General features: G+C 38.5%; 1 protein-coding gene and 2 non-coding genes across 3 annotated transcripts; all 3 read right to left on the reverse strand.

Annotated features, from left to right (window-relative positions):
• Positions 1–3457: 3457 nt before the first annotated feature.
• Trnaa-ggc (transfer RNA alanine (anticodon GGC)) lies at positions 3458–3529 on the reverse strand. Its single transcript has one exon. It is a non-coding gene; the product is annotated as a tRNA-Ala (tRNA).
• Positions 3530–8862: 5333 nt separating this feature from the next.
• LOC134747665 (disheveled-associated activator of morphogenesis 1) lies at positions 8863–117259 on the reverse strand. The gene is made up of 22 exons (XM_063682273.1): positions 117004–117259; positions 109557–109686; positions 84228–84380; positions 71046–71174; positions 46912–47079; positions 46408–46626; positions 46100–46240; positions 45282–45510; positions 44460–44687; positions 43926–44065; positions 43266–43415; positions 39789–39944; positions 39059–39133; positions 38621–38956; positions 26065–26204; positions 24216–24377; positions 20953–21132; positions 16734–16857; positions 16504–16617; positions 14630–14758; positions 13030–13212; positions 8863–12258 (listed from the first exon to the last, which is right to left on the reverse strand). Exons 2-22 carry the CDS (start codon positions 109602–109604, stop codon positions 11956–11958), a joined length of 3507 nt encoding a protein of 1168 aa, XP_063538343.1. The 5' UTR covers positions 109605–109686; positions 117004–117259; the 3' UTR covers positions 8863–11955.
• Trnad-guc (transfer RNA aspartic acid (anticodon GUC)) lies at positions 41760–41832 on the reverse strand. The gene has a single exon. It is a non-coding gene; the product is annotated as a tRNA-Asp (tRNA).
• Positions 117260–144179: the final 26920 nt, after the last annotated feature.

Consider the following 144179-nt stretch of genomic DNA (forward strand, 5'->3'; position numbering starts at 1 on the left):
AGATGTAAATGTACAATGACTAGTAGATGTTTTTAAAGAATGCAAATAATCGGATTTCATCGTTGGTCAAGCCTTGAGGTAACCTACAGACTGGTAAAAAAGCTATACTCCAGTTTGCCAGTAGGGATCCCTTTAGGGGAAATTAATAAAGTTAATTACGCGTCAAAAGTATTTTCTCTAATAACTTTACAAAAAGAGATATAGCTATGTCTATATGTAAAACAATTGATGCGTGACACGTTTGAAGAATGACAATTTCAGAGATAGGTATATTAATCCATACTAATATTATAAATGCGAAAGTCTGTCTGTCTGTCTGTCTGTCTGGCTGTCTGTCTGTCTGTGTGTTCCTTCTTGACGCTTAAACCACTGAACCGATTTAGATGAAATTTGGCATAGAGATAGGTTGAGTCCCTGAGAAGGACATAGGATAGTTTTTATCCCGACAATCATCCCTTAAGAAAGTAAAAAGCGGGGTGGAATTGAGATAATTAACGAAGTGCCTGCTAATTTCTGTGCATAATATGCTCAAATTTAGATTGCTATGAGATTTGGTCCAGGCGCTATACTTACTTTAGTCCACTGCTGTTACTAAGTCCACGCAGACGAAGTCGCGGGCAAAAGCTAGTAGGTCTATATTCGTAAAAGTATAAGGTGAAGATGAGATTTTGGCGTGTTGTGTGTTTGATATTATTTATATTTGACTGTACATTGTGGCCCTATTACGAATTTCAAATTTTTATTCTCATTACTGACATGAAATGCGAATAGATAGATAAATAGACGAGTAGATAGATAAATAAATAGATTAGTGACTAAAAACTTCATTATGACATCGATACAAGGTTTATTTCTTAGGACATATTTGAAATAAGCTGTAAAAGTATGCTGAAATGAGAAAGTAAGGATCGTCCTTGATCTATTATCTAAAAGTAATGGTAAGATTATAAGGGTATATATATTTGGATTATGCCGGTAGGGTTCTTGGGTGAATTGAAGAAAAAAGAGATTTCTCGAAAGTATCAGACTATAAATTTATGTGTGTAATTTAATTTACCTACCTCACATAAATTCCATATCATTTTTTTACTTCAACATAAGTAGAAGGACACTAAGTAATTTTTAGCAATAGTTTTGTGAGCGTAACTTTCCTAGTTCCGGATTTAGCACCAAATTGGGCATGAAGTTAGTGTTGTTCAACATTAATGTAAATAGGTACAATAATTTAGCCTTAAACAATTTATAAGTAACTTCTCAAGAGTCTTAAATGTTTAAATAAATTATCTTTCATCAAACATTGAGGATTTATTTATTACCTACCTACTTAATATACTGCAGATGTGTATTTATCACTTTAAAATGTAGCAGCGATCGAGACTGTGATTTAGTTAAATTATGTTTTGTCCTCTTTTCTTACAAATACATGTCAAAATGACAGATAAGGACAAACGATTCATAGCTAATTCTGTTTGCTGTTTATGACCTCAACTGAACACTTATACCGGGTGTTTCCTGTAACAGGAGCATTAAATTAAACTGGAGGCTGTACTCAAACTGACCAGCATTTGTTCAGCAACTTTTAAAAATAACTTGTGTTTTGATTTTCATTACACTTTAAAGTTTATTCTAAGACGCAATGTATTGCAAAATTTGTTATGTTTAAAGGGTGACAAGCAACGTCAAACACACAGAAGGCAGCGTACATTGAAAATAATAGTATGAAAAAGGTATAATCTAAAAATTTTATAATTTTAAAAAGTTGCTGAACAAATGTTAATGAGTTTGAGGCGTACAGCCTCCAGTTTAATTTATTGCTCCTGTTACAGGAAACACCCGGTATTCTATTTGACTTTCATTATGTTAAGGAACTAACATATCTAAAAATATGCTTAGCTTTTCAGCTCGCTTTTAAACTGCAGTCGTGTTTTTTTAATATTTTTTATAATAATATATATTTTATTAATATGACTAATGGCAATGACACTGAATCCTCTCGGTCGTCTAATTAACTGAACAACAGAATAATCTCTATGAAGGCATTTCGTTTGCTTTTGCGTAACTAGTTTGATCCCCATAGTATTCCCTTCGGCGAAATACGTAATCGTAGTTTCAAAACTAGTTATGAAACGTACAATATTCTATATGTATCGGTGATGATAGCACGATCACAGTTGATGTAGGTCATATAAAATAACTCTGGATGGAGTTATATGTGACATTTTCAATCAAAAGGTACCACATTGTCGCTTAACATAAGGACGAAAATTGCTTGTATCTTTATACGGAAAACCTGTCAGAGCGTTCTTATGGCAAGCGACAATGTGGTACCTTTTGCTTGAAAACAACACATATAAGCAATAAACTGACAAGGCTCTTGTCTGAGCCGAAAATGCCAGTAATATGTAAAGTACATCTACAAATCCTTCGTTACATGTTCTACGGTAGTGAAATGTGGGCACCGAAATAACTCACAATCTTCCGAATGTCGTCCACCCAACGAGCCAACTTTACGGACCCAAGACTTTCCTTTCGTCTGAAACCGGCCATTCCGTTAATATTTTGGCCCACCTGACTGCCTGGCAACACCAGGAATTGTTCGGATTAATCCCTGCCGCTTCTTTTTGCTCGTCCTACGCGACAACAATTACCATCCTCACCACTTAGATGGTTGGCAGTCCTCAACTGTGCGTTTCTCCAGAAACATCCTGCCTCGCACAGCTAAACTGTGGAATGAACTGTCGCCTGCGGTATTTCCGGACCGATACGACCTTCAAACCTTCAAGAAAAGAGCGTACTCCCATCTTGAAGGCCGGCAACGCACTTACAACCCCTCTGGTGTTGCGGGTGTCCATGGGCGACGGTAATCGCTTACCATCAGGTGATCCGTCTGCTCGTTTGCCTCCTATATCATTATAAAATAAAATAAAAATAACAACGAGTCAAAACCAAACCAGAGTAAAAAGCCAAAGAGTTTCGAAACGTATTCATAAAACTGTATAAACACAAATTACCGAAACAAAAGTACTTACCTATCTATCGAATAGCAAATCAGAACTGCAACTTTTACTTTTTTTTCAATAAATTATTTGTACTTTGTATTTGTCTTCTGAAAGAAATATCACGTTATATTCTTGTGTCAGAACTGTCAGAAGATCTATTTGCAATTGGCAAGATTCGTAAAAAATATAAGAACAAAAATTTCTCCTTGGAATCGGTTCAAAAGATTAAAAACCGATTTCTCATCAAAGCTTATTCCCCGACATCCGGCTGCAATAGTTCTCGTAATAAAGAGCAAGATTGGAAGTTCGCTGAAACAATTCCGTTTTTTCTTTCAGATAGCCATTCCATATCCGTTCTTTTAGCACGGACATCTGGCAAAACAAACCCCGATTGTATTTTCTATATATTGTATATACAGATGTCAATCACAATGTTAAAATCAACGATGATCAAACTCTGGTCAACGTGGGACTCGAACCCACATCCTTGGATTGCCGGTCCAATGCGTTACCAATTGCGCCAGCTGACCATCCGTCAATCAACGCGAATTTAATCATTGCAACTGTGACGACGTCACTAGCGACATCTGCATATTAAGGTTCACAACCTCGATTGTATTTTGTCCCAACATACAGTCATTGAAAACCAGAATATTTGATATTTGTTCCGTGAGAATTTGTTGAACAATCGCATGAGTTTTCGAACGTAACAGAACTTAAAAGCCAAATTAGTTTTTTAGGGTTCTGTATCCAAAGGGTAAAAACGGGATCCTAGTACTGCTGTCCGCACTCCGCTGTCCGTCTAGGTAGACAGTTGCAATTTTCACAGATGATGTATTTCTGTTGCCGCTATAACAACAAATACTAAAAACATAATAAAACAAATATTTAAGTGGCGCTCCCATACAACAAACGTGATTTTTTTGCCGTTTTTTGTATAATGGTACGGAACCCTTCGTGTGCGAGTCCCACTCGCACTTGGCCGGTTTTTTTAGGGTTCCGTACCCGAAGGGTAAAAACGGGACCTATTACTAAGACTTCTATGCCCTGTGTCTGTCTGTCTGTCACCAGGCTGTATCTCATGAACCGTGATAGCTAGACTAGATTACCGGACTAGATAACCGGATTAACCGGAACTCTATTTACAACTCCTGCTTATAATATTAGTTGTAAATTGTTTAGCAATACACTTTTCGTCAGTCGCGACACAAGTGACATCTAGTGTCGAGTAGCAGTACTGATTATTCCGCTACTTGACGCTAACTGTCGACTCCGAAAATAATGAGTTTTAAATCCACCTTCGACGTTTCGAGGACGGCGTTGTCCCCGTGGTCTCGGAGAAGACTGGCTCAAAACTTAACTGGACTGGACTGGTTTAAAACTTATTTTACGCGATTAAGTCCCGTCGTTGTGAATAATAATGAGTAAAAATCGTGAAAGTTTAAATCAGTGTTTTACGAAAATAATAGTCTTTTCCCCTCACTAGCTCGGAAAGTTGTCTTTTATCCTTCGATACAAGCGGGGAAAAACGCGTTTTATCCACTAGTGGGGAAAGTAATTTGACCTTGGATGGAGCGTGTTTAAGTAGCCTGACAGATAACAAAACGTAAATCGTTTATGATAATGATTCGTTCGATATTAATTATCATTAAATAGATGGTTTGAGAATCTAATGAAAAATACCAAATTTAGCTTTATTTATTGATTTTAAGTCATAAACCTTAAAATTCCATAAGAAACGTTTGTTTTTTTATAATGATGTTAAATATAATTCTGAACGCACAAGTTGAGTCGATGCAATTTCAAAACGCATCGTTGACATTTCATACGTCAGAAATGTCAACATTGTCAACAATTTTTTTACTAAAAACTTTTCTTACCGACTCGCGTAAAAATACACAACTTCCAGAGTTTTCTGTTATAATATCGTAAAGAAATGAGTGATTCCAGTGATGAAGATGATCTAACGCCTGTGGATGTTGCATTTTCCTCGCTATAGTGAGGTGAAAAGTTTTGTGTTATACACGGGCGCAAATGTATTTTACTTCTCGTGTGTTGAAACACTCGCGGGTAAAATATAACTTTGCACCCTTGTATAACAAATAACTATTTTGCACTCTGTCTACTTAAGTATCTTTGGTTTGGTTAAATCCCGCTGCGGGCTCGACAGGTATGACATCTGTAAGCGATTGCATTCCTTTGAAGTTGCATTATTTTAAAATACAATAGAAATATGGGTCCCGCGTTGCTATGACAGAGATTTATGATAATCTTGAAAGCTGGAAACGATTTAAATTCTCGAAGATAAATGCGTTAGATAATTGCAGGTATATTCGAAGTTTCAAAATTGTAACTTGATTTGTTATTAATATAGAACATGCCACATGACGAACTATTTAGGGCCAGTTGCACCAACCACAAAATACACAAATAAAAATACTAGAATATACATAATTAATATACTACCTACTACATATTTTGCGCCATGAGTTGCCGCTGTTTTGGCATCAAACTATAAAAGCGGAGCGTGAATCTCGCGACCTAAACGCGTAAGCGCCATGAATTTTACGGCACTTACGACGTTTTAGTAGCGTGGCAGGTTGCGATTGCGACCACTTCATTGTTTGGTATGGCTTCTATATAGTAATAATAATTCAATATATTTACCAGGCCTAAATTAATTAATTATATTAGGTATAGCTTTTGCCCGCGACTTCGTCTGCGTGGAATCAGTAACAGCAGTTAGTGTAAGTTTAGCGCCTGGAGAGTCTAATAGCAATCATTCAATTTGACCATAATATGCACACAAAGTATTAAGGTGGTTCGACTAGGTTACCCAAAGCTTAAACCCCGCTAGATGGCGTCACTTTCGCAAATTTTCAGGTTTTATTTTTTTGCGGAATAGTGTTGGTATCTGTATACTTAAAAGTATGTTTAGCGCACTCTTTACATAAATATTGAACTATTATAATAAACATTGAATACTTCATTAGTGCAAAAAACACTTTTAAAGTCGACAGAGTGTTTCTGTCATGCTATTTCCTACTATTACTCACACATGCAAACAGTGTTTCCGTGATGCTTGTAGTAGACAATTTCATGCAGTGTAAGTATGCTGCAATGGCGTTGCGGTATGTTCGTGGAAATACGTGCAAGAGGATTCGGGTTCGAGACTGGTACGTCAGGGGTACTTTTTTTGTCCTTTTTGTGTTATCTTATGTTTGTTATACCTTTTATTCTTCGAATTCTTGTCCGATTCCGATATAACCGAAATATATTTCAGTGATATCGGAAACGGCTCTAACGATTTCGATGAAATTTGCTGTAAGGGGTTCGATCTAGCTAGGTCTTATCTCTGGGAAAACGAGCATTTTTGAGTTTTTACTTATGTTTTCTTTTTCTCCCAGATATTCAGTATTATTAATAAATTAGTTAATAACGTTTTATAAAAATATGTGACGTTTTGAACTAAAAGGTACCACATTGTCGGTTGTCGATTAGGTTGATTTCATTTTGAAGCTTTATGGAAATATGACAACAATAAGTAGGTACCCGTTTGGTTGAAAACGCCACATATATTGAAAACCTGACTTTCACAAATCTCACCTTTTTGGGTTCTTCCAACTCAGAAAGGATGGAGAATACTGACGATTCTTAGTAGCACTAGCCCAAGGAAGTCCAGGTTTGTAAGTGTCAGGTATCAGTTTTTTTTTAAAGCGCTAAATATAGTTCTACAAGTAAAGCAATCCCTTACTGCCCAGCCTCTATAGTATTTTTCAAACTGGAAGGGTACGATGATAGATTTCATCTCCATACAATTTATAACCTAATAATGCCAAATGTTGCAAAATTATATTGAATTGAGATCTATCATCGTACCCTTGCAGTTTGAAACATTTATTTACGATACAAGTGCGGAAAAGAGAAAATTCGAAACGAGTGGCGACAGATTAAAACACGACCGCAGAGAGTGTTTTAAATCGACACGAGTTACGAATTACCTATTCGGACGTGTATCGTACAACGTTTTACAGTACATATGGCCCTTTAAACTTTCGACATATGCATGAAAAGTGCTCTTTACGCACTAGGGCGAGAAAGTTGCACCATATGTACTGTAAAATACTTTTTAGTACATATGGTGCTACATATACGTTACCGCCCTAGTGCGGTAATTAGTACAATACTTGCATATGTCGAAAATGTAAAGGGCCATAATTATGTACTGTAAAACGTTGTACAATACACGTGCGAAAAGGTAATTCGCAACTCGTGTCGATTAAAACACTTCCTTCGGTCGTGTTTCAATTTATCGCCACTCGTTGCCAATTTCCTACTTTTCGCACTTGTATCGTAATGTACTAATAATAAAGTAGTAATTGTAAAATAAAATTATAACTTTTTTTATATATTTTTTTTTTGATTCAAGTAGGTACTACAGTGAGTAACAACATTGCATGGCCTTCTTATTATAACTATTATAGAAAACGGGATATTTATCATGTTTATTTATATTATTTATTTCTCGATATTTTGGCCGGTCTTGCAAGACCAGTCGTTGTGGAGATCCCTGGGGAGGCCTATGTCCAGCAGTGGATGTCTTGTTGGTGTAGATGGATTCACACAACAAATGAAATAACATTTTTTCATATTTGTTATCCGTAGTTGTCCCTGTACCTGAAAGAAAAATAATATCATGATAGCACAAAATCTCTAATGTTATAGGAATAAAGATGATGCAACAATATGGATTCTAATAAAGTTATCATTTACTTACCTAGTAATAATTGTGTTTTTCATTCATAGACAAAATTCCATAAGTTTCATCCCCAGGAAATGTTTTATTTTACTTTATTGCAGTGAGGATGTCCTGATTTTTTCTGGCTAATGAAGGAAAACATTTTATTTCCAAGAATGCCTCTTCATTTTACACAATACCTAAAAAAACTTAGAGTTAGTGACACATTGACTATTCGGCAACCAAAACAGTAATAATTACATTATATAGGTATTGTTCACTGCTTATATCTATCATTACGGAAGAAGTGAGAATTATTTTCTAAAAAGATCGGCACGAGAAAATTACAATGTACAATGAAGGAATGAAACTGTACCTACCTTACGAAACTTCACCATCATGAATTCCGCTTCAATTGAGTCTGAATTTTTCTAAATTTTCGCGGACCAGAACACCGATGATTTTTGTAACTTGATTTAGACGTTGCTATCATTTTCAATTTATACAAACAAATTGATAAACATAGGTATCCATGTTGATAAGTCACAATAAACATGACCCTATGTGTCAGTGTCAACACTGTCAAATAAAAATGCACTAAACATGACGGCACTGCAAATCCTGCCAGGTCGGCCAGGCAACGTCGCCAACGTCATAGAGCGGCAACGCCGCACGCAACGTATTTGTACACGACATTTGTGACACACACATACGTAAAATTGATGAAAAAATTACGTTGATTTATGTATGATTTCTGTATGAAACAAAGTTTTTCTATTAATTTAGCGCAAACGAATATTCGAAAGTAGATAAATGAGCAAATATTTGTGTAGTAATAGTGTGTAGTGTCTTAATTAAAGCAGGTTGAATTTTGTATGAAAATCGAACCACCTTAAGGCAATTCATTAATTATCTCAATTCCACCATGATTCCACCTATATGTCCTTCCCCGGAACTCAAGCTATCTCTATGCCAAATTTCAACTAAATCGGTTCAGCGGTTTAAGCGTGAAGAGGTAACAGACAGACAGACTTTCGCATTTATAATATTAGTATGGATTTTGATTGCGAGTAGTTACGTTAATTAATGAGGAAACAGAGCGTGGGATAATTAAGGTAAACATAATTAGTGTTTCAAGTTTTTATTTAATAGTGTTTATATTAAGGTACAATATATTAATGTACAGTCAACAACACGTATCATTGCGTCTCGTACCAAATGGTAACAGCAAAATAGACTTTAAATGTTCAAATTTAAAGTATATTTTGGCTTGGAAACATTTGAGACAAGACGCTTGGTTGCATGCACAGCTATACGCTTAATAAATACCGAACAAAACATAAAATTTACAATTAAACTCTCATAGACACGCATTTTAATAAATTACTTATTAAAATCTCAACAAATTTTGATAAATTAAAATTATATTTACAATAAGATCAGAATAAAATAAAATTAAAATGTGAAGTTCCACGGAAAATGTACCTTATGGCGGCTGGCGTAATCATAGTAGCTTAATAATAGCGTAAGCGGCAACCGCCATAAGGTACCTTTATCCCTAGGACGTCACAAATGTTTGTGGTGCGGTGTAAATGTATCCAAAAGTTTGTTATCAAAGTATTAAAATGTCAAAACCTTATCAGCACGTTATACAGTCAATTCCTATATTAAGGATTCTCAGTTACATAAGTACCGTGATAAGGCCACGAAGCTTGCTGAGTGGCCCTATTGGGTACGAGATTGAAAAGCTACATGAAGCATACGACAGGGTTATTCATCGTAAAATAGATGTACAGTATGAAAAATCTACACAAGTTTGGCAGCATAAATAGATAGCGCTTTACGGGCCTTTTTAAATAAATAAATATTAGGGGACATCTTACATAGATCAACCTAGCCCCAAACTAAGCAAAGCTTGTACTATGGGTGCTAGGCGATGATATACATACCTATACAGATTAAATACATACTTTATATACATATAGGAAACACCCATGACTCAGGTACAAATATCTGTGTTCATCTTCATCACACAAATAAAATCGGTTACCGGGATTCGACCTCAGGACTATCGGCTTCACAGGCAGGGCCATTTTTTATGGTAAGTAACTAAATTATCAAAAATTAAATTGACAACCAAAGTTATCGCATTGTGAACGGAGACGTATAGCGCCATCTACATTAGCTGTCAAATTGAAGTACGGATTTTCACTTTATTTATCTTATACAATCGAAGAATCTTCGCATACAGTCAATTCCCTAACAGTCACACATAGAGAATAAGCAATACTCGTCCAAAATTCCACATGGATATGTTAAAATACTGTAATAATTAGGCTAAAGTATGGACGCTAAGCGCGAAGAATATCGTACATATACCCGCCTGTTGCTATCTCTATCACACGCGCGTAATGATATTGCTATCCCATTTACATAGTTGCATTGACCGTCCGCATCACCGGCAGGACAGCAATGACATGCGCAATGCGCATACATCGGGGTTTTTGATGCGAGAATGATTTGAGTAAGATAGATAAACCAGTCAGAGTAAACCTCATATTATACCTAATGAATAACAACCTCTGTGAATTTTATACTTACTAATACAGTTTTATTTTAACTACACAAGCTCGTAAAGACCCCCTTTATGTTTCAAAAACGGAAGAGAAAGTTGCATTTTATCCACAAGAGTGGAGAAGTAATTTGATGCAAATTTGAGTTGATTTCTGATGTCGGCGAGTAGAATTGACTTTTAAATGATAGGTATTAAATAACGTTCGTTAAAATTTGGATTTAATTTGTAATGTTCTACAGTAAGAATTTTACTAGCGCCGGTGTGGTGAAAAGAAAAATGTGTTTCACTTTGTAGCAAAGTTTGTTTAAATATAAAAAACATAATTTTTAATTTAATCTTCTGTTTAATTAATTATTCATTAGGTAGAAACCTGCTAGAGTACATTCTGTTTTTTAAGTCAATACTTTGGCTAATGTCAAACATTCCCGCACCGAAAACCCCGGTGTATGATCATGCGCGTGTATTTGTACGAAATTCTACGTGCTCGGCGTCCTTACTTTATATGGGGTTACAATGATCTGACAGTTGGAGAAAACAATATTTCTCTTACGCTAAACATTAATGAAAATGGCCTAGATCTAAATATAGATTAAAATGCAAGCCAAAATGGTCTAGGATATATTTCCCCAACCGTGAGTCACAAAACTGACGGTAGATGTATAGTTACTGTAAATACTTATAAAATTCGAGTAAAAAAAAAACAATACGCTACTCTATGGTTATTCAAATCACACAAACGCTTATAGTTAACGTTCTAAAATCAAAGTCTATGGAATAACGTACAGTCTTGGTTCAGTTCGCGTTGGAAGAGACAATGAAACCGTTTAAAATTCAAAATTAGGCACCAGATTGATTAGAAAATAAAATGGCATCGGATTTCACAATTCGTTGTCACACTTGCGACCCTTGAAACACACTTTACGCTCACATGGTTAACTTTATTTACACTTGCGACTACTTGAGCTTACTGATCCCAAATCCTACTATTGGGGGAATCTCTCTTGTCACCATGGCAACGAGCGCCATCGTTACACTCCCCTAAATCACTCTTAAAACCCTTGTAAAAGGTACAACTTTCTGCAATAGCCCGTACTGAGTATGACGTGGTACAGTTTTTTTTCAGCCAACAAACAGTGCTACTATTTCTTCTGGCTGACTGGTCACAATGATAATAATAAATAATTGATCCACCCATTTAATTCTTGTTCCAAAATCTTCTACCCGCCAGCGGCGGAGCGTCAAAGCCTTTTGGCATAATTTCTTTAGAATCATGCAGAAATGCCAAATGGCAAATAGGCGCTATTCTATCAGCACGCCATTTTTTCACACGCATTAAGTACCTTTCTGAGGCCGTAGTCAATGACAATAATTTATCGACAAACTAAATCGAAAAAGTAAAAATGTTAATGATAGATGGGACAAAGTCAAATCATCAGTCAAATGCATATTTTTTCACCCACCGAGTCCGCTAGTGATATCTCGTCGCTAGAAAACTTATATCTAAGTCCGATGGACGCGAATTCATACAAAGTATCCATATGAAATGTCAAAATGCCCTGGAACTTGGAGGTTTTTGACTGTGGGTTAAATTTCGATTGTCGTTTTCTATAAACACTTCACTTCTCTAGGCCCATTCCTTTCCTTCAGTTCTTAGATCTCTCTCTAGAATCTTCCCTGCAGACGCCTCTGGGCGGTGAATCTCGTCCTTTCTGCGCTTTGGAAGTCTTCCTGGACCTTTTAAACTTAGCCACATCGTCTCCGAAGACATCACCCGTTCGTAATGCAGAGATAAGGTCATCGAACTCGCCTTTCTGTCCGTTGGTGAGGGTGGAGTCCCGGGAGGAGTCGCTGTGTCCGTTGCAGTCCGCGTTGGACTTGCCGAGCGACTTGCCGACGGAGCTGAGGAGGCTGGAGGCTTGTTTGCGCTCCATGGTGCGTTTTTTGAGCTGGAAGAATAAAATAAATTTAGAATATTGTGCGTGACTACAAAATTTAATACGTTAGCGATTTATAAGGTTATATGAATTTATTTTAGAGATATTATGGATATGTTGGCAAATTCACATACATTTTAAATTATTTTAATCGTCTAAGTAGTATATCAGGTATATTTTTTAGTCAATAATCAAGTGAAATTCCTTAAAAATGGAGTACTTTTTTAACAGACCGGTGAAATTCTCCAGGAAAAATTTTACATTAAGACAATAGGTAGGTTTTAATTAATTGTACTTTTTAACATTAGTATTTAAGAAATAAAACTATGAAAACGGATTATATCGCGTATGTATTATAAATTCAATATTCGCGATATAATCCGTTTTCATAGTTTTATTTCATGAGTAACTATCGCGGTAACCGAAGACAATATTATTAGTATTTAAGTTTTTTTTGTTACTAACACCGCCTGCCTGCTCACACACATGCCTGAAAATAAATGATTATTTAATTTAATTTAATTAATTTAATTTAATAAATATCATATAATATCTATATCCCCGTGGAGTTTTAAATTCAGCACAACCAATAAAGCCATTTAAGGTAAAAATGAAAGTTAGAATAAAAAGGTCTTCATTCGAGAAGGGATTGAGGAATTTAAACATAGGTATGAAACTGTTAATAATATCATGGTTGTCCTTAAAAAGTACAAGATAACGGAAGGTAAATCGGTTTGTTTACATTATTCGGAAGTTGTATTAAAGTCCAGTTTATACTTGTACCTCCTGCTCGTGCCTGGTGCGGCGCTCCTCTTCATCTCGGCGGCGTCGCTGCGCGTCGCACTCGGCCCTGGCCTCGAGCAGCTGCGTGAGGAACTGGTCCAGGGCCCCGAACAGTTGTTCCGGAGACGCGCTGGTCTCCTCGCCGAAGGCGTGCGCGCACGCTTCCAGGCGACTCTTCATGTCCTGGGGAAATAGTTAAGCTAGTATTTAGCTGCTTTGGCTTTCACTATCGATTTGATGCTAGGTGTACAACGCTCATGTTTAGTTCCTGTCGAATTATGGAATAATGTATTGGGGTAAATGACAAAAATGTGCGGTGGAAGGACATAGTAATACCGTAGATATAAATGGAAGCAATGCACACTGGTCAGTTCTTGTGCCGTCCATCATATGGTCGTGTGTAGGTACAGGTCAATTCACAAGAGGTGGGTCGAATGGAACGAATGAGTGAATGAAATATATGTATGTGTGAATGACATTAACCAATAAATGGCGGCTGATACATCTGTCACTCATACCATGGAAGTTTCGGACATTCCATTCGTGCCAGCTTTCGTGAAACGACCTTATACAACGCTCATATTGTCAGTCGCATTACGAAATAATAATGCGGGGTCGATAAACGTATCCGTACATAGCTTCTACTACAGAAACAGTACGACAGTATATTATTATATTAATGAAAAAAAGACAAGTCTCACGTTCTCGAAGTAATTGTACTATCGGGGACATTGACCGTGAATCAGTTCAATAAATTTTGACCTCAATTCAATCCTTACGAGCGAGCTAAACTCCGCCTACCATAGAGATTACCAATTACGATGCATTTAGGATTCTTTACCTTAATATTAAAAGGGTAAAAGAAGGTAATGAGACAAACAATAAGTAGTAAGGACAGTTTATTAGTTGTTGTTTAAGCTAAGCTTCGCCTCCCCATAAAGATAACCAATGAGGACGCTTTTTGTTTTCCTTATCTTAGTTTGGAAATGTCGACCGTCACAAAGACAATGGACGGCAATAAACTTTACCTGAGCTAACCTTTTTTTTTTCAACACCTACATTTTTATCGTCGGACCGCCTGCAAGACGTTTAAACGATTTTTGCCCTTAAAGTCCGATTGTACACTCTTGGGCAATGGAAACATGTGAGCATATTGATCCGTACCTGGAAGAGGTCCTCGAGCTGCGTGAAGGAGCAGACGGCGTGCGCGTGGAAGTCGCACATGACGGGCAGGAACGGTCTGTGACGGAACCCACCTGGAGAAGGTCCTCGAGCTGTGTGAAGGAGCAGACGGCGTGCGCGTGGAAGTCGCGCATGACGGGCAGGAACGGTCTGTGACGGAACCCACCTGGAAGAGGTCCTCGAGCTGTGTGAAGGAGCAGACGGCGTGCGCGTGGAAGTCGCGCATGACGGGCAGGAACGGTCTGTGACGGAACCCACCTGGAAGAGGTCCTCGAGCTGCGTGAAGTCGCGCATGACGGGCAGGAACGGTCTGTGACGGAACCCACCTGGAAGAGGTCCTCGAGCTGCGTGAAGGAGCAGACGGCGTGCGCGTGGAAGTCGCGCATGACGGGCAGGAGCGGTCTGTGACGGAACCCACCTGGAAGAGGTCCTCGAGCTGCGTGAAGGAGCAGACGGCGTGCGCGTGGAAGTCGCGCATGACGGGCAGGAAGGCGTCGCTCGGCGCCGGCGCGGGCAGCGACAGGTGGTACTCCACCTCGCGCTGCACCTGTACAATACATAATGCACACTTTACATTCAGTCGCAACAAGCGAGCAGGGAAGTGGGCAGGGCGAGTGTGGAAACAGGGGTCTCTTTGTTTGACATTATTATTGAAAGTCATAATGTAATGATTGTCATAATTAGCATTAGTCATAATTCTGAAACCGTTAACTTTTCAGGATTTTTCTCAGGCTATCCTATAGATAGGTTAGGTTAGGTTTGTTTTATGGCAATCCTGAAAAGTCGTTTCTGAAAAAAAAAAAACAACAAATTGTGACTAACGAAAATGTGGACAAACAATACATTATGACTTAAAACTATATGGGAAACAATAGAGACCCGTGGAAACACGATACTTCTTACGCCCCTGCCATTGCCACTCGCGCTGCCCGGCGCTCCCCAAAATGGCGGTTTTTTGTGCGGAAGTCAAAGGACCGGCAGCGCGAGCGGCAGGGCGTGTTCACATTCTGCTCCGTCGCTCAATACTCGCCGAGCGCCTGAAGGAGAATGACGTCTGCCATTGCCGAAACCCAACAGAGAAGTGAGTGGTATTTAAACACACACTCGAGCTCGATCCTGCTGCGGCATCGCTATTATTTATTTATTCTTCGGAGAACCAACAGCTATCAATTATACAATAGTTATATAAGTAAATAACAAAAAGCCAATTATAGGTTCCCACCAATAGCAACAAGTTAACACGTAATTGGTGGTTAGCACTAAAATTTTACAACGTATTCAACTAATACTAATTTCTAAATGTGAATACCTACTTATTAAATACCCACAATACAATACTCTATACTGAGCTAAGAAAAACAAAACTTATTAATAAAGTTAACGCTTATTAGTCGCATTTGCAATGCGCAACAGAAGCGATGCCAACGCGCTACAGCATCGCTACTAACGCGAACGCGCTACTGAAGTGATGCCAATATTTGCAATGCGCAACAGAAGCGATGCCAACGCGCTACAGCATCGCTACTAACGCGAACGCGCTACTGAAGTGATGCCAATATTTGCAATGCGCAACAGAAGCGATGCCAACGCGCTACAGCATCGCTACTAACGCGAACGCGCTACTGAAGTGATGCCAATATTGCCAATACGCTACTAACGCGCTACAGCATCGCAACTGTTTCGATGCAAACGCGCGACCGTGTTTGCATCGATACAATTACTGAATCGCATCGAGCCAGAAGCGCGACGGTATCGCGTTAGCATCGAGACAGAAGCGCGACGGTATCGCGTTAGCATCGAGACAGAAGCGCGACGGTATCGCGTTAGCATCGAGCTAGAAGCGCGACGGTATCGCGTTAGCATCGAGCCAGAAGCGCGACGGTATCGCGTTTGCATTGCGACAGAAGCGCGACGGTATTGCGTTAGCATCGAGACAGAAGCGCGACGGTATCGCGTTTGCATTGCGACAGAAGCGCGACGGTATTGCGTTAGCATCGAGACAGAAGCGCGACGGTATCGCGTTAGCTTCGTGACAGAAGCGCGACGGTATCGCGTTCGCATTGAGACAGAAGCGCGACGGTATCGCGTTTGCATTGAGACAGAAGCGCGACGGTATCGCGTTTGCATCGTGGCAGAAGCGCGACGGTATCGCGTTTGCATTGAGACAGAAGCGCGACGGTATTGCGTTTGCATCGCGACTGCATCGTGTTATGTGGGCGAGCGACTACATCGGTCGCACACGTGCGGCAGGTCCTCCTCCAGCAGTAGGATATCTGTGAACTACGGCCTCACCTCCCTGAGGCCGGTCCTGAGCGCGCCGACGTCCTTGTCGAGCTGCTCGACGCAGATCTTGGCGGCCGCGCGCACGTGGGGCAGGTCCTCCTCCAGCAGTAGGATATCCTTGAACTGAAACAACCGTAACGTTCATTATGCTGTACTTAAGAGGAAAGGGGAGGAAATCACGTGACCGCGTCTTCATACAAACGTAGTCCTCATTTTCCTCTTTGGATATTAAATAATACCTGTGTCTCCAGCAGCTCCACGAGATAATGCAGGAGCGTGGTGTTGCGCGTGACGCTGGACTTGGTGTCGGCGAGTTTGTTGAGCGACGACAACCGGAAACCGGATGCGTTGCCGCGTGGTCCTCTGTAGGAAGAGCACATGGTTGAGTTACTGTTATTTTAACAATTATTGCATAGAATTTTGTGTAACGCCTGGGAAAACATCCATTAATTACGTTTAAATGGGAAAAAGCAAAAATAATAAACTAAAAGTCTAATGCTCAACAGTTTTCACCTAATATTATAACCGGAGCTCGATTTTCAACTCTTTTCACTTGTAAATTAGATTTAAATTGTCGACCGATAGACTTTTAGTTTGTCACGACACTAGGGACATCTAGTATCAAGGAGCGGTACTGATAAATCCGCTATTTGACGCTAGATGTCAACTAATAAAAGAAGCAGAGTTTTGGTTACGCGCACATGTCAAGGGGATCGGCGGTCTAGTATTATTAGTAAAGGTACACTTCTCTAAGTACTTTGAAGACATCAAAAAAAATTACTGTCAGTCGAAGTGCCACTAAAAGCCCACATTATGGCCCCTCTACACTATCGGCGATGATAGACGATGTCTGGCGGGCACGCTAGTGTAGAGGGCACAGAAATAAATATACCATAGAAGATGCAAATGCATCTACTTCGCGTGTCCGAACCCCGACCAAGCAGTATTATTAGTAAAGGTACACTTCTCTAAGTACTTTGAAGACATCAAAAAAAATTACTGTCAGTCGAAGTGCCACTAAAAGCCCACATTATGGCCCCTCTACACTATCGGCGATGATAGACGATGTCTGGCGGGCACGCTAGTGTAGAGGGCACAGAAATAAATATACCATAGAAGATGCAAATGCATCTACTTCGCGTGTCCGAACCCCGACCAAGCGTCGAGGTTGACCGTCGAACTTTACAGTCCACGCCGCCGGTTGTTGCAGCCGGACGCTCGTGAAAACTTAAAAAATGCTTCATTGCATGATAATTAACTGCAGCAGCCCAATAATTGCGAGCACCCAAAGGCAAGATCATATTTCCTATCACAGATAAGTAATTTTAAAATTATATTATGCGTAAACTTTGTATGAAAAAGTCGGTACGCTCGGTTTCAATACAAATCGTGGTATTTGCGTCATCTAGCGTATATATTAAATCTGTGGTTGAGGGCATACTCGGAAGACCCCGCCAGTCATCGTCTATCATCGCCTGCGACCAGTGAGTTGTCGGTTTTTTGGGCACGCATCAAAGGGAATCGCCGGGTGGTTGCGTTGACAGGCGATCATGTGGATGACACTATATTACCTGTTCATGTAGTTGCCCAGAGCTAGCACGACCTCGAGCAGCGCGCGCAGGCGGCGGGAGCGCGTCATGTCAGCACGGTGGCGGCCACATTATATATAAAGGTACCTGTTCATGTAGTTGCCCAGAGCTAGCACGACCTCGAGCAGCGCGCGCAGGCGGCGGGAGCGCGTCATGTCAGCACGGTGGCGGCCACATTATATATAAAGGTACCTGTTCATGTAGTTGCCCAGAGCTAGCACGACCTCGAGCAGCGCGCGCAGGCGGCGGGAGCGCGTCATGTCAGCACGGTGGCGGCCACATTATATATAAAGGTACCTGTTCATGTAGTTGCCCAGAGCTAGCACGACCTCGAGCAGCGCGCGCAGGCGGCGGGAGCGCGTCATGTCAGCACGGTGGCGGCCACATTATATATAAAGGTACCTGTTCATGTAGTTGCCCAGAGCTAGCACGACCTCGAGCAGCGCGCGCAGGCGGCGGGAGCGCGTCATGTCAGCACGGTGGCGGCCACATTATATATAAAGGTACCTGTTCATGTAGTTGCCCAGAGCTAGCACGACCTCGAGCAGCGCGCGCAGGCGGCGGGAGCGCGTCATGTCGCGCGCGGCGCGCAGCACGGTGGCGGCCACATTATATATAAAGGTACCTGTTCATGTAGTTGCCCAGAGCTAGCACGACCTCGAGCAGCGCGCGCAGGCGGCGGGAGCGCGTCATGTCAGCACGGTGGCGGCCACATTATATATAAAGGTACCTGTTCATGTAGTTGCCCAGAGCTAGCACGACCTCGAGCAGCGCGCGCAGGCGGCGGGAGCGCGTCATGTCAGCACGGTGGCGGCCACATTATATATAAAGGTACCTGTTCATGTAGTTGCCCAGAGCTAGCACGACCTCGAGCAGCGCGCGCAGGCGGCGGGAGCGCGTCATGTCAGCACGGTGGCGGCCACATTATATATAAAGGTACCTGTTCATGTAGTTGCCCAGAGCTAGCACGACCTCGAGCAGCGCGCGCAGGCGGCGGGAGCGCGTCATGTCGCGCGCGGCGCGCAGCACGGTGGCGGCCACATTATATATAAAGGTACCTGTTCATGTAGTTGCCCAGAGCTAGCACGACCTCGAGCAGCGCGCGCAGGCGGCGGGAGCGCGTCATGTCAGCACGGTGGCGGCCACATTATATATAAAGGTACCTGTTCATGTAGTTGCCCAGAGCTAGCACGACCTCGAGCAGCGCGCGCAGGCGGCGGGAGCGCGTCATGTCAGCACGGTGGCGGCCACATTATATATAAAGGTACCTGTTCATGTAGTTGCCCAGAGCTAGCACGACCTCGAGCAGCGCGCGCAGGCGGCGGGAGCGCGTCATGTCAGCACGGTGGCGGCCACATTATATATAAAGGTACCTGTTCATGTAGTTGCCCAGAGCTAGCACGACCTCGAGCAGCGCGCGCAGGCGGCGGGAGCGCGTCATGTCAGCACGGTGGCGGCCACATTATATATAAAGGTACCTGTTCATGTAGTTGCCCAGAGCTAGCACGACCTCGAGCAGCGCGCGCAGGCGGCGGGAGCGCGTCATGTCAGCACGGTGGCGGCCACATTATATATAAAGGTACCTGTTCATGTAGTTGCCCAGAGCTAGCACGACCTCGAGCAGCGCGCGCAGGCGGCGGGAGCGCGTCATGTCAGCACGGTGGCGGCCACATTATATATAAAGGTACCTGTTCATGTAGTTGCCCAGAGCTAGCACGACCTCGAGCAGCGCGCGCAGGCGGCGGGAGCGCGTCATGTCAGCACGGTGGCGGCCACATTATATATAAAGGTACCTGTTCATGTAGTTGCCCAGAGCTAGCACGACCTCGAGCAGCGCGCGCAGGCGGCGGGAGCGCGTCATGTCAGCACGGTGGCGGCCACATTATATATAAAGGTACCTGTTCATGTAGTTGCCCAGAGCTAGCACGACCTCGAGCAGCGCGCGCAGGCGGCGGGAGCGCGTCATGTCAGCACGGTGGCGGCCACATTATATATAAAGGTACCTGTTCATGTAGTTGCCCAGAGCTAGCACGACCTCGAGCAGCGCGCGCAGGCGGCGGGAGCGCGTCATGTCGCGCGCGGCGCGCAGCACGGTGGCGGCCACATTATATATAAAGGTACCTGTTCATGTAGTTGCCCAGAGCTAGCACGACCTCGAGCAGCGCGCGCAGGCGGCGGGAGCGCGTCATGTCGCGCGCGGCGCGCAGCACGGTGGCGGCCACATTATATATAAAGGTACCTGTTCATGTAGTTGCCCAGAGCTAGCACGACCTCGAGCAGCGCGCGCAGGCGGCGGGAGCGCGTCATGTCAGCACGGTGGCGGCCACATTATATATAAAGGTACCTGTTCATGTAGTTGCCCAGAGCTAGCACGACCTCGAGCAGCGCGCGCAGGCGGCGGGAGCGCGTCATGTCAGCACGGTGGCGGCCACATTATATATAAAGGTACCTGTTCATGTAGTTGCCCAGAGCTAGCACGACCTCGAGCAGCGCGCGCAGGCGGCGGGAGCGCGTCATGTCAGCACGGTGGCGGCCACATTATATATAAAGGTACCTGTTCATGTAGTTGCCCAGAGCTAGCACGACCTCGAGCAGCGCGCGCAGGCGGCGGGAGCGCGTCATGTCAGCACGGTGGCGGCCACATTATATATAAAGGTACCTGTTCATGTAGTTGCCCAGAGCTAGCACGACCTCGAGCAGCGCGCGCAGGCGGCGGGAGCGCGTCATGTCAGCACGGTGGCGGCCACATTATATATAAAGGTACCTGTTCATGTAGTTGCCCAGAGCTAGCACGACCTCGAGCAGCGCGCGCAGGCGGCGGGAGCGCGTCATGTCAGCACGGTGGCGGCCACATTATATATAAAGGTACCTGTTCATGTAGTTGCCCAGAGCTAGCACGACCTCGAGCAGCGCGCGCAGGCGGCGGGAGCGCGTCATGTCGCGCGCGGCGCGCAGCACGGTGGCGGCGCGCGCGGACGCCTCGCCCGCCGCCGCGGAGAACTTCTTCTTGAACAGCAGCGTGCGCACGCGCTGCGAGTAGTGAGGGATTCTGGGGGAAAATATTACAATTACCTATCAATTATAATTTTCCTTTTCTATAATAGGATATTTGACTGTATTTCAAATAAATTATTTTTCACTTTTCATGCTCGTAAAGTTCGACTTTAAGTCGTGCGTAGACTCGTGTTCTAGAGCAGTGCAGTAAAATGATCTATTGCGACCCTTATTGCCCCGCGTCGCCGCCAGCGATCGCAGTCCTGCACCTGCCATACTGCCTGCCAGCCCGCCCGGCGCGCCCCGCGCACCGCGCCCCGCACCCCGCACCCCGCGCCCCGCGCACCGCGCCTCGCACCCCGCGCCCCGCGCCCTGCGCCCTGCGCCCCGCGCCCCGCGCCCCGCACCCCGCGCCCCGCACCCCGCGCCCCGCGCCCTGCGCCCCGCGCCCCGCACCCCGCGCCCCGCACCCCGCGCCCCGCGCCCCGCGCCCTGCGCCCCGCGCCCCGCGCCCCGCGCCCCGCGCCCCGCACCCCGCACCCCGCGCCCCGCGCACCGCGCCCCGCACCCCGCACCCCGCGCCCCGCGCACCGCGCCTCGCACCCCGCGCCCTGCGCCCCGCGCCCCGCGCCCCGCACCCCGCGCCCCGCACCCCGCGCCCCGCACCCCGCACCCCGCGCCCCGCGCCCCGCACCCCGCACCCCGCGCCCCGCGCACCGCGCCCCGCACCCCGCACCCCGCGCCCCGCACCCCGCGCCCCGCCAGAGACACAACCGAGTTCTATTTACTTTAGTCTTGAATCATCATTCAATTTAAGAGCTGTGGGCTCTTGTCGGTGCAGCGTGATGAAGTTGTCTCCACCTTGGTGGTTGGTTGATTGGTTGGTTAGTCTTGAATAAATACGGTAAAATAATTTACAATATTGGATATTTTTGTATAGTTTACTCACACTCGAAGTGAAAAGCAGAGTGTATAACTCAGGCATAAATGTCAATTTTTATCCTCGACTATATTGGTCCTCGCTACGCTCGAACCAATAAATTGCCTCGGATAAAAATGGATCGCTTTATGTATGCCCTTGTTGTACAATCTATTTTTACACCGTGCAAGAAATAAAGCACCTAAAGATTAAAAGAGAGACGTAGACGGCAGTTATTTTTAGACACAATTTCTATTTTAAAACCCGTATAAAACTATAAAGAGTAAACAATTTGATCGTGACGTCACATGCTAGTATTTCATATAAATTCCATAGTAACAAATCGTTTTGACAGTTCGAAAAAAGAAACTGATTTAACTAGTAGTCATAGAGTATTTGACTACTAGTCAAATTAGTTTCTTTTTTCGAACTATACAAATACTAGCTGTTGCCCGCCACTTCGTACGCGTGGATTTGTATGTTGGTGGTTATATATTCTACATGAGCATAATATAGAACATTATGCAGCAAAAGATATCAGTAGGGACGGTTAATCATTTGTTAATAATTATACAACGCATGAAATTTGTCTTTCACAAACTACGAAGTTTCAAGACCCTAACTGAAAAAAATTGTTCCCGATATAATCCCTCTCGACCCTCTTAGAAGATTTACAAGTCCACTATTTAAAAAAAAATTCGCTCCCGAAACTATTAATACAAACTTTTCAAAAACGGTGTAATAATCAATTTTCGTCTATTTTAATATAATGCCCTTTTCACCAAGTTTCAAGTTCCTAGCTTAAAAGAAAATTTGTACCACATATAAACTTACATCCCCTTTTTAACCCCTTAAGGGATTCAATTTCTAAGAACGTTGAAATAACTTTTTTGGAATCTTATACAATGCCTTTCTAAGAAGTTTCAAAGCATTTGTAATAGATTCACTTTGAACCCCTTTTTAACCCTTTTAGGGGATGAATATTTAAAAACGCTTAAATTACTTTTCTTGTATTCTAATAAAACAAAGATTCAATTCCCGCACTCAAAAAAATATTTGATCTCCAAACAAACTTTAAACACGCTGAAATCACTTTTCTTGTATTCTAATAACATGCCTTTATGCAAAGATTCAAGTCGCGCACTTAAAAAAATTTTTGACCTCCATACAAACTTTCTACCCCTTTTTCACCACCTTAAGGGATGAATTTTCAAAAACCCCTTCTTAGTGGATACTAACGTCATAAAAGCTATCTATTGTGAATAATTCAGCTCTCTAAGTGTAAGGCCTGAGTGGACGCTCAAAGCGGAGCGTTCGGCGGGGCGTGCAGCGTGGCGTCGGGCTCACAAGTGATGTGAGCAGCGTGCACGTGCACTAAGGCCGCTCCTATACGTTTGCATTTGTTTAACATGCACGCCGCACGCCCCGCCCCGCTGCACGCCCAACTCGAGCGTCCACTCAGGCCTTACACTAAGTCCAACGGTTTGGGGTGGGCGTTGATTTAAGTGAGTCAGTCAGTTAGTCAGTCAGTTAGTCAGGACTTTTACGTTTATATATATAGATTAAGGCTTTCCAGTAGGCCTAGCATTAGAGGGGCGCGATAATGTCTCGGCCGCGAAATAGACTACCCGCCTTTTTCTGACCGTGCCAGTTGCACCATCCGCACTTGACAGACTGATCAACGTCACCCAACCCGGCGGTTTACTATGAAACTTTCCATACAATAAGATTTAGCGAACTCTTTAACGATGAGAAATAGTTTGGTGCAAACCGTCTGTCACCATTAAAATGTTCGCTAAATTTTATCGTATGGGAAGTTTCATACCTAATTGACTGCTAGTGCTAAGTGACGTTGATCAGTTCGCTAAAATTGGTCGGTGCGACTGGCCCTAACTAGTTTATCTCGCGAGCCAGATACTTTCGCGCCCCTCCAAGCCGACAAATAAAACTATTTTGGCATACTTTTTAATGTTAGATTATCGCCAGGAAATATTATGGTCGATAAATAATAATTTCAATTCAATTTCAATAAAGAAAAAAAACACACAAACATGAAAAAAAAATAACGCTAAAGTATGACACCCACTCAGCATATTTTGTCTGTTTGTTGTTTGTTTGTGCAATCTGACGATTTACTGAACTGAAATATTCATTATACAACACTTTAGACAACTATAATATTCATTATGCAACACTTGCTACCACACGGTACTACTCACTTGGAGATCTCGTAAAGGAAGCGGTCGGCGCGCGCCATGTTGTCGAGCTCGTCTTGATGCTCCTCCAGTAATGCCGCTTCCTCGGCGCTCGGCGTGAACTTGGCCAGCTGCTCTACCATGTCAATGGGTAACTGTTCACCGCTGTCCATACGCAGGATCGCTCTAAAAGTGGAAATGTATGTTATTAGTCTAACTGGATCGGTCATGAGGGGTAGGGGGAAATGACCGAACGGGATAGTCTTATGTATCTTTCAGTAGGAGTAACAGAGAAAGCGCTGTTATTGTTTGTCCTTGTCACAGTCTCACATTTTTTATTTATTCCCCACCGTAAATTTAGTATTATGGTGGGCTACAAATCTTCTCGACCAATCATATTGTCGCATTGCGTATGTTCTGTCCCTCACGGGCGCACGCGTATAGCTGATCTATGTAATGCTAGGTATATGGGAAATGTACATGTTAGTTGGTCATCTTAACTGCAGAAAAAACCGGACAAGTGCGAGTCGGACTCGTCCACCGAGGGTATCTGTACTTTTTAGTATTTGTTGTTATAGCGGCAACAGAAATACATCATCTGTGAAAATTTCAACTGTCTAGCTATCACGGTTCATGAGATACAGCCTGTTGACAGACAGACGGACAGACAGACAGACGGACAATGGAGTCTTAGTAATAGGGTCCCGTTATTACCCTTTGGGTACAGAACCCTAAAAAGCTTACGGAGGAGCTTTCCGAGGAAAGATGCTTGGCTTGCTACGACACGACGAATTTATCAAAAACATAATTGAAGGGAGAGTTGAGGCACGAAGACGGAGACGGAGATCAAGGAGGTAGATAGATCAAGTGAAGGAAAAACAACGTCGTGTCGTATCAGGCTGTCAAGGAGAAGGCAGAGGACCGACATACATGGAAACCGCTCCACCGACAAGTCTATTCGTGGGGCTCTCACAGGGAACCATCACAACGGCTGTCAAAGACCTTACTAAGACCAAACACCAGGAAGAATGGGACAGTCTGACGGGTCTAAAGCACTCAAAGCTCTTTATACAAGGGGTAGACTCTAGTTGGAGCAAAAAGCTTTGGAAACTTAGCAAACGGCAACTCCAAACAATAACGGGGGTGTTTACTGGCCATTACGGGGTCAAGGGAATCCTGGCCAAGATGGGTCACGCTGACAACACCGATTGTCGTATGTGTGGCGAAGAGGAAGAGACAATAAAACACCTTATGTGTGAATGTCACGCCCTTGCCAGACAAAGAATGAAGGACTTTGGAACAGGCTACCTGGTACCAAAGGAATTCAAAAAGCTACCCATAAGGTCCATCATCCGGCATATGGAGATGGTGGGGAAGGCTCTTGAGTAGCGGACGGATCTTTCCTAGGGGGTAACTGCACAAAAGATCCCTATGGGTCGAAGTGTATCCGTAAGGGCCCCCGAAACTATAAGATAAGATAAGATAAGTCTTCTTCTTCCTCGCGTTATACCGGCTCATGGGAGCCGTGCATGGGAGCCTGGGGTCCGCTTTGACAACTAATCCCAAGAATTGACGTAGGCACTTAGTTTCTACGAAAGCGACTGTGCCATCTGACCTTCCAACCCAGAGGGGAAACTATGCCTTATTGGGATTAGTCCGGTTTCCTCACGATGTTTTCCTTCACCGAAAAGCAACTGGTAAATATCAAATGTTATTTCGTACATAAGTTCCGAAAACCTCATTGGTACCGGTTTGAACCCGCGACCTCCGGTTTGAAAGTCGCACGCTCTTACAGCTAGGCCACCAACGCTTAACGGCTCCACCGACAAGTCTAACTGTTAAATAGGTATATGATGATGATGATTCCACTTACCGGCATATCTCCTCGTCGGACATCTTTAGTTTGGACAGCAGGATGGTGCAGTTCTGAGCGCGGCGACCGTCTATGACTGATAGGATCTTCGTGCGAGGTTTTGAACCTAGTTGTCTTAGGTCTTCTACTGAACCCTCATTCTGGAAACGAACAGAGAATGGTGATGAATAGAGGACACGAAGGTAACAAACTAAACATAATGTAAGATGGTAACAGGTTCTGAACAAGTTGTTTCCAGACGATACATTGTAACTGGTTAAAGGAAAATTAGCGTCAGGTTATTGAGTCACGTTTCAAACTTAAGGTGGATCTCCTTGTGCGAATTTCATACAATTTTATTGGCAGTTTTTCTCTTAATACGTACATTTTGTGCACTTTAAACCATGTTTTGGTAGTCCATATCCATTTATCTATGCGTAATTACGAATAATGACCAGTTATTCAATAATATTATTGAAAAATACATTTGAAAATTGAGAAGATTTTGCTCTAACGCTTGTTTGTGTGAGTGATCTTTACACTATCCATGTAAAACAAGATGGCGAGGTTAGGTTTAATCATAACCAACAAGATGTCGCTTTAACACAGGTGACCTAACTTAGTAGTGTCTAATTAGCTCGACAGGTGGCAATATCGTAAGGGTATCTAATTCACAAAACATAGTGTACCCGGTTTAGCTTACAAACCAAAACCGGTAAAATTTGATCCCTTGATTCGTACATGTAACACCTAATCGGAGGTCAAGCCAGATTTGGTTTTCTAAAGGGTCTCCAGAAATCTTCGTTAATTACCACTACCAGTTCAAAACTTGGATTGGTAGGTAATAATTTTGCAATGATTTCATATTAAAATTATTATTTATAAATTATTAGTGCTTCATCATTGATTTACCAAAATGATAAGATTATAACATTTAAGTTTAATACATTATCATTAAGCCCGTCACCGTCAGTGTGAAGGGTACTTGTTATGCCATAGATAACCCTTGCGTTTTTCTGCCTTATGATGTCGTTGTTTCAATAACCAATAACCAAGTCCTTACAGTAGCAGTACTAAGTACTATTTCATATTGCAGGCCGAGTAGAAATTAATTAACAATTAATAATTAACTATGATGATTTCAGAAGATAGACTTTTACCTGAAGCGTCAAATGCCCATAAGGTGATAAATAATGGTTCAACTAGTGCTGAGTAAGTAAATTGGTACCTGTTGGTGACGTTCGTAATAATAGGTATGTATTTTGTATTATTTTATTCTGGACCTGGTAGGGGAGAGTGGGGGAATTGGGAACACTTCAAACGCTCTAAAAATATATAAAAGCCGAATTTACTGTTATGCTAACCGTTAGTGTGGTTGTCGGTTTATCTAATTTTACCAAAATAAGTTAATGTTATCCTACTAAATTTGGGCGAAAACAAAAACCTTGCCGTTCCTTTTTACCCGAAACCATATGGGGTAGTCGGAAACAGTCCGCGGGGGAAATGGAAACACTGACAGATTTTCAATTTAGTTTCACTTTTCAAGGAACTTTTTTTTATCTCACGGGATATGCGTATAACAATGTACAAAGAAAAACATATTGTATTTTCAATCAGTATGTAGTAGGAATCATTGAGAATGCAAGGGATAATTGGGAACGCTCTCGTTTCCTTAGTTTCTAAATTAAATAAAAATTATAACAAATGTTGAAAATATTTTGTTCGATTAATTGTGACCACATGTGCATAGCTTCTGAATCTTACAGTCACTTAGGCACATAAAAGCCTCTTCGTGTTAAACATACTCAAGATATAAAATGGCATAAAATGAACTTCCAGAACGATTTTCACCCATAATAGCACAATCGGATTAGGACTAACCTCGAAATCTCTTGGACAGTCATGAAATTTAGTACATATGTTAATTAAAGGTCTCTTTTTCATGTCCACACTATTTGACATTTTAGGGACCTCGAGAAATCACAGCCATCTTAGAAAATGTGTACCATCCTGGAGAAATTTGCGTTTTATTCTAAATATACGTTATCTATGAATAGATGGTGTAAAGCAACATTAAAGCTTATTAAATTCTACACAAAAAAGTCCTAGATATCTTTGCGGAAAAAATACATATTGTAATAGAAAATAATTGCTGAATCCAGATTTAGCGCTTACACCCTTTCAGGAGTTTATGAGTAGGGTTATGAGTTTAAATACTGATAATCAATACACCCTGTAGCTCAGGATACTGGGCGGATTTTTTTAAATCACGTATCGGTAGATTCCTCTTGCCTTTCACAACCTGTTTACACTTGTTTTATTAAAGAAAAAATAATACAGCCGACTTGAGAGAATGCTGAAAGTAAAATCATATTTTCTTAATGACGTCACACAAAATTCTAGGTTTTTTTCCCCTCTCCCTCCTTGTCACATTTGGTGTGACATCACATTTTTTCAACAAAATCGGCAAATCGAATTAAGTATTATTAATATTTTATCAAAATATTTTTGACAAAAGATGTGTTAGCAATTTTAAAACCAAAACTGATTAGTAGACCCCGTTATCTTGTGGCACTGACATGATGGCGTTTACAGATTTTGGAAAATACATACAGGTTGAGAGAAAAAGGTAATTTTTGACAAACTTTTTTTTGGTGCCAATCGATCCCATTCCTATCCAGGATCAAAACTTTCTATGGGACCAAAAAAAAATAAACGGCTAGAAAAGCCACAAGCCGAGGAAAACTTTTCCCATACAATTAGTATGAAAATAACTTTTATTTTTCACATTTTATTTTTTATGCCAATCGATTCCATTCCTAGCCACTATCAATAGTTTCCTAGGGGTAAACTTACGGTAATGTATTAAAAAGCCACAAATTAAATAAAACTTTTTTCACACATTTACTATGGAGAAAACGTGAAATTTTATTCACAGTTTTCTATCTCGCCCATCAGTCCTACAGTAATGTCTTCATTCAGTATTATGGTCCTTAAACGTAACAGGACTGATTGGCGAACCCGATTGTGTGAGATCAAAAAAATTCATTAAGATTGAGCATATACTTTTTGCATTATATAAACCTCGATATTGAGATAGTCGATAAAAAAACATTCACGCTTTACTAAAAAGAAATGTCAGTGCGACAAGATAACGGGGTCTACTGATTAGAAAAGAAAATTAAAAGAATAAAAACACTTATCGTTCCAAAAACTTGTTATTTAACTGTACTGTACAAGTTAAAGTGACTCCTCTCCCCCTTGTCACAACATGTCACATTTTCTTCTTTTCCCCCTCCCCCTTAAACGTGTGATGTAATTAACGTATGACCCCTAAAAGAATATCCCCTGAAAGGGTATATATTTTCTATAACAAGATGTATTTTTTCCGTAAGCCAAGCAATAAGAAGGTATAGAGGGAAATGCTAGGAATACAATTTTTGACTAAGTAACTTTGTTTGGACTAGTTAGGAGATGAACATATCAAAAGTCCCCATCCGTAACCCTGGTGCCGGGGGGGAGAGGGTGGTTTGGAGGTTATGTTTTTCGGTTTTTCACATATCTTGGACACCTTGCGTCTTAGCGACATGACTACTTAAACAAAACGAAAGCTGATTAAATTAGCTACAAGTTTAATTCAGTCATTTTTTTTTATATCGTGAATAGTCTTCGCTTCGAGATATTCTCTATTGAAAGTTTATTTGGGGCTCTAAATTTTATCTTGATATCTACATCAATGAAGCTACTAGGCCATGTTTGGTATCGTTTTCGTATTAATCGGGAGTGCCAAATTCATTTATGGTATCACATTCACACCATTCCGAAGTAAAAACATATAAACTTTAAACAAATTCCTTTTTTTTAACTCCTCTTCACAAACCGCTAAATCGGTTTAGTTGAAATTTGTAGAGATGTTTTAAGTCCCGAGACAGGACACAAGAAAGTTTTTATCTTAAAAATCATACTTTGAAGGTGTGAAATTTGGTGTGAGGGAAATTCAGCTTCTTCGCCGAAGTTGAATTCCTGAGGTTAATACTGTTTAAGTTTAGGTTTGAAGTCATGATTGGTATCATTTTCAACTAAATCAAACATTTAGACCATCCCAAATATTATTTAAATTGGTTCAGCGGTTATTGATCCCCCACATATACTATTATATTTATATTTTATATTTTTTAGTATGTAATGTTTGACGATCATGATAAGAAGATAAGCATAATTTTGACATTGATGCAAATTTATAGTGTAATTTTTATCCTTAAATAAATAAATATGAATCTAAATCATACCATCTGCCACCCCACTTTTCACACCCTCAAAAGTTGATTTTGGTTATTAAAACTATCCTATGTAATCCTATTCTATCCTATGTACTGTCCCGAGACTCAAACTATCTATATACCAAATTTCAACGAAATCGGTTCAGCGGTTTAACTGGAAATCTCCTGGAACAGATAATATACATAACTTCTGGTACAAAAAACTCACCTATACACACCCGTTTGTTCATAAATTCTTAAACCAGTTTATTCAATCTCCTCACACAATGCCTACATTTATTACACAGGGCCGCACCTACTTGCTACCCAAAGATAATGATACTTCTAACCCTGCAAAATACCGGCCAATTACCTGCTTACAAACCATTTACAAAATCCTAACAGCATGCATCAGTGAAACAATTTATACCCACCTATCACGAAATAGTATACTCAAAGAGCAGCAAAAAGGCTGTAGGAAAAATAGCCAGGGGTGTAAAGAGCAATTGATCATAGATGCAGTAGTCATGAAGTACGCTTCGAAACGTAAACAAAACTTTCACGCTATGTATATAGATTACCGAAAAGCATTCGACTCAGTACCCCATAGCTGGCTCATATACATTTTAAAACGCTATAAAATTCACCCTTCATTAATTCAATTCCTACAAACAGCTATGAACAATTGGCAGACTACATTAACTTTAAAGCAACAAGAACAATCAATTATTGAACCGATTCGTATTCGTAGAGGCATCTTCCAAGGGGATGCTTTGAGCCCATTGTGGTTCTGTATGGCCTTGAATCCACTGTCTGAACTGTTGGACCAGGCGAAGATAGGTTTCAGACTTAAATACGATGAATCGTATCACACATTATCTCATCTCATGTACGTAGATGACATTAAACTTTTTGCTGATAATATTACAGAACTGTTCCAACTGGCTGACATTACTCAAGAATTTTCTAAGGATATAGGCATGCAATTTGGTGTAGACAAATGCAAAGTTTATTCGATACATAGAGGCCAAATTCAAAGTAACCCTTATACCTTAGACACAGGAGATCAAATAGACCCCATGACCGAGCAAGATGTATATAAATACTTAGGTTTTCATCAATCCGGCCAGATTCATCAAAAGCAGACAAAACAGGAACTCACTCGGAAATTTAAACACAGACTTTCTGGTATCCTAAAATCTCACCTTAATTCAAAAAATACCATAAAAGCCATAAACACTTTCGTCATTCCGGTTCTTACATATTCATTTGGTATAATAAGTTGGGCACAATCAAACCTTAAAAACCTGCAACGCATCATCAATACAAACCTAACAAAGCACCGAAAGCATCATCCAAAATCCTGTACTCAAAGGCTAACTTTGCCACGGCAAGTAGGAGGAAGAGGCCTGATAGATTTACAGAACTTGCATAATAAACAAATAACGACACTCCGACGCTACTTTCATTCAAAAGCCGAACAATCACAGTTACACACATACACAGTTGAAATAGATAACCGTTATACACCCCTTAACCTACAAGACAGAACCACGCAGAGCAACGAACAAACAGTCAGTGTACAACAGAAAACAACAGACTGGGCACAGAAAGCGCTTCATGGTAGACATATAGCCGATCTCAACCAAGAATTTGTCGACAGAGAATTGTCAAATTCTTGGCTGAAGCGAGGCGAACTCTTCCCGGAGACAGAAGCCTTTATGCTAGCCATACAAGACCAAGTCATTGCCACCCGAAATTACAGGAAACACATAACCAAAGAATTAGCCCATCAAAGTGATTCATGTAGACATTGCAATAGTGCCCCGGAAACGATCCAACATATAACAGGTGCATGCAAAACCATAGTTCAGACAGATTATAAACACCGCCACGATCAAGTCGCATCCATAATTCACCAGTACCTAGCTTATAAATACAAATTCGTAGAAAAACAACTACCATATTATAAGTATAAACCATCCATAATCCACGAAAATAGGCAACACAAACTATACTGGGACCGCACAATTATTACCGACCGAACAGTTCACTTTAATAGACCAGACATAACATTCTTTGATAAGACCACAAAAACCATTTTCTTAATTGACATAGCAATCCCGAACACACAACATCCAGTCCACAATCAACGAAAAATTAGCAAAATATAGAGATTTAGCGATAGAACTCAGGCGCCAGTGGCAAGCCACCACTGTACATATAGTCCCCATAGTAATGTCGACCACAGGAGTTGTCCCTAAAACATTAAGTAACAGCCTGGAAACCCTGCACATGCCAACCCAAATCATACATACCCTACAAAAAGCTACAATCCTAAACACATGCCGAATAACTAGGAAATTTTTGACTTCATCTACAATAACAGAAAACACCACTTAATAATTATTTCTTATGCTTGGCCATGGCCCGCATAATAAATATAATACCCCCTAAAAAGGAGAAAAATCAAAACAAAAAATAATAATAATAATAATTTACTTATAATAATAATAATAATAAGCCCGCAGGGCAGCTTGTGGCGAGCTGTTGGGGAGTGACGACCCCACGGACCCGAGTGCTCCGGAGAGTCGGTCAGGGTCTCCGTCTCCGGCGTGTCTTCGTCGGTCGGAGTGGACCCCAAGGGGACCCGCAGGACTCTCAGCTCTGGCTTGCCTTCATTGGCCGTCCAGAGGGGAGTCGTAAGAGCTATATGCTCCAGGGGTGGAAGTGAAAGATGCATAAGACGCGAGTTGGCACAGTGGCTGGTAACAGCCACTGGGTAGAAAGCGGCGCACACCTCTCGACACCCCTGAGCCGCTCACACCGGTGTTGCTCCTGGTCGTCTTCACGACGGCAGTTTCAGAGGCCCATCTAGTCAGCGGCAAGTCACCACCTGCCTCGATAACGTGTTTTAACATTGTTATGGCAGGTGTCCGGAGTTCTTTACAATAGCCCAGTCTCATTGTCCACCCAAACTTCAATCCATAGACCGGTATACTGTTCACTTTTTCTGCAATAGTCCCAATGCCTGCTGCGACCGGTTCATGGGTGTCTATTGTTGCGCCTGTGAACGGGTTCCAGCAGGCGTTCTACATGACATTAAAGCTCTCCAAGGGGCCTCTACGTGTTGGATCTATATCCCCACGCAAGCCCTTAAAAAGACCGGGATTTATAGGCCCGTGATATCCAAGGAGATACAAATAATAATAATAATAATATATTTATTGCTTTCACATTGGTAAAATTACAGATGTTCTTAATCGATAATGTATCACAACATGACACCCTGTAAGGGTATTGCAATTTTATCTATCTACTCTAAACTAATACATATGTAAATTAAACACAGAGATAACATTACACAAAAGTTATACCTATCTAAGCTATGTATTACTTATATGTCTATTTATGGTATTTATTACAATCAAAATATTCTTGTATAGAATAAAAACAATTACTCGTTAAATAATTTTTCAAGCAGTTAACAAATTTATCATATTTTTGCTCTCCCGCTATTTCCTTTGGGAGACTATTGAAAATTCTTATTGACATATTATAGGGGCTCTTATTACTTATTTGTAAGTTACTGGCGGGAAGGGCTATTTTATTTTGGTGTCTTAAATTTAAGGTACAAGTATTATGACGATCTTTAGCTTTTAAATATAGGTCAGGATGTTTTCTTACAAATTTACATGTTTCTAATATATAGAGGGATGGTAGAGTTAAAATATTAAATTTTTTAAAGTACGGTCGGCAGCTTTCTTGGTTTTTTATATTACTTAATATTCTAATACACCTTTTTTGTAATATGAATAAATCTGCACTATTTGTGCTATTACCCCACAAATTGATCCCGTATTGGAGCCATGTCTGGGTAAATGCATGATAAGCACTAAGAGCCGTTTTTAACCCTGTGGTTTTTTTAATATTTCTGAGGGCATAAGCAAAGCATGATATTTTCAAGCTAATTTTATCTATATGCATTTTCCAATTGATATTCTCGTCAATGACTATGCCGAGGAGATTGCAGTGCTTTATTGGTTGAATTTGGGTATCTAGGTAAGTGAAATCAAAATTTAATGGGGTTCGTTGATGGGGTCGAAATTGAATTAAATTTGTCTTTTTTAGGTTTAGTTGTAGATTATGATCGCTGAGCCATTGAATTACGGTATCAAAAATATTATTTAACTTATGAGTTAGATTGTTACTGTTTGAACAAGGGAATACTATAGATATATCATCGGCATATAGGAAACATTTTGTATATTCGGTATTTATTATTTTTGCCAGATCGTTAATGTAGATTAAGAATAGGATGCAGCCTAAAACACTGCCCTGAGGAATAGAACCTGTGATTTGTCTTTTTTGTGAAAATGTTTTTAAAAGAGAGTTAGTTGTTTTGTTAAAATATTCTATTTCTACATACTGTATTCTGTATACTGTAGGAATGGTGTCAATGTTGATACCATAAATGAACCGGCACCAGGGTTACGGGCGGGGACTTTTGATACGTTTACCTCCTAACTAGTCCAAACATAGTTTTACATGTCAAACACAGTATTTCATATTTACAACTATTTATATCTAAGTTACAATACCAAATTTCAGGACTGTTCTAGAGATTTCGAGGTTAGTCATATTCCGATTGTGCTATAATCGAAGTGATAATTATATTTTTTTGGAAGCGTCAATTTTGAGTTTGCTAATTTTTAACCGCCTTAAAAAAAGGAGGTTCTCAGTTTGACCCGCATGTTTGTATGTATGTATGTTTGTTCGCTATTACCTCGCGTTTGGCTGACCGATTTTGATGTGGTTTTCAGAAAAGTGTTTGTTACATTCTGGGGAAAGTTATAAGGAGCCCAGGACCAAGGACTATCAGGCCGCCGGACGATATCGGCCTGTCAGTTGTTCGGAACTGTCAAATTTTTGTTCTAACTGACAGGCCTATATCGTCCGGCGGACTGATAGTCAGTGGGCCCCTTTAGTATAGGTACATGGATGGTTCGAAAAAACAATTGGATACCCGGTATGTGGCGCTGCTATCGGTAATATCGGTATATCGTCAAATTTGATTTGCTGAAACCGATTTGGATGAAAGTGTATTTAGATGGACATTCCGAGTAAAATGGCTGTAACATACGGATGCTTTTAGGGTTCCATAGTCAACTAGGAACCCTTACGCAGCGTACTACTTAGGCGAGCAACACGCGAACGCGAAGCGCACACAAATAAAAAAAAACTCCTTTTTTTCCATACATTTACTATGGAGAAAACGTGAAATTTTACTCACAGTTTTCTATATCGCCACTCAGTCCTGTTAATACTGTATGAAGACATTACTGTAGGACTGATAGATACTGTAGGATAGATAAAAAACTGTGAATAAAATTTCACTATTTCTCCATAGTAAATGTTTTAGTATTTGTGGCTTTTTAGTACATTACCGTAAGTTGACCCTAGGACACTATTGATACTGGATAGGATTTAGCTGGGATCCTACATCCGATATCGGATCGAACAATGTGAAAACGCTCATAAGCTCAACATTAGTTTTTATCAAGTCATAGAAAACCTACAGTTATTGCAATATCTTCACTTTTGCAGTTGTAATGTATTGGTGTGAATTGCGATAGATAAGGAATGCGTTCGCGTTCACGGTCTTCACGGAGTCTCTAACGTAAACCTCAAGTGTCAACTCATCGTAATTACGACTATAGGTATGAGTAATTAAATTACGGCGAGACGGAAAAAAATGTCCAAATTAGAAACAGTTAAAATTTTGATATGAAAATTTAGCTAATTTATGTTATTTTTTAGTTTATTTTTAATGTTTGAATTTGTGGTACTTAGTTGTAGACAAACTAACATTTACCAAAAGTTTTAATCTGTCAACCGGCTGAAACTACTTGGTCTGCTTAGTCATACATATCATAAAATAATAATACTCGTATATGTTCTTACAGGCGTGCCTACTGCCTAGCGGTGCAGTTACAATGTTTATCAAGTATGAAAGAGCGAATTCCTCCTATACAAGTTATTAACTTAATTTTGGATTTTTGAACTTGTGATGTACAGTCCCCATCAGATATATCGGCGCGCCCGAGGTGCTCAAAAATATCTGAACACGCACTCTAACGCCTTGACAATAGAGGCGTGTTCAGATTTTTGTGAGAGTCTCGGCCGCTCCGATATATCTGATGGCGACTATACATACCTATTACTTTTTGGTAATAAATATTTTTGAAATTTTTAAATGTTTTTTCATTTCGTTCTTTAGGTACCAGGCGGAAAAGGTATGGTATTGTGTTCCAAAAAATAGCTAAAGCTTGCATTAGGTACTTTCCCGTAAAACATGAATATTTTCGTTCTGCATTGAAATTCAACTTTTTGTCCATGAAACGAATAACGAAATTAAGTAGATCGATAAAAATACCTATTGAATGCGATATCTCTCAGCGCAAGTTTTTGAGCAAGTTCTAAAATAAATAAATAGGTATTGAAAACCTGATTCTTACAAGTCTGGACTTTCTTGGGCTCATTCTACTTAGAATCTCGTCAATTAAAAAAAATGTCCCAAAATGTCCGTTCCATTACGTCACGTTTTAGTCTGTAAGTAAATTATGTTACTTTTACAAGTGGAAACTACAATTTCCATACGAATGTGGCTTTCTATTAGAAAAGGGTTCTTATGCTTCATGTGTAATAAGGACTTTTTAACAGAATTTCAGATGGAAAGGACCTTCAAAATATTTATCAGCACGGTTTTTACTCACTATTATTTTTAGTCGCCTTTTGAAATACGTCTCACGATAGTTTAAGTGCGGAAAGGACCTTATTGCACTTGAAGCATCAGGACCCTTTTGTAAAGCCACATATTTTTGGAACATTTTTTAAATATCAGGGTTGAATATGCTAGTGATTCAGAGCTGGAAGAACCCAAAAAGATAAGTTGTGATGCTCTTAATTTTTTTTTTGAAAAAGCTCTTTTGGCAATTTTACTGACGCATATATGCTCTTTTGCGGCGTGAAAAAACGCATTGTAGAAAGTATACTTATTATTCACTTATACGTAACCTTTGAAATTTTATAATTTGGAATGTAGGTAGCTGGAATCAGACCAAGCAAACGCCTAGGTACGTAAACGCACGCTACGAGCTACCTTCCGTGACCATAGACAATCCGCCCATTCTGGTGCTAAATTCAGTTCGTCTGGATGCGCCTTTACCATAAATTAATCTTGCTGAAAAATTCATCTCCTACACCGCGCCATCTAGTTTACACTGTTGTCCCTTGTCAGCTAATGAGAGTAATAAGAAAAGCCATCTTCTGAACTAGCGACCTCTAGTCTATTTTGGCGTAATGGTCACAAGACTGACACTGCGGAATGACAGTAGTTATGGTAGTGTGCGTAAATGCTAGAAATTGCAATATTTTGCAGTTTTTACCGGTTTTTGATGAAATGAGACACTGTTCAGTGGAAACATATGTCGATTTAGACGTAATATTTTTTATTGTTTGTGCGTATATCAACACATCTTTGAAAATCGTTTGGGTTTTGAGAGAAATAGTGATAATCCACAATTTGTGCACAATCACGCCATCTTTTGGTGGCTAGTCGGCAGGACATCCCTAGACATCCACCTTAATGTACATTAGAACACTGTTATCTGTACTCTTATTGAATATGAGAACATTGTCTATGGTTTATTAAAAAGTATAATTATTGCTTGAATACTGTTATCAATCATCTAATCCTTTAGTCCGAGGCAAGGACAAGTCAAGGTTATTTCTAGAAGTCTTTCTATTCATATATTTTATATGAAATTAATTAAAAGAGGTAACTTTGACGACCGGTCTGGCATAGTGGCCTTGCCTGTGAAGCCGATGGTCCTGGGTTCGAATTCGAAGGGCATTTATTTGTGTGATGAGCACAGATATCTGTTCCTGAGTCATGGGTGTTTTCTATGTATTTAAGTATTTATATATTATATATATCGTTGTCTGAGTACCCATAACACAAGCCTCCTTGGGCTTACCGTGGGACTTATTCAATCTGTGTAAGAATGTCCTATAATAATATTGTCTTCGGTTACCCCGTGGTTACCCCGATAGTTACTCATGAAATAAAACTATGAAAACGGATTATATCGCGTATATTGAATTTATAATACATCCCGACGTTTCGAACCCTTTACAGTGTTCGTCGGGGTGTATTCTGTGGGATTTTTATATTGCATCCGCGGGACTCGAGGGCTTAGTTTACAGATCAAAGTGCTGGAATAGCTAAAATGATTTTTAATGATTGTCAAACATACCTGCACTCCGTTCTTCTGATACGCGCAGAACATCTTATCAATCGTATTCAAATCCATAGCATTATACAGCTTAGTATCATCGAGCTCCTGCCAGATAGTTCCATGCAGCTTCGTGTCCGGCAACTTGCTCCAGTTGAAGCTCTTCAGGGGGTTGCCGGGGGTCGGCACGTTCTTCTTGGGCTTGGGGGCCATCGGGGGCATGGGGGCTAGTGGGGCGGGGGGGATGGGGGCTGAAGGGGGCATGGGGGCTGGTGGGGGCGGCGGGCAGAGGGATGGGGGAGGTGGTGGGGGAGGGACGCTGCAGGTTTCGATGACGGCGCTCTTGAGGTTGCTGACCTGGATGGAGAATAAACAGGTTGGTGGTTATTAAAGATGTTTTTACTCTTTTTATATTGAAAGAACGATTAGACATCGATATTTTTATGTGAAACACTTTACCTTCGCATCGTCAGGTATGCTTCCCTCGCTGACTAGTTTTTCAAACCTCGCACGTTCCGATCTTTCTTGGTTCAACTGTAAATTAATAGATAATTTAATCTTCGCAAGCTGTTTTAATGACAAGTTTCAGAATATAGCTTGCTAAGAAAAAACTAAACGAGTCATATTTCAAGGGACGTTTTTAGGGTTACATACCTCATCAAGAAGTATGGAAACGAACTACCTATACGCCGCAGATTTAATAAAAAAGGTATGTTATCACTAAAAAGGCTTTACATAATTAATTATTACTTAGGCTTATTTCAATATTTTTTGCCCAGGATGCATGTAGTTTTTTTATACAGCGAAAAAAGTTTTCTTTAGTGCAGCAGACAAAGAAAATGTTGAATGAATAATTCTATTTATAATAATTATACTTATTGCCTACTTCAGTTGTGAAAACTCGCGAAGGAACTCCTCAACGTTCTGTCTTTTTCTCTACCCGCTCCTCCAGTCTCAGAAAATCTCAAGATCTATGCTTCAGCTATTTCTTTTTTAGGGTTCCGTACCCAAAGGGTAAAAACGGGACCCTATTACTAAGACTCCGCTGTCTGTCTGTCAGTCTGTCACCAGGCTGTATCTCACGAACCGTGATAGCTAGACAGTTAAAATTTTCACAGATGATGTATTTCTGTTGCTGCTATAACAACAAATACTAAAAAGTACGGAACCCTCGGTGGTAATCCTTTACCTGTTGTTCTAGTTGCGTAGCCCTCACGGCGGAATGCCTGGCCCTCTCGGAGCTCTCCATGTGCGCGTGCGTCTCCCTCTCGAGCCTCTCCTTGAGCCGCGCCACCGCGTGCTCCAGCTCCTCGCGCTCCTGGCTCTGCTGGTCCACTTGCTTCTCCTATCATGCAGGTTAGTGTTAGTAGCATGGCTGTGATGTGGTGAGAGCTTGCTCAGAGTTTATAGAGTGCGGAAATAAAGGGACTGTAGTTTTACAATTCGGAATTAAAAATGGTAAACAATTATGCAATAAGACAAAGAAATTGCTAAACTAACACGATTTTCACTCATTCAGGCAGGCAGGGTCACAGGCAGACTGGCGAGGAATAGGTTATATGACAAATTTTCATGAATGGTATCAATCGATCAGGTTTATTTTTAGGATCAAATGTCTATATGGGACCCATTGCATTACAGCAATACAAAAGTCAGAAATGATAGTCAAAGCCCGACAGTCGTACTTCACTCGCGAAACGCTCATAACAAAACGATAAGTGAACGTGACGTCAAGGTCACTGAGAGCCCATGTTGAATTTTTTATTTTTTTTACTGAAAATTTAACAAAAATTTAACATTATAAGTACCTTAATCTAATGTTCGCCAAACTGTGAATGTATGGACAAATTAAGAAAGTTGCGTTTTTGTCGGTGAAATATTGCGTTTATGTATATAGTTGCTGTACAATTTGTTTTTGGATAAAATCTAAGGAATCGAATGCTACCCTTACTTTTTTCCTTTTTGGAAGTTTTTTTTTTTTTTTTTTTTTTTTTAATTTATTTAGGAAACAAACAGTCACATACAGATAAGTTTAAACTTGCAGATATACAATAAGACCTATAGTTCCATTAATTATAACATACTGATATTGATAACAAGTAGAAACAGGGCTTGTTCGGCACTGCCTATAAATAGGAAGATACACAGAAGTAACAATTGGATACACAACTAATAAAGTACCTAAGTATCAAACATGCTTACAAACATACATACGTTACATAAGACTATAGAACAATTACATTTTTTTTTTAAAGCAAAGACTGCTATGGAAAAAGTAAGCTCCGCAGACCACTACTATATTTACCGAAAGACAATGAGAAGATATCTAGATTTATGAAATTAACATTGTAATCATGACAGGCTCGTCTAAAAAAAGTATTTTTGGCGAAATTAGATCTACAAAAATCGATATAGAATGTTTGGGGGTGGCGCGTGGGAATACGAGGCAATTTAAAGACCATTTTTTCAAGAAGAGTGGAAGAATCAGTAAGGCCATTTAAGAGTTTATACAGAAACATTTGGTCTATATAAACACGTCGTGTATCTAGTGGCCCTAGACTACGACGGTGTGTGCTATTCTCTGACATATTCAGACCGTGGCGGAAATTGAGCGACTTTAACAGCTTTTTTTGGATTCTTTCAATTCTTTTTATGTGAACGGTATATTGAGGGGTCCAGACGACGCTACCGAACTCTAAAATGCTGCGAACGTAAGAGGAGTATAATACTTTAAGTTAAAAAAATACTTAAATTTTGAAACTTTCAAGTCCTGTATTTTTGTATTATTCCCATATATTATTTTTATATCTACATTATTGTGGTAAATTGCATATTTGCTATCTATGTTACTAGATTTTGTTATAAAATTCAACATGTGTCATCATCCCTATTGTATCAACATCTTGCTGCGCGAGTTTTGCGGACTACCCGCACTTGATCTTGATTATTAACTTTTACGCTGGGGTTGTCATTTTGCATACAACACTCACGACATCCGATGGTATGTTATAAACGTGTTTTTTACGCGATTATTTCCCGTGTTAGTTTAAAATTATGAAAGAAATTGCTCTTGAATTAGGTATGCAATATACTCATTCGTATTCATGCGGTGGCCGATTCAAAGTATGAGCTTAGAATAAATTTAAAAGTGGAAAAATTCTGCCTTGGGTGAGACTTGAACTCACGGCCTCTGGATCGACACTCCAGCGCTCTGCCAACTGAGCCACCAAGACCTCATCCATAGTCAGCAAATCTTCCCACTATATGGGTCTAGGGGACCCTAGCGACATCTACCGTAAGAGCGTTACACTTCTTAAACGGCCACCGGAGTTCCAAGTCATATTGGAAATTCACCAGTTACGATGTGCTACCCTTTATTCATTCATTCATTCATTGTGCATTCATTCTAAGCTTAATAGCATCGATCGCAGACGTTTCGGTTTGTTAAAAATTAATTCAAAGTATGAGGTTGCCAGGTAACCGATATTTGTTGATAATAATAATTGTACCGTAGTAATAACTGTCGGAAGCACAAAAGAAGTAAAAAGAAACCTCCTTGTAAATTTACATAAAAAATAGACTCGTAGAAAGAATAGATCTCAAACTCTGATCAAGCTTGATAATGTTGACTTTATTTATATTATCAGTTAGATACTGTGTATAGATAAATAACACATTAAAAATTAATAAGTATGTTTGAATTTTTATGAAGCAGTGTTTTTCCTCGCCTTGTCATATAAGGGCGTTAGGGTAAAATAATTATAATCTTTCAACTACATTGATGGGATGATATATCACCGTATGTGTATTTATTTGGAAATATTATCTTTCGATCATATTAACAATGGATATGACACATCACCGTATGCGTTTTATTTCAAATTAATAGAGTTAGACTACACTAAGTTTGCACGTATACTTAAAAGTGACAATACATAGGTACATTTCCTATAAAAGCGAAATACGGTAGCACTTGGTATGAAAACTTAGCGTAATCGACTTTTATGTGAATGTAATTAAATGTAAATGTAATTAATTTACCATTACCAATTACATTTGGGTCAGACACAGGTAGAGTCGTCTCTCCCTTGCTTCCGACAGAACAAACAGAATGGTTCAAAACTTGAACTAAACCAAACTATGCATCGACCTTGACGTGACAAAGTCTGGTCGTCTCATTATAAACGTCGTATTTCCATAGTAATTTCACGTTATTATAAAGTTTGACATATCTATAACAATTCAATGTTTTTAAGAATAATAAATAACTGCATCAATAAATTGCTCTGATATTTAGATTAAGGTAATATTTAAAACTTGACAATTTAAAAGTGCTTGTTGCTAGGCCTATTTGAATAAAGATTATATTGACTTTGACTTTGACTATAGTGACTCTCCTACATTCTGTAATTGCAAAGTTTGTGCAGATATAGCTCGGTCCCAATCTATATTGTACGTATTGTACGATAGTGACGTCTAAATTGACCAAATTATATCGAAACACATCCTTATTCCTATGGTGTGTTACAATATACTTTCTCACTTAAGCCGTCACTTACTGTTGACTACAATAGTACATCAATAGGTTTCTAACTGTTTTGAACTTTCGGAAACAGAAGCGCACCTTTAACCCCGTGTCCGACCCATTTGGAAGTATTGCGCCTACCTTTTTGGCCAACTCCGTGGCGAGGTCCACGTTCTCCTTCTCCAGGTTGTCGGCCTTGGTCCTGGCCGCGAGCAGCTCCTCCTCCTTGGCGAGGAGATGCACGATCTCCGTCACGTTGATCTCGAGAGGCGCTACGTCGGGATCGTACACCTGGTCAAAAAAATGCTATACAATTTGCTATAGTGTGCTATAGAGGAAAGTCAATGTAACCAGGGTGTGTTTTGTGTATAGTTTGTAGATAAAGGAGATCGATATGATCTGAAACATTCTTCGTTTACGTGCGATCTCTGGAGGCTTTAGATACATTTAGATTTCGGATTTCATGAAACGTAATTATTCATTTGCATGCATTAGCTTGCATGTGTGACTAAAAGGCACAAGAACTGTCCAAACTGAAGTAATATTCGATCATAAATGTATTATTAAGTACCTTGTTGATATCACTGCGATCATCTCTTGCGAGCTGATATTTTTTGTTGTTGTACGATTTGTTAAGTCAACAGTGTTGAGGAGCTAATGAAAAAGTGCTAAAAGAATAACGGTCCGTCTCCTGTGAGCTAGTGGAGCGGCTACCGGTGTTCGGCTGTTGTCGGAAGATTTGTTACTCCACTCCACAATGCTCAGGAGTATCAAGCAGGAAACACAGATGACAGACAGTACCTTGTTGATATCACTGCGGTCGTCCTGGTCCGTCTCCTGGGAGCTGGTGGATCTGCTCCCGGCGTTGGGTTGCTGGAGGACGATTTGTTGGACGACACGGTCGAGGAGGAGCCAGTGTTGCGCATGGGGATTGTATTCCACTGCAAACAGGTATAATAATGTAAGAAATTGGATGTCAGACACATATTATAAGGATCAAACATGTATAAATCAAAGCATTCCATAAGCAAAAGTTTAAAGTCGAAGTCGTATATTCTTACGATGCCTTAAACTAAGTGATAGCAATAGCTGACGTCACTAATTTCCATCAACGTCTCGAATGTCAAAGAATATAATTAAATTGCTACATTTGAATGTCACGCCCATGGCAACAGCAGCATATGCTCCAGATATGCCGCAGAATGACTCAAGTTTCCTTCTCAGCAACTCATTTTCCCTGCACTCTTGCCTGCCTGGCGAGTTCCTACTCGTCTTCATTCCAAGAATGATCTTGAAAAAAATAATTGTATGTATACTTCATGTAACTATACTCACAGGGCAATAGCAGCATATGCTCCAGCATAGACAGCAGATGAGGATAAGCCGCAGTATGACTCAATTTCCTTCTAAGCAACTCGAACATTGTACCAGCGCTCTTCGTATCGACGTGCTGTTTGTCGAACCGCCTGGCGAGTTCCTTCTCGTCCTCGTTGCGGATCATTTCGAAGAAGTCTATGTGCCGATCGAGTGTTTCATTTTCGTATTTGCGGAGTTTCTCGATAACTGTGAAAACAGTAGTTTGTGATTAGAATTGTAAAGCAAGTAAGCAAATAGGTATTAGGAGATCCGAACTAGTAGCAAAATTAGATCAGTCTACCAAAATTCTCATCATTTATGATTTGCCATTTGAATACAAATATCCTGGTCCTTACATGTAGTTACGACTTTATCCCATGAAGATTGTTCAGGCTACATATTCGTAAGTATAGAGCATAAAAAGCGTGTCTCAATCCAAAACTCGTACTTTTCTCAAGTGAAGTCAGAACTCCAATTGGTCTTTTAGAGCCCCGTACTTCAGAACAGCAGGAAAAAAAAGAAAAAAAAGTCCAATGAAGACATTTACCAGGCTGTATTCCTAGCATCAAGAACTCATATCTTAAGTGCAGTCGGAACTCCAAGCTATTCTCCCCAGCTCCATAATTCAGGTCAGTATTAACAAAGACCATAATAGCAGTTTAGAGTCCAAGGTCGTCGCGGTTGACGCTGGGATATATTCGACACAGTATTGACATATGTCATGATGGCACTGTTGAGTCCTAGGTGGTCTTAGCTAAGCAGAAGAAAAAAAAGAATATAAGACAGCCAATTCTAACTCACCAGGCTGTATTCCCAGCATCAGGAACTCATATCTTAAGTGCAGTCGGAACTCCAAGCTATCCTCTCCAGCACCGTAATTCAGAACAGCGTTCACGAAGGACATAATAGCAGTCTTGAGGCCGAGGTCGTCTCGGTAGGCGCCCGTACTGCGGTCCAGTTCGTTGATGATGGACTGGAAACGAGCGCGCTCCGCTGCGTACTTCTGGTAGTGGACCATTGCTTCTAGTACCTGGAAATAGGAATAAGAACCATAATAAGTATACATTTAGATAAATAAGCTGAAAAGAAGTCGTTCTTTGTTTTTGGAAGAGACCAGCAGGCGTATTATATAAAATTATATAAAAACCGGCCAAGTGCGAGTCGGACTCGCGCACCGAGGGTTCCGTACTTTTCAGTATTTGTTGTTATAGCGGCAACAGAAATACATCATCTGTGAAAATTTCAACTATTTAGCTATCACGGTTCATGAGATACAGCCTGGTGACAGACAGATAGACAGACGGACAGACGGACAGCGGAGTCTTAGTAATAGGGTCCCGTTTTTACCCTTTGGGTACGGAACCCTAAAAAGTAGTATTCAATTTTGGACGTGGATAAAGCTACCTTTATCCACGTCGTAAAATTGAACACTACTTTTTAAGTTCACGCGATTGAAAAAGATAGACACTGTCATTATTATTACGTTGACAAATAGCACCATCATGTCCGTATAGGGGTTGTACGGAGACTGGCAGATATGATGTGGCTATCATATGGTAAGTCTAGATAGATTGAACGAGTTCTATAACAGTATGAGCACATAACTGGACAAGTTGTACCTTTTTGTGACCACCAGGCACGAGGCAGACGGCGCCGAGGATCTCCAGCGCGGCAACTTTGGTCTTGGCGTTCTCGGTGTCCAGGGACTGCGCGATCAGGTCGATGCTGGTCGGGTGCGCGAGTACGTGCGCGCGGCCCGTCTGCAAATATAAATAAAGGAATGTTATAAAAACCTTTTATGCTGAGGTAAATTTGGTAAAATTTGTCTTAAAAGTATGTGATTATTTAGAACTCGACACATTTACGAGGCACAAAGTTCACAAGCCTTCTGGGTGAATTGAAGACTAGAACACTGTTAGTTTCTTACCGAGTTGTTCATCAGGGCCTTGATCCCGGCAATGAGGTTATGCCTGTTGATGGCGTCGTCCCGAGGCGCCCGCTGAAGGGCATCTAATAAGGCTCCAAGACCGCCTTGTTTCACGAAGCGCAGTACGAAGCTGTGGGCGCGGGTACGGAGCGCAGTTTTTAAGCCGTCGAGCAATGCGCAGGATTCTGGGGCGACAAGACCTTCCGATGAGGCGAACGCCTGGCAAATGATAACATTTTGATTAGTTTGTTTTAATAAGAATTATTTAATAACCTTCATTTTCACCAGATTTGTTGGGCATAAGCTTCTAAATACAGAAGGGTTTAGGAGCGTTTAAAATCCCACTTTGTCCGATATCCGCACCTGAGATTACTTCATGCGTATGAAAATTTAAATTTCATTGCGATGTCGACGGTTGATGGAGCAAGTTTGCATTTACATAAGTTCTCATCAATCATCTGAGTTATGTGGCAGAGCTACAAGGAAGGTTTCGTCTATACTCACGTCAGCGATCTCGTTGAGAGCCTTAATGTACTCCTCGACTTGTGGCGCCGTGCCCATTGGCATGACCACGCCCGGCGGCGGTCGTCGGCTGCAGTAGATCTGCCATTTCTTTGCGGCTGGTAGCTCCATCATGGCGGCCTTGTTGACTGCTGTCAGGTCCAGCTCTTCCTGTAAAGATAGAATAAATGACAGATTACTGCATATGTCTGTGCTATATGAGTTACGTCTAACTCGCTTCTAGTGCTTACATAGAAGCTTTAGTGAACAAGTATTATATAAAACTCATTTTGGATTATGTATGCATAAAAGCCCAAGAACTTGAAAGGTCCGATTATGATGTTGTACATGTATGATCAGTTACAGAGATGGCTGACACGGTACATAGAAGCAGTATATATGTTGCAGGTCAAAATCTGTAGCTAACTGTACACACATAACCCAAGGGCATGGTCTTTGTTTTGAGCAATATTTTATATAAATAGATCGATTCCAATTAATGATTTGTTACAATCTCCTTTAAAATCGTCATTGTGTCATTCCGTGCATTAATTATTCTCTTAAACCCATCTTTGCTAGTTAATTTTGTCAGGCGCTTAAACCGACCGATTAATAAAAGCATAAAACTCCAAAGCAACAACAAAGACAGCTGTGTCTATGTCAATAACTTTTAAAACTCGATGGACTCAAAGTTAGATGAACTACTTAAAGTTGATGAGTTTTCTGTTCTAAGTTTTATAAGAATCTTCAAATAACCCTCGCGAGGATCTGCGATCGTTTGACTTGTTTGAAACTTTGTGAGCCTTCGTAATTCCAACATGAAAGGAAATAGGCGTTTGTAGCTCGAAAGAGAGCTTTGTAAATCACAAAGTTTAAACAACCCAGTGACAGGAAAATTTGTAGCGTAGCGGCGAAGACATTTAATTGATTAATTGCGAAGTTCTAACGAAAATTACCTACATGAAACTTGTGAGAAGTGAGATTGAAGCCAGTGACTTTTGGAAATAAACTCTCTGGGAAGGAAGGAGAAAAATGACAAACTAACAACCCGAGCAAAGTAGCGTGAACAGCATGAAATGACAAATGAACAACCCGAGCAAAGTCGCATATGAACAGCAAGAAATTACAAACGAACAACCCGAGCAAAGTCGCATAAACAGCAAGAAATGACAAACAAACAACCCGAGCAAAGTCACATGAACAGCAAGAAATGACAAACAAACAACCCGAGCAAAGTCGCATAAACAGCAAGAAATGACAAATAAACAACCCGAGTAAAGTCACATGAACAGCATGAAATTAAACAACAATACCATATTAGGGTATTTCAACAAAGAAACTGAAGACGTAACGTAGTCCCCATTACTGTGCTCCCGATATTTCGACGCAGTTACATGCATCTTGGTCACCCGTGAACAAGATGCATGTAACTGCGTCGAAACATCACAAGCTCAAAAACAATACAAAAGGTAGTCACGGTCCATATCCCGGTCAATATAAGTCTAGTGAAACTAACCGTGAATCATTCAAAAAACTCGTAACATGTAATTAAGTAAATACGGATAAAAATCTTAATTACCCGCTTTGCCAAATTTCTATTCAGACCCCGAACATGGCGGTCAGTTCATCCTTGGCTAACATTCACATCATTAGTGGGCACTTTAGATATTTCCGACTACCGAGCCTAACCATGCCATTCCTTATACAAAACTGGCCATCCAAATAAATGGAGTTTATGAAATTCTAATGAATGATTTCGTTTACATACTGGGCTGGATTTTAAATCGGGAAACATGTGTTTTAAATAAATGTAATAAGCGATTAAGTATACTTGTATACAATTATGTATATTGCTTACCACCTATATGGATTTCAGTTTGTCCTTGGCTGGCAACATTCACATCATTAGGGACACTTTAGATGCTTCCAACTACCAGACTGAGCCATACCATTCCTTATACATCTAAACTGGCCATCAAATCAAATGATTTCGTTTCGTTTACATTCTACTTAGGCTGGATTTTAAATAGGTAAAAAAGGATGTGTTTTAAATTATCTGTATTTAAACAATTTCATTTATTTTAAAAACATTAAAAAAAATACCTAATTATATAAAACAGGCCGTTACTTATATATTGATAGTCAATGCAGTCCTACCTTGGGTCAATGAAATCATATTTTTCAAATGTATAAAGCTTCACTGAGAAATAATGTTTTGAAATTCAACGGAGTATATAAATGGGCTTATAAGTTTTTCACGACTTGTTCACAGACAAATCCGCCGGCAGAGGCTAGTATAATCACAAAACGTTAATCCATACTATAGATACTATAATATTATAAATGCGAAAGTGTGTCTGTCTGTTTGTTACCTCTTCACGCTTAGACCGCTGAAATAGCCTATTTCCTTCCCCGGGACTCAAACTTTCTCTACCAAATATCAACTAAATCGGTTCATATTAAATATATTAATAACGGGTCCCTCACGTATTTTAAGTCGAAAAACGCTCGACGAAGGAAATAGGCTATTTTTTATCCCAGAAGTCATCGTTTAAGGGGTGGAAAGGGGGGGGGGGGTGGAAGTTTATATGGGGAATTGATAAAAAGCATAAATAAGCTACCCAAATTACTAACTCCACGCAGACGAAGTCGCGGCCAAAAGCTTGTAGATATATTGATATATATCTAGTGGAGTGATTTCCAACGCCGCCCACAACCAAAAACAAATGACAGCCACGGTTTACAACACGAAGCAACTGTCAGTACCTACTTGTCACCTGTTGGAGAAACAAACTTCTACCTAACTGGATTCAGAACAGCTCAATAACCTATTTACACCTTGAACTCCACACGTTAGAGTCTATATTCCCTTGTGCATCACGTGAAGTTTTCCGTCAACATCAAATTGGCATGACGAACGTATTCGCCACAAATATGGACATTACTAACGACCTAAGAGCCGAATGCCAAAACTAAGGAGCGGATTTCCTTGGTCAGAGAGAGGCTGATCGATGTGATGTGAAACATACAGGTTGAATAACCGATCAGTCCTAATATTCCGAGTTTTCACCACCAGACCTAAATCGGCTATTTTATGTTAATTAAGTAAAGCCTGAAGAGTATATATGATCATTGTCAGGAGGGCGCTGTCATTCTCATACGATCTTGATTCTCACGATTGCCCTGTCTAGACGGCTTCGTCTAATGACTGTATTGTTTTATAGACTGTGCTTTTGGCTAGTGTATCAACTATCAACTACCACTTATAACAGCTGTAACAACCATTGGAAAACTCATTCAACTTTTTACCGTATTTTAGCGCAACAAATTTTAAATTCAAACTTTTCCTATGACTATGCGACTGTTATGAATGGCAGCGTAGGTATAGATTATAGATGATCAACAATAGCGTGAAATGTCTTACTTCAAACAAATGTTAAGGTTCAGTGCGCGGTCAATCCTAGATGGAAGCATCATCGTATTTGAATGATGACCGTGACATAGGGACGACATGTGACAAATCACTGTTGTCGCGATGTTATTTCCTTCATAGGCAGTAGTATAACTGTGACTTCCTATAATAGAGGCATTCCACAAAAAAGCCTACATTGTCGGGAATGTGACGTGTATGTGAAATTAAAGCTAAGTTATCAAACATTATCGTGCCAAATATCGGCTTCTTATCTTAACTTTTATCATTGCCAAAATCAATTTTTAACATGCAGATACGTCTGCGAGCGATACTCCAAATTTTATATTAAAGGAAAAAATGGAAAAAGTTACACTTCCGGCAGGATTTGAACCCGCAACCTCCGCAATCCGTGCGTTGCTCTTAACCAATTGAGCTACGGAAGCCTACCATTGCATAGCTTATCATTGCATTAAAAAAATAGCGTCACGTACCCGACACTTTTATGGAATGTCCCAATACATATTTGTATAACATTTCGAGGTTTTCCACTGGGGAAGGGCAAATAAAATTGGCATGACAAAAGAATAATAAAGTAAGTAGTACAAAATATTCTAGAAGCAAAGAATGATTGCGATATCTGCTACTTAATGACTAAAGTCCGAAAGTAGGTAATTGTCAAAATCGTTCCTTGAAAGAGTTAAACGGTAAGCTTTTAAAAACATATCTCATAGTTACGTATACATAACACCAGCAATTTAAACAATTATGTCAGCAAAAATACGTAAGATTTTAGGCCAGCAATCATCATAATCGCTTGGAATTCACGCAACTCGCTCATTGCCCTTACTATGAGTTAGTGGCCGTACTCGCTAGCGACGTGGACATAGACATAGTATATGCAAGTAGTTATAGACGCGCCACCGAGCGACCGGGGGTAAGAGAAAGAATATTCATATACAATTTGGGCTGCATAGGATTTTTTTTTCACTCTTATAAATTTCGGTATTTAGTCATCGCCTCCTACCTATGATGCCACCCGGTCGGTGATAAGGACAAAGCATGGCACTGTTTTCTCTTTCCTCTTATAGGAATCGCAATAAGACTATCTTTCTTTTTGAATATAGCGATGTCACGCTCGCTAAAGGTGAACGTTGGACTAAGGCCGTCTTCCCTAATTCCGGGGCCACACTAACGGGAAACGTCGGGAAACGCGTTAAATATCGCGTTAATTCGACGTTTTTCATACGGCCACACTGGGATTATCGCCAGAAGTGTAGCCCCGGCATTACATTGGATGCCGATCCGCACGCCGCTCCAGCGGGCTTAGCACGGTAGCATTTTTATCGCCTGTCACCATGCCTGTCACGTTCTAACACGTATGTAAGTGCGAAAGTGACAGGCACAGTGACAGGTGATAAAAATGCAACCATGCTGTCACCGCAGTGCGCTAGCGAAACATAGATAGCATGTATGTGCATAGCGCTAACTTCCTCACACACAGGAGTGTGAAAACCGCGTAAAACACTGGCCGACGGTCGGCCACCGCCGACGGTAGTTGTGTGACCTAGAATCTTCAGAATCCAGCATATCACCGGACTATTACGCTATAATGATGATTGGTGCGGTTACCGAGATGATGCAGGACATCGCCCTTAAAGCCTTCTCTACACTATAGGGTATTTAGCACCAGAAGATTAAAAAACCGGCCAAGTGCGAGTCGGACTCGCGCACCGAGGGTTCCGTACTTTTTAGTATTTGTTGCTATAGCGGCAACAGACATACATCATCTGTGAAAATTTCTACTGTCTAGCTATCACGGTTCATGAGATACAGCCTGGTGACAGACAGACAGACGGACAGCGGAGTCTTAGTAATAGGGTCCCGTTTTTACCCTTTGGGTACGGAACTCTAAAAGAGAAACATAGACCGCAGTTATTTTTAGACACAATTTTTATTTCAAAACCCGTATAAAACTATAAAGAGTAGGTAATTTGATCGTGACGTCACATGCTAGTGTTTCATATAAATTCCATATTGATGAATCGTATAAGTACTTATGTATGTAATTATGTATTAAAATTTTACAGAGCACACTATCTAAAGAGTCAGTCCTTTGAAATTCAAAGATTTTTTTTCTTGTTTATTTTTTTAAACTTCCAGACGTGTTAACATATTTAAAAACCGATTTACGAGTATGTTGATATTTACTCTTAATACAAAAAAAACAACGACTCAAAAATCTCAGAAATTCTATATATATATTTATAGATATATTAAATTATCATACTATTTATATAAATACGAGATAGAGATGAAAAATTATCAGTTGACGCGAAATGGACTTTCTTCGCGGCTTGGAAAGTTATTAAGTTGTTTACATAAGTCACACGCCGTCCGGCGAATGACCTAGGCCAACTAATAGCATACAGTCAGCGACAAAACATTACTATCCTCGGTGGTTAAAAAATAAGTGCATTCCCGTTGCCAGGGAGTTTTACTATGGGACCAACCCCGAAATCGCGAAAAAAAATTTGGCTGCACCTGCAACGGGAATACACTTATTTTTTAGCCACCCTGTATAGATAGATTATCATAAGCTTGTGAAGCAATCACGTTGTAGGTATTTTTAGATTTTTACACGAGTGCCAAAAATTCTCTATTTTTAGAGTTCCATACCTCAAAAGGAAAAAACGGAACCCTTATAGGATCACTCGTGCGTCTGTCTGTCCGTCTGTCACAGCCTACTTTCTCCGAAACTACTAGGTCAAAAATTTAGAAAAAAATACACAAAATAGATCTTTACCTATAGAGAACCTATTAGAAATGTGCAGTCAAGCGTGAGTCGGACTTAATTACTTAGTTTTTGATCCGACCCCTACGGGTTTTTTTAAAGACATTTCACATAAAAAATACATTGTTTAAATTGGTAATGTACGGAACCCTTGGAACGCGAGTCCGACTCGCACTTGGCCGGTTTTTTTTTTCAAAATTTTTTAATTTATTCTGTAAGTTAGGACTCTTCAGCCCTCTCACAAGTCAATACTACTGTTTTGACTTATATGTATTGTATGGTACAGTCTCAGCGCCCAGGGTTTCACAAATATCTTAAGAAAGCCTCTAATTATGAAGACGTTAAAGTTCACGTGTAGATATTTGTGAGCACCTTGGCCGCTCCGATACATCTGATGGCGACCATACGGTACGGACTATACTTGAACGGTAGAGTTTCTATTGAAGATCGAAACGAATGCGCCCTCCATACTGCTGCAAAGCGTCAGCCGTTGGCCCTCTGACAGTTTCATTACCGTCCGAGCTTTCTACTTACCGACGCGCATACATAGTAAACCTAAGTATATGTGACGCTTGACTAAAAGGTACCACATTGTCAGTTGTCGATAAGGTCGAATTGAAATTGAAGCTTTATGAAAATAGCGTCTTATTGACAACCGACAATAAGTACCCTTTTGGTTGAAAACGGCACATATCGTGTGCATACTATGCGTTTATTAGCTTTTTCTCAAACATGCAATGAAATGTCGTCCTTACGTGAGTTATAACAGGCTGCAAAGTATCACGTTTCGGGCGGAGCAACTCGAGAGAACTGTAAAGAAATATCATACAAAATTGACGGCCTAGGCCGGGAAGTACATTTTTTTAAATTTTGTTATAGTAGCAGGGCCCAAAAGTAGCATCTCCTCTGCGTTGCCTAAAGGTTGACTGGTAGAGAATGCCTCAAGGCATTAAGTCCGCCTTTTGTACTGTAAGGTTTTATTTTGTGCAATAAAGGTTAAATAAATAAATAAATAAAATCCTGCGTCCCTGCCACTGGAATAATGCGAGAACGATAGAGAGTATAGAGACTTTCTTCACAGATTCTCGCGATAGCCAATCCAGCACCCAATCGTCAACAGATTCGCACAAAGTTATTTCACAATGTCGGCAGCTTTCTTAGGAAAGTTGCGTCCACTTTGCATACTAGCAACACTGAACTAGCCAAATGTGGACCTTATATCAGGGTAAGAAGGTGTAACAATCGTCAGTTAACAATGTTAACATTATGGTACTCTGGCGCTTTTCAATGCTTCCAACTCCCAAAACATCCTATGTATTCTGAATTCAAATGTACTTAAGCTGTCAAGGACACTAAAGTATTGGAAAGCCTTTAATACTGAGAAATGTCACAGGTTACTTTATTATCGGATCTGTGACAAGTTATTTGCCATTATGTTAATGTGGAGGTTGCAGGTTTGTGCAAATTGTTTTATTATTGCCTTATTTATAACTTTATGCTGTTCTTGACACGGATGCTTTCTAAAGGGGTCCACTGACTATCAGTCCGCCGGACGATATCGGCCTGTCAGTTAGAACAAAAATTTGACAGTTCCGAACAACTGACAGGCCATTATCGTCCGGCGGACTGATAGTCAGTGGGCCCCTTAAGCAAAATTATCAATGTGTTAATTGATTTTACATCATCTATTATGAATGTTATTATCAAACGCGTTTGTTCGTAACTTCCCTACGCGAGGAGTTGTAAAATTTATCAAAAAGGTATCTGGAATATTTTAATGTTTAAACTCAAGGGCCTGACACTCTTTGATAGAGAAAGATAGTCTTATTGCGATTCCTATAAGAGGACAGAGAAAAAAGTGCCATGCTTTGTCCTTATCACCGATCGGGTTTTTTTTTCATGGTCGGGTTATGGCAGCATAGGTAGGAGGCGATGGCGAAATACCGAAATTTATAAGAGTGAAAGAGAAAAAGGATTATGCTGCCATACATTAACTTGTCAATACATGAATATGTCTTTCTCTTACCCCTGGTCGCTCGGTTTCATGTCTATAACTACTATACTATGTCTATGTTTAAACTCGTAAATGTATCTGTCAGTTATATACATTTATAGCAACATCACGGTAATAATAATGCATATATCGACAATCGATAAAACTAGTAGACATATGACGTATCGACGACAGTATATTTAATATCCTTCAAAAAAAATGCATACGAATACTCGCCAACACTACAGACTCCGACGAATGTAGACCCTACTTTATTAAATACAAAATTTTGACATTAACATCAATGTACATTTTAGAAATCTGCAAATTTGTCAGGAAACACCCGGAATTCTTTCCAAAAATTGCCGACCGTCCTCGACGTTTTGAAAGTAGATTTAAGAATAACCTGGCGCCACCGACAAGTTCTGTACTAAAGCTACATAAATCAAGCCCAAACATGATGGCCATCAAAATTTATAATAATATCAGCGACGACATTAAATTGCAGACATCAGAAACGCTATTCAATAAGCAGTTAAAGGACTTTTTAATTAATAAGTGTTATTATAGGCTTAAAGATTTTTTGGAAGATGAAATGTAATTCTTTTGTAGTTTAGTGTATTTATTGGACATGTCTCATTTCACAATTTTTAATTTAAGCTTGAAATTGACATTATATAGGTATCGATATTTTTGACATCAACTTACAATCGTTTTAAGCATGTATATTATTATTGTATATTTAATTTTAATTTTATAAATTTTGGTAAAATAAAATCAGTTATGGACTTTAGAAATAACTATATATTATATAATACAACTATGAAATTATTAAAAGTTAAATAAGACACTGTCAAATATATTGTACATATATAAATTAATCTTTAGATTTAAGATAATTGCCTTGCCCTACCAGGGCCCATGTGAAACTATTATATGTGTAACACCTGTGTACCATGGATGCAATAAATAAATATGAAATATGAATAAATATGAATAATACGAGTAAGTATGTAGATAGGTATTTTTTTTATATTGTATCAATTGACGAGAACACACCGCGCTATACTCACGGGGAGTTTAAAAAACTCAAAAAATAATGTCACAAAGATGATGGCACAAGGAAGTCGCATTTCACCATAATTATGTTGACTTTTTACCATTGAACCGCGTCGCAACCATGACCTTACATTACGAACCAACCGCGCGTGATAACATTAAACAAACAAATCCAACTCTAATAAGCTCATAAATGAAGAAATGAATGTTCTTAGGACATACATTTTTATTTCTAGAAAGACATTTTAGTTTAAACAAATCGACAATCCAGTTGACACACTTACAGTGCGACATAAAATAGTAGAAAATAAACGAGGGCGCCACTTTCTATGTAACTGTCACATTTTTGACGTTTAAATGCAAACATGGCAACAATTTAGTATATAATTTTTTTAGTTTTATTTAAGAGTTAGACCAAGAAAAGTCTGCAGAGATTTTGACAATACACGCATAGCCAGTATTATTTATACGTCATAATTTCATAGAAGTTTGACGTTAAAAATAACACCTGCATTGGGTGTGCTGTCAAAATCTTTGCAGACTTTTCTTGGTTTCTCTATTTAATTTCTACTATTTTATGTCGCTCTATACAGGAACTAAAATTTCACTGAATGTAAACTTTTTACTTTTTATCGTTAAACCGCGTGGCAGCCATGACCTTACATTACGACCCAACCGTGCGTGACCAAACAAACAAATCCTACCGATTATATTATTTTCCTTGTGACTTATGCACTCGCTGGAAAGAATGACATTTTATTAAGTCGCCCCTTAACAAGGCAGGGTCGATTTGGCGATCACATGCATCACCAAACGTTTTCTATTCAGGTCAATGTGGGGAAGACTTAATTTTATTGTAAGGAAGACCGTAATAGCCTAAGAACTCTCGTATTTGTGTACATCGCTGACACAGTCAGAGGTAGAGCTTCACCACAGGGCAGACACGCTATACATCAAAAAATCACTCGCGTTTCTATGTGTGAACGGCACGTCCGTACACGTGTCATGCGTCATAGTGTAAGTTGCTTAAAAATGAGCACGCCAGAATTCCGCCAGATTTCTGTTGCGGGGCGAGGTAATTCGTGTCGGGGCGAGGCGGTGCGTGGCCGTTCTGTATGATAATACTATTACTTATTCTGTGGCTTCACTCCTGCTCTACTGACCTTCTGTAAGTGGAGTATGTGTACAAACGCCATAATTAAAAGCGACGAACGATGGTCTAGACGGACTTCACAGTGACCTTATTCAATAAGTAAAACTGATATTCGATTGTCATCTCGATCCGTATAGGGGTTAAAGTAACGCCACAACGAAGATGACACAGTTGACACACTAAGGTCGCATTTCACTTTATGTTGTTTTAGTATTAAACCGCATTGTAAATTTGTAACCATGACCTTACATTACGGGCCAGCCGTGCGCGACCACAAAACAATGAGTTCCACGACAGTTCGGCATCTCGATAGCTGCCGTTCATCCAACTGGTCGGACGCGAGAGATGTTACAAAAACGACCAGTGTTACGTGACCTCGGCATTCAAAATTGTTAATTTATAATGCAGGGCTGTTGGGGAGTAGCCTTGGGCTAAGAGGATTCGGGTACGGTCTTGGGGGTAACACTGGAACGGGTCTTGGGGGATCTCTGTCATACGAAGGGTGGGTGAGACGAGATCCTCTGCCTCTGGCTTGCCTTAGCGACGCCGACCACAAAATGAAGAGTCCCACGACAGTTCGGCATATCTCGATAGCTGCCGATCATCCAAACGAACGAGGGTTAGTCGAGTTAAGAGAACCGGTATTACATGACCTACAGATCAGTTAGAAATGGAATGCGATTCGATTTGTCTTTATGCGATTTTGATTGATACGTCAATGTTCTTCTAATTAAAACGGAACAATGAAAAGCGATTATCTGTAACATAGTGAAATGATTCATCAGTTGCTTTAATAGCGACTATATTTTTTTTTACTAGGTCGAATAAAAAAATGACAATCTCGTTCAAAAAAGATCATCATCAAAGGTGATAGCGGGACGACTTGGCCGCATTCTACCCGAAATGGTGGGGAAATACCAACGACAGGGTCGAGTGGAGAAAACGAGGAGAAGCCGGTGCCCAGCAGTGGGACACTCATTAGGTTAATAAAAAAAATCACATTCAATCATAACCCTGATCCAAAACTGCAATAATTAACTGTGATACAATAGCTAAACAAAATCTTTAAAAGATGAAGGAATTTAAAAACGTAGTCCCGTTGCTCTTGTTAGAATCAGCAATGATAAAAAACCTAAAGGAGATAAGACCCTGAACGGTACCTACTACAGCATAATGATGAGCAATTATCAAGATGAATGAAGGAAAACTTTTTTCTATTTGGGTAATTGTGACAGCAATTATTCGGGTTAAGAGTTAACAAGCGTACGACGTTTTTATGCTATTTCCAAGTAAAAAATTTGATGGTATCAGAAAAGAAAAATTACGTTTAAAAAGGGGCTAATTTGCAGATGAAATAATAAATGTATTTGTGTCGAGAGTTTCATTTTAAGGCAAGTTTCGCCGAATGTTACACAGTCATCAAAACGATTTTTGTAAGATTAAACATTGAGTTAGGAGAAACATTGTTTCTTATATGGTTAAGCGTTTATTTACGAGTATTAAAGTGTTCATTAGGTTAGCTCCGGTTTGGAAGATCACAATCGGAAAACACTGGTTCAAATCTTACTTTTACCAAAACAAACCAACAATTGACGCTTGCAAAAACGGGTCTTAATGAACACATGGACTGCCCGACTATTGGAACTGATAAATAAATATGAGAAAGGCATGTCAACAATCGTTCACCTACACACCTATCAATTAAATAGGATTTCCGAACGCTTGTTTATTCGTCGCAATGCGGCAATGGACGGCAAGTACACGCAAACATATCGTGTGCCGGTCTACCTACCGAGCTGGGTTTACCCGAGTATATGAGGACTATAGAAGTACATGCAAACAAAGTATAGAGTACCTGGGCTACCTATACCAGCTATCTATCCAAGTAAATGACAAATACACCTATCTTGAGACCACAATTCATCAGCTAAATTCAGTTTAGTTCTTATTATATTTGTTAAGGGGCCCACTGACTATCAGTCCACCGGACGATATCGGCCTGTCAGTTGTTCGGAACTGTAAATTTTTTGTTCTAACTGACAGGCCGATATCGTCCGGCGGACTGATAGTCAGTGGACCCCTTTAGAGTAATAGTAGTTAGTACGAGATCCCACGTTGCTTTCGTATTATTTGATTTCTTAATCAAAAGCACGGGAGCTTTAAATTAATTCTGAGAAATCTACTTAGGCCAAAACAACGGTTATAAATCTACTACTTATTATCGAACCACTGGACGTTCGGCGCCCTATTAAACAGTGTGTTTACAGGAATACTTATATCAATCTCATAATCAGCTTGTGAGAGTTCACCTATTTATTTATCGAATCGACATTAGCTCATGACTGTCTCCAATCCGATGGTATAAAAACCATGACCTATTAATATGCATTACAAAAGTACTATGATCACAAAATCGAATTGGCAATTAAACACTAAACAAAAAGCGGCTAACTGGCTCATTATGAACCATTCAGAGTAATCGTCCTACTTAACTCTGTAACGATAAGGTACTTGACCTTCGAGGCAATCAGAGCTAAAGGTGTCAGTCAACCGCTACCGAGATGACAGTAGCACAAGTGTTACTAATGGCTCGACCTTTGGTACAATGACGCATTTGGGCTACTACTAGTAGATCAGATGTCTAAAGAAGGCATAGATGAATACGTTTTAGATGTTTTGAAATGAACTTGAGGATTTTTAACAAGAAAATATGGACAACCTTTTTAACCTTTAAGTTCAATACGCAATCTGATTTCATCAATATTGTGATTCAAGATATTAAAATATAATAAAGCTTTCTTGAATTGATCATAAGCAGTTGAAAATGAAATATTATCGTAAAACATGATCAATGTACGTAATAAAGGTAAGATTAGGATTCAGACTGCGTTACTGCTGCAATACTGTGGTGCAGCAACGCTGCAGCAAATATCAAAAATCCGGGCTTCAACATTGATATTTTCTGTAGTAATGCAGTCGGCAGCTATGTCGCGCCGAAATACTGCAGCAGTAATGCTGCCGAATTTATTACTGCTGTTATTTTAAGAATGATACAATGAGATTACAAGCAGGTACAGTCTGAATCAACACAGAATGTACAGCGGGATATAAATATTAACTAACAAGAAAGCTCCGCATTTGTCAAAGGAATTCCAACAATTCAATATTGAATAAGTGCGTGGGACCAACAAGAGCGCCTTGGTTAAGATCGTGACTCTTCGCCGAGTGAAGGCCGGTCGAGAATTGCTGCTTAACTCGAAAACGGGTGCTATTGATATTCGAATATTAATTGGATAGGAAAGATCTAGTGACCTTTGAAGTTGATAAGCTTGTTGATATGTGCATGTTGATGTGATATATTATGTTATTGTGTTCAGGTTGCAGTTAATTCAATGTAGCATTATAAGTGGCACAAAGCGAGACATTTGTGAATTTTAGATCCTGTCCTGACAAACGGGTCAAAATTGATTTAGAATTGTAGTTAGTAAAAATCGGGTTTGTTAGAAAGTGAATCTCCTTTAAGCGTTTACATAGTTTACTAATGTCTAATGTTGCTTATAAAGTTTTTTAGCATTAGAAAGAACACAGAAATAAGGAAGAGGATAATTATAGGGTACTTTACGCGGTATACCTAATAATGAAATAATTTCAAGTAGCATCAGAGGTCAACCGGTTAACTATGGGGACAACCTAAGGCTAAGGGTGTTTTGACCAGAGATGTGCTATGCTAGCACATCTCTGTGGTCGAAACGCGCCTTATATTTGAGTTATTTAATAAACAGCGTGAATTATCAGATCGCCCGTCATCCGGTGAAAAGTCTGAGCTAATACTTGCAGATAAAAACATAACAAAGAGGGCCATCAGACCATACGTATTCGAGAAATAAAGAATAGACGGAATTATCCCATAGTTGCATTTATATCGGTAGACCTTAATTGAAAAAATAATGTCTGAGAACCTCAAGCTTACTTCTGCAGTTCCGTCAATATAAAACATTATATAGCTGATATCGATTAACAATAAATGTCAACATCAATCTCCTATTGTCGGATAGCTATTACCGAACATCCGAAATCAAACTGCCAAGCAATGATAACTCGGAGTGAAGACGTCAAAGAGTACAACCATGATTGATGTATCATCATAGGTGTTAACGTTTTGTCGGCGGGAGAAATCATTAATAACTTCAAAGCTATCCACGAAACAATTTTACTGCGGCGATAACCTAGTGTAACTGGACCTTAAGACTCGGGCACAACGTTTCGAGCTTTTTACTTAGTCGACTCTTTAGTAATTTTTATGTGGTGATTGTGGAGAGTAGGGTTTCCGAAATTCGCAAGCAGAAACTGGAGCACTAACATTTTTGGGGACATAAAATATTTGGGGACAATCTTACACAGCACAGATCAGCCTACCCCCAAACTAAGCAAAACTTGTATTATAAACACATACATAAATAGGTACATAGATAACATCCATAATCCATAACTCAAGAACAAATATTCGTGATGAATACACAAAGAAATGCCCTTACCGGTTGGATTGCAAACTTGAGAATTTTTCATAAATTACCTATGAGTTATGGGATTTCCTTACCCACCTTGCTGTAAGCATTTTACCATCAACATTTAGCAGCAGAAAATGTCAAGCGGGCGAGCGAGGATTTGGAACACCAAATGAACTGGAAACAACTTTATTGTTAAGAGATTAAAAGCGTATATTTTTAAGCGCAATTCGAACACCTAACCCGTTTAGATCTTATGTTGATTATTATAGAATTTTTTAGGTCAGACTTAAATATACTGGCCGCCTTGTGATTGGTCAGTGAAGCATTATGAATATGAATAGGTATTATCGGTTCTCTGGTCACTCATATCATGACTCCGCAGGGGTCGAGAGAAAGTGTCTACAATCAGCAAGATTGTTATTGTCAAGTCATTGTCAAGAACGCTAAGTCAGCGGCCAAATATGACAGCAGACATGGCTAAGGAAACAAGGGAAATCGCAATGATATTCGAAATTTTGAGTCTCACGGATAACATTGTTAGTATAAATGAAAGTGTTAGAATGACTAAATTTTTAGCGATATACATAATACGTAACTTTACATTAGGTAAATTACGTCGTTGGCGAAACAAATTGACAAAACAGATCAGATCAACCAACAGGATTCATCATCTTCCTCGCGTTATCCCGGCACTTTTGCCACAGCTCATGGGAACCTGGGGTCCGCTTGACAACTAATTCTAAGAATTGGTGTAGGCACTAGTTTTTACGAAAGCGACTGCCACCTGACCTTCCAACCCAGAGGGGAAACTAGGCCTTATCAGAATTAGTCCAGTTTCCTCACGATGTTTTCCCTCACCGAAAAGCGACTGGTAAATATCAAATGATATTTCGTACATAGTTCCTAAAAACTCATTGGTACGAGCCGGGGTTTGAACCCGCGACGAAAGTCACACGCTCTTACCGCTAGGCCACCAGCGCTCTTCAACCAACAGAAGTATCTAATCAAAAACAAAAATATAAGAATTCCTTAGAAACTAGACCGTGTCGTCACGGCCTTATATTTAATATTTCCCGATACACTACTGAACGCAATTAATTATAGGCAATCAACAATCATAACATAATATATTAAAGTGAGGATTTCGCAATTATTTAGAGGAAGGAACTAGGGATACCAACTAAGCTACCAAAATATTCCGTAGACAAGTCTACGACTAATATTTCCGCCACATCCTTCATTGCTATAGCATTAATTTTTATTGTGTTTTAGCTTTCCTTAGCAGGTCTTTCTGCTGAGTCAAACTTTTAATCAATTTTAATAAGTATAAAAAAATCCTAAACATTTTAGTAACTATTAGGCATTTCTCTAGCGATTCTAGTAAATTTTCTAGCAGAATCAACAACACTGCTGGCGCCTGCCTGCCAGCTATTATGACCAGTGAAAGTGATATATTACAGTTACATCACTATCTTTGTAATTAACCCTTCAAGCACTTGACAGAGACGATCAACGTATCTTGGATACGCTTATGCATTATGCAATCGATGCATAACATAAAATGTAGTTCGGTCTCGAGATGTGCGTCTTTTGTTTTTAATTGTATCTTATAACGAAATTGGTTTTTAACACACCCTTTAAAGTACATACCTAAGCAAGATACAATTTGTACAATGCCTCAAAGGCCTATTTTAGATTTAAGCTAGTTATTAATTTCGATTACGTAGTACCACTGTATATATCCTGTATGTAAATAAAGAGCAAGATGATATCCTTTACCTGCAAGGACAGAGAGAGATACAAGAGAACAGGAACAAGTTAAAATAGAGCAAAAAGTTAAGTTATGTACCAAAATCCTAAAACAGGTTTGATTGTTAAAAGCATATATGTAAGTATATATGTTTGCGCATTTCATCGAATAAATATATGCGACTGTGCAATGTACATATTGCCACAAAAACTACGTCACTAAGAAAGATACAAATTAACAAGTTTAACCCTATATGCAAAATTGAACCCTATCACTTTGAAACAAAGTTCAAAGTCATGTGGGAAATATATTCCCTCTGCCTTATAAAGGCTTAACATACGATTACCGCTTTTTAATTGTGAAATCTGTAATTGTGTAATCTAATTGTTACCCATTATCAGAAGTTCAATATTAATTAAGCGTTTTGAGAGCCCATTAAATTTTACGGGTCGTTGTTTATATATTAATGTGGTGAAATGTATATTAGCTTCTGATTTACGATATCGTCGCTATACTTACTCAACCTCATATCCGCAACAATCATTTGATGGAAATGTCGCTTTTCTTTCATTCGGAATACGGGTGTTTTTGTCATCAAATGAGTGTTGCAGATACGAGGTTAAGTAAGTATACCATCGTCCACGCTGTCAACTGACAAATCTTGAACCTTACTGTAAAGATGCAGCGGATGTCATTCCAGATCTAGAGCAGAGCCCAACTGGGTAGGTACCTCCACCTTACAGAAAACCGCAGCCAAATAACACTAGACCCTACTCATAGTGTTGTGTTCCTGCGGTGAGTAAGGTTGCCAGAGCTCGAGGGAGAGGAGTGTTAGGGTCGGCAACGCGCATGTAACTCCTCTGGAGTTGCAGGAGTATATAGGCTACGGAGACTGCTTAACATTAGGCAGGCCGTATGCTTGTTTGCCACCGACGTAGTATAAAAAAAAAGATACGATCCATAGATGGTCAGTTGGAATGGTGTTATTATAGTCAGCATCGAATTGATACTTGTAGTGACGGCCACGGCCAATATACATTTGACAAAATATAGTCAAACTAGCTTTTGCCTGTGACTTCGTCTGCGTGGAGTTCGTAATTTGGGTAACTTATTTTTTATCCAATCTGCTTTTTATCGATTCCCCATACAAAGTTCCACCCCCCTTTTCACCCCCTTAAAGGATGACTTCTGGGATAAAAACTACCCCATGTCCTTCCCCGAGACACAAACTATCTCTATACCAAATTTCAACTAAATCGGTTAAGCGTTTTTTTTTTGGGGCATCAACAGCATTTTAAGCGTTAAGAGGTAACAGACAGACAGACACACTTTCGCATTTATAATATTAAGTATGGATTAGCTCGACTTCGTCTGCATGGAATGATGATGATGATTGATAAAAACTGTCCCGTTTAAAGACATAAATAGTTTTTATTAATCCGGGGAAAGAACCGGGCCCTAAAACTACCTCACTCAATGCCAAAGATAGATATAACTCCGTAATAGATGGAAACAGTCTAAGGAAAAAACGTGCCTCGAAAATCACGAAAATTTGATTCTCGATCAGATGGCGCCACTACCTTTGGCCTACTCTCGTATAGAAGGCGTTGAGGGTTTCGATTGTTACTTAACAATTTTAACGCATATCAGTGAAAGAACATGAGTCAAAATCATAAAAATAATTAATGCAAATAAAAAAAACATTAATCCATATTAAATACATTTTATCGTATTTTTATAAATCTTCATTTTTAGTTTTAAAGTGTGTCGATAGATGGCAGTGAATTTACTGTGGTTACAAAATTTACTATGACAGTACCGCTCCATCCTATTATATGTATATATCCTCTTTCCTCAATACTGAATTCATTTAAATCAGTTCAGCGGTAGCGTGAAGAGGTGACAGACAGACTGACAGAGTAACGCATTTATGATATTAGTAAGGATATAGATATTTGATGTTGACTTGACCACTCCCATTTTGATCCAGTTTCTAAATCCAAGTGGGTAGTATAATGACCACTTTCGATAATATGTGGTATTTTCTATAAAAAGGGACCTTATTGTCCATGGCGCTTACGCCCTTATTAACGATGCTCCGATATAAATACAATGCCGCGCCGCGCGACGCTGTGCGGCGTTAGCGCCATCGACAATAAGGTCCCTTTTCATAGAAAATGCCCCCATATAAACAAGTTAACAGTTTATAATGATAAAATTCCAACCGGCACGTCTTAATTTATTTTCCGGTAATTGTTTTTTGAAAAGCGAAATTGTTGTGTCGTAAAATTAATCAAGAGAGTTATGAGACGTTCGTGTTCTGAATAAACACGGCAATGAAAGTAAAAGTTTTAATAACAAAACTTCCGTGAGACACAGACATACCGTCACCGTCAACGCAAGCTCCTGATGACGCTACTCGGTACGGAGTGAAACATATGACCCGTTATTAATATGTTTAATATGAAAGTAAAAGTTGTTTAAATTGATCTAAACTAAACTAATGTTGAACCAGCTTCGAAGTAAGTGCGTGTGTTTAAGTTATACCAGGGGCTTGTTTCTCAAAAGCTTGTAGCTTGTAAAACAAGTGGAAGTCCCTTTCTAACAAAAGCTGTCAAAAAGTGACATCCGCTTGTATTACAAGTTACAAGCTTTTGAGATAGGGGCCCCAGGGGTTTCCAATCTTTTTCAATCCGCGGCGCACTTGGAAAGTTTAAAATTGAATCTCGAATCCCTAACCTAGCTAGGCTACTCCAAAGAGGATATAATATGATAGAGCGGTACTGTCATAGTAAATTTTGTAGCCACAGTAAATTCACTGCCATCTATCGACACACGATTAAAACTAAATGAAGATGTATAAAAATACCATAAAATGTATTTATATACGGATAAATGATTTTTTTATATGCATTAATTATTTTTATATGATTTTGATTTTTTTCTTTCACTGATATATGCGTTAAAATTGTTAAATAACAAACGAAACCGTCAACGCCATCTATTCGAGAATAGGCCAAAGGTAGTGGCGCCATCTGTTCGAGAATCAAATTTTCTTGATTTTTCGAGGACCGTTTTTTCCTTAGACTGTATATATCCATCTATTACGGAGTTATATCTATCTTTGGCTATTCGAAATAGGTAACGTGGTGAGGAGGATTGCCTCACGGCGCCCCTCTTTACTGTCTACGGCGCACCAGGGCGCCGCGGCGCACAGTTTGGGAACCCCTGAGTTATACCAAAATATTTTCAATACATATTATAAAACAAAGTCCCCTGCCGCGTCTGTCTGTCTGTATGTTCGCGATAAACTCAAAAACTGCTAAACGGAATTTCATGCGGTTTTCACCTATGAATAAAGTGATTCTTGAGGAAGGTTTAGGTGTATAATTTGTAAGAGTTTTGTGTAAATTGATTGAACTACCCGTGCAAAGTCGGGGCGGGTCGCTAGTATGTAATAAAGTGTTATTTAAATATCGAATTCAGCTCCGAAACCTTACACGTACTTAGCTCGTACTTTGTTCAATACCTGCAGAATCATAATAAATAGTTTGAAGAAGAGGCACGCATACATTCTAAGGCCAAAGTATATTCTAAGGGCCTGTTTCACAATGTCCAAGTAAAGTATTGGATAGCTAATTAACAAATAAATTAACTGCCAGATAAAATTTGCTACAAAAAAAGCACTTTATCCAGCAGATAAAGCTTATTTGGAGATTGTGAAACGCCAACGATGACTTTATCCGTCAGATAAGTGGCAAGTAGCTTATTCAGGACTTTACTTGGACATTGTGAAACAGGCCCTAAGAGGAAATTACCTATCTGTAAATATTTATTTGCAGCTAGTTACATTGTAGATAAATTAGTTATAGTCTGGCTGCTATAAACACCCTGGACTGGATGTTATAAACTTAGGCAATGCGCACACGCAGCACAGTGCGCCGTTAATAAGTTATGGGCTAAATTAAACTTAATATGAGAGTCATAAATGGAATTAGCTGTAAACATTTATCTCCAGCTTGTCAGCTTGAGAAAATACCGGCCTAGTGCGAGTCGGACTCGCGCACCGAGGGTTCCGTACTTTTTAGTATTTGTTGTAATAGCGGCAACAGATCTTCTCTCACTCTCTATCACGCTTCGTGAGATACAGCCTGGTGTCAGACAGACGGACAGACGGACAGCGGAGTCTTAGTAATAGGGTCCCGTTTATACCCTCTGGGTACGGAACCCTAAAAAGCAGCTAAAAGGTAGGCAAAAAGAGTAGATCTACCACATTTTTTTTATTTCGCGCTTTCCTCTCCTGACAAATTGGTTTGCCAGATGTGATGGTTAATATTCGGTTATTAACCGATTTTTCCATACAATTTAAATTCGGTTTTACATTCCCTAATGAGTAATAACAGTTGTATCATTTGCCGCCCAGTACAAAACGGAGCCTAGACGTCACACCAGACTAGTTAAAGTAAGGATAAGCACGAACAATTACGTAAGTATATTGACCCGCCATTTCCGATCTCTAACGAACGCGCATAATTATATATCTGTCCAGCTCGCACAGTGTCATTGACCGCCGGCATCATGGGTGGGACAGCGACATAATTACACGCGTGCGATAGAGATATGTAGGAAATGGCAAATGGCGGGTCAATGTATGAAGTTTTTCGCGCTTAGTGTCCTTACTTTACATTGTAACTTGACGTACTATATACTCTGGAATCCCTGGATAGTATAAACTGGGCACTGCTTACGCAGCGCGGCGCCATTAATAAGATAAGGGCGGCTATAATTTGCGCGGCGGTAAATCAAATTAAACGCCACTTACGAGGCGTATCGCTTCTGTGCGCGTTGTTATCTGATGCTCCCGCAGGGTTGCTGGGATAGGAATAATTTGCTTAATTTACCACCTGTATAGCAAACAGTTTTCTCGAATCATTTTTTATCATCCATAAATAGATATCAGACAAGAGGCAAAGTGTAGCTAAACACTGCCTCTTGTCTGACATCTATTAAAAAAAAAAACATTTATTTCGGACCACAGAAATCCATAACAGGTTAGTCGAACATGTACATGCAGGAACTTAAAACTATGTTAGATACAATTATTTATTTATTATTACAATTAATTATTACTTAACTTACTACTCTTACTAGATATCTACATTTCATACGTAGCTAGGGAACGATGCAGGTATGAGTTTGTGGCACTGAGTACCCGAGTAGTGAGTACTGCCCTTTCTTGCATGAGCATAAGCTCATGACTCGTGTAAAATTACGAGTTTACAAACGCACATTTGTATTGTCGCTTTCCTAGTTCTTTCATTTTATCCCCAAAAACGCGTGTGACATGTAGGATCGAAAAATTCATTCAACCGAGATGAAGGTGGATGAAAAATCCATCGATAGGAGCGCGCGCACACTGAATGCCCTAATAATCTTCAAAAATAGCATTTTTCTAGTGTAAACGGTTTCATAAAACTTAGCGTTTGAACTCGAAGTGAAACTCGAACAGATACCTAATGGAAAGTACTAATACCAGAGAGGTAACCCTATCCAGCGATGTGCTACTGCGTGAAAGCGGTGACTCCAGGCGCCCGAAAGGCGTGCCTTTCGCACATCTGACAAAACGACGCCAACGCCGGTACCATTTCTACGTTAGACAATATTGTTATTAGTGATAATAACTCATAATGTATAACTCAATATGTTGGTCTACTTCTCTTGTGGACGATGACGTTTATGTCACGGTTCCGGTTTAGATGTAAATAAAATACGAACCAAATACGTGACACAATAGGTTTCTTGACACATGTTGAATTATATAACTAAATCTAGTTAAATAGATAGAAAATGAGCAATTTATAACAATAAATTGGAAACCTAAAAAATATATGGGAATAATAAAAAAATACAAGACCTCAGTTTCAAATATATATATTTTTTTTTTTTTTTTTTATGAAATAGGAGGCAAACGAGCAGACGGATCACCTGATGGTAAGCGATTACCGCCGCCCATGGACACCCGCAACACCAGAGGGGTTGTAAGTGCGTTGCCGGCCTTTAAGATGGGAATACGCTCTTCAAATAGGAATAAAATAATGGTACCATTCGATTCCTTACATTTCGGCACTGAGATAAGAAGCACTGGCAGCACAAATAAATAACTAGCCGTGTTGCACATACAACTTTTTACCTCAGCAGTGAGGACATAAAGGAAGAAAACAAAATACCTAGGAGAACAAGCAACAGTTATAAATATGAATTACGCAAAAGTCGTTGCTGGAATGCGCTAACACGTAACAGAACTATTATGAGAACTAAACATTATTAACATAACATAAGGTGTGAACAATAATGCCAACAATGACGGATGATCAGCTGATATGTTATTACAAGCCGATTATATGGAGTCTTAATTAAAGCCCTTCATGTTTCAAGCCGACGCGATGTGTGATTCGATTAGAAAGGAAGGCTGCGCGTGCGATCTTCAGGGTTTTTAATTGCGAATTGATGAGGTTATTTTGATTTGATGTTGACGGGTGATGGGTCTATGTGTTTGTATTACGAAAGGTATTTTATGCTGTCATAGCGACTAATCAGTAATTACTATACATTAGGACCTCCAAACTACAGCTAGTAAAACGGCTGCGGGCCGGCCAATTAGGTCCGCAAAAAGGCCTTATTCCAAACAATCTGGCCCGTGAAAAGGAAGCGGAAGCCTGGCTGATGACTTCGGGTCAAAAAGTTTGGAGACCCCTGCACAGTGCACACCTTAATAAGAATTCTACAAAAAATGTAAGTGAACTTGTTAAGATATAGAAAACCTAGTAGTATAGGGAGTGAAATACAATGAAATACGTATTTTCCACAAAATTCTTTTCATCATCGACCGTAAAAACAGTTTATGAGTAGCGAATACTAACCTCTTATCCCACCCCAAATTTAATTTTCTTTCCCTCTCATTTTACATTTTATCCCAGTTGCATCCTAAAGCTCTAATTTCGCTTTAATGTATTATCTAAGACCATCAGACACCATGGCCATATCAGACCACGCATGGCAATTCCTGGCAACGTTTAGCTAGCATTTTGTCTACCATTCGAATACAACTTGAATGAATAAAGTCCAAAAGAGAGGTAGGGGCACTGTGAATGTCATATCGCGCTGTGTGGTAGGGCACAGCACAGCGGATGTCATTCCAGATATAGAGCAGAGCTCAACTGGGGAAGGACCTCCACCTTACAGAAAACCGCAGCCAAATAACACTAGACCCTAAGTGTTGTGTTCCTGCCGGTGAGTAAGGTTGCCAGAGCTCAACGAGGGTGCGGGGTGTTATGGTCGGCAATGCGCATGTAACACCTCTGGAGTTGCAGGCGTCCATAGGCTACGGTGACCGCTTACCATCAGGCGGGCCGTATGCTTGTTTGCCACCGACGTAGTATAAAAAAAATGGCTGAAATAATGAAAGACTTACCACCAGCTCTGCGAACTTGGCGTCGAGCTCATCTTGCGGCGGCATGGGATGGGTGGGCGTGACCGCCTGGAGCGCCAGCCCGCCCGTGCCGCCCACCACGCAGTATGTGATCTCTGGAGGCTCGTCATTCTGAAAACAGAGATATAAGTTTAAATATTGCTAGACAAATAAGGAGTTGGGGCGACCGGTGTTCCTGGGCGGGCTCATTCCAAAAAAAAAAGCAAGAAAAATCAAACCACTCCTCGAGACGACAGGTGAATAGCCTGTGTTATCATTAGTCGGTCTAAGAACAGGCATAGCAGATCAGCGGGAGTGTGTAGCCAGCCTTATGGGCTTCTTCTGGCCCTTCTGTAAGTGACATATCTTAGAATTCTATTCTTGTATGAGAGAAAAAGTCATTTTTAAGCATTCTCACATTGAATACTAATCACTATGATAAAAACATATACCTAATGTTTCTTTTTTATTTTCACAATAAGTATAATAATTTGTAATCTCTGCTCAGCATGCTGCAGCTGCAACTTGTTTGCAGCAACACGCAGACATGCAGAATGTCAGTATATTTTTTTTACGAAACAAATGTTACACCAACCAGACATTCTTAAAGAAAAGTAGTATCAAAACATATAAAACTGCGTAGTATCACCGTTACTAGCAAAATGTCAAATCAATAAACAGGCACAACTGAACACTTTCTTTACCTACGTGAACGCTATCGAAAATACCCACTTTACGAAATTATGCAACGTCCTACCCTTCATTATCATTTAAATTTACGACCATTGTAAATTCACGCAATACTAAGATGAAGAGATAAATCTTCAAACGGACCGATTTGTCCACGAAATGATATACCGGCCACTGTTAACTGACTGATCTTAAACTTTATTACAAAGGCATAAGATTCACTGATGGTCAGTTGTTGTTACAATATACAAGAATCCGAATTTAAATTGCAAAGGAACATAAGGAAGAGCAAGACAGTTCCTTAAACGGCATACAACTAATAAGGAAACAAGGTGAACGGAAAGAAAAATAAATAATGGCTGTTGCAATCGGAGTCGAATTACACGAATTACCGTTTACTTTACCGTAATCGGTAATTAATTACACTGTCACACTTGATGTCAGTACAGACATAAAAAGTGACAACCAAGGGCCTGACACTCTTTGATAGAGAAAGATAGTCTTATTGCGATTCCTATAAGAGGAAAGAGAAAATAGTGCTATGCTTTGTCTTTATCACCGACCGGGTTTTTTTTTTCATGGTCGGGTTATGGCAGCATAGGTAGGAGGCGATGGCGAAATACCGAAATTTATAAGAGTGAAAGAGAAAAAGGATTATGCTGCCATACATTAACCTGTCAATACATGAATATGTCTTTCTCTTAGCCCTGGTCGCTCGGTTTCATGTCTATGACTACTATACTATGTCTATGGTGACAACCATATATTGCCAATTGAAGATAGACGCCTATTAGGCCAGATCCCAGTGCGCCCTCACGAACGGCCAAGAGGGTGAAACGCCGGAGTGGGTTTAGTGGGTAGGGCCAGTTCTCCCCCCTCTCGCCAAGAGAGGGAAAAGGAGCGGCGAGTCCCACACACTGTGCGTAAGTGCATTCCCACTCCGACAAAAAAAAAAAAAAAAAAAAAAAAAAAAAATTAGAAATTAGAAAAAATGTTAATTGTCGATCCAGAAATGAACGACAAAATGCACACAATGGCCAGGATGGTGAAATGACAGGAAACTTTTTTGCAAACATTTAAAAAATTCACGATACCTAGAACCAATATTTGTAAAAAGCATTATTTTAAGTACGATAAGTTCCCAGAAACGATTCGTAAGTTGACTTTACCACTTCAAATAATGTGTAACTTAAAATGTATGCACTTTAAATGTTCCCTAAACTACTATGTAAGCTTTGAGTCATCAAGTAAAACCGAAAAAAACCGGCCAAGTGCGAGTCGGGCTCGCGCACGAAGGGTTCCGTACCATTGCGCAAAAAAACGGCAAAAAAATCACGTTTGTTGTTCCCATACAACAAACAGAACTACATCATCTGTGAAAATTTTAACTGTCTAGATATCACGGTTCATGAGATACAGCCTGGTGACAGACAGACAGACAGACAGACAGACAGACGGACAGACAGACAGACGGACAGACGGACGGACAGACGGACAGCGGAGTCTTAGTAATAGGGTCCCGGTTTTACCCTTTGGATACGGAACCCTAAAAAGGAACGTGACTCTACGCTCAGTTAAGATGATCTGCAAGAAACATTATCATGAAATATAAGCTATATTAACGGGTTATGAGTCAGCGGCCAATGCCGATCCTTTTGCGGCGCCGGGACACAATTCCTTGAATTTGTCGCGTGCGTCTCACGAAACTGTTAAGTGTCGTCAGGGTTGACACTCCATTATATTAACTATCATTATTAGTTTGACCTTTAGTGATTTTAAATGTTAGTATCTCAAACCCTAGCATGTCATATGTGCCATTTTTAACCAAAAGGGTAGTTATTGTCGCTTGTCAGTAAGGCGCTATTTACATATAGCTTCAATTAGAAATCAACCTTATCAACAAGCGATGTGGTACCTTTTGGTTAAAAACGTCACATATTTATAAACCAAAATGATGATGATGATGATGTTCACACAGTATACTACTACTTTGTGCTACCTAACCAATTTTTTTTTTATGAAACAGGAGGCAAACGAGCAGACGGATCACCTGATGGTAAGCGATTACCGCTGCCCATGGACACCCACAACACCAGAGGGGTTGTAAGTGCGTTGCCGGCCTTTAAGATGGGAGTACGCTATTTTCTTGTTATAAATTCAATTTATTTACGACAGAATAACGTTATTATTATATTTGGAAATAGACGAGTCGACTTAAATTATAATATATTATATTATTCATATGGAAAACAAAGAGAACAATCTGTAGGAAAGAGCAAACTGCAAATATATTTTATCTCATAAATAAATAAAACGGAACCGTGAACTAGATGCTTTAATAAAATAATACAAAGTAAAGAAAGAACGGCAATTTTGTTTGAACAATTATCTATTTTAGCATTGCTTAACATCCACCTGTTTTCCATTCCACCTACATATACGTATGTATTTCATCATTAAACGCAATCTTAATGCCTACCTACCTTTTATATTAACTTTAAATCTATATTTTTTTAATACTTACCTAGTACGTTACGACCATCATCATGATCTTCAAAATCTTTCATTTCAGGAGGAGGAGGATCAGAGAAGGCCGAACAGAATCAATTAATCCATACAAAATATTATAAATGCGAAAGTGTGTCTGTCTGTTATACTGTTACCTCTTCACGCTTCGTAGTATGAGTCCCGGGGAAGGACATAGGATAGTTTTTATATCGGAATCTATCCCTAAAGAGGGTGAAAAGGAGAGTAAAAATTTGAAAATTAATGAATTGCCTGTTAATTGGTGTAAGTATGCTCAAAATTATTGCCATTATATTTTATCCAGACGCTGTGCATACTCTTACTGCTGGTACTAATTCCACGCAGACTGAAGCCAGCCAGATAGGCAGATTCCACCATCAGAATAATAATTTTCAATGAGAGATAAGGAGAGAGAGGCAGAGAGGGACATTGTGTCATCTTAGACACTGATAGACACATATTCCTTGGAAGGGAATTTATTATAAAATATGTCCATGTTTATTTCACCTTAAATGGCAAGAAACTTGCAACAAAACTTAACAAGCTTGAAACAGAAAGCGATAACCCTTTTCACAATTAAGTGAAGCTTATATTCGTCGATGATTTCACCGACGTCTGACGCTAAATTATTTACGCTCATAAGGGCAGTTTGCAGTAAATTTGCGACGCTAACCAAACATTACAACTTGAAAGCTATAAGTATTCATAACAACGGCATCCTCGGAACCAGTTCTCTGATCAAACATAGTGTTAGACATCAAAAGGGGCGCTTTAACAGTGCATAGTTCTTAGAAACTTTTGTAAAGTCTATTAGCTGTTAAGGGAATCCTATTATCGTATCTTTTTAAACAGACTTTAAATAGCAGGAGGTTTTTAGTTCGTCGGGATATTTGTTTTTCACCACAACAGCCGGTAAAGAATTAGACTAACTTTACTTACCTACTCAAAAATATGTCCCATAAAATAAAACTATGAAATCGGATTATATCGCGTATATTGAATTTATGATACATCCCTTTGTTTCAATCCCTTTACAGCGTTTCGTTGTTTTATTTCATGAGTAATTATAGCGGTAACCGAAGACAATATGATATGTCCCATAATAGTTCTTAATTCCCTGATATAAGAGCTATGGGACATATTAACATCTTAGTTTAGGTACTAACATAGTAATTTAAGTATATTTGTAACTAACAAAATATGGATTGTATCGTCCGAAATAAATTATTTTTATTTTTATTTTATTTTTATTTTTATATTGTTGAGTACGTTTTGTGTACCCATATTTTTACACTTGACTGTACTGAATGGCAGTACGAGTTGTGCCTTTAACTTGCAATTCGTGGATTCGTCTTCTTTGATAATCGATACGAATTGCCATTTTCCTGCCTCTGCAATAATGTACTATTTCTTTGAAGCTTCACAGCTGTTCGATTGTGTTCAGCGGGCTCAGCACGGTCGCATTTTTGTCGCCTGTCACCATGCCTGTCACGTTCTCACAAGTATGTAAGTGCGAAAGAGACAGGCATAGTGGCAGGTAATAAAAATGCAACCATGCTGCCACCGCAGGTCAGAATAGGATCAGGACAAAATGTGTAAAGCGTTGCGTGCAACGTCGCGGTCTACAAGAATGTTACCGTCTTCCGAACAGCGCTCACCGAAGGCAAAGAAGCGTATTCTAATTGTAATAGCAGGTTTGATCTGGATTTGTTGTGGATATGATCTGTCAGTGCTAAAAGTGACGTTTCTGGTTGAAGAAATATAATTTTTGACTTAAATTCATACCCTGTTATTACAATCGGAATACGCTTCGAAGGCCCTACAATACAAGCGTTTACGCTCAAGTATCAATGTGTTACTAATAGTGTTAAAACTTACATGCAAAGCGAGGCTAAGCTTTCTTTTCAGCGTAAAAAATCCTTTGGTATGCTTCTTCGTGTCAATGCAACTCATGATCACCAGTCATGTGTCCACACTTCCCTACAATATGCACGCACTGATGTATGCGACATGCGATATGCGCGGAACGATCACTGCACAATGCCCTGGCGCCGGTATTATGTCTCAATACTCTCAATCAATTTGACAACTGGAGCGGTATTTGACTTTATTCAATGCCGGGTCGTGACATACCGACTTGGTTTGACAAACAGTCAAGTTTTACTGGAAATGATGATAATGTGATACAAATGAAACAGGACGTGGGTGGTTTCTTGAGACATCTATTTGATGAACATTCCAGAAAATCATAGGTATGTCATATAGGAACTGAGATACTGCAAGTAAACTGGAACAGTTGACTTAAAGCTTCTACGGACAACTGTAGGCTTTATGCCGTTGCAACAATTTTAATTCTAGCCTAATTTAATTTGCTATTCTATAATTTAATTTACGAATGGTCAGTAAACACGTTTGATAATGGTAATCACATTATTTTCTTGCAACGATTCTTAGAACACAATTTTAAAGAAAATTTTCGTCAATCTTGGCATATTGATCACTGATCACTGCCCATTGTTCAGTACTGGTTCCGGACTGCTACAAAAATCCAAAGAAATTAGACGCTCGAAGCACTTGTTATAGCGACCTTCAAATATAAATCTCCAGCCACACCCACTTCCGAATTCAACAGTATCACAGCCATTTCACATTAAACTCAAAACCAAAGTCGAATACCGGTCCTGCGTCCGCGCACGTTTTCCGTTCGATATATTGTCTATATGAAACACTAATTGACGTCTAATTACACTGCCCGTCGCGACTTGAATAGCCCTTTAGGAATTCTTTGTCTGCTGGATAGTTCACGTGTGTTCTTGTAGGTGGAGCGAGTGCGGGTTAACCAGTGTAATGTGGTCTTGAGATCTATGTGTCTGTCTCGTCTATGTAAATTTCTTTGACTCGTCTTTATGTAGCCTTGAATTTCATCAGCTTGCATTAATGTGTCCCTTTCTACTCTTTGTAGAGAAGACTCTAAACTTTTTAAATATAATGATGAAAAAGTCATAGCCTTCTTCTTCTTCTGCCTTGAAAAACAAAGTATTTTCGTAGGGACAACTGTCATTGTTATTCTTTTTATGCTTTGTTGACGATGGGAGTCATTTTAATAATAGGTAAAGTCTTTTCGAGTCACATCACTTCAAAAGACTGAAGAAGGGTTCGATATACAACTCAAAAGACTTCTTTGACGGCATCTCGTAAAAAAGTCGAGTTGGATAAATTTAGACGAGGTTCTAAGTACCAGCTCTTCCTAAACTGGTTCCGAACCAACCTACTCGCCTATTCTAGGAAAGCGTTTGCAGCAACACTTCTGCTCCTTTAATCTATCAACATAGAAATATAACGTCACGTGCCATTAAGAAAAACCACGTCTCTTCCGCCGTTTCGGATTTAAAGCACTTAATGACTTCGATAAGTGCAACGTGACTTTGACCTTGTTTATGTATTTCATAAATGGTTACCAACAAAAGGAACCAATCAGCGTTATCCGTTTCGTCAATCAAATGTTTTGACTTGAAAATATTAAAAGTGGTCCGTTCTGATCTGACCTTTTCCTAATTGAATCCGTATTGGGGCGGAATTGCGTAAATTTAAACGCAACGTTTTCATATCTACCATAATAGGCTTCATTGATCTTTGGTAGGATCAGAACCTATAATCAATTCTATCCATACTCTGTCTGTCTGTGTGTTACCACTTCACGCTTAAACAACTGAACCGATTTAGTTGAAATTTGGCATAGAGATAGTTTCGAGTCCCGGGGAAGGACATAGGATAGTTTATATGTCGGAAATCATCCATAAAGAGAGTGAAAACGGAGATGAAATTGAGAGATTTAATGAATTGCCTGATGAAATAATTAATGTCAAGCAATTAAGCTTATGCTCAAATTGAATGATTGCTATTACACTTTATCCAGGCGCTAAACTTACTCTATCTGCTGTTACTGATTCCACGCAGACGAAGTCGCGGGCAAAAGCTAGTATTTTTATATCAGTAAGGTCAACTGATGGCACGTAGGCTGTAAGCCGCAGGTGTATTGCATTATCGAAATTTCAAATGCGTTGCCAGTTCCAAGAACGATGATTAAATGCCTCTATCATAATTATTTCACTGACGGTTTAACTCCTACGCTGAAACAACACTGCATTCACTTTTGTTTTATTAGTCTCGTCTCGCCCCGTCTCTAATCTCGCCTGTTACTGTTAAACTATTCCTAAGCACACAAGTGGGGTAGTCACACAAATTTATGTTTTGACATTTTGCTGGGACGTCAGTTAGCCGCGACCACGACCAGTGAAACCTGTGTCGAAACGTCGGTAAATAAAGGTAACAAAATAAATTCGCGATAGACCCGATTGTAAATGTGATTTAATATGTATTCTTAAGCATTTGTACACAGTATTGACCTGACATGCAAGGTCCAGACATAGAGAAGTTCCAAAATCGACGACACCACTCCAGAAATAGAGTCAACCCCTCAAATAGAAATAGATCGTAGCCAGGTCTTAGTCCGATAAGCTCTCAAAAACCGCAATTATTTTGGTATTTTGAGTTAATATGAGCCTGTCATATCAATTTGTATGTCACCAAGAGTCTGTATATATTAATTTTGAGGTTAACAATCATTTAATTGACAGAGTAACATTCATTAGTGATACCAAGTAAGCGAACTAGGTACTATCATTGTTCACCTTTCCTAAATCACTTTCATATTCTTAATGAAAGCTTAAATCAGTTAAATTGTTTAATCCCGTCAAAACTTTAAAAGGTTACAAAATAAATAGTTGGCGCGAAACTGTAAGATAGTGATTGTATTTGGATTGATTGACGTACGAATAGAAGCGGTAGTTAGCGGGTATTAGTAAACGCCATGGGTCGGGTCTATTCTCAAGTCAGCGTAAAATATAGACGACCTTTTCTGTAGACTGGAATTGTATAATCAGTATCTTCTTCTTTGTCGGTCCCTCATTGCTGAGGATCGTGACCACTTGGTTTTGCAGTTCCTGCAATTTTTCTACATCGGTCTCGATCTCACTGTAGCCTACTACGAGTACTACGTTCGTTACGCAGCGTACTACGTAGGCGAACAACACGCGAACGCAAAGCGATGCGATGCTTGCCGGGGTGAATCAATCCTCTGATACCTATAGAAGTGTCCTACGTGGGCGATCTCGTTGCGAACGCGAACGCCGTGGACCCGCCGCGCCGCTTCACTTCGCGTTCGCGAGTTGTTCACGTACGAGGAAACAGAATTGATGTTGTTTTGTTTGAAAATTGAATGAAATAAAGCAAATGCAACTTTCAATTAAGAATGATTTAAATTGTATCGAACATAATAAAGTAAGCCTTAGGAGGAAAAGAAGGTTAACGGCTACTAAATACATATAATGAAGATGTCATGCCATGAAATTTCACATTGTTCCAGCGCCGTGCGTTGTCTTCGTCGCTACTGTCGTTAGGAGTTTCCTCACGCACTTCCCACATAGCCAATAAGGTAAAAAAGGTTCACTCGACTTAGACCTAACCTAACCAGTAGGTTCGTAAAGGAAAACGCGAATTGACACATGCGACATGCGACCCTCTGCTCCGGGTATAGAAATTAAATAAAAAGTTTGCTATTCGTTTTTGCTTCCATAATATGTTCAGCATCCATTTAATCATGTTTTTACCCTGGAGATTTTCTATAGCATACTACTTATACCGCCCTCGGTTTTCAATTTCTTCGCACTCACGTACAATTTCGCAAAACACGTGGCCAGTACCCGCACGAACGCATCTCCGCGCGTTAAAATATGTATTGACCGACATTACGGCTTTCCAATCGGAACAGGTTTGCAGGGCCGGCCCTAGCATTGTGGGCTGAATGCCTTAATTAATGCTATAATGATGTATGGGTGGAAAGTGAGGTTTAGTTTGACAATCGGTCAGTGTCAGCGAAATGGGAGCTATTTTTCGGTTGTGCTTTGGTTTTCATTTCCGTTCGTTTAACTAGTTTAAAAATCCCAATTGCCAGTTACTAACACGCTCACTGCGGCACCGAATCGAAGGATCCGATACAAAGGCCCGCGTGCAACATCGTATCGTAATCGTAAGGGATATGATATTCTTTACATTGAAATAAGTCTCCCGAGTTATCAAAATGTCACTTTCGTTACCAATTTATGAAAAGCGTGAACTGGATCCGCGTGGTCTTAAATTTTGAGGATTTTAAGGGTGTAGATTTCAATCATTTTCTTGTGAAAGTCGTAATAATGGTAGTCGAATTGGGCCATACTAATTTATTACCGGAGCACCTATTGTTTGGTGAACGTTAGTTGTCTTATATTGTTGTATTTCAAAAACCACAATTGAGGCAACCCTGCACTCAAGTTATTCAAACATAGTGCTATAAATCGTTTAATTATCACATAATTCAAAGCAGCAGCGACTGTCATAACGCAGTCGTAAAGAACGAAGTGGTTACGAGTGCAGGTACAGAATACCCGTTTCAATGTAAGGTGTTCTGGAACTTGAGAAGTGGAATGTATTACTGTATACTGGGATTGTGTGGAATAACTAGATGAAATATTACTGGACACATTTTGAATTACTGTTGTAAAAAATTGGTCAACGGAGCATTTCATGAATTTATTTGCCATGTGAACGAACGCAAATTTAGAGAAAATTTTTTTTTGAGATTTTAGATATGAGTTATGAATACACAAATTTGTGCAAAAACAAAATCTACTTATTTCAGAAAATTTTCGTGGTTCAGCCAACTCCGCTGGAATTGGTTTATAATGTATCCCGCCGTGAGTAACCTCAAATATTCAATACACAATGAATGAAAGAATAAATACAAAACATTACTTACTTTTAAGACGAAAAGAGCGAAAGCACACCTGCTATTGATGCTAGACTAAAGGTTAGCCTAGAGTTAAAGATGAAAGCTAGCCTCAATAACATCAAGTTTAGAGCTAAAACGAAAGTTACATGTCATATATATACCTAGGTATACAGTATGGTTACTAACGTGTTGCATTCCTTTTAAGGTAACTATTGTACCTACTGAATAAATTATTTTTCACGTATTCTGTATATTTAATCAAATGAACCATACATACCTCCAACTAGTTAATCAATTTTACGCTACACGCATAACATTCCTGTACTTAATTCTATTAAATGTTTAACAAAAATAAAACCGGCCAAGTGCGAGTCGGACTCGCGCACCGAGAGTTCCGTACTTTTTAGTATTTATTGTTATAGCGGCAACAGAAATACATCATCAGTGAAAATTTCAACTGTCTAGCTATCACGGTTCATGAGATACAGCCTGGTAACAGACGGACAGACGGACAGCGGAGTCTTAGTAATAGGGTCCCGTTTTTACCCTTTGGGTACGGAACCCTAACAACATTATACCTAGAAGCGCCCGTCCTTTAAGCATCCTATTCTACAAGTTATCACTGCTAATGTATTACAAAATAACGAACCGATATGAGAGAGGCGTTATGCTTAAAACCTTTACCTAGTCCATATTTGACTATATCATAGTCACATTTGTCACGTCACGTGAGAATACCATAAATAGCTTCGTTCTCTATTAAGTATTGACAGAAAGAGACAAAGTGTTACAAGCTTTCATTAGCAGCCCCTGCTTTAAATATAAAGGTAACATACACCATACTACCTTCAGACCCTGCACCTCGCTAGTGAAAGCCCGATGCAGAATCCCGTGCCGGTGCAACTCGATAGCAGTAATGGAAACCAGCTATTTGCTATGCGATATTGATACGTTCATTACAACATGTGATAAATATAAAGGTATATGATGTTTGGCTATAGACCGTCAGACCCTGTACCTCGTTGGCTAAGTGAAAGCACGCAGAACCCCGCGCCGGAAAAACTCGATATCGTTAATGGATACCTATTCGCTAAGCGATATCTATACGTTCGTTATAGCAGGACATGAATATAAAGGTCCCAAAGTCCCAAACACCATAGACCTTTAGACCCTGCACCTCGTTGGCTCAGTGAAAGCACGCAGAACTCCGCGCCGGAAAAACTTGATATCGGTAACGGATACCTATTTACTAAGCGATATCGATTCGTTCTTTATATCAGGGGAAAAAAGAAGAAGGGAGTTTACAGCAGGGGGACAAAAGTCACAAACAGTAGACCTTCAGACCCTGCTCAGTGAAAGCACGATGCAAAACCCCGCGCCTGCGCAATTCCATTCAGTAACGGATACCTCTAGCTATTCGCTATGTGATATCTATACGTTCTGGGTCGATAGGCTCGCATTAGTCTTACTTGTAACCCTGTAGTCACGTTACCTGGTCGCGTGTCACTGTTTGAGGTGTTTTTGTCCATCGTCGAAATGTCTACCGTGGACATGAATCACCAAAATGTTACTCAAAGACAGCTCCAACACTAAACAGCCAATTGACACAAATAATATGTATCCATTAAACGTGTGACAAAACATGATACCCGTTATAAAAAACTATTATAATCATTTATACTGGGAGCTGGAGGCGTAAGCGTGACCGATTTTTAAGATCGATTGAGTCGAATAGACAATTATTCTACTTTGACATAAATGTAGTAGCAACAAATCATATAGCAACGCCTACGCAGTACTCTTTAACTGATCACCATGGCCTGATATCTTGACAATAAGGTTTACGAATGTTTAACAGTGTCTACCACAAAAGGCAGCGTTTCTTTAGATAAAACTGTGTTCCTTAAATAGGCAGCTTATCTAGAGCAGTGACAGCAAAATTATTAAGGAGTCATCTTTAGTTCGATAAGCAAATGCAGTCAGGAAGTAAAACGATTAGGCACTATAAATGCGAGGTATGAATAACAATCGCTCAAAGATTCCATTTGAAGAGATTTATATGGATAGTAGGCATACGCGTGATAATGTAAACACTATGTTTGATTGCATTAAGCATACTAAATAAACTTCGCCTAGATTTATACGACTTTGCAGTTTGAATATTTATTCAAGTTAACACGAATAATATGATAGGTTAGACAGTTCTGCATAAGTAGGTTAAGCAAGGTCTAAAGAATAGAACCAATTAAAGTCATTGGGAAACAGTCTGAACGGAAAATGTCGGTATAAAGGCCAAAACTATAAATATTAAGATAACAACTAATGAACTGCGGTATTTGAAATTAAAATAGGCGACTGATGATAATTTAAGGATTTAAAACCCGTTCTGTAATTCCTAGAGCAGTTACGCAAGTTTTTACGAAAGATTTGAAACTACTTGACATTTCCAAAATATTAATTAAGTAGGTACAATTAATTATTTATATTGGATATTTAAGTATTTAAGCAATACGGAAGACATAAAAACGTAGCCGATTTTTCGCGGAATTGCTTAAAAAGGAACCTGAGGAAGCACTGGAAGCTGTCAGTGTACAAACTACAGGAAAGGATTATGCCCGTAAAACGTAGTCTGTTTGGAGAATGCCTCAATAGCTGGATAGCCTGAAGTTCAGGATCAACTATAACTGTGATACGTAAGGCAAGTAAGTGGTGTTTACGGGCCATTAAGGGGTCAAAGGCGTCTTAGCCAAGATGGGACACTGACAACACCGATTGTCGAATGTGTGACGAAGAGGAAGAGACAGTATGACACCTATTGTGTGAATGTCACGATCTCGCCAGACGAACAATGAAGGACTTTGGAGCAGGTTATCTAAAGTAATTCAATGCACTCTACCCTTGAGCTCCATCATTTGACACATGGAGATGGTCGAAAAAGTTGAGTAGGCAAAAGGTTAGGCAATCTTTAGGGGGTGATTGCACAAAAGATTTCGATGGGTCGAAGTACTCCCGGGCAAGGGCCCTCGAAATTATGATACCGGTAAGCATATCTCTAGATGATGAATTTGGGCGTCAATGCGACGAGCATCTTCAAAGTTCTTTACGCTAGGGACTGGATACATAGGCACCATTACTACACTAACCTGCAGACACGGGCACAGCGGCCACCGCTTGCGCAGCGCGTGAGGCATCTTCTTGCGCGGGGGCTCCTCGGGCGCCTCGCCGCACGCCCAGCGCACGAGGCGCGCGCGGGCTGCTTCTGCGGCCTCCAGCCCGCGCGACCACGACGGCAGGCCCTGGAAAGAAGAGGAAATTGAACATTAGATAAATAAATAATTAGATATGTTGTCCACAATTACTTGAAAATATTTATCGGCTTTGCGAACTATCATCATCATCATCATCATCATATCAGCCCTTTATCGCCCACTGCTGAGCATATAGGCCTCTCTTCCAGTACGCCACTTGTCCCGGTCCTGAGCTAATCTCATCCAGAAAAGTCCTGCAATCTTCCGGATGTCGTGAATCTTGCGAACTATGTAGTGGTAGAACTAAATGTTGTTATTTGACCACAGTTTATTGGTGCAGCCAATAAATGGAGTACACACGGTTTTAAATAATAAATGACAGAGAAGATAATATCCTTCCTTCTTCCATTAGGAATCATGTTTGGAATCATTATCAACCCCTCTGGTATTGCGGGTGTTCATGGGCGACGGTAATCGCTTATCATCAGGCGATTCGTCAGCTCGTTTGCGCCTCCTAATCTATAGGTATCATAAAAACGCAAAAGTTTTTTCCAAATCCACCAGATGTTTAGTATCCTATTCCGTGAAGCCAGGGTCGGACAGTATTTTAATTAGGTACTTGTAGGTATTTGAAATACAAATACGTATTTTGTATTTGTATTTCAATTACTACTCGAATAAGTATTTTGTATTTGGTATTTCAAATACCGTACTCACATGTATTTAGTATTTTGTATTTCAAATACCTGTCACCAAAGTATATTGTATTTTATATTTCAAATACAATTTGCGCAAATACAATTTAAAATGTATTTTGTAATTTGTATTTGAAATAGGTACGATGAAGCCAGTATTTTGCTGCGTGAAGCATAACAATCCGTTTACTCATTTTCTAAAACATTTAGCAAAATCTATCATTTTGATTCAAATGAATTGGCCTTGCTTACGACATTCAATAGCAATAATTGGTAAATAAAAAAAGATATCAATCGCAAAATGGTTTCGTTCAACGCCCTTGCCTTTTGATAGGCGTACCATCAACAAATCCATTAGGTAGTGCTTAGCGTAGAAAATAAAAGTTTAATTCGTAAAGTGCTTGGCCTTTAGAACTGCACTTTAATTAATAATAACTAATTGTTATTTGTTGATATGAAATAAAATAAGTAGCGTTAATAAACCTAACGAAAAAGATTTAAAAGTGGTATCAGATGGATAGACGATAAGTAATGATTTGTTGGAAGCGGTGTGAAATGTCCGTTGACCTCCGTTGACAGGATTACTTTAAACACTGTTATTTGACAACTATTTGACAAGAGCGACGAGACAAGCTTAAATATTTTAGCAAAAAAAAAGACTCCGCAATCCGTCTGTCCGTCCGTCTGTCTGTCTGTCACCAGGCTGTATCTCATGTGATAGCTAGAAAGTTGAAATTTTCACAGATGATGTATTTCTGTTGCCGCTATAACAACGAATACTAAAAATAGAATAAAATAAATATTTAAGGGTGCTCCCATACAACAAACGTGATTTTTTTGCAGTTTTATGCGTAATGGTACGGAACCCTTCGTGCGCGAGTCCGACTCGCACTTGGCCGGTTTTTTTTACTGTATATCTGACAATGCGCATAATGTCTGAAGAAGCGAAATGAATCCCCTACTATTTACTCATTCACTTTCAGACCCCAAATTCTCAGTCTAAGTGCCAAATTATACTACAGTATCATCTTGTGTGTAAATTGTACCACTTAATAATCAAATTGTTAAATGGGGCATTGTCTATGAAAAGGGACCTTATTGTCGATGGCGCTAACGCCGCACAGCGTCGCGCGGCATCGTTAATAATGGCGTAAGCGCCATCGACAATAAGGTCCCTTTCTATAGAAAATACCACAAATTGTAGACATTAATCAAGTTGGTCAAACCAATTTTGTCGGTAGAAAAAGGCGCGAAATTCAAATTTTCTATGGGACGATATTTTAAATTTGCCGCCTTTTTCTACTGACAAGATTTGTTAGACCAACTATTATGTAACTATTATGTAACTATTATGAGGCCGGCATCATCGCTCAGCGACGGTGGCCTTTTTTCGTAAATAGATAAAAAAAAACCTGTGCCATTGACCTAGCGCTTCTTTTCAACGCAAGAGCTAAAACAAGAGCATATCAATTGAATTACACGCCGCGGATCGTAGTCAAGGACGGGTTACGCACGCGATCTTATCTCATACAACATAACGGCTTCAAGACGGTCTACGCATTGGATGCGGTTCCGTACGCCGCTTCGGTGTGAGAGCGAGACCGCGCTATGAACGTAAGATGCTGTCTCACTCACACACCGGAGCGGCTTGCGGATCTTTATCAGTGTGATAACCGCGTAAAACTCTCGTAAACGGTGCAAGAAAGCGATGAGTTTAGTGTTTCATTACACTGCCGCATTTGATCGATCTATTGTATTCGTATTATTCATATTAATTTAGGCATTTCCGGCATTTCCGGACCGATATGACCTTCAAGAAAAGAGCGTACTCCCATCTTAAAGGCCGGCAACGCACTTACAACCCCTCTGGTGTTGCGGGTGTCCATGGGCGGCGGTAATCGCTTAACATCAGATGATCCGTCTGCTCGTTTGCCTCCTATTTCATAAAAAAAGGCAATGTAGGTACCCGCACGCGGCGTCTGAATGAGTCAGTGAGTTATCAAAGTTCGTCAATGACTTCCTTTTTTTTTCCTATCTGGCTTTTTACTCCCCGCAATTTGGCACAGGGTGAATTTGCCAATGTCGGTTTTTGACTTTCACACGTGAGGAGAATGTTCGGTATTCTTGGGAAAATTGTCTTAACGTTTGAGAGAGTGAAAGTGACAGATCGAGACAGGTGCTAGTGTCAATGTCGTAAGATAATAATCAGTAAATAAGATAACAACTGTCTTTGCGTTGTGGTGCACGCAAATGTGCACTGTACAAGTGTACAGATATGGTTTCGTGCAACCTACTCGTAATAAAAATTGGTAAAATGTCTGGAGACAGATAAGATAGAATATTTGAAACTGGCTGTCTCTAGTTAAAGGTGGGATCTCATAATTTACGAGAGAAAACTGACGGATCTCGTCTTGATTCATTTTCATTTTATTTCTATCGCTGTGCAGATGCAATTAATTACATACACACCTTCATTATTTTTCTTTCCGTCATGTCATGAGATGAAAGTCACGTTTTGTTAATATCACCATTAATAACGAACCTAACCTACCTACCTACCAACGCTTTTTCCCCAAAGTGTAATGGTTTCACGGATGTCATACTAAATCAATAGGTAGGTAGGTTAGGTAACTAAATTTAAGCATTTATCCATACTAATATTATAAATGCGAAAGTCTGTCTGTCTGTCTGTGTGTTCCCTCTTCACGCTTAAACCGCTGAATCGATTTAGATTAAATTTGGCATAGAGATAGGTTGAGTCCCTGAGAAGGACATAGGATAGTTTTTATCCCGAAAATCATCCCTTAAGAAAGTAAAAAGCGGGGTGGAATTGAGATAATTAACGAAGTGCCTGCTAATTTGTGTGCATATTTTGTATTCCCTTTACTAAAAGAAATACAAATCAAACTCCTTTCTGATAAGAGCTTGCAGATTTAATAATGATATTTTCTCAAAAATTGATATATTTAATGACTCCTTGTCTAAATTTAAACGTCAAGTACTTCTGGTTTTAAATAAACAATCGAATTAAATACACTGTAACTTTACACTTAATTGCAAATGTAATGTATAAAAATAGTTTTATCTTCATTAATTTGGCCCCTGTCCTAATTCGACCCTCGTTGTTAATCTTTAAGTTTAGTTATCCCGTATTTTGTTTTTCTTTAATGAGCTATTAAGTGGTGGCAACTGTGCTGGTTTATGAATTATGTATAAGACACTAGTTATAAGAAACATGTACCGTTTGTACCCAAATAAACATTAAAACATTAATATGCTCAAATTTAGATTGCTATGAAAAATTTTCCAGGCGCTATTCTTACTCTAGCTGCGGTTACTAAGTCCACGCAGACGAAGTCGCGGGCAAAAGCTAGTAACAGATAATACAAATAAAAGAATAAATAAGATAGAACTGAGGTAATAGAAGATACTGAGATGTAAATATGGAAGTTATACAACACAAAAATACGTTCTAAGCGTTTAGTGATAATTATTAGTAATGCATTTCTATCCGATATGAATTTAATAACATATTTTTTGTGTAAATAAGTATTAGGTATAAGCTTTGAAAAAACACAAAGTATACCTAATGCTTAATCTTACTTTTAATGTGTAATTTTTCTCATGTAAGTGAATATTGTAAGGCAGTCCCAGTTTCTCATCCAAGGACAGACGGAATGCAAACCCGACTGCAACTTGTATGTGAACTGCACGCGGACGTTGCAGTTGAAGTGCAGTCCGCTTGCAGTTCACATACAAATTGCAGTCGGTCTGTATCGGCCCTTACGGTATTTGGAAGGCAAGAGTGAAATAATCTACATAACATAACTGGCGCAATACTTTTGTCGATCAACTTTCTTCCGCTGACTCAAAGGCGTTAGATATTTATGCTTTTGCAAGTTATATACATATTTTTATTGTCAGTAGGGCCATTTGTCTTGACAGCTTGTTAATTTATGACCGATATGGACCAATAAAACGTTAGTACGGTCAGTGTAAGAGATATTTTATAGCGTATTTATACATAGGTACACTCATGGACAAATTTAGAGGAACGCAAAAAAAAAGTTTAATTACGAATTTTGAAATTGCTTTTAGTGCTGTAATCCAGTAATTAAACCTTTTTGCGTTCCTCTTTGTCCATGAGTATATATTAGGTAAAATATCTATTACATATAATTACTTTAATTGGCATATTGGAGTATTGGAACCCGGACACGCTTACCACCGCAAATTAGCTGTTAACGACATCTATCATGCATGTCTGAAAAAAATCAAAACGAATAATTGGGGCATTTTATATGAAAAGGGACCTTATTGTCGATGGCGCTTACGCCGCACAGCGTCGCGCGGCATTGTATTTATTTCGGAGCATCGTTTATAATGGCGTAAGCCCCATCGACTATAAGGTCCCTTTTTATAGAAAATACCATAATTAGTTAAAGCGTTATTACCGCTATGCTTAATCAATGAATCGATAAAATATGCAATACGTATAATCTCATAAACGTTATCATCCAATTAAAATTGGAGAAACATTAAATTTTGGAATAAATACACACTGGCCCACCTACGCGCGTTGCCGCTAAAATTATTACGTAGACTGTAGACTGCCCCCTCACAACGAGATGTCCCCAATTCCGCCGTGTCACCTATAAATCAGGCTGGCGGATGCCACAACCATGGCACTAATAGGGCGCGTAACGTTTGGCACAGCGGGATAGGTCAGTTACACACCTACGCCGCCCGCCAGGATATGAAATGTGCAACACATTGACAGGTATGATAGTAGACTTGTATATAACCCGCCTACTTACAATGCCTGTATAATTACATAGATGGACAATCTACTCACCTCACAAGTCACAACAGGACTTCATGTACCAAATTTTGCTGTGTCACCCACAAATAAGGTTAGCGGATGCCACAACCATGGCAATAATGGGAGTTTTCAGAAAATAGTAGTAGTAACACTTTATTGCATAAAACAAGTACATAATACAGAGAGGATACAGTAAATGTGTACAAAGGCGAACTTATCCCCTTAAGGGATCTCTTCCAGCTAACCTTTAAGTAACTGAGAGATACAAACGAAATGGTAGTCAAACTAAGATAACATGTACATGAAGGCAAAACTTTAAAGAGATAGCTAACCCTAGAAACATAAACAAATACAATACGATGCATTAGGTGCAAAGGCAAAACAAAATAACTACATATCATAAAAACAAAAAAAAAACAAAAAAATATTAATACATACATACTTAAAAATACATAACTACATCTATAATAGTGTACCCAATTAGCGTAAGTAGTTAAGAAAAGTTAATCGCTGTCAGTTTTGTGACGATAATTTAAGCATGAAATGTTTATGGGTATTAAACTTTTTGCCTTTTTTTACATTGTGATATCGCTTATAGTTTATGAAGTGAACACCAACATTAAGATTTTATTGAAATTTAATGCTTAATTACCGTCACAAAACTCACAGTGATTAACTTTTCTTTAACAACTCACGCTAATTGGATTGAGACACTATTTTCTGAAAACTCACTAATAGGTCGCCGTAACATTTGGCATAGAGGGATAGGTCAACTACACACGCTGCTTTGTGCATGATTGTGACGCCGCCCGCCAGGATATGAGATGTGAGGACGCCAGGACTTGAATATATTGTGAAAACGTTGCGTTAGATACTTACATGTAAGACGGCGGAAACCGTCAGTATTATCACCTTCGAGGTTAAGGTCAGACAAAACCTGTTCTTTATGTTGAAACGAAAGAATACTACTGTTTTGCAATTCACTCTCGAATAACACGTAAAAGTTGGCACAGTCATAATTTACTTTTCTTGTATGTTACATTATTTATATTCATGGATATTTTATTGCCAAGTGACTTAATTAAAAGAGAAATTTTCACACTAGCATCAGTAGCTAAAGCAATAATTAGATGTAAGGTTTAAACGCTAATTAAATGATCTTTAGGTGATACAAGAATATTAACAACTTAAGTGCTAGGTTTAAAGCTAGATAATAATTTTATGGACATTCCAAATCAATAAGATATTTATATTGATTTTAATGATATGTGTGTTTCTCTGTATTATTATATATGCATGAAATAACGCAATAAAGGCGGACTTAATGCCAATAGCACTCAGCTGTTTTTGTCATAGGCGCCTTCCGACATCCGATATCGGAAAGGCGTTTCCGATAAATTCAGCCATGTCGGAGCCCCCCGTCAGCTGTCGGACCGATAATATTTGTTTGTGTGGGTATGTGTAGGCATAATGTTTATTGTAGTGTGCGTGACCGCTAAAGACGGCGCACGGGCGCGCCCCCGCGGCCTGACTACGGGTATGTACCTATATGTAGGATCCTAATTCCTCGCTCTAAAGATGACCCGTTTTACCTTTTTGCTACAGAACCCTAAAAACTAGGCTTGTAAATAATAATAAACAGTGAATAACTAGTTTGTAAATTAAAAGTGACAGCGCGTGCGCTTACGCAAGCGGGTGCGACTCATTAGGAAGCGGTGTGACAAGCTCACAGGAATTCTGCGCACGCTTAACCGAGGCAAAAAACCGGGGCTTGTCGCTGTTGATGAACGGACAGTAAAGTTAAGACTAGTGACTAAAATTATGGAACATTAGTATTAAAACTATTTTTATTTAAAAAAAATACTAAATAGACGTAATAGGGCGAAATGGAACCAACGCCCAAAATCTTGTGCGTTGCCTTAATTGCCTTGCCTTAATTGTAATTAATATTGTGCATGGCAGATATGATTTAAATGTAAAATAATTATATAATTATTAGGTACATATATAAATAATAATATTATGTATAGATTAAATAAGTATGTTCCCGTATGTGGAACTATGTTGCCGTGCCCTAACAGGGCGTCACATGAACAGCTTATATTTAAGAACACCTGTACCTGCTATGTGATATGCAATAAATGATTTCAATTTCAATTTCAATCTGTCAACCACATTTTAATTTTCTAAGTGCTTAATTTTTGGGGTTCCGGGATTCTTTTGTGATTTATTTTGCTAAACTATGCCCAAACAGTATTGAATAATTGATAGACACCAATTACCAATGATATTTGGACATAGTTTACTGGACGGGATCACAAAATCTTGCACAAATCACCCTCCCTCCCTCACTTTGCTTCCTCTGTTCGGATCGGTGTAAAGTTAGCTTAGATGGACTCTAATAAATATTTGTCTGTACCTTCCCCGCCTCATGTTTGGCGGCGGTCACGTGGGCGGGGACAAATGAAAATGCAGCACTTCTTCACATGGCAACCCTACTCCTAAATTACTCAGTATTTAAAACATTCAAATCTACATTCCTAAAATTAATTCATGCACACCCATCGGAACGATTGAATCCTTTCAACACAGACCGATGCATTGTTCGCTTGAACTTTTGCCGACATTTTGCCGAAATGTTGCAAGTCCGATCGAGCGGATGATATGTACCGATCTGGGCTATGATGTTTGAAGGTGCTATATTGTATTGTATTAATTTAATTCGAGCAACAACATGGCTCATAAAAGCTTTGAAAAATAAAAATAAAAACAATTAAAATATACAAACGTACAAATTAAAATATGTATTACTAAAATATTAACTAACTTACAGGAAACATGTCAAAAATAAAAGAATAATAATCAAGAAATGAATCACATATGATTTATATAGAATTTCAAATAAACTAAATTTAAATCGAATGTCATGGTCGCGTAAAAATAAGTTACATGTCCTTCATAAAGTATTAGAAACAAGTACATTTTTTTGACATAAAAGAAAAATTTAAAAAAAAAAACACCGTCTTGTGCGATATTTGAGCTTGCGACTCTAGTCCCAAGTCCCTTCTCAATTCTCATTCCACTCAAAGACTACCGGGTTTTTTTTACGGTTTAGTCTATCGAATCACCAATAGTGTATCGAATGTGCACTTTCCTGCGGCCGTGAAACGTCCGTGTCAGTGGGCCGCGATCGCCATGGCCGTCACGTCCATGGGTGCCCGGCTAGGATGCGGTGAAAGCGAATGTCAACAAGGAAATCAATGCGTCATTAGTTTGGGAACATTTTCTAATAAGTACTAAATTTTACTTTTTATCTACCGTTTTCATGATGCAATGCAAATATAACAATTAGCAGGAACGAAACTTTGTCTCCTAGACCAGCCCAACTCTAAAGGTCTAAGGGTGTCATGTCTACCCGGCTAGGATGCGGTGAAACCCGAATGTGAACAAGGAAAACAATGCGTTGCGCAAAGGATTTTCTAATATAAACTAAATATACATGTGTAAGTACATGATTTTACATTCGCCGATATAAACGAATTTATAAGATTTCAATTTATTACAAAAACAGAAGGTTGTGAGTTTTTTTACTGCGAAATTATTGCAAATATTGTATATTATTTACTCACTGCTCTTAACTGAATCACTCCGATCTTTAAATGTACTAATACCAATTAAATGTAGTTAAACATTGACGTTAATAAATATGTCACCCTCCATTAAGCCCAAAGTGAAACTTTTTAATTAACAAAAGGGTAAATAAATAAAGCGGCAGTCAGGGTAGTTAAGGACAAACGAATGGTTGACAACACCAATTAACTGCAGCCTTATCTGCGAGCAATTCGAAAGGACATCTGTCTCAATATAGACTTGGGTTCCGCCTTAATTTACGAGTAAGTAATCCAATTATAATGTGGAATAATAATGTAAGTATTTATAAATGGAAGTGATGATGATGATGATGTATGGATCCAGAAAGGTCCAGAAACCACGCCAAGTGCTGGATCAGATAGCACATGCAAAAAGACCTGTTGGGACGCCCGATGTTAAGATTTAGGGACTCCTGCAAGCGCGACATGGAATGCTTTGGCATCGGTACTGGCTTTTTTCAGCATCGAATTGAACATGAAAATTCCATTCAAAAGTTTGTCTTTCTGCGTTGTTCCTGTTCCTCTTATCCCAACATTGATTAAACAAATTATTAACAGGTTACCTACATAACTATACATAATCCAAGTTATCATATTTGTTCAGAAAAACGAAAATGCCAAAGCTCTGATTGATGGTAATTTAATAACATCATTAAGCATACATAACATATGCGCAAGTAATTTGCTTTTTGGAATCACTCGAGTGGACAAGATAAGTGTCAAGGTTTCCATTCATTTTCGTTAACCAATTATGTATATTCATGAAATACCTGATGTTTAAGAAAAATAACATAAATGAACTCACAAATCACAATTATAAAAAGTATAAAATACTAAGTCCTGCTAGATTTTTTGCGCAGCGGTTTCTTCTTTACCATAATTGACGCAGACTGACAATTAAATCTAAGTCATTTTGTAACGTATTGAACAGTCAGTGTAAAACCATTAAATCGATAGAAAACATGTACTTAGTGAGTTCTAACCTCCTCGGCGCTCTGAATAGTGGCAATGATTTTGGTTTAAGAAAAATACAAAAAAGGGTCAAAGGTTATGTCCAGTATTTTGGACGTTGCCGAATTAAGGGTTAATGGCATTTTAATAGTGTCTTCAGTCATGTAATTAAACTTATGCATCCATAAATTAAAGTTGACAAACGAATTGAAGATACGCTCGAAATGATACGTTATAAACATGAACTTAATTAAACGTAGACATTTATCAGCGTGTTGACATCTGCATTAGGTTGCAAGTTTAATGTTAGCAATGACAGAATAATTATAATTTTGATTAAGTTTTAATATTAAAGCTGAAACATCGTTGTGAAATTCTGTGTTTCTTTATAATTTGCAATATACGGAGATATACTTTTCGTCTAGCCGAATAAAAACATGTCGTCATCCGCGCTATATATTGACCTCGATATTTAAACTGCATTGCAATAGTTTGGTGTCAAATGGATTCTCATTTCACCAAGATAGGAATTCAAAAGTCAAAAGGACAAGAACTTTTCTTTACCATTTTAAATTTTATTGATGTGCTGTCAAGCAAGATGTATCGAAGACATGTTGGCTGTATGAGTATAGCGTGGTTTACTATAGTATCAATAAGATTAAATTTCATTGTAATTCTTTACAATACGGCATTTTTTTGATACGGCATGTGAAAATCACGAAATTTTGGGACGATCAGGCCAATTCGAACATACACTGATAACTGAATGACATCGACTGATTATCGTGTAAATATTTCGCTCATAGGTACTTCTTCGTACATGTATTGGTGCGGAACGCATGATAACTAAATATGTGTGTCAATTGTAATTTTCTTTTGTATCTTTTTACTGAGGTGTGCCAATATATATCTATCTATGTAATATCCTGTGAAAATCGTGAAAGTTTGGGACAATGTCCAAGTAACGTTTCCAAATGCACTAAAACGAAATGCAGTTACTGGACAATAAAACGTTTTTTTACAACCGCATGTATCTCGAGACAATGCGTTATTTTCGCATGTCGTGCGTAAAAGTAATGTGGGTCGACGGCTGCGCGTGCATAAAAAATCGACTCTGCCCTGTCGCGAATGCGAAATAAACAATAAATATGTGTACTTTAGTACAGTCAGCTCAATGTAAGCAATTGTACGAAAATGTTTCGGAGAAATTCAACGTCATGAGTGGATTTACGTAACAATCGTGGAAGTTATAATTAAAAATATATGATGCATGGAACAAAATGATCAACGTCTTGGCGCTATTCATATCGATTGTCAAATAGGTATAAGGGAGAAAGGGGGAAATTGTGTATAAGGGAGAGGTAGAAACGGGAGTTGGAAGGGGCAGACCTCGGCGGACTTTCTCTGATCAGATCGGGGAAATCCTGAAGAAAGGCCAGGTTAAGAGCACCCTAAACCGGCGAGCGTGTATGAGGAATATCATGAAAGTGAAGGAAGCGAAAGAGGTATGTCAGGATCGCAGCAAGTGGAAATCCGTGGTCCCTGACTACCCCTCCGGGAAATAGCCGTGATTATATGTATGTATGAATGTATGTCAAATAGGTTCGGCGGTTAAAGCGTGAAGAGGGAACAGACAGACGGACACACTTTCGCATTTATAATAATAAGTATGGATATTAGTATGTATTTTGCCTTAGACTTGACCTCCGACATTCACTCGAGCACTCGAGTTAATTTTGGACCATAGTTTGGTAGGTTTTACGGTACCTTACACAGAGGTGCCTATATACTTCTACTAGAATTCTAAAACTCAATTGTGGCCGATTGTACTAAGCCCACGGGGCACTGTTCTGTCCGTGATTTACAAAAGGCGTGGCGAGGTAATGGCGATCAAATTTAAATGGTAATGAACCACGGCATATGACTACAGCCTGATTGTCTGCAGTTGCAAATTACGGTAATGTTAGTAAGGTCAAGAATCATGACAATGACGAGTGCATAGGTTGTGTAGAGATGGGCACACACTTTTTTGATCTTTAAGACCGACTATATCGGGAAAACTCACCAATTTTCCAAACATGTACTGAATAAAATAAAGTTTTATTTCAGGCAACACGTACAATCGAACACCCATATCAAAATACAATTTATATTAAATAATTAACAATAACAATTACAATATTGAATAACAGAAAAATTTTGTAACGAAATCTCAAGCAAGGATTTTTTTAGGATCGCGAGGTTCAAAAATACCATGCAAAATGTTTGTGCTTAGCGAAAAATCTGGAAAACAACATTACGAGTAAGTTAGCTCCGGTCCGCAATAACAATAAAAAATTTCAAAAACCTCATCATAACAAAAATTTTGAACTTTTGTTCTCCCTGTGACGTCGGAAGGTGACATTTCGTCCATCACAAACCCGCCAACAATCGACAACAGTCACTGTCATTCAAATTTCAAAAAAAAGTCGACATGAGCACGTATTGTATAAACGGGGATAACTTCCCACAGTGGCAAATAATAAAACAAAACCGCACACGGTTACGTCTGCGGTGGGATCGGAACCGGATCTGGCACAGCACAGCACTGATCGTTGCGTATCGGCTGACATGTTGTGCAATCTATTTATGAGTTAAGCTACTTGAACTTCCTATTGTAGATTAATGTTCTGTCATGTTTCGAAATGAGGAGGGAATGTCTACTGTTGAACTGGAAGTAAACAATCTTTACTAAGTCATTCAGGTAACTGTATAACTCCAAATGTTTCATACATAAATATGTATACTTTTATCGAGTAAGCCTTATATAATATACGCCTCACTGCTAGGCACAGGCCTCAGGGGCTATAGTCTCCACGCTGGCCCAATGCGGGTTGTGGACTGCACATACATCTATGAGTTTCTTAGCAAATGATATTCCGTACATAAGTTCAGAAAGACTCATTAGTTAGTACTAGAATTTGAACCCGCGGCCTCTCGATTGAAAGTCGGACGTCAGATTCACTCTGCCACCACCGCTTCTTCTATCTATATCTATATCACAACAATAAATTGTTTGACATGATGCCAACGGCCGCTTTCTATAACCGCACCGCTCGCCATCGGCAGGGTGATCATCCTCACATCCTAGCACCTAAATGGTCGCGTACTGTGCAGTTTAAGAGGAATTTCCTCCCGCGTACGCTTCGGCTATGAAATGAGCTCCCTGCCGAGGTTTTCCCGAGGGGCTACAGTATGGGGTTCTTCAAAAAAGGAGTGTACAGGTTTTTAAAGGGTCGGCAACGCGCGTGTAATATCTCCGGTGTTGCAGGCGTCCATAGGCACGGTAACTGCTTATCATCAGGCGGGCCGTATGCTTGATTGCCACCGACGTGGTATTAAAAAAAAATTGTCATACCAAAGAGAATATTTGTCTTTGGTTATACATCTATCATTAGAAATGTTTTCCAAGTCTAAATTCATTACGTCATTCCCATTGTCTGAAAGAAAACACCTGCCAAGTATCATAAACAAACAATCAAACTGATTTCGCATTCAGAAAACAACCCAATTATGCATTTAACAGGTTGTGAGAATTTTGAGAAAGGCAATAAAGCATTTATACAAGACAGACTGACAAATGAAATGTCACTTGGCTTTTGTGAAGGCCCTCTTGCTCTGTTTGCCCACTTCACACCGGATCTGAAATTTAATAAAGTTAAACTTTTATCTGATTGTAGTGAAATTTTGAAATGTAGTTTTTAGGGTTCCGTACCCAAAGGGTAAAAACGGGACCCTATTACTAAGACTCCGCTGTCCGTCTGTCCGTCCGTCTGTCCGTCTGTCTGTCACCAGGCTGTATCTCATGAACCGTGATAGCTAGACAGTTGAAATTTTCACAGATGATGTATTTCTGTTGCCGCTATAACAACAAATACTAAAAACAGAATAATATAAATATTTAAATGGGGCTCCCATACAACAAACGTGATCTTTTTGCTGTTTTTTTCCGTAATCGTACATCGTACGGAACCCTTCGTGCGCGAGTCCGACTCGCACTTGCCCGGTCTAGCTATCAAGGTTCATGAGATACAGCCTGGTGACAGACAGACAGACGGACGGACAGACGGACAGCGGAGTCTTAGTAATAGGGTCCCGTTTTTACCCTTTGGGTACGGAACCCTAAAAAGTAGTGGAATTAAAATTTCAACCGAGTGCCATGACTGCCTATAAACTATTAAAAGCGCGGTTTTTATTAACTTCCTAATGTTTGTGATTCGCATGCATTTAGGAAGTAAATAAAAACTTCAAGAATACAAAAAATATCGTAACTCTATTTAATTTACTGTCTACAAATGAATGACTGACATACTTTCAGTCTGTATTTATTATAATAAATAAATAAATAAAAAATATATAAAAAAAAAAAAAAATATTTCAGGTCTTACAAACCCATATCACAGATTAATAAATAGTTACCATATTTTAACACATTACAAAAATTACAAAAAGAAAAATAAAAAATGAAAAATATAAAATAACGTTGATAAAAATTCAAAATTAAAATTATAAAATATTAACCCTATCATTATTATTAACAGCTCCCAATAAATCTCACTTTCGTTAACGTTTTCAACCAAAAGGTACCACATTGTCGGTTGTCGCTAAGGTTTGTAATTGAAGCTATATGGAAATAGCGCATTACTGACAAGCGACAATAAGTATCCTTTTGGTTGAAAATGGCACATTTTTTCCGCTGCATTATTGGCCTTCCCACTTGACAGGACATAAGAATGTTGCACGAACACATGTAATTAGATATGGTTAGTTAATTTATTTACACTAACAACAATAACGTCACGCAACACACTAGTAATAAAAACCGTGGCTAAGCTTTAATTAATATCGATTGGAATTTTATCAATTATCGGATCACACGCGCTCGGTTGATCTTAAGATTGGGTTTTCCGGTACAGTCGCCATCAGATATATCGGAGCGGTCAAGGCGCACACAAATATCTGACCACGCCTCTATTGTCAAGGCGTTAGAGTGCGTGTTCTGATATTGTGAACACCTCGGCCGCTCCGATATATCTGATGGCGACTGTACATTAAATGACTCGGTATAATTTCCTTTATCCGCCTGCACCCCACCCACATAGTACGTATATTAGGGAATTTAAAACCGGACAAGTGCGAATAGGACTCGCCCACCGAGGGTTTCGTACTTTTTAGTATTTGTTGTTATAGCGGCAACAGAAATACATCATCTGTGAAAATTTCAACTGTCTAGCTTTCACGGTTCATGAGATACAGCCTGGTGACAGACAGACGGACAGACAGACAGACAGACGGACAGCGGAGTCTTAGTAATAGGGTCCCGTTTTTACCCGTTGGGCGTCTTTACCCATCTCAACGATTGTATATTACGCTTTTTAGGGTTCCGTACCCAAAGGGTAAAAACGGGACCCTATTACTAAGACTCCACTATCCGTCCGTTCGTCTATCTGTCACCAGGCTGTATGTCATGAACCGTCATAGCTAGACAGCTGAAATTTTCACAGATGATGTATTTCTGAGTGTTCTTGTATTTGGATGATGAGTCCGACTCGCACTTAGCCGGTTTTTTACATATGCCTACATCTGCACGCAAGACAACCCTATTTAAATAACTACTTATAGACTGCATCTTCACAAATGATTTTTTCGCCTAAGACGGTAATCTGTTAAACAAAAGCCATTGTTTCTTTTGTGCGAGCGGTAGCAGTGTAGGCGCTCTGTAATATCCGTATATCTCTTTAATTTGTTAAAAAGTAAGATTTTATCCAGCACGCTCATATTATCCTTTGCAATATATTTACTTCTGTTGTCGACGCACGCATTTACAGTATAAGATAATTGTTGCAGGCTTTGATACAGGAAAACTTATAATCAAACTTACAATCTGCGTAACTTTTATTACGTTTTCTCCTCACGTAAATACCTGTCACCGCGTCCAGTGGACAAACGATAAATTTCTTGTCTTATGTATATAAAGCGATACAATTCGAATTAGGCGACATACCGTTCGGGCCGAGGAATGCATTATATCACGTGTAATGAGATGTTTTGCGCACGTAATCGCAAACAGCGTGAGTGATGGCTGAGAAAATATTTGTTTGCTGCGAAATTGTGCAAAAAGAGATTAAGATACTAATAATTGATGAGTTTTTTAGGTGTAATCGCTTCAGAGAACTAGCAAGTGGGTTTTAAAAAATACGCAGCACAATGACAAGAGTAGGGTGTCTATTTCGATTTAAGAAAGAAAGAAAGAAAGAAAGAAAGAAAGAAAGAAAGAAAGAAAGAAAGAAAGAAAGAAAGAAAGAAAGAAAGAAAGAAAGAAAATACATTTATTTAACGCCACAACAGATTACATATATGAAAAAAAGGAAACATACAGACGAAAAACATTGGACGCTAAAATAGGACCCCACTCAGCATAATGCCGCGGTAATCCACGGCGCTGGTTTTCAGTGGTGATTTAGCCTTTAAAGTTGCTGATGATGTTTAGTTCAGCCATGTTATTAGATTTTATGAAACTGTTTTTGTATCTACAAAATATGATACGATACTGAACAGAATGGTATGGAATTTGAATTAAAAAGACTGGATAATAACAAAAAGTCAGTTTAAAGAAGATCGCCATATCGCAAACAAATCTACATACAAATATCTTTTTAATATTCCATTATGGAAGCTTTGAACGCATTCCGCATAATGTAAATATAGATCGGACTGCTGCCAAGTTATTCTAAGGTTATTCACGTAAAAATCTGGAGGCATTGTTAGCTTGTGTTAATAATTCCATTTGTGAACTTACAATGGAAAAGACATTATAAATTATAATATCGCAATCCATTTATCTAAATGTTGAATACAAATAAACAGTAGATACAGTACAATTTTATAATATACTAGCTTTTGCCCGCGACTTCGTCTGCGTGGACTTAGTAACCGCAGCTAAAGTAAGAATAGCGTCTGGAGAAAATCTCATAGCAATCTAAATTTGAGCATATTATGCACACAAATTAGCAGGCACTTCGTTAATTATCTCAATTCCACCTCGCTTTTTACTTTCTTCAGGGATGAGTTTCGGGATAAAAACTATCCTATGTCCTTCCTCGGGACTCAAACTATCTCTACGCCAAATTTAAACTAAATCGTTTCAGCGGTTTAAGCGTGAAGAGGGAACACACAGACAGACAGACAGACAGACTTTCGTATTTATAATATTAGTATGGATTACGTTAAAGAAAAAGCTCATTCAAAGACTCTTTTATGCAGGAGCGATAACTTCTTATATTATGCAGCATGTAAGGAAAATGTTTTTAATATTATTGCAACAAAAATATCAGGAATTAAGAAACAAAGAATATCAAGAACAAAAAAGCAAGTACCAGTCTATACTTGCAGTACCAAACACATTTTGTGTCTTAATCGAAAGGTTTAATAATGACTGAAGTAAAAGTAGGAGATAGAACAGTAAAAGTGAACTTAGTAGACGTATGGAACAGCAGTCGGTCTGCATTCAGCGAAGCGATATCTGCAGGCAGCAAAAACGACACCACTACGCAAACCAGAACAATGCAGATGAAATCTAAAGTTGCTAATCATTTGAATTGTGAACATGTGTTGGACAAAAAGGTTTATTTATTTGTGCACAACCTTGCCAAAAAATTCAATATTTGACAGGAACATCAACTAAGGCAACTTATGGTCAAGATTTTGTCACAATTTTTATTTATCCATTTTTATTACATTGGCATTAGAGACTTACATCGACCGGAATATGAACCGTGATTACCTACGTTTTACCCACCCGCTATCTTCAGTAACCCGTGAACAAGATGCATGTAACTGCGTCGAAATATCGGGAGCTCGAAAACAATATAAAACGTAATCACTGTTCATAATTATCCCGCTCGATATGTCGAGTGAAACTAACCGTGAATCATTCCTCGCCATTGTCTACCATGCGAATAAGAGGGATACTAAAATTACTAATGGGAGAAAGAAGATAATTTTCAAATTTTCATAGACAGAACCGAAGGCCGTTAATAAGAAACAGACATTTCTTACTTTACTGCCCTAGGTTGTATGTAAGAAAATACTTATTAGAATACAATAGAAACCACATGCATCTATCAAAAGAAAATTTTCAAAACGAATCCTGCAACTGGACGGAATAGTCCTATTGTTTTGTTGTGCGTTTGCACAAAAGTTGAGACAGGCCTTCGCAACGCGTAGCTGGATAATTGCGAATTTTTCACCATTAGCTTGTGCACCGTTTCAAAACTGCAGCAGTTGCCTCATTGTGGATGGAATAAGCGTTGTTGTTACACGCGGGTTTATGAACAATTGAACACTATGTGGTACATGAAATAAAACTATGAAAACGGATTATATCGAGTATATTGACAATATTACTATGTGGTACAGTCGAAGGCAAAAATATCGATCCAGACAAATGGCTCAAAAATATGTGAACACGACTTCATTGTCTAAGGTACAAGGGAGCGTACAAATATTTTTTAAACTTTGGGAATGTATATATATTTATGCCCTTGACTGTACGTATATACCTGTAAATGACAAATTATAAAAATAAGTACATTTTAGTCAAACATGCTCGTAAATTCACGAAAGTTGTAAAAATAAACACTTTCAAATTTAATAACACTTCAGCCATATTAATTAATATACCTGAAAAGATATATTTTCATAATTTTACTATAACAATAAATAACAAACACACTAGAGTAGCAAACCTTATTTATTGGAATGCGGTGGTCATTGGTGATGACACTGATGGCGATATTGATATCTAAAATACAAACGACGGCATATATATATATATATATATATATATATATATATATATATACATATATACAAAAAAGTTTATTATGCACACGAGGACTTGCGAATGGATTGGTCAATGACACTCGTATCAATGATTTATTACACTAAGAGAAACCTCAATACATACACAAATTAACGAAGCATGTAAAAATACACCTGCACAATAGAGGTCAGAACGATCTATTATGCTGTATTACTTCATATATCTATCAAGTTACGTTTTATCTTATTTACAAAGCTAATGGATATAGCGGTTGTTCTTAACACCAACTATTACGTCTGGGACTGATAGAGCAGCTCAGAAGATATCTCAAATGATTACTATAATAAACCAGTGAAATTCTTCAAATCAATGTTCTAAAAACATCTACCTCGTAATGATATGCAAGATATATATAAGAGGATTCAAATAAGTACTTAGTATATGATTTGGGGAATCTTCAGCTACACAAAGAAACAAGAAAATATCTTAGACCTTAGACTAAAACCATAAAATCCAATAATCGCTGACGTTAAAACGATATTTTATGTTCTAACACTCCCTGGGTTATCAATGTTATCATCTTGAGTTTTAGACACAGCCGGTATAACCAAATCTCAAAGCACCTAAGTGGAAATATTACAATAAAACTATCCATAACGAAGGTTAACGTAACTGGCGGCTAATTGGGGCATTCATTAAAACGTCGATCATACGAGTCACTGACCAGTGAAAAACCTTATCTCTGTGCAATTTGGTTTAAAGTTGGTTAAAAACATCGTCAATGGTAAGGTGCCTTGAGTATGTAAAGTATTTTACGCAAATTCATTTTACGAATGAGGATACTGTAATAGCAAAGATCGCATTTAGTTCTTAAAAAGGGGTCTAATTTTAGCTCAATGTCAAGAAAACATTAATTACAGCAGAAGTCAGTAGTATTTCATCAAGTGTATATGTCATGTAACAGAGCAGAGCAAGCAACTAAGCAGGTTAATTATATTTCTTAAAAAGGCTTGACGGACTTAGCATAAATAAATGTTCTTGTTACATTCAAATCTACGTCTTAAATCTGGAAGCATCCTGGTATAATGTAAGCCACTTGAATTTCCTTTAAATTTTATATTTGCCTAATGCGCTTTCCGATAGTTCATTCAGGCGTTACCTTACGTAAGTCCATCATTATATTCGCTTGTCCGTCTCCCATCCACTTGGAGACAGCACAGCAATTCTTTTTTCTTCAATACTTCTTCGTCAGCCGTCATCTCATCATTCACATTCTTTCTTATCATATCATCTCTCAAATTGTCAACCTAACTTAATTGCTTGCCTTTACTCTTAAATACATATTAATTCCTAATCTTTCTCGTCACATTACTTTCATCCCTCCGCATCAGATGCCCATCCCAGGCTGGACGATTATTGTATTAACTTCAATAATATTCTATTCGCTATCTCGCCAAATATAACGTATGGCGTGTATTTTACGGTGATAGATTAAGAACGTTAATTACATGCAAAAATACGCAAGTAGTATAACGGCTTGCCACTAATTGTCTAGTATTTCTAGTACGTTATTGGCGGAATAGCAAACCAACATTACTAATTGTAGTACTTTCAGATCTTTATCGTTGTTGATGTTTATAAATCACAGGCTGTCGATGACTTCACATTACTCGCGATTTGCTCCATGAGCCGTATCGATTGATTTCATTTATGTATTGTCTTCGATTATTTATATGACAGTTAAACAATAACTTCGTTGAGGTGACTAATTTTTTGTACAAACATCTTTGTTTATTTAGTCTTTATATCTGTAAAAAAATGGTAAACAGTATTCGGGTTAAACAAATTTGCTGATCGCTAGTATATTAACCATTGTAATGGTGACGTCTACTGTGTTTACTTTAAAAAAAGTTAATTCATTAGAAATGAAAAAAAACTGTAATAAATGTCATATATTAAAGAAAAAGTGACGAAGCCCTCCAGTGGTGAAGGCCGGACTCGAGGTCTTTAGCTATCGCGGCTAATGCCATGAACCCCTAGGCCACCTCGCCACGGCGGTACCCGTCCCAATTTCTCGACTATATGCCATCTTAGTAAGACTAGGCGTCTTTGAAATTGTTCATTAGAAATGTTCAATTACCGATCACATTTTTTTTTTATTCAAAGGCTCTGGTACAAAATGTACTGGTAAGAATGGACAGTCATCGTTTACAGATCTCTTCATATTTTTGCGAACAACAGTTTTCACAGTGAATTATCGCAACATAATCAAAGCAGTCGTGATCTGGAATTAACGACCCATCCCACAACTGCACTATCTGATCACTGACTTCAAAACGAGTGACGGTAAAATGGCGCCCAGTAAATCTTGCAATGATCCATTATTTCCTAGTAAATTCCTTTTAATAAAATAAACCATTTTTATCACAGATACTAAAATAACAATTCGAGTCCCCTAATTTGTCCAGGCGTCCTGTTATTTTAGTAAGTTCAAAATTGGTATAAGAGCAAGACGTTTTAGTAGATACAGAATTAATGATTCGGTAGTAAATCGGCCATATTTTTTTTACTTTATTCGCAGGACAAAGCGCTAGCAGCAAATTCACATATTTATAACCCCAAATAATTAAATTCCTTTACTTTCAGTATACTCAATCCTCTAAATGGCCTCTGGTATATGGTGTATATTGGAACTGTTACTTATATGCATTTATGTTTGTACCTTTCCATGAAGCATATAATAAACAATAATTATAAACAACGGAAGATATTTTTCCTCGAGGCCCCAGCATATCATTGATATAATTTTAGGGCGAAACAATTATTTTAATTTACATTTTTCTTGGAACTTATGTTGTATTCTATGCTTATCCCAAACAAGAAAGGCCAATAACCTTTCCAGAACAACACCAACATCTCTCTGCACCTCATCCTCATAAATCTAATTTCGGCAGCTGTTTAAATGCAATCACAATCCCCCATTCGGAAGCTGCGTAACAGATCTATTGTGGTGTACTATAAAATCTTTCATACATACTAAAGAAGACCTTAAAGCTTAGGTAATAAGAGTGATGTTAGAAGAAGATGAACTATATAATCTGTACAAGAACAATGTAGTAACAACACGCAAGAAACGAGAGTATTCGCCGCACGATTCTGCTTGTCATTAACGTAATTCTTGTCTATTGAAGATGGCACTGCAAATTACACAGGTTACATAAGCTTTCACGGTGAACATCAATCAGCATAATGATTAACAGTAAAATCACAGTTACACCAAAAATGACAAATATTCAGGGGGGCACCGCAGGGAATTATGCAGTTTTGTAGTTCGAAGAATAACATCAGCTTGGTGGTCAAATAGTTCTTTATTTAAATTAAATTGTATGTTCTACGTTAGAGCTATAGGACAGAGATTACGAAAACGAACAAATAGTAAGCCTCAATGGGTGAAAATAATTAATTTATGATGAAAACATGAATACTTCTGTTGGAGTTGCCAACAACAAATTACACCTCAAAATAAAATAAAACATAGAATTTAATTTATATTTTTAAACTAAATCGATCAAGAGAACCTCTAAACACTAAAACGCAAGACCCCAAACGGGATAATGCACCCTGTAATTATAAAAACACCGTATAACTACGCTTATGCGTCAGAGCATTTGTGGTCGCTGTTCCAAGCCAATGCACGCGGATTTCCAAAGAAGCCATGAACTGTATTACAAGAGTAATAAGGTTGTATTTTGAAGAATGGCGTGAGGGTTAGAACTGACACTGATCAGACAAGACGGAATGCAGAACATGTTAAAACCGCAAAGGTCGAGCGTGACATAACGACCGCGATCAATCACTGTAACTTGAAGCACAATAAAATTTGTTTATTAAAAATCTTACAGCAGAAATCACAAAGCAAGTGGAATTAATATACAAGGTTAGGAAAGATAAGTATCAAGTTGCTTCCTAAATATTTTGCAACTACCTCTACTATTTAACCCAATGCGATGATATACTTTTAAGGATTTATTTTGTTAGTGGTGAATAATCGTACAACCAGTATAAAATTTTAGACGTAGCTTACTATCCTTATCCACATATTTCCTATACAAGACAATCAAATGGTGCAATCACACTGGGTCGTTCCTTTGGCCGCATTAAAACCATATCGGTTGCCTGGTACCTTTATATTTTGATCAGACGACCGCATCAATGATCCAAAGTGATTGCACCCTTAGATATACTATCGCCATTAATTGGCACCATCAAAACAACCAAAAAAGTATGAAGACAAATGTTTTATCTATTTACGCATTAAGATGTTATCACCAATAAACGGTCTATTCAGAAAAGCCGTTAGCAATTTACGTAATTTAATTAGAACTGCAAAACCATTTTGGACAAAGCCTAAAGCTATTGGACTTGATCGAGCACCTAATCTGGCCACACACATCAATGTACAGTTATAAACATGTAACACTTTAAAACTTATGTCAAGACTTAAGGTCGGTTGCACCAAACTGTTTGTCATCGTTAAAGAGTTCGCTAAATTTTATTGTATGGAAAGTTTCATAGTAAACCGCCGCGGCGCTCCGGGTGACGTTGATCAGTCTGTCAAGTGCGGATGATGCAACTGGTACTTAATATTATTTACGTTTATTTGACGGAACGCCTACAGTAACAATTACATTTAATTGTTTTAAGCAAGAACCGCCATGAGTCAAAATTGCAAACTAAATAGAAACCAGTGAAAGGAAGACGAGATTTAATCAAAGGTCAATTAAATTTATAAATATTTTTCACACACTAAAAAACACATGTAAATATTTTCATACATTTAAAATAGGAACGTTACTTTGCAAGACGCTTTAACATTTGTAGAAACTCCGATTTACTCTGAATCACGGCCGATCATGTGTTATTGGCCTAACATTAACACGAAGATATCGTCGGTCGTGGGATTAATAAGTACTACTTTACGTTCAAGTGGAAAGTGAACTGTCATCGAGAACGAGAGCTGAAAGAAACATTTTAGATTATAAACATGTATACTGAGAAGTTACGAAGCAAATTTTGTAAGTAGGTTAGACCAGTTTCTTCTTTCACTAATAATACAACATTGGATTAATTTCTGTTTGTCACGGTTTTCAAAAAACGTTGAAAGTATTCGTTACATGTTCTTAATTATACTGCTATTGACATCTTTAAACAGTTCAATGTTTCGACCGATAACTCTTCACAGTTTCACCTTGATGGCGAAGATTTAATCGACAGTTAATGATTTAATGTACCATCAAAGAAGCCTTAAGATAGTCACGGCTGTTAACAACCTATACTAATAAGATATTGCACATTAATTTATTTCTGATCTTTTTTCTGTATATTGTCTCACAACAACAATGAGATTGCGTATTTGTTTATCTATTGTTAATTGATTATAAGCATTTAGAGTTTCAGCTACCGTTGCTTAATAGAAATCGTAAAGGTCAATTTTGCCTTTTTAAAATACAATCACGAACATTGTGAAACCTAGAGCCATCTGCAAAATTTTAGCTTATCTAAACATCTGTAACGTGTCTGTAATGGGAGGATTGACCGGGCAGTAATAAAAGGTTATTTACCCTGTGCTTAGGGCACAACTGCGAGCACCCATTTCAGATTTCGTTCTACCCTAGGGCCCAGATCTTTCATTAATTTTTCAACGTGCCTCGGAGCGTAGAATTTTGTATTTTCACGAAAAGGTCAATGCCGCATAATGTCCTTCTAAAATCGCTTAGGGTCGGTTTCTTTTCTATAAGCATTTTTCTTAACTCGTCCTGTAACCTCGCCTTTTGTTGTTAGCATTCGCGCAGTTAAACAATTAGCAGCATTTGTTTACAAATTAAATTACATTTTGTTCAGTTCAATGCTCCTTGTATTTGATGGAGCACGTCATTTGTTTTTGTTTGTTACTCAATATTCTGTGACATGGTACGTCATAAATCAGTTATTGCATTTAAACATTACCATTAACAACCATTTACCATTTTGTAATTCATACAAATAAATATATGTGTGTAATATAATGGCATTATCAGTCAGATTTATCTTACAAGGGCCGTTAGCTACGATTAACATAAACGAATATAATTATTTTTTCGTAACAAAGTGATAAAAATATACCAAGCCAACCATATTTCGTAAACAATGTAATTAAAATATAACATCCTTAATCCTTGAATCATAACTTAACTATAAACTTACCACATTGATCTTCCCGAGTATATGGTTAATCTGGTCCTTGCTGCACATTTTGTCGATCTCTTATTTAGTCCGGTGTGGTTACTATCACATCTTCATCACTGGGTTTGTCAAATCTATTAACTAAAGTTCACTGGAAATAAAACAATACTTTATTCTTGATGTCGTAAAATACAGTTTGGAGATTTAAATCCGCATACATATATCTGAAGTTGATAAGGAAAAGATGCTTACTTATGAAGATTAATGAGACAGACAGTAAATACTAATTCGAAAAAAAAATCAAGCATTAAAATTTCAGCATGGTCATCCCAACTACTTACCAAAAGTTTAATGCTTAAATGCTTAGTTGACTGCAAAATAAAAAGAAGGTGCTAAAGTTAAGCTTAATAAGGTAACAGCAACTCGATTCGTTGAACAATAGTAAGTTACAGAACAACGTAATACGAATAACAGTAAACTATGTAACGATGATCCCGCTATTCTATTATTAACAATTAAAATCGAAAGCGGAACAGATAAGATTAAGTAATTCGATTCATTAGCCTTTGCAAAGTCGAGCAACTTGGTGATTGGATAAATGATACCTTTGGTCGGGTTCTGCTAATTTGCGTGAATTTATCAAGCTGTCAGTGGGTAATTTAATTTTAATATGCTTTGGCGGAATAACGTCGCCGAGCTGCCGATACACTTATTAATTATACGTTTCCTTGGTTATGATTAGCTCGTGCCTCGTGACTGTATCACAGTAATCTTGTTTTTCATACGAGCTTTCACTCCCTTCATTCCTAAGTCACGTTTGGGGAAATATTTTCGAGAAATTGCGTTTCTGAACAAACCTAAAAACACTCCGTTTGCATAAATAATCCATCACTAGCAGATATAATGAAAAAAAAAATCACAAAATTCAGTTCGTTTTTTTTAGGGATTTCAAATAGAAATAAAAAAGTTGATTGTGATGTGTCAATGACCCCCGCAGCACTATACACAATATAATTATTTTTCTAGCCAAGCAATAACTTTATTGCAATAGCAAATGGATAGCGATCAAATTAGTCAACCGTACGGTTATAATTAGTGCATATTGAGGGTGTCGCAACCTCTGCTAAGTGCCCTCGCCAGTCAGATCAATATCACACACAATTTCCATTAACTAGTTATAATTTTCAATTATGAGTCTGCAACACTATACCTGCATATTTTGCAAGGTCCATTCTTTTTATATTGATCAATAATTGAGTCAGTGATAATAGTGATATCCCAATAGCTAGAAGGCTAGCACAAATATGATCATAATTAAGTATCATATGACAAGTCCAAAAAAAATACAGTTGAAAACAGAAAAGTAGGTACATCAAGCATGTTTTTCATCAAAACAAAAGATGCCTTATCTTTAAATGTAGTCGATTAGGATTTGCTAGTCGTCCCACCAGTCGTTTTCGTTTATAATCTCATTAAGTGGCACAGTCCAAATATGCATTTGTCATATCGTCGTAAGTTTATGCAAATTTAATTAGTTAGTATTGATTTTATCAGCACTTATGATATTTTCTTCAACAGTAAACGCTTATAAGTGAAATTAAATTAGCAAACAATTTGAAAAACTGTCTCAAACACACAATTATGAATCTATATTAATCGTTAACGGTACTACGCCCAACACAATTTAATATGCAAATATCACCTATTAGGCACGAGAGAAACCGTAACGTTTAATAGTATAATTCGGCAGTTTAGCTAAGTTGACGCAATTTTTTTACTTGTTTTAATGCTGAGCCCAAAACGCTTACCGCATCGGTATGAATATGTATGGGGCGCGTAACAGTGAAATTATTGCATTCCTATACTCGGTTACTCTTGGTATTTGTTTTTAGATCACTGGCCGTGATTGTTTTTGTGTGAAGGTGTTTTTTTCATATCCTTAATCATATTATTGATCTTGTGCGGTTTTTGTTAATCCCTTAATGCTCTTAATACTTATGACAGAATGTGTAAAATGAGTGTTGTTAGGCGATTTTATCTTAATATTTTAATTTGTTTCGTTTTCAAAATAGACTAAATCCCAACGGAACTTTAATTAAAAGGGTTGTTTTACCCCGTTACAGTTTCTTCTTAAATAATTGCTGCAAGAAATCAGACGAAGGGTTTAAAAGACTTGATACAGTCTCAAGAATTTGAAATGTACCTTTAAATTTCTTGAGCGGGCTGACTTATTAAAAAAATCGGGGTTTATTACTCAAGTTACACATCTTGAGACTTCTGGATTCTGCAAGGAATTACAGCAAAACATTCCTGTTACCTTGCTCGTGACGTGATACAATGCTTATGAATGAAAATTACGTAATACGCTTTATACGCAATATACTTGTCAACTCCGTGAAATTGGTTTTCATCGTTTTACCTCTTTACTAAAGCGAACAAGACACAATTGTCAATTGAAAGAACTTCTGCGCGCACACTGAGCAATTTCATGCCTTTTGGACAAATCATTTTCAAATTGATAACAGACATAACAGTATTTGATCAGGTCTGCTTTCACCTGAGGAATATTAAAGTACGTGCGTCATGAATTTTATAATCAAAGGAAAACTTTTGTAACTTATCTAACAACCTCCTATAGAAAACATTTTCACTGAGTAATGATGATAATGCAGAAACTAAACGGTGGGGATTTCATTTTGCATAAAATTAAAATTTAATTGCGAGTAACTTTGTACTTCCTTATTTTATTCTGTGGTTAACATGTAATAAAATGTAATTGGTGCCTAGGCTTACGGCAATATATTAAATTCTTGTTAGCGCTAAACCTGCATTTTGTATTTACGGCCAATTTACCATACTAAGTTCGGAGCAAACTGAGATGCAAATCAACTTGTTTGTAAATTCAATTTCACTCCAGTTCAATTTATCATGTCTATTTCAGGAAATAATAACTTCGTTTCTTCCAAGTTTAGAAACTGTATGTAATACTAAACGTTGTCATATTTTGAACAAAAAGATCGTAAAGCAGAACAGCATTTATTTTGACTGACGTAACTAAAGCATAAACAAAACGCGGCACGAAAACAATGCCCGATGCGTTCTGAAACCAACGTTCTGGGTTCGACGTTCCCGATAATTTCGGCTGAAAACGCTGAGCGCGTGCTCGGCCGGGAAAGAAAAAAAAACTTGTCTATTACGCAATATGGCGCCGGGCGCGAGAAGATGGCCAGTGAAATTGTGCTGAGCCCTTGGTTGGTAATGCTTGTGTAACGTAACTGCTTTATAATCTTTGTCAGATTTTGATTGAGATCCAATCAGGTTCTGATTGGGAATACTAAGTGGAATTTAATTTGTTGAGCAAGTGCGCTTAATGCTCATCTGCGGTACAGAATGTATTTTGATTGCTTGTTTAAATGAAATACGATTTCGTAATTCCGTTGGCGTTGCACTACCGAGACCAAATCATTCATCAACGATAATTTCTGTAACGATTTAGTCGTAACATGCATACAAATCTACATAGAATATTTTAATCAGCTAAATTAAATTCCGAAACAACATTTTACGTAGACAGATACATAGAGATGTTGACCTGCGAAATATGTCCAAAACTAGGTACCTAAATAAAGTAATTTGCAAATGTAACAATTCATCCACGATTTACTTGGTGTGTCATTTCTTTTTTCCATAACAACATTTTGAGACATTTGAGGTAGGTATAGGTATTACTCGAGGAATACCTCAACTAACAAAAGTAATGAACAATAAATTAATTATTTTCAATAAAATGGAAAGTTATTTAAAAACAACCGAGCCATTTTATTGCAAGTCATACCCTATACTTTTTATCAAATTTCGGAAATGTTTTGCTGGTTCTACTCTAATCAAAAGCACTTCTGATCTTCATAGGAGAAAGTGTCACAAATCTTCCACACATTTTTTTATCCCTCCATTCATTCCGTTACCGTCGTACAAAAAAAATTCATTGAAATTTAAAAAGTAAAAAGTCATTTAATAAAAAGTAAAAAGTCATTTTTCTATGAAAAATGCTAACGGAATAGAAATAAAAATCTTGGGACACTTTTTTCTCCTATTAAAGTCATGAGTCTAAGTAGAAATAAGTCAAATAACATAAAAATGTCCATATATTTAAAAGTAGCGTACAACTTTAAATATCTAATAGCCCATATTTCGCCGTTAAACGCAAGTTTGGCGAACCTAGTATAAGTTTAAAATGTACCATACTTTAAAAAAAAAAAAAACCATATGTGTTAGGTCCTTTCACAACCAAACCGCGTAACCAACAGGCGAGGTATCAGTGCAATTTGCAACAATGAAACGTGAAATTATGACAGATGCACATTGCACAGATACGGTAAGTGAGGGGTCGTGTTCTCGTGTTAGCGTGCGTCGGAGTGTTGCAAGCGAATGCCTGTGGAAAGGTTGGGATAAGTTACTTACGATTAGGGTTGCCATGCGTCAGGATTTGTCCGGACATGTCAGGATTTTTGACCCTTTGTCCGGATTGCGGCCGGACTTGGCGAGTGTCAGGATTTATAGGAATAGCCTCATAAATGAGTCCTCTGTACTCTAAATTGCTTTGACATCAATTTTTGAAATGATTTTGTTAATACATACTTATATGACGATTCTTATTGGGAGAAAATTATTTTAATTTATTTTATATTTTTTAATATGTAATGTTTGACGATCATGACAAGAAGACCATTTTGACATTGATGCAAATTTATAGTGTAGTTTTTATCCCGAAATAAATAAATCTAAATCTAAAAAGAGCGCAGCCCGCTGCCGGGGCTGCGTTCAAGCTACGCCAAATCTCTGTTACAAGAAATGTCAGGATTTTTAGGGTGATATCAGGATTTTTATCAGGACATTTAATTCTTCCATATGGCAACCCTACTTACGATGGGTGAGTTACGGGTCATTGTTTTACATGGTTTGTATTTTAAGTCTATGTATTGTATAAATGCCAACCTAGGCCACAATGGGGCTACGTCGAAGTCAAGATATAAGTAGTTGTCGATTTCTTAAATACAGAAGGGCTTGGCTTATAAAAATGTATATAAGAATTGTCACGCTGAACAACTTTAACTATGGAACTCACCCCGAAATTGCAAATTGCCCGATTTTTGTTGCGTTTGCTAGGTTGGCTTCATAGTAAAGATTTCAGTATAACCTACGTATTCAAGCCTAGTATCATCATCATCATCATGTCAGCCGATAGACGTCCACTGCTGGACATAGGCCTCCCCCAAGACTCGCCACTCCGACCGATCCTGTGCCGCTCGCATCCACCGAATTCCCGCGACCTTCACCAGGTCGTCGCTCCATCTCGTTGGAGGCCTACCTAGTATGGTCTGTACATATTCATATTTTTTTAAAGTGCCGCTATGTATCTTTAACAAGGTTCCCTGAGATCAATTATGTTAAGTGCAAATATCTCAAATTTTAATTAAATGTCAATAAAGTTAAAATTAATTTATTCCATTTATAAGAGCGCATTAGTGACACGTATTTCGATTGATAATTATGATGGTCAACTTTGGGAACAAATCCAATTATTTTTATTTTTGTGTTTTTTTTAAAGTAATCACTCACAATCTTTGGTACTATATATAAATTACAAACTGAAATAGATGTCATATATTAAATATGTGGTTGGTTTTACTTTAATATATGATCTATTGCAGTTTATAATGGTGATGATTTTATTTACATTCTATCTTCTATCGGATGAGAATGTTAGACCATGTATACACGCGTATGAATGAGATGCTTGTTTGTTTGTTTGATAATAAAGATTCCTCCTAACAGTCAATAATAGTCCTAGTCAAGTGTGAAACGAATTCCATTCGTCTGTAAACATTACACTATCTGATAAATTCTTCTTATTGTCATCTGTGATAATTTGATAAACATTATCAACAGTGAAGATGTTGTCTAAAGGGGCCCACTGACTATCAGTTCGCCGGACGATATCGGCCTGTCAGTTGTTCAGAATTGTCAAATTTTTGTTCTAACTGACAGGCCGATATCGTCCGGCGGACTGATAGTCAGTGGGCCCCTTTATTTGTGAGATGTAAGCAGACTTTACTAAAAGAAGTAAAATTTTAAGATTGATTGTTGATATTGTAAAATTACTCGTGTTAGCGCCACTTGCACCATCCCACTAACCCGGGGTTAACCGTTTAAACCGTTAACCCACTGACAAATTGTACTGGTAACCATGGTAACTCCAGGTTTAACCGGTTAACCCCGGGTTAGTGAATTTTGCAAGTGGCCCTTACTGTAATTGGTTAGTAGGTTAGTAGCTTACGTCAATTAAAATTGGAAGTCATACACTTTACCTTAACCTCCCCTAATGTTTAGAAAGATATCATTCAATCACAAAAAAATGACTAAACGGGTTTGGGTGAAATTAGACACTAAGAGATATAACGAATGAACTTATAAGACTGTGTAAAAAAGTGTGTTGAAATGAGTGACATTTTTCATAAAAGTGCGATCAACAAATTATACACGGATAAAGTCTGCGGTATAATGACGACCTAATCGTATCAATAGGTTAACACGTCGCAATCCTATTGTTTAATGACTTTAGTAAACATCATTTAAAATTTACTTCTACAAAGTTTTTTTTAACTAAGCTACTGAAAAAGTACCCCCAAAAGAAAAACATGTTTCTTTAAACAACGTATTTCCGTAAGAGTAGTAAACTTAATAAACGTTATTTTCATGTGCAAAACAGGAATTCCTCTCCACAAACGAGAACAATATGGAAACTAATAAAGACTAATTGATGCACACGGAGCCATTATTAGTTATCTCACCGTGTGAATAGGTGACAGGTTATTACCTCATGTGCGGACAAAATGAGGGTAGTTCGCAAGCGTTATGAGTTAATTAGGGCTCTATTGCACATGTTGCATCCATCAGTACTCTGTACAATGTACATTGCAACCTTTACATTGTATTGTGTAAATCATATGTGCAAGATAAATAGGACTTTTCAGGAATCGCTGTGGTAGAAACGACCCAAAATTTCTTGGTATCCGAAAAATATGTGAACCTACTTCTAATGTACCGAAATTTTCAAAATTCCCAGGCAAATTTTTCGGAACCTCATATCATATATAGGAATCTTAATTTTCCATTTCCAAAATGAATTTCCTGTGAAATTTTCGTGAAATTTCAGAGAATTTTTTCAACTAATTGGAAACTACGCTACTAGCACATCTGAAGAAACAACAATGATTTCTGAAAACGCCTAAATAGATATTAACAGAAAAGTTGAATGATGAATATTGAAATTAGGTTTAGTTACAATACCCTTAATACCTAGTAAGTGTGTTGTGTCGGAAAATCCTTCGCTGAAAGTAAGTATCTTTTACCTTGCCAATCGAGAAATTTTATTCCAAAAATTTTTGGAAACAAATACAAAATTTACCATAAACAAATCACTGTATTTCACGATGCATCAAAACCCACTATAAAACACTGGCACGAATCACTTCCAAAAAACGCCTAAAACGAGAATTCAAATTTCGAATCGATCGGTTAGGCGCGCGCGCGGCATCTTGGGTTGTTTACGCGCGGGATCAACGGCGGTCTGCAGGTGACTGCGCGCGCGGCGAATGTGCGCGAAGTAGGTAGCTATGTCACGGCGTGTCAGAGAAAATAGTCGTAGAAAACCATACGTACCGTACTCGATCGTTTATTGCGGATGCTTGTTGTGAATGCAAACCCACCTGTCAACAATGAAAGCATGGTATTAGATTGTTTTCTTTTTAACACGATGTCATTGGTAGTTAGTACGTAATTTGTTGGCCGCTTACAGGGAAATAATATTATGTGGGCGAAAGAAAACAAGGTGCATATTATAAATGCAAGATATATATAATTATATATTTATTACACTACAAGGCCTTGAAGATTGTATAGGTTGCTTTTACTGTAGACAAGTACAGATACATCAAATAGATAGTAACGGCTAAAGTGGCCAAATATGTGGTATTTTCTATAAAAAGGGACCTTATTGTCGATGGCGCTTACGCCATTATTAACGATGCTCTGATATAAATACTATGCCGCGCGGCGCTGTGCGGCGTAAGCGCCATCGACAATAAGGTCCCTTTTCATAGAAAATGCCCCATATATCGGAACCTATCCTTATTTTTATGGTAAAAAGTATAGCAAAGGTGTTATTACGATAATTTGGGTACTTTGGTCGTCACTAACTATTTGCTGCTGAAAAGTTGGTTTATTCGCAAACATTAGGCATTAATAACCCTAAATCTTAACAACATAATATTATATTCATCTTGGTATTTAAAACACCAGAGATAACACGAGAAGACTTTCAATCATGATAAGTCAGTGTTCACACGTCAGCTGATAACGATCACGGATGGAACATACCCATTCCTCCGTGGTTCAAAATACAGAAACACGTGCTTATTTACTCAATTCACACAATGGACACACGGATAGCTAGTTCTTATTTGTCCCCTACTGTACCTCATCATTATTCGCTTGCCCTTTATCACAATCACATTCACGGGAATCTTTTTCTTCCATAGATCATTCACTTGCGTTCGTTTCATATCATCTCCTACACAGTCTATTAACCTTTTCCTCGGTTTTTCTTTCCTCTTACTTCCTTCCACATTCATTCGTAATGCCTTTCTCGTCACATGACTTGCATCCCTCCCACATCCCTCCGCATCACATGCCCGTACCACGCTAGGCGATTAGCCCTTACTTTTCCTACTATTGGGTGCAACTATCAGAACCCCCCTCCCTTATATACTCCCCCTATATACTCATAACTCCCCCTTTATACTTATACTCATTCCTTATCCATTCTCGTCACGCCAAACATCCATCTTAATATTATCATCTCCGCTACATGCAATCCTTTCATCCGTCATTCACCTTTAGGGCCGTTCACTGATCCATACATGACGACAGGCCATGATTCTTAAAACATAAATTTTACCCTTCAATCGAAGAAGCATCCGGGCGTCGCAAACGGTTTCCGTGTTCTGTCGCCATTTCAATGGTACAAAAATCCAGCGAAATGGGGTCCGTACTAAATGTAAAAGATGCTGATTCTATCTTCATTCTTATCATTTAAACACTTTTTCTCTCGTACACGATATCTATTTCAGTTTGTAATGTCTAGTAAACCTACATAGGTAATCCCGTTTCTAGAAAGAATTGTCTAAACTTATACTCATCAGTAAAATCAGTAGAAATTAACAAGCTATATCGTTGATTAAAACGTTGGTGTGATTCTTATTTCTTATTAAAGATCAGAGCATGAGGAAGCAACTCGATGCCATTTCCGTCAACACCCAATTTGGGTCTCGGTTAATTTTAAACGCGATGAAATCTCTCTACGAATCTCGTCGAAAGACATGTGTTTTATTAACTATCAGTGGCGGGCCCCGCTTATTGGGAGATTGCTTAATTTAAGACATTTTAGGTGCATGTCTCCGGGTTACAACGGGGTACTTATAAAACGCCTCCAGTAGCTATACACTCGTGGAGAAATTTAGAGGAACGGAAAAAAAAAGTTTAAATACTAATTTTGATATTACTATAGGTGCTGTACCTAATCCAGTAATTAAACCTTTTTCCAGTAATTAATCCATGAGTATATAGAACATTTCTTAGCAGTAGCGAAATAATTTCGAAATTGAGATATGATTTTTAATTCATTAATCACGAGCATTAATGAATTAAAAAATGCAAATAATTATGTTCGATTTCATAAACTTGACTCCGTTTCAAAATTTATAACACGATTTTGGCAAATATGTAAAACAAGGCAGAAGGCAGCAAAACATTCATCAACATTCACTTATCAATGCAAAAAATTGCATAATTATTTCGTGATCGTAAAATTCCTTATATAAGAGATGTGTAGTTATCTCATTATCTCAATTGGTGTTCAAAACCTGTCAGTAGATTATTAAAAAAATATCAGAGATTTAGTTGTACTTTTATAGCTATCTAAAAGTATAATTATTAAAATTATAAACAAGCCAAGCAAATTATATTAGGTACGCGATTCTCATTCGTCTTCAAATTATCAAACTTATTACTGACTTCAAGCGTTCAAGAGTCAGATAGTTGGATTACTCGTGATTGGTTTCAAATAAAATGACGAGCAGCAATAATCAACTGTTGGATGAAAATTGCCAGGTTATACAGGTATTAACTGATTAAAGGCTAGGTACAACTAGCGTTGAAAAAACCGGGAAAATTTCTAAACGGCTCGTTGTTTTCAAGTTTCTTTCGAAACATACAATGTATTTTTTTTTTTTTTCAATATACTTAAGGCCATTCCATCGGTTTGCCACTGTCTTTGTCACATTTTGCAAGAAAAAACGGGAAAGAACATACGCGCCAAGTGTCAATTTTGATCGAATTTTGTCGGTTTTTATTTATTTTAAAAAAGTTACCTTACAATATCGAAATTCTAAAGCTATGAAATTACTATTTATGTTAAGATTGTTTTTTCTTCTTTTTTTGTTTATAGTATCGCATAATAAATAACCGAGTAAAGTAGGATTAAAAGTCCGAGTTAGAGGTTACTTTGGGAATTAATTGTATCGAGCGAAGTGTCATAATTCGTGTATCGGAAGCTATGTTGTTAAAGATAAAGTCAAGAACTACATATATTTTTTCCACGTCTACGAATATCAACGCCGCTTAGAAAAACATGATCATATAAGGAGATTTTTCGCCTTCTGGCTCAGGGAACCGCCTTAATTAGGAATTTAAACAGGTCTAATGTGTTTGTTTATGACATTGACACTGTCATCACTCATCAGGGGCATTGTGTGTGACGTATTTAGTTTTTCTGAATAGAACTGAAAAAAAAACCGAAATTTTTTAAAATTCCCGAAAAAAGCATTTGATTTTTTCCGGAATTTTCATCCCTAGGTACAACTTAACTGTCCATCGGTGGACATTATGCCTTTTGTTATAAGTATGGATGGTATAGAAAGGATGCCAATCTCTTATGGCAGAATTGTTGCAAAAGTGACCGCTTTCAGCTTTAGATAGTAGTTCCTAATCTCTCCGGTGGCGCTAGTTAGGCTCTGGGACATGAGTATAACATGAACCATATAACTCATATAAGGCAACAAATAACTCGACCAAATTAAGTAGGTTGTTTTTGGTAGTATTTCGGTGTATGGTGGCGCCGCCTAATTACTGTATTTGATGGACACTTTTCATACATAGATTTGGCTCCTTTATATAGTCTCCATGGTTATAAGGTTAACGAACTGTAATGACTTACAGTTCGTTAACCTTATAACCATGGAGACTATATAAAGGAGCCAAATCTATGTATGAAAAGTGTGTGTATGTATGTGTTGCACAGTGTGGGCGATGGTATATGAATATGATGGCTGAACGTTTGTGTATAATAGCTTGATTTATCCAATAAAGCAGAGTGAATTTATATAACGTGTTGAGGAAGTGTATGGATAACTTCCTCATTTTCGTTGACCGACAGGTAAAGCTACCTCAATCAATGTGGGGCTTGTAGGGTCATTCATTGGAAAGTAGGTACTTTAGTGTTCAAATTTCGGTATTATAATTTCAAATCAAAGCATTATTAGTGTTAGTTTCTAGGATAGTATAGTTAGAGTAAGAGTAATTTGTTATTGTGATGTATAATTGTATATTTGATTTAATTTTATGTAATTTAGTATAATTTATTAAATCAAAGCATCAAGTATCATTACGACATATTTTCATAATTAATCAATTTTTATTCTTATTTTAGTATAGTATAGTATAAACTAGAATTTTAGCTAGTAAGTAAATTAAAGTTAATTAGACTTACATAATTAGCTTAGCATAAGTAAAATATATAAATAGTTATGTATGTAACCTGAAGGAAGAGCGGCGCCACCCAACACAGGCATTTTTTCTGACCGTGTGTGGCTCCATCTTCTTACATTATAAACAAAGTGTCTCCTACGCAATAAAGTATTTTGAATGTGAATTAGAATTTGAATTTACTTGTGCTAAATTGATACGTACATTTCTATCAGTACGACATTTTAAGTGTTCCAATGTAGCATAAAAATTACCTGTAAATAAAGCATGTATCAGCTAAATTAAAAGTCGTGTTGTTTTTTTTTTGACGAAATTATAGTCAAACAACAAAACTCCAATTACACACGTCAAACACACTTACACTTCACCTAGAGAATAACACACCTTAGACATTTCCACGTAAATCATTGGCTCTAATTATATGTCGGACATGTATTTCCTATAGCTAGCCTCCAAGGCTTGAACATTAAGAGCAACATAACTCACTCTTGCCTAACCTGTTATTTATTGTTATGAGTGCTAATGGGAAATGTGTCACCCGAATTTCTATTATTGACTTCTGTTTGACCTAAATACTTTAACCTTCGATTGAATTCTTTAATAACATCTAGCAAACATCTAGCTAGTAAAAGTTTTTTTTAATAACCCCGTAGTGTCACCGGCGCTAGGCATCCCGCCTTTATTTTTTCTCAGGTCTACGAATCCTAATAAGCATTTTCGCCATATTTGGGTCATAATTATTTTCGTTGTCTTGTTTTTCGGTCCCAAAGAATGTGACGGAGTGCAGCTTTTTGTATGGAGTGAAATTTAGTTTTGAATTTTTCTCAAGAGGGTAAACACTCTTTATTTGGTGACACGCCTAATTCGGTGATACAATGAATGAAGCATGACACCCAAGAAAGCTAGTGAATTAGAGCCTTTTAAATGGGCCTCATGGCAAAGCCGCCGAAGCTGTGAGGTCCCATGAGTGTACCCTATAATCTACAATTCTACAGCTAGAAAGATATGCAATAGCACTCGCCTTGTTTTATTTATTTGATGATAAAAAGAAGCGTGACAGAGTGGTCAGAAACAAGAAAACGAAAATAATTTTGACCCATTTACCTACAATATAAAATAAAAGCCCTACTGTATTGATGTACATAGTACATACCTAGGTAGCGTTAATATTTTCGAACGAGAATTTGCTCGCCGTATACGACCTACTTTTCGATCAGGGCTCAGTTCAATTTTAGGTCTAATAAGCTTGTCAGAGATATATCTCTGACGGTATAATGTTGCACGGATTCACATTTACTATACCGTCAGATTAAATTATGTGTCGGAAAGGGCTCAAGTTGAAAGTTCAAGGAGCAAAAGACGTTCGTATCAAAGTTTTTTTTTTAATAGTCACGACGATCGCTCGAAGCTTATACGGTCCGCTTGCCTGAACGCTTGCGTAAACGTATAGGAGCTTCGTATATATGTATTTAGTTGTAAGCAAGATCTGTGAATAAACGTTTATTATTATTATTATTTTTATTGTAAGCTATTACCGTAAACTATGGACACCTACAACACTAGAAGGCATGTCATTACGATCCATACGTACGCATTGATGAGTTGCTGACCCTACAAAATCTGTCTCCTATTTTAGAGTAGGTACCCTGTATAATATCGTGTCTTGGGAAAACCACGGTGGGGAGTTCTTTCCACAGCTGGAACGTTCACTATACGAAATTACAATCCTCATTCAAGTGTTTTTGCGTTATTTCAATCAATGAATTCAGAAATGTAAGAGGCTTACAACATCAAATAAATAGTGGAATTCGTAAACACTACCGGAAGGCAAAAACATCTCATGCAACATCATCAACGTGGCGTAGAATAAGACAGATGTAAAATCCAATCGCACGTGCAGAAGACGAACGATTCAGAATACAGTATAAGTGTTGACCTTTGAATACGCATAATTGTTACGGATCTTGGTCACGTAAGGCTGGCCCTTGACAAGTCGATTTTCGTCGCTCATGCGGGTATTAAGAACGATTTACACTTTGAATAGTGTTAAGTGCGAGACTACTAAACGCAAGTAACAAATGTATGAACTCGCACTTTTAGCATTTCTGGAGCTGGACCACAAAATAACTAATAGTACTACCGTACAGAAAATTCACTCATTTACAAAAGTCAGATTTAGGTATAAAATTATACCTATACTCGCCGCCTGCAAGCAAAATTGAAACTTATAACCGCGCACGAACCGTGAATCTTCTTTGCGCGCCGCAGTTTTATGAACGAGCTGCGAGTGTCGGCACGGGGTTGTCACTTGACAAGTTTTTGTACCTATACCTACTTATTTATTATTTTTAAGACAAATATGTAGGAATTACAAACGTTGATTCTGTAAACATAGTTTTTTTATCCGGAGATGGTATGTCTGATTCTCACGGAAGTAGTTATGCCACAGAAGTACTTATTTCTTTGAAAATATGTCGGTCAATATAGTCCGGAATTTAAAAAAAATAATGTTATTTCTGCTTCCTTGTTCTTCCGTTTATTCACACATTCGTAAACAGAACAATATCTATAGATTTAGGTTTCGAAGGCATTATGCATTTTCAATTTTGCGCGAGTCGAGCGGCAGCCCATTGCCATACTCCTGCCCGGGAGGCGCGCCGGCCAAATGTACCTAACCTGAGAAGTGACACCCCCCTGGCTGGACACTGGTATGCCTGAGATTCTCAGGCTGAGAACGCCTGAGAGATGCCTCGGCATTTACAAGCACAGAGCCTCGGCATGCCTGAGCTTGAATGATGGTAATAGGCCGAAGATTTCCTTGCCGTGCCATGTCGATAGTGGGCGCCTGGGGCCCGTTTTTCAAAAGCTTGTAGCTTGTAATACAAGTGGAAGTCCCTTTCTAACAAAAGCTGTCAGTGACATCCGCTTGTATTACAAGCTACAAGCTTTTGATAAACTGGCCACTGGACTTAGTGCAAGACTGCTCCGTTTTTAATTACTGGGTGACTGTTGGCTACGATCAAGTCATAGGAGAAACTCTCGCAGTGTAGATAAGCCTTAATACATACTAGTACAAATCAACCTCACACTTGACTAAATCCGAACAATGGGCGGCAGCGGACGGCGAGATGAATCGGCGGAATCTGCATATCCGAGCGAAAGGAAGACATCAACAGTGCTAAGTAACAGCAGATAAATCTAAAGATGACGTTCGGATTCAGAATGCACCAGAATTACTGCAGCAGTATTGCAGCGCGACATTACTGTCGCAAATGTCAAAATCGATGATGCTGTCCGGCTTTGATAAGATACATCTATGCCTGTAATTAGTTTATGTAGCTTCAGTTACCATAGTTAAATCAGCGAATTTAAGTTTTCCATACAAAACTTGTTTTTGCTCTATTTCGTTTGTTTTATAAGCTGGAGCTATATAAACTAATTTCAGACCTATATATACCTCATGTCATTGTATGTGCAAAGTTTCATTACAATCCAACACGTAGTTTTAAAATGAGAACGAAACTCAGTTTGTATGGGAAGGTGAAATTCGGCCGAGCTTGCTGGGGACTAATTTTTGGACCTTAGAACTTTACAATAAGAATGAATTATCAGTTAACAATGACGATAGTACCATCGCCCACACTGTTAACTGTACATGTACCTTATGCCTTTTGTAATAAGGTAAACCGATGTACAATTAGGAGTGTCGCTATGTTTGTACCTACCGAACTACCTACTGCCTGGCCTATCTCCTTCCTCATCTAAACGGAAACGTCAGTATCGATCTGAACTCGATATTAACGACGTGTTGGCGATTACCCATCGATTCACTTTCTCCTCAATTATCGATCAATCGAACAATCGTACCTTTCAATCGTATTAATGTGATAACGTATTCAACGCCTCTAATAAATAACTATTATTCTAGTCAAAAAGGAAGTTGCGATTACGCAAACATGTAGTTATTTTCAAGCGTAGTAATTTAAGAACGATACAGAAATGATAAACATGTTCCCGCGGGCTAAGCACGGTCGCATTTTTATCGCCTGTCACCATACCTGTCACGTTCTAACAAGTAAGTGCGAAAGTGACAGGCATAGGGACAGGCGATAAAAATGCAACCATGCTGCTACCGCGCTGCTCCAGCTTGATATGGAAACTATTTTAACGTTAAGAATGACGAAAATGGATCACTTTGTACGGGAAATTCCGTCCATTGTGACCCGTTTTTATTGTCCTTAAATATTTATTAAAAAGCCCATAGTGGAAAAAAATACGGGAGGTTTCTATTCAAATTATCTGTTTTTATTTCTACTGAATACAGACGACAAGCGTATACTCGAGGGAGTTTTCGCGTTCGCTTTTAATGCCAAAAGGGCTTTGATATATAACTTTTTCGGCAAGTAACTAAAATCTTTCTCTCGAGGTCTCGAGTCATGGGGAACATTGTATAGTACATTTTACAACTAGTGTGAAAAGACATTTCACACGTGTTGTAAACGACGTTTTTTAATACAATTGCGAAAAAATAATAAATTAATATATCATTAGTAGAATCATACCACCAAACCAAACCAAAACCAAAAGTACCTATACAGCCCGCGATACGCGAGCTGCCGCAGCCCGCGATACCTTCATACTCGTGCGCGCCCCGGCCGCGGCCGCCGCGGGCCCGGCGCGGGTTGGTCAACGACACCTCCTCATAACTCATGAGGCCCTGGTACCTGCTCCGCGCTAAATTCAATTTTAATTGCGTTTCGAAAGTATAGTTTGGAACTAAAAAGTAAAAAGCACTAGTTCGAGAAATTGAGCTTCTCACACGCTACGCAGCCACAAAAAGTACCACTTTTTGAGCAACTGTATTAAAAAAGACATTTTAATCGGGAGCACTTGTTGATTAGACTACGTTTAAAAACAAAACGAGAAACCCATCCACATTACGTAATTAATTAAGTGGCACACAGCCGCTGCATCTATCTAATTAATCTTACAAGCATTAGATCAAACCGATCAAAGAATTAAATCTGTAAGGCTGTAATCGAAAAATTCTTTTGTACCGGTATCACAAAGAAGTGATAGAAATATGAGAATAGGTTTGCAACTACCTAGAGCCGCATTCGAACAATAATAATTTCAACTAGATTGAATGTTCATTCGATATTATTCAGAATGCATTTCGATCGTACTTATATATTGGCAAGCGCGATATGCATCACAACTATAGGTAGACACTTGACTAGAATTTTGTTTAAATGGGGTTGGCAACTGTCAAAGGTTTTTATAGATGGCGCCAGTATACGTTTTACCTATCTTTAGTTTTGTTCTTTGAGATTTGGCTTAAAGTTCCAGGCCATAAAGTTAAAAAACCGGCCAAGTGCGAGGCGGACTCGCGCAAGAAGGGTTCCGTACCATTACGGTAAAAAAACGGCAAAAAAATCACGTTTGTTGTCCCATACAACAATTTAAATATTTATATTATTCTGTTTTTAGTATTTGTTGTTATAGCGGCAACAGAAATACATCATCTGTGAAAATATCACAGTTCATGAGATACAGCCTGGTGACAGACAGACAGACAGACAGATGGACAGACGGACGGACAGACGGACAGCGGAGTCTTAGTAATAGGGTCCCGTTTTTACCCTTTGGGTACGGAACCCTAAAAGAACACGAATTTGACATTAAACGTATGCTGGCGCCATCTGTAAAATACTTCTATGTATATTACCATAGGTAGTTGTAGGACATATATCCAGCAATAAAGAACATAAGCCACAGCCACCAGACACCATTGGTGTAAACAGAGTATAAACGTATGTATACAATTCCGACTGCGCAATTCGCCACACGACTGAGCGCGCTGGTGTAACTAAATGCGATTTTGACTCCAATGTATCGGCCCCATTCGTAGTTCTCGTAAGGCCCGTCTTTACGAAGTATTATATATGTCTACGAGCGAACGAAAGCAAAAAAGAACATCATGCACTGGTGTAACTAAATGCGATTTTGACTCCAATGTATCGGCCCCATTCGTAGTGCTCGTAAGGCCCGTCTTTACGAAGTAATATATATGTCTACGAGCGAACGAAAGCAAAAAAGAACATCATGCACTCATACCAACTTCGGGCAGAGTTCCAATAATTGGATTTTAGAACTATCTATGTAATTTTATATTAAAACTTCTGAGTAACACCATAGAGTAACTTATACTAGAGCGGTACTGTCATAGATTTTGACCCATGTTCTTTCACTGATATGCGTAATTTTTTTAAAATAACAAACGAAACCGTCAACGCCATCTATACGACAGTAGGCCAAAGCTAGTAGCGCCCTCTGAATGAGAATCAAAATTTCTTGATTTTCGAGGCACGTTTTTTCCTTAGACTGTATCCATCTATTACGGAGTTATATCTATCTTTGGTAACACTTACACGTGCCTATCCATAGTTTATTTCGCAATTAAACCATTTTCACGAACATCATAAAATCTTATCATATACTGACATCATTCAGTTCAAATGATAAACGTTGTGACTAATCAGAAAATATATGGCGTATTTCAAAAGAGCATTAGGTACTCAGTAACACTGATAGTCCGTTTGGTAATATAATGAATATGAAACAGTATCTACATTATGGCACATTAGTCTTTATTGCGAACGCAACTTTTTATTTATATAAAATATTCCTTGCAGTAGCTAAACGCAGCCGTCGGGCTCGGTTAGTATGCGGAGGCTTTTTAAAGCACCAATAGGAGCGCTCCACCTAATTTGTATCGCGGCCAATTAGAGGCACCTAAATTTAAACCACCTTTTTACTGTTCAATTTCGCTAAATCACTCTCTCATCAGCCTCCATAGTATAACCACCACTTCTATCCTTTGACTGTTTTGGGCAACTGTAACTCTGTAACCAGTACATATTGAAGATTATATCAGTTCACTTCAAATCGAAGTATTTTTATTTGAGTCGTCGAGACCTGCACGGCGGCTACAGTCTTAGATGTCGATGTCAATTTAAGATCAACCAAAGATAGATATAACTCCGTAATAGATGGATACAGTCTAAGGAAAAAACGTGCCTCGAAAATCAAGAAAAATTGTTTCTCGTTCGGGCGCTACTAGCTTTGGCCTACTGTCGTATAGATGGCGTTGACGGTTTCGTTTGTTATTTAACAATTTTAACGCATATCAGTGAAAGAACATGGGTCAAAATCATAAAAATAATTAATGCAAATAAAAAAAATCATCCATATTTAAATACATTTTATCGTATTTTTATAAATCTTTATTTTTAGTTTTAAAGCGTGTCGACAGATGGCAGTGAATTTACTGGGGTTGCAAAATTTACTATGACAGTACCGCTCTAGTATAAGTTACTCTATGACTCTACTTATGTGTTTATTGTTTGCATAAATTTGTCGTCGCTTGTGGTGTCTAAGTTAGAGGTATAAGTTGACTTGTTGCATTCAATTTCGATTTTCTTTTTTCAATTTCGGGTTTTCTTCAATTTTAAGTTATTAATAGAGTTGGGAAGAATATACGATAATAAACTATTGCGTAGGTATAAAGCAGTGATGACTAGTGATAACGCTGACGTATGCTTATGTAGAACTTACTACTACAAATATTTAGTAGTATCATAGAGTAACTTATACTAGAGCGGTACTGTCATAGTAAATTTTGTAACCCCAGTAAATTCACTGCCATCTGTCGACACACTTTAAAACTAAAAATAAATATTTATAAAAATACGATAGAATGTATTTAAATATAGATAAATGATTTTTTTTTATTTGCATTAATTGTTTTTATGATTTTGACCCATGTTCTTTCACTGATATGCGTTAAAATTGTTAAATAACAAACGAAACCGTCAACGCCATCTATACGACTGTAGGCCAAAACTAGTAGCGCCCTCTGAACGAGAATCAAATTTTCTTGATTTTCGAGGCACGTTTTTTCTTTAGACTGTATCCATCTATTACGGAGTTATATCTATCTTTGGCCTGGACTAAGTAATAATGAAGCAGCAATTATAAGGCACATCCTATCGAATGACATATAGGAATAAGTCATATGTTAAGGCACAACATGATTTGCGACATCCCGCTGTCAAACATCGGTTTTACACAGTGGAATTCTGTACGTATTATGTTATAGTCATGGGTAGGGTGTGCACCGAGTTGTAGCTATGGCAGTGTCGACACAGTTAACCTGATTGTAGCATATATGGCGCGGCAGACACTTTGTCCCGCCGCACGTATTTGTTAGATGCGCGGAATACTTCATTAGGCACCCATTAGGGTGTACTGCAAATGGAACAGAACCCTTACTTGTACGAGTACACGAGGTAGAACGTTTACCTCGCGAACTATGAGTGCCACACGGCGAGGTTTGTTCCCAGCAGTTCATAGGCATAGTTAAACTTAAACTACTCTGTATGCGCATTGCGTTTTCGCACATTCGTGATGCGTGATAAAACTGCTGGTCAAAAAAAATCGACGTCCTCAGGTTGTACACACAACCTGACAAGTATGTCAGTATTTTAGTACAACAGTAAATATTATAACCGTAAAATTTGAAATTATTTAATTGTACTTAATTAATTACTTGTGCAGTAATTATTTACTTATAGAATTTTGTGATTTATTTCAACCTAATTCAATAAAATATGTAACTATGAACAAACTGGCAGGCTTTAATGCCAATGCAGACTAAACCAATTTTTTCTTGCCCATGTACAGTGGAACCTCGATAACTCGAACCTCGTTAACACGAAATAAAGGTAAAGAAAGTTTATGATTCAAGTAGGCATATTACAATTATGGATGGTATAGAAAGGATGCCAATCTCTTATGGCAGAATTGTTGCAAAAGTGACCGCTTTCAGCTTTAAATAATAGTTCCTAATCTCTCCGGTGGCGCTAGTTAGGCTCTAGGACATGAGTATAACATGAACCATATAAGGTAACAAATAACCCGACCAAATTACGTAGGTTGTTTTTGGTAGTATTTCAGTGTATGGTGACGCCGCCTAATTACTGTTTTTTGATGGACACTTTTAATACATAGAGATTTGGCTCCTTTATATAGTCTCTATGATTACAATGCGCTTATGAACGTCAAATAAAGCTACGCCGGGGTCAAATAAAATGCCATTCCATTCCCTTCAAAGCCCAAAACCTCCGTAACTCGAAATGTCTCCGTAACGCGAAATAATCAACGATTCCCTTCACGCTTATCCAGTACAATTTTTAACGCTATAACACGAAAAATGGAATTTGACCTCTATAGGCGACTCGAAAAAATAGACGAATTGTTTTATCACCTCTATATCTCGAAGTTTAAGTACTAAACCACCTCTGTAACTTGAAAAAAGCAATAAGACTGCACTTTACATGTTTGTACCTTTTAATAGGAATTTACCTCTCTAATACTAATTTTTCATGCGTTTTACCTCTGTAACTCGAAACCTCTTTAAGACGAACAAAAACCTATACGAACCTCCCTAAGTCTATGCCCTCTTTAAGACGAAACCTCTTTATCACGACCTTTTTGGAGTTTCCCTTGAAGTTCGTGCTATCAAGGTTCCACTGTACTTATATTTTGAGGTCTGCTAAATAAAACTCAACCGAATCAACCGTAAATAATCGAAACATTATACCAACCTCACGAATACCATTACCAGTATTTATTGTCAGGAGATTGAATATCGATGAAACGACACCCAGTGGACAATTGCTTTTCGAGAGCTTGCAAGGAAGATCGTGGCCAACAAAAAGTGAGATGTACACGAATATTTAATATAAACTGGCAACTGGAAATTGTAAACTAAAAATTGTATCAAAAGCAATTGTATTACGTGAAGCGAGGACAGTGTTCACAGGTCTTCAACCTGATTCATTAAAAACTGTAATAGATGTCATATATTAAAGAAAAAGTGACGAAGCCCTCCAGTGGTGAAGGCCGGATTCATTGTTCAGAATTAGATTAAAAGTCTAATTATGTAATTAAACTGAGATTATTTGAGGGCGTGTGATGTGTGATAGATAATCGAGTTTGCTGCCTTATGGTTTAAACTTAATAAGTTCCTTAGAGTTTCTGTTTTGCTTTGTCGCGTTCGTCTTTTCTTAAAAGGTTTTCTTTCATATAATAAACTAGCCTTTGCCTGCGACTTCGTCTGCGTGGAATTAGTAATTTGGGTACCTTAATTCTTAAACAAATCTGCTTTTTAATCCACCCCTTTTCACCCCCAAATTGGTCCACATTATACATTTCCACCCCATTTTTTACACCCTTAAGGGATGATTTCGGGGATAAAAGTTATTCTATATCCTTTCCAGCTCAAACTATCCCCATACCAAGTTTCATCTAAATCGGTTCAGCGGTTATTGATTCCCCATACAAATTTCCACCCCCCTTTTCACCCCCTTGAGGGGTGAGTTCTGGGATAAAAAGTATCCTATGTCCTTCCCCGGGACTCAAACTATCTATATACCAAATTTCAACTAAATCGGTGCAGCGGTTTAAGCGTGAAGAGGTAACACACAGACAGACAGACACACAGACTTTCGCATTTATAATATTAGTATGGATATAAAAAAATGACATTTACTTTATTGAAATCTAAATTTGAAATGTGAACATCACCACAAAACTCGATGTGTTAACCAACATAATCCAAAATGACATAAACACTCCGCCCGAAATATTGTTTACCATATGGCGGATGATAAAACTACTATCTACAGAATACGTTCCCGATTTGTATCCTCCGGTTTTTGGTGTCTTCCGCGTGCTATATTAGGAAGGATAAAAAAGGAATTAGGTCGCGGCGAAGAGACATCTGCCGATGAAGTAAAAACCGGCCAAGTGCGAGTCGGACTCGCGCACGAAGGGTTCCGTACCAATACGGAAAAAACAGCAAAAAATATCACGTTTTTTTGTATTTATATTATTCTGTTTTTATTTGTTGTTATAGCGGCAACAGAAATACATCATCTGTGAAAATTTCAATTGTCTAGCTATCACGGTTCATGAGATACAGCCTGGTGACAGACAGACGGACAGACGAACGGACAGACGGACAGCGGAGTCTTAGTAATAGGGTCCCGTTTTTACCCTTTGGGTACGGAACCCTAAAAACGGATGATAGTAACTTTTGCATGAATAAGTAAACTGAGTACTTTGGAAATAATAAAAACAAAAGAAAGCTCAGCGCATCAGACTACTAATAACCTAATTTCTTAAATTAAAATATAGGCCTGTACCTAATACAGCCTTCGAGTAGCATTGGCATTTAGTAGGCAGTCAAATGCGGTTAATTGACAAAAAGTTATCGTTCCAAAAAAAGGCTATCGCTAATCGCTAAGAAACGGGTTTATTCCCATTCCAACAATGTCCCGTTAACATTTCAAGGCTATACAAACAGATGACAGTCGCTATTCTCCTATACGCCAAATCTTACGGTTATAGATAGTCAGAATGGTTGAAATACTTTAGCAGGTAAACACTCTACATAGATACATAATAGTATAATTACAATATATCAGAATATCAGTGCTCCGCTCAATAGAGTGGAGCGTATAGCTGAGTCGGAACCCTTTTGTTGTTGCTGCAATGCACACAGCGTGCAGCTAACCACTAAAAACTAATATTTCGTGTTTAAGTAAAAAAATTTTTGTTAATTTAATTTAGTACTTAAGTTTTGTTCTGACTGCAATGTACCTACTTATACTTTACACTAAAATTGTGTGTTTTGCAGCATCCAAATAAACGTTTTATCTATCATCTATCTATCTATCATATATGAAAACTCTGAAGTCAACTCCGGAGAGGGTTCCGTCATCCTGTTCAAAACGATTAACCCACATTAACGCCAACTGATTACTAAAAGCGCATCAAAAGATAATGGAATTACCTCCAATACGATACAAGTTGTAACATTTAACATCAAAATTTGATGTGCAATAAAAAAGCCGTAAAATGTTTATTGTAAAACGTCTGACCGATTCATTAAAGAACATGTATTATGACCGAAAACGATTACTCCGTAAATGTCCGCTTTCGATAATCAGGCCTTAATGCCTTCATAAAGCAACATTTTTGTGATTACTACCTACATGATCATTTTAACATTTTTAACTAAGAAGTAAGAACAACCATATTCCAATCAAGACAGTAAACGCAGATATGATTTTGAATCCATAATGGTAATGAACTGATAGAATCAGAAACACGGAACTGCGCTCCAGAACTCGAGTTGTAGATGTAGGTGTCCAGACCGCTAAGCTTAAGTGGGACTGGGCTGGGCATGTCTGCCGCATGCACCCTGAAAGGTGGGCCAAAATGGTTACCGAGTGGGACCCACGGAACACCATAGATGGTGCTGGCCGGGGTGCAGGCAGGCCGAAAAGGAGATGGCGGGACGACTTAGACGCATTTTATCCGGATTGGCGGGACACTACAAACGACAGGGTCGAGTGGAGGAAACGAGGGGAGGCCTTTGCCCAGCAGTGGGACACTAAATTAGGCTAGTACAAAAAAAATAAAAAAATGGTAATGCAATACTATTAATGTCCGGACCGGAGTATTTTCTTTTTTATATCTAGCGGCGTCTAAACTACGGCCAGCGGGCTGGATCTGGCCGGCCAACTCTTAGTTTTGGGCTATCGAAAAAGGGAAGTCTTCTTCTTCTTCTTCTTTGTTTGCCATGCCCTAACGAACGTCGGCGACCACCTTTGCCATCTCTCTCCTGTTCGTAGCCATTTCTGCCAGCATGGCTGCGTTATCGACGTTCGTCCATTTTTTTATGTTGTCAAGCCAGGTGACCCTCCTTCTTCCCCTTCCCCTCTTGCCATCAATTTTTCCTTCTAATATTAGTTGTAGTATATTATATTTGTCATTTCTGTATATGTGTCCAAAATATGATATTTTCCTTCTTTTTACCGTGATCAAAACTTCTAACTTTTTGTCCATTCTATTAAGTACTTCAACATTCGTAACTCTATCGGTCCAGGAGATTTTTAACATACGCCTATATAGCCACATTTCAAATGCTTCTATTTTCTTTTCCATAGCCTTATTCAAAAAGGGAAGTGCGTGACCAGAAAAACTAGCCAAGGCCAAAAAGTTTGGAGACAGTGAAATAGGTAAACAACATACATAAACAAACTTTTTATAACTTTGAACCTTTGTTAAGGCCGCTCCATTCGGTTTGCCGCTGTCACTGTCACATTTCGCAAGAAAGAACGGGAAAGATCATGCGCGCCAAGTGTCAGTTTTGATCGAATTTTGTCGATTTTTATTTATATTAAAAACGTTACCTCACAATATCGAAATTTGAAAGCTATGAAATTACTATTTAAGTTAAGATTGTTTTTTCTTCTTTTTTTGTTTATAGTATCACATAATAAATAACCGAGTAAAGTTTGATTAAAAGTCCGAGTTAGAGGTTACTTTGGGAATTAATTGTATCGAGCGAAGTGTCATAATTCGTGTATCGGAAGCTATGTTATTAAAGATAATATAATCAAGAACTACATATATTTTTTTCATGTCTACGAATATGAACGCCTCTTAGAAAAACATGATCATATAAGGAGATTTTTCGCCTTCTGGGTCAGGGAACCGCCTTAAGATCCGATGGGATCAAGATTATATCTAGCTGCTGTAAGATGTTATCAAAGAAATTGACAGTGATAGTGATATCGCACGCGTCAACGCTGCAGCAGTAACGAATATAACATTAGGGTTCAAATAAATACCCTTGAAATCGAAACAATTACAATAAAAAGCATCATTAAATGCAAATGTGCAATGCCTTCCGGAGCCAGTTAAAGGCCATAAAACGTCCAGGCCAAATCTAAAAGATCAATTCATTATTTATCGCCTCATCTAACCAGTATAAAGTGGCCCCGCGAAGCAATCGCGATACTTATTTTTATATTAAACTTTTCGGTAATATTCGGTATGTCTTTGATAATTGCTTCTTATTGATTCTTTACCAACAATTTTGGGCCGATTTTTATTGTTTGCTTTCGATAAAATTTGGCAATTCTGTACAATATAAGTTATATAAGCGCAATTTAACCGCTGGTTTGTTGTAAAAAAACATCTGTCCCAAAATGGGATAAAAAAACGACCTACAATAAAATAAAAATCTTTTATAGGATTGAAGAAGAAAAAATAATAACCCTGAAACATTGACACCGATTAATGAATGATAAATTGAACTTCAACCTGGAACGTCATCTGAGCTGCAGATAGTTGACCCCTGGGGAAGACTACAGAAGTTTGTTAGCAGGGGGATCAACGATTGATCTTCTAGGGCTCTCAATACTCTCAATGTACCTAAATTAATCTTATTTTGCGGACTTTTACATTGGTTCACCAGAATAGAAACTCGCTGCAAGGATAGCTATTGGAATAAGGTCATGCCAATCATAACGATCAAGTCGAGCTAATGCGTACCTTTACACAAAAAGGTCTTCAACAATTCGTGCCATTAACGCGCATACGTCGTTTTGTTTCTGTGATAATGTAATGATAATGGAAGCTATAAAACGTACGCGGATGATGTTATTGATTTCAGAGCACCCAGTCGTTCGTGCGGAAATGAGTTGAAGGGAAAGTGAGTGTTGGAAGTTATTTTAATATGCAGGATAAGATAGCGTAGCCTAGCTTAGAACAATAAAAATTGTCATTATATGTTCGTGACACGTTCAGTTTGTTTATTAATATTGAATACCATTTTAAACTTGTAGGTACAATTAAGCGATTTCAAAGTTTCTATAAGAAAATAATCCGTAGACCGGACTTACATACCTACTGCATAAACTCGTGTGTCCGCGCTACTTCAAGCAATAATATACACACATATACCTACAGTTAAAATGGAGTGATATTGATATGAATATTATGGAAACGAGATAGACATCACGTCGTAGAGAGTTTCTGGCTTTCCCTTTAAATGCAACGAGTCATGTAATACACTGAGGTCTGAGAAATTGATGCCTAGTTAACCGTATTTGTCCAAGCGAACTCTGCACCAACTTTGAGGCGATTAAATGTGGACGTGCCAGAATAAACGTCATGTCGCTTCGACAATTTGTCATTGCAAAGTATGTGCAGAGTTATCTTACAACAAGTAAGCTTCTGTCATTTCAACTTCTTTAGCTATATTTGCTTGTATTTTTTAACGGATGCCTCAATAAATTATGCTTTGGTTCGTGTAAAAATGATGCAGAAACCTAGTTTTTCTCGATCACAAAGACAAAAACCATACCACCAAAACCATAAAATTGTATGGCGTAACCTTCGGAAGACGGAACAACTGGAACAAGTAACTTGTTCACCCACACTGCGGATCGAATTTTCTCTAACCATGTCGACCTAGATCTTATCAAGGTTTACCTCATAGTCCTCATACAAAGGTTGTGCAGTCGTAGGTATAATAAAAAACGTAAAGTCAAGTTTTTCGACTGAAACGGTCGTAGATACGACTTTTAATCCGGGAGGTGTTGATTTGCAATCCTGGCTCGTATCGATGAGTTTTCGGAATTTATGTAGGTAAGATTTCATTAGATTTCCAGCATTAGATGTTTAACACTGGCTTTTAGTTAATCTCCTTATATGTTTGTTATGTAAGGAAGACCATTTGGTAAGATTGTTTACAAGCCCTTTTGTCGCTTCTAAGTCTCGCGTTTAGACACGTACTCCACTTACAGAAGGTCGGAACTGTCGGAGGAGCTTCCTTTCTGAGTGTGTCTGAACGATACCTTGTCCTGTGACCTTCTTCCTAACCAAAAAATGTACATGCTTGTCTATTTTAGAATTTAACTATTCTCATACTGGAATGTAGGTACAAAGAAAGGGCCCAATGCCACATTAACTATTCATCGCAACAATTTCAGCTTCATTGAGCAGATTAAAGTTCCGTTCTGACATGTTGCGTGCAAGGCTAACTAACGACATGAGTTAACCAATGCTTACGTTAACTTAACGTATTGACATGACAATAATTGTAATTAATTTAAAAGTAAAGCGTGGTCCAGAAATAAAGGCCGTTTGTAAATATGTAAATTGCTACGTAACAAAAATTTAATTACGTATTCAGTTTTACTTTTATTTACAGTAAATATGCAAAAAAAATACAACCCAACAGGACCTTGTGTAGCACATTTCAGAATCTTGGAGCGGAATCGATTGTAAAGTGAATTTCTAGATTTGATTGCGATTTCCTTAGAAATCCGCTTCCAGATTCGCTTCATCGCTGGGATGCTGTTAGCTGGCTTATTCCCAGTCGAAAGCAAAGTGTTTTCAATTGGTGTCTCTAGTTCATCACCCGATATGTAGTATTTGTCCCCCGGTACTTGGGTCGGATCCAGCGGCACGTAAGTTTCACATTATCTAAAACGACGAGAAATTCGACCTCTGGGAATGCGGTCCTTGTAAAGCTCCAGTCGATCTGGGGCCCGTTTATCAAAAGCTTGTAGCTTGTAATACAAGTGGAAGTACCTTTTTAACAAAAGCTGTCAAAAAGGGACTTCCACTTGTATTACAAGCTACAAGCTTTTGATAAACGGGCCCCTGCCCTCGATTGTATTTGGGGCTGCGTCTTTTCTTCCTGCTTCGAATCCCAGCTGCTTTCTTTACTCGCCGATATGTGGACAGGGTAAAGTCAAGTCCACGTGAAGCGACTCGGTCAGATTTGCTAAGATTTTGTCTCGCCTTCTTTAACACTTTCTTTTGCAACCTGGGCGTGTTAAAGTACGTTTTTTACCAGGAAGTGGCTTGAATCCCAATTGATGATTGTCTACGTACCGTTTGATCATATTTCGGATGGTCCGGTCAGGTAAATATTGCTTGCGAAAGTGATGCAAAGTCAGTACACGATTTTCAGAATGGCGTCTGTAAAATTCTCTTATTGAATAAGCTCGTTATTCGTGCTCTGTACGTTTCATTATAATTTTTACAGGATTTATTTTATAGAAATGAAAATTAGGATTATTTTACAATAAAGCGCATTTAACGTAAACATTATCTACGTAAATGATTCTCACTATGAATTACGTTTTCCTCTCTAACGCTTGAATCGCTTATTGCTGACACTTTGCAGAGCACACCCACCGATTAGAAATAGGTGTGTCCTGAAGTCTAGACATTCATTAGGGAACTGGATGGAGTGACAGCTTAACAAGTCACTGTCTGCAGTCTCGACTCTCAATATGAACACCACACCTTTGTCATTGAAAACTCCAATAACTTAATGTGCGTGGTCCGATCTGTAACAGAAAGTAACAGACAAGGTTTTTATGTAAAATACTCATTGCCTAAATATTTGTAACAATTGTAACATGAATAATAAGCGAGCATCAAACTCGTTTCTTCCTAGAACGTGCAGAATATGGAATGGGTAGCATAGCTAAGGTTTCGCGTCATGCGCTCTGGCATGGGGTTCTTCAAGAAGCCAGTTTTGAGATTACTCAAATCAAAGGTAGCGCGCAATGCTTCAGTAGCTCGTTTGATGTTTCTTATCACGCGGCTTATTTGCTGGATTTCTACCTATTTAAAAATTGTCTTTATCTACCGTGCCTACAAACCTGCTGTTGTTATTGTTTTCCTCAAGTATACAAATACGAATACTTTACCGAGGAGCTCGGTAATTATTTCCTTATATTGACATCGTAACATACCTAATCGTCACTTTGATATAAGTTGTAACCATATGTGACAATGCAACGCCATTTAGTTTGACCGCAGTATGTTATATAACATAGACACGATTAGAAGCGGCTAGGCTTAAACTTAAATCTAAATAAGACAGAAGAAAGTCAGCAACATTTAATTTTTACGTGAATGTTTATTGATTTTTCCTGAATATGACTATTTAAAAGCATTGAAAAACTAACAGATTAAAGCAAGCTGCCGAAGAGCAGTGACCGCTGTTAACATCTTGAAATATAAAACGAAAATAAAGATTTAAAAAATCTCCGAAAACCTGGAATATGAACTCTCTAATGATATATTCTAATTGACATTCCCTGAAAGCCTCTTATTTCTTATTTTCTCAAGGCAAAACCTCCCACGGGATTAATACTAATAAATCCCTATAAAATTTGCTATCTGACAATTCTGACCCATATTAATTTAGGTAATTTGGTTTAAGGTTAGAGTTTTGAATGATTCACTAGACTTATATTGACCGGGATATAGACCGTGATTACCTTTTGTATTATTTGTTAAAAGGTAATCACGGTCTTTATCCCGGTCAATATATAAGTCTGGTTTAAGGGGGATACCGCCGTTTAGCCAAAATATTTTTTGCCAAATTTCACTTCCCAACAAACTTATGGCATCAGTTTCATTTCCCAAATGAAATTTTAGCAAGTTTTTTACTTCGCAACCATTTCATTTCCAAACCCCATATTGCGAAATGAAAATGACGTACTAGGTTGGGTTAGGTTAGGTTGGATTATGAAAATTTGCGAAATGATAATTTGCGTAAAATAGTTTGGGAAGTAATACTTTGGGAATAGATTTTTGGCAATACATTAGTAAACCGGTTTAAGGTTTTCGTAACACATTACATTTAGAAACAGTGCAACCAAAGTACATAGTAACAAGGAATACTTGTATGTTTTTAGCATGTTTTGCGTTGTCGCGCCATTCTTTAGGTCAAACGTAGGTCAAAAGTTGTCAAATGTAAGTCATATTTGAGCAGCTTATTTCACTTGACATTAGCGTTAAGTCTATTAAGCAATCGGCTTAAGCATTTTCGACGCATCGCCATAAAATATAAGTAGTCAACACAGTGGACTTAAATATCCCTAAGCCTTATGACAACGAGACAAGTTGTACAGTCACGTCTGAAAATATCGATACGAATCATAAAAATTTCGATAAAATTTATTGTATGGAGAATAGTTCTCTGCTGAATTATGTTAATCAGTCCGTCGATTGTGGTTGGTGCCACTAGTCCTTATAATTATTAACAACATTAATTGACCATCGGTGGACCTTATAACTTATAGCTCCGTCACGGATTCCAATGCTAAGAAATAAATGAAAAGTAGAAAAATCACTATCTCAGGCGAGACTCTAACTGGCGACTCTGAATACCAGCAAGACCTCACTCGACAGCGAATATTTTCTCCATATCACTCATATGCGCCTTGGGGAGGCTGTGCGTCCACGTCTAGCATCACAGCATGAGTTGCGTTCTCGCGCGAGCGAGTCCATTTTTTTTATACCACTTCGGTGGCAAACAAGCATACGGCCCGCCTGATGGTAAGCAGTCACCGTAGCCTATGGACGCGTGCAACACCAGAGAAATTACATGCGCATTGCCGACCTGTACACTCCTTTTTTGAAGAACCACATACTGTAGCCCCTCGGGAAAACCTCGGCAGGGAGCTCATTCCACAGCCGAAGCGTCCGCGGGAGGAAAGTCCTCTTAAACCGCGCAGTACGCTACCATTTAGGTTCTAGGATGTGAGGATGAACACTTACGTCCATACTTGAAGTGTCTTGAAGTCGCGCTAGATGTATGGCTTCACGCGCGAGAACGCAACTCATGCCAGCAGCAGGTCTGGGCTGTGGAATTGTTTGCAGACATTTCTACTATATCCTATACAAAATTAACTTAGCTGGGTATACAAATCGTTAGTTAACAGTGCGGACAATAGTACTCATAGCAGCAAATATTGTATGCCACATCTACGGTAAACACGCTCTATGCTCGCAACTTTGTCTTTGAGGAAACGCTCGATATATGTACGTAAATGTAATAGCTATTACAGGGAATATCGAGCGACTTATCACGACCACATTTTCCCTGTTGACTAGGAAGCCTAGATATTGTGGTCTATTGTTTTAGATAATGGTGCACTCTGGGAAATGGCGCGTAAAATAATCATCGCGTCATCGTCAATAAAGCATGTCATAAAACTCATAGGTAATGAAATGAAATGAAAAACTTTATTTCAGGCAACTAGTGCCCATAGATAAATACTTTAAAACTAGCATACATATTACAAAAACCGGCCAAGTGCGAGTCGGACTCGCGCACCGAGGGTTCCGTACTTTTTTAGTATTTGTTGTTATTATAGCGGCAACAGAAATACATCATCTGTGAAAATTTCAACTGTCTAGCAATCACGGTTCATGAGATACAGCCTGGTGACAGACAGACAGACGGACAGCGGAGCCTTAGTAATAGGGTCCCGTTTTTACCCTTTGGGTACGGAACCCTAAAAACTGCCAAACACATCATGGTTGCGATGTATTACGTAACCCCGCAGTGTCAGGGAACCGAGTGGAAAAGGAAAATAAGTGACATAATAAGTCGTTTTGGTAGACTTTCGTCTTCGATTGAGACTTAATAAGTAAGTATGAGTTGTAATATTTTGTAATAATTTTTGAGACGGAATGAGCCGATTTTAATATACTCTTTTTTTTTAACGTTGGGGAAATGCGTTTACGCATGCCACCTGGTCCGGGGGAACCAGGAGGGATGACGGACTAACCAGAGGACTACCGTCTAAAACCACCAACGAGTGCCGAATCCGCCTTAGATGGGGTGCCGCAGGGTCGCTATCAGCATTCGACCGCATGCACCTACAGGGTGTCTAGCCAAGATGCAAATCTTTTGCGCCGTAGCGAACGATACGCTAACGTCTCTCTGTCGCACTAATATAGAGAGTGATAGAGATTGCATCCACAAACAACGGTTTCAACTAATTTCTGCATACAATTTGCGCTCAAACATAATATGTACAGTTTATATTTCCTTGTAACTTATACAGCCGTTCAAGTGTAAATTAAGTATAATCACCGGCTCATTTTAATTAAGTAAATAAATGACCGGACAAATTCTCATGTCACTGTCAATTAATCGGGCGACAAAGATCTCGTTATAATTAAACTAATGATCATACGCTTAGATTATCGTTAAAATTAATCAGTCAAGGCTAGCTGCATATAAATAGTGTTTAACTTGGCCGATTTGCATAAATAGACATAAAACTAGACAACAATGCGTGAGTTTCTCAGCATATAAAAAGGCAATTAGGGCAATGTGATACTTGCGGTGCTTGTATGAGAACAAACAACCGGCCAAGTGCGAGTCGGACTCGCCCACCAAGGGTTCCGTACTTTTTAGTATTTGTTGTTATAGCGGCAACAGAAACACATCATCTGTGAAAATTTGAACTGTCTAGCTATCACAATTCATGAGATACAGCCTGGTGACAGACAGACAGACGGACAGCGGAGTCTTAGTAATAGGGTCCCGTTTTTACCCTTTGGGTACGGAACCCTAAAAACAAACAAAGAAACGCAGATGTATGAGGCAGAAGAGCAGACGAATCGCTGGATGTCAAGCAATTAACGTCGCCTATGAATATTTGCAACACCAGAGGGCCCAGAGGGGTTACAAGTGCGTTGCGGCCTGATGATGGATGGGAGTACGCTCTTTTCTTGAAGGTTTGAAGGTCATATCGGTCCGGAAATACCACGGGCGACATTTCATTCCACAGTTTCCATCATTCGATTTCGAACCGTAATTCTTATAGTAGAGATGCGTTTTTGTTTTAAGTATGATGGCAAGTATGTTGCCGCTAAGGACTAAAACGGACAGTTGAGGATTACATCTCCAGACAATCTTGTGTTCTAAACACTTGTATATACACTAGACATACCGTTAGAATGTCACCAAGTAAAGGGAAATTAAAGAAAACACAGAGAACACTAAGTAAATACTTGCGAACGTAATAAACTGGTATTAAAATTGTTAATTCCCTGTTGGAATTCCTTAATTGGCAAGCTTTCTAACTGATTGGACAAGGATGTAGGATGAGAAGCATTAGTGAGAAAACTGCTGGAATCCTAAAAAGACGTCGGAATTCCACATTACGTAAATGCATTTTATTTACAAACGAGCAACTTCAGATTACTCTATTACTCTATATTCAGATTACGATACTTTTCCATACAAGGGAACGGGTGATAAATATATATTATGAAGGCCTCGTATTTGAGATTCGGCTTTTTATGCTCTTCAACAAGTTGTTCAAATCCAAATAAAAATCGATTTCAAAACGGTAAAAAACACCAGTCATTATGGGTAGTTATGGGTCAAACATAAAACTGTGTTCGCGTCTTACCTGTAGACATACCCAAAAGTAAAGAGCTATGAAGGCTAATTTTCTTATTTAACCTTTATCCACAAGAAAAGGTACTCCTTTTATTTGGATAAGTATGGTAAAATCATTACGTACATGCCCACAAGCTGTTAACTATTGCCCACAGGAGAGAACACTTTACAGTTCGGACGAACACAGAAGTTCTCTCTCAAAGGCAGGCACCTATGCAAACACCAGGCCCCAATTTCACCACGGTGACAGATGCGACAATTGTCGAAATCACTATTATTGAAGTCACATGCCTCCATAGGCTACGGTAACCGCTTACCATCGAACGGGCTGTGTGCTTGTTTGCCACCAACGTTTTAATAAAAAAAAAATTGCATTATATCGCCAATAAATAAGTACTTATTTTGCGATGCTAATGACAATTGTCACAAGAAACACGACAATTGTCACAAGAAACACGACAATTGTCGCAAAATTCCGACACTGAACTTATTTCCTGTCAAGAATTACCGAAAATTCTTATAAATCTTGTGACAATTGTCATCATCATCGTCATAAACGTACCTGTTTTTTGCCGATATAATAAAGTTTTTTTAAATATTACAAT

Source organism: Cydia strobilella, chromosome 15 (genome assembly GCF_947568885.1).
Source record: "Cydia strobilella chromosome 15, ilCydStro3.1, whole genome shotgun sequence".
Lineage (NCBI taxonomy): Eukaryota > Metazoa > Arthropoda > Insecta > Lepidoptera > Tortricidae > Cydia > Cydia strobilella.

Bases quoted from the DNA above. Each gene is read 5' to 3' on its own strand.
- LOC134747665 (XM_063682273.1), bottom strand. From the start codon at position 109,604: ATGTGCAGCAAGGACCAGATTAACCATATACTCGGGAAGATCAATGTG. The intron at 84,381-109,556 runs GTAAGTTTATAG...TCTTCTTTCCAG, and splicing joins TACTCGGGAAGATCAATGTG to GGCCTGCCGTCGTGGTCGCG. The intron at 71,175-84,227 runs GTTAGTGTAGTA...CTCTGTTTTCAG, and splicing joins CGCTGTGCCCGTGTCTGCAG to AATGACGAGCCTCCAGAGAT.